The sequence below is a fragment of the Phodopus roborovskii genome, unplaced genomic scaffold, assembly GCF_943737965.1.
Source record: "Phodopus roborovskii unplaced genomic scaffold, PHOROB, whole genome shotgun sequence".
Lineage (NCBI taxonomy): Eukaryota > Metazoa > Chordata > Mammalia > Rodentia > Cricetidae > Phodopus > Phodopus roborovskii.
The window spans coordinates 2,657,697-2,801,875 of NW_026126625.1; the positions used below are offsets into that span (position 1 = coordinate 2,657,697).

Below are 144,179 nucleotides of genomic sequence, written 5' to 3' on the forward strand. Positions count from 1 at the left end.
AAGATGAATTTGCTGATACAGCTGCAGGTTGTACAACCTCTCTATCAGTAGACAGATGAAGCAGGAAAAAATAAGTACCATCAATCAGCATATGCAATTGATTTTTATAGAGGGATTATTCAAAGCCACAAAGTAGACACAGTTTTTAAACCCACATGAAACACACAACAAAACAGATCACTTTGTATGCTATAAAACATATTTTAGTCAAATCAGTAGGAGGAAATGGATTCCAGGCACTATAAACTTAGCTAACTACCCATATCTGGGGAGGACATGGAACCCAGAGGAGAACCTACTACTGCTGCTTTCCAAAATAGTATAAATCTCTAAATGCTCTCTAAATACTTATCTTTATATTCACAGAATATACCTCCCATCTCTCATCAGAGAAGCTTCTTTTTGCATCAGAGTTTATTGTAGAAAACAACAGCTGTTCAAAATGCAGACAAACTCGCTGTTGGATGCCAGTTAATACACTTTACAACAGAAACATCACCACTGTGAAGCTCATGGGACATCAGGGTAGAGGGGATGGAAAGGTTGTAAGAGTCAGGGCACCGAGACATCAGCTCTGAGATAATATTTTTAAAAATACAGAGGGAGAGGGAGAGATGGGGGAGGAAGAAAGGAAGAAAGGAAAGAAGGACAAGAGCAAGCACAACACAGGGAGTGGGCTGGTAGGGAGGAGGAGGCTCTGAGAGGAGTTGGGGGTAGAGGGTGAATGTGACAAAATACATTGTATAAAAGGCTCTAGAGGTGACTTGGTGATTAAGAACACTGGCTGCTCTTGTAGAGGATCTGTGTTGGATCCCCAGCACCCACATTGTGGTTTACAGGTATCTGTAGCTCAGGTCATGAGGGACAGCTCTTTCTGGCCACAAGTGCACTACATGTATGTAGTACATAGAAATACATGGGACAAAACACCCATACATGCACAATTAAAATAAGTTTGAAAACAAGTATTATATGACTCAACAAATTAATATAAACATTATTTGGAAAGAGGACAGAAGTCATGGTATGTTCTTTTAAACACAATAAAATTAGTCTATTCATCAATAGGAAGATAACTTTGAACTTCCAAACAAGAGGAGAATAATAACAGACTTCTAAATAACAGTGCAGCAGAGGAGACATTTTCAGAGATAATAGAAAATAGTTGAACTATATGAAAATGAAACTAAACACATACACACACACTTAAATAATGAAAAGAGGAAAGTCTTAAAATCAACCATCTAACTGTACATCTTAGAAAATTAGTAAAAGGGAAAATTAAATGCAAACACAACATTAAGTAGGTAACTCTTGGAAATTAAGGAAGACAAATCATATTTATACACTTAATAGTTATAATTTTAATTTGTATAAAATATTAGAATATAAATTAGAAAAACTGAGACAGGAAATCAAAAGTTAAAGTCAATGAAACCAAAAGATCAATCTTAGAAAAGTCAACAAAAGTGTTAAGTTGTCGAGGCTAAGTAGAAAAAAGCAAACCTGATGACAAATTGCTAACATCAGAAATGGAAGATGACACATAGTTAGAAGTCCTGTGCATATTAAATGGAGAAGAATGGAAAACTGTGAAAAAGTTTTTAGAACCACTTCCTTGAAAAACAGCCAAAACAGATTTTCTGAATGGGCCAAACATAAAAAATATTTAAGTGATAATAAAAATTTCACAATTTATATAAACAATAAGAATATGACCCAGATTTTAATAGTGATTTTTCAAAACATTTCTGTGAGAAATTGTACAGTTTCTATAGTTGCTCTCTGAAAATCAAAAGTGTGTGGGGTGGGGAGATACTTCCCAATTAATTCTGTGAGGTACTAAAGGGTGTAAGAAGAAAAGAAAAATATAGGTTAATATCTCTCATAAAGAAAAATTCCAAAATCTGGAAGAAAAAGTTAGAAAATCAAATATAACATCACCAAGTAAGATTTTTCATGTGTCCATAGCTAGTTCATAACTAGAAAATTAATTTGTATAAATCATTGTATCAAAAGACTGAGAAGAAAAAAAAACACATGAACATATAATGGATTCAGGTAAAACATTTGAAAAAACCCAATATCCTTTCCTCCATACCAGTTGAGTCCCTGTTTTCAACTTGGCAAGGAATATTTTACAAACTGTGTACAGCTAGTGTGCATTAAAAAAATAATGTTCAGAAACAGAAAGTTTCCTCTGTATTTAATAAAAAGAAGCCCAGAAAAAGAACATTCCTTCTCACTGCTTTCATTTCAAAATCATGCTGAAAATTTTAGCAATACAAAAAGACAAAGCATACAAATAAAAACATGCTCATCAAATAATTGTCATTAGTAATATGGCAATGTAAAAGGGTGATAGGACGATATACAAACTGCTGTTGTTTTCCTGTAGGTTAGCATTCAGCAAATGGGCTTGAGATTTAAAAACCCAATAGTAAGTCAGGCAATGGTGCTATGCACTTTTAATTCCAGGACTCTGAAGGCAGAATCATGTGGAGCTCTGAGTTTGAAACCAGCCTGATATACAGAGTAAGTTCCAAGACAGCCAGGGCTACAGAGAAAAACCCTGTCTAGAAATAATAATAATAATATTACAATACTAGATAGAGAAAGCAGGATTTACCTGTAACTCCTACTCTCATGTGGCTGGTATAGGAGAAATGCCATGTGCTAGAGGCTAGTGTGGTCTACATAGGGAGTTCCAGATCAGCCTGGTGTACAAAGTAAGATTCTATACCCATATACACATGTGTACAAACACACACACACACACACACACACACACACACACACACACACACACACACACATTACCTTGATAAAATAAATGAAAACCTAGAGAGTAGGGAAGTATTCACATTCGTGGGTAGAAAATTCAGTGTTGCCTAGATTTCAGATCTTCTTATCTTAAGCAATAGCATTTCCAATCAAAATATCAGCAAATTATTTTGTAGACATCAAAAAAGGAAAAGCAGATAACCCAGAGTAGCTGAGAAAATACAAATACAAATGAATAAGACACAGTTGGAATTCTGGCACTGCCTCACTTTAAGGCTTATCACAAAGTCAGAGAGAATGGGAGAGAAAGAGAGAGAGACTGAGACTGTCATGGGTTTTTAAAACCTGACAGCCCACCCCCCACATCCTCCAACAGGCCACACGTACTCCATGAAAGCCATATCTCCTGATCCTTCCAAGCCTTTTCCAATAGTTTCATTCATTGGTGACTAATCATGCAAATATATGAGCCTATGGGGCTGTTCTTGTTCTCATTATACTGACCAAAGTGTAAAATGAAAAGGACAAACTTTTCCAGAAGGTAACATCAGGGGAATATGTAGATGATGATGACACGGTCCTGGCAATCAACCCTGGCATTGTGCCCCTCCCTGCCACATTGGCTTTTTGTATATAACATCACTGTCATGATCCTATAGAGAAAGAATCAGTGAGCTAAAATTTATAAAAAGTTTATCTTTGGCTCTGAGAAAAAAAAAGCACTGTTAAGAAGATGAAAATGGATGAATGAGAGTAAATTATTACAAACTACATATGATGAAGCAATATTGTGGACAGTCATTCAAAGCAGAGCTTATTTAAGGTCTCAGAAGTTATTCAAAGGCAAAGTCTTTCTCATTTGAAAGCTAAGAAAACAAAAAGTAAAGTCCGGATTAAAATACGGAGAAATGAAGACACCAAAGATGATGCACAGGTGGCAAAAAAAAGCACAATGTTCTCTGTTATATATCTCAGGGGACAGAAGATTTAAAAGTGTGATATAATTGCCACTTGTCCAAAGAACCAAAACCTGGAATGCTGATACTAAATTTTGAGAAAAACTTAGAGCTCAGAGATGCTACATTGTTGGTGGAAATCCCAACCACTTTGGAAGAGAACTGTTGGTTTCTTAGATATATTCTTGCTATTGAGTTCAGCACTTCCTTCTTGGTATTCATCTAATGAAGCTTAAAACTTGAATGTTCACAGAAAACCCTGCACATGGGTATTTATGGTAGCTTTACTTTAATAGATAAATTTGGGTAATCAGACAATTAATAATGAATAGTTATTGAGTAATAAGGTGAAATAAGCTGCCATGAATGGGAAGACATGAATCAACTTTAAATGAGTAGTACTCAGGGTCTGAAGTCAATCTGGGAAGTAGCATGGTTCCAAGCATTGCTATTCTAGATAGGACAGAACTTTGAAGAAAGTGAAAGATCAGTTGCCAAGTGTTTAGGGAAAAAGTGGTGGGTGGAGCAGAAACATTTTTTATGACAGAGAAATGCTACAATGATACAGTAGTACTGGATAACTGTCAGTGAACTTATTTTCTAAGCCTTTTCAGTGTATGTTTTCAATCAAAACAAACTGACCATGTCATTGGCAGATGTCATGGGCAGGTGTGGAGGTCTGTAGATTGTCTCTGCATCATCTTCTTGGATTTGCCATGAAACTAAGCATGTACTTTAAAAAAAAATGAAGTCATTTTAATGATACAAGTATACATAAATAAATAGCTTTACAATACAATGAGATGTTAAATAAGAGTAAACTTTCTGTAACAAGTAAAATGTAACAAAGTAAAATGATTTCAAAATATACTCCATCACTTTATTTGTAGCAATAGTATATCCATGTATATTTAATCAGTTTTCTCAGTGTCTCTTATAGAAGACTATATTTCAGAAACCATTATTTTGAAGTGTTGTCTGTTAGAAGCATTTCTCATTGAGTAGGGATTTTCTTGTAAGATAGATACCTGCCATCATGGAACTTAAAATATCAAGAGGAAATGTAAACTAAACAACCCATACACATGATAATTTAAAATTTTGTTTATTGTTGTGATGAATACTTTGAAGAAACAAATGGAGTTACACCTTACCTGGAGAGATAGATGTGTGGGTATTAAAGAACCAATTAGGGAACAATTGCAGAATCACAAATATGAATGATATTAGCATTTAATTTTTCTTTTCAAAATGATTTGTAGGCCTGGAGGCTGTATGGTAACTCAGAGGTTATATTAAGTCACATAAATAATTATGGTATTATACTTATGAAACACATGCTTTATATTGATAATTACATAATTAAACTATGTTAAATATGAGGACAAAAATAACAGGAGGGATGAAGATTTGCTAAATGTTCGAGAAATGACCAAAACTATATTTCTATTAGAACAATTTGTATTTTCTCCCTTACAATTTGACAAAAGGCCTGAACTGTCACTATTTGTTATATATTGTATGTTTTATATCATATATTAACTGTGCACAGTCTGTCAATACTGAAGTGAAAGGTACCTTTAATGCTGCTCAAGTTTGGGGCTGCTTATGTTTAGTATTTCTGCTGACCCAAGGACTGTGTGTACTATCAACTCTGAGCCATCATGTCCTTGGGGATAGACCTGATGGCTATGAGTCCCCATTGGTCAATTGGAGTGGAAAGAGAATACACATATCTTCTAAGTGGAGATTAAAAGGTCATGAATAAGAGTTTTAGTCCTAGAAAATGTGGGATATGTCAACTCTGTGAGGTTGAAGTTTTAGGAGTTTCAGCTTCAGATTTATGGCACAGAGGATACGATGACAGAGTTCATCTGGGCAATTACACACTGACAGGAAATGAGTGAACTGCAGATGTGCTTTGGGTGAGGACCATCAGTGGCTCTCAGAGATTAAAGCCGCAGTCCTCTGTGGAACTGGATGGAGTCACTAGAATTTGCAAGTCTCGGTGACATGTGTAGTTCTCAACTGGCACAACTTAGCAATGTATGAAACTGGGCTCACGGTGACACACAAAATGGGAGCCCAAATTTGTGGTGCTGCAGTAGACCAGGTTGGCCTTCAGATTCCATTCTGATCATCTCACAGTTATTTATTTCTTTATTCTCTAAGCCTCACAGTTTGCATGGGCAAAATGGTAAAAATATATTTAGATCCATTTATTAAGATTATTGATTCAGAGCAACATAACCATGTGTTTGATGTATAGTGATGGTTAATAATAATAAATGTTGAGAATCCATTTTAAATAATGAATATTCCTAATCACCCATATTTTATTATGATTTCTTTTTTTATTTATTTTTTAAATTATAGATGCTTCCTAAAATCCTGGACAAGCTAGCACCAGCATTCACCATGAACAGCTGCAGCTTTCTAGTGGAAAAATCGCGAGCCTCTACGGCCCGGGTAGTGGTGTGGAGAGAGATGGGGATTTCCAGAAGCTACACCATGGAGAGCAGCTATTGTGGCTGCAATCAGGGCCCCTATCAGGTATGTGAAGCTATAGAGACCCTGCTATCTGCTCAGCAGAAGAACACAGAAACGGGAAGCAATAGCAGACCTGTCTTTCTCTCTTGCAAGGGGTAGGTGGCTCCCAGCTGTGTCCGGCCTCCATCCTTTGCTGGAAGAAATGTTTCAGTGATTATCTTCACCTGCAGCAGCATCTTTGTTGATCCTGGAAATAATCTGTGCATGCCTTCCAATGCAGTGCTTCCATAAGCCATCTTTGCTAGGAAGCGGCAGGGAACCTCTCTCTGAACTGAACAACCAGTCATGGTTGTTATATGCATGGAAATTTGTTATCTTTTTCAATAACCAAACAGCACATCATAGAGGGTATAGGTCTATAGGTATGACCAAAACATTTCTGTGCTGTGCAGTTTATGTGCCAGTATAAACCAGCAGCTACCTGCTGTCACCAGAGAACAGCAAAGTGTGTGTACACTATGAGTCCACTGGCATGAGTGGCATTTTTTTTGACACATGTGCTAGTGTGGAGGGAAAGCACTCCTGTATAAATCATGTCCTTTCTACAGCTATATTAACTGCATGAGCAGCTGGATAGCTGCTACAGCACACTGCTCTGGCTGCTCTTCCCACTCTCCCATAGAGAAACATAAATAAGAGACACAGTGACAATGCCAGGGTAATAGACTCTTTTAAATTTCTTAGGCAAGTTGACAGACTACTCCTTGGTGACTTCTGTTCAACCCCAAGACTGCCGGGACCTCAGGAGCACTAAAGCTCTTTGGGCGTTGGCTTTAAAATACTCTTAGAACAGCCAGGAAATACTTGGCATCTATCATGAGTTTGTAGAAATCTGTTAGCTATCACAGGGAGTTTAGGGACTGGCAGATTATGAGATCTGCCTGTCTCCCTACCTGGACAAAGAGATTTTTGACATAGGACTATTGAACCATTCATTTTGTCTCACTAATTATGTCTGTTAATTATCCTAAACAGTTACTTCAAAGAATTACTTTGTTACTGGATTAATGTTATTAGACTAAATTAATTCAATTTACTCATGTTAATATATATGCAAAATAGAAAGATTTTGGATCATTGCATGCATAGGCAGGATATACCTCACTCTTCCATTTGTCAAAAGGGCTGGAGGCTCATTACCTCAGATGCATACTTGCTCAGTCACATGAAGATATTCATGAGGATTCTTCGCCTACAACATACAAATTCTACACATGCATGGATGCTTGGAGACGATTTTGTCAGGAATGTTTTCACTCTGCTGGTATTAAAAAAAACCTATGGTATCAGAAAAAAAATAAGCCTGTGATTCTGTGACTTTTGGAATACAGGAGTTATCTTTGTGCTGTATGCTTTTTTTATTGAAAGGGGCAGTCATTCAAAGACATCCCATGCAACCTTTTGCAGATTTATTTGATTGTTGATTTTCATTGACTTAGTTTCTCCAAGAATTAATTCAGCCTAATGTCATTGAGTCACATAGATAACAATGTCATTCACAATGAATTAACTGGACACTCAAAGACGTTTCTGGCATTTTGAAAAGAGAATGGCTCACAGGTCAGGTCCTTTCTAGATCTCTGTTTTCAATGTAACATATATAATGGCTGTTAGAAATGACAATGGATGAAAGATACTCAGCCAATGGGATAGCTTCCAGGCCCTGACCCAACATCTATCCTGTGAAATTTCCCACATCGCCTTTGTACGAGGTCTCTTAAAGGAAGAATGGAGTGAGAACTGGCTACAGAAAGCCCTAACTGGGCCAGACCTGGTTTTGCTTTCACAGTCTCATGCACTATATGAAACACCTCTATGAATGGATTGGTTTTCTCCTTCCCATTGCTTTCCTGTCCTTACAAACACACCGTGGAGTCACTGAGCACAATTACAGCCAGTGAGCAGGTATTGGTGAGTAATTTTACATATTGGAGGGCCTACATCATGGGAAGAAAGCCAGCCCAGAGTTGGGTGTTTCAGTGATTTTTGTTTGAGAAATATCATGTAGTCTATGAGCTATAAAACAGTATAGAAATTTCTATGCAGAATATATTGCAAATGATTTGTTTTTTACATTGGGAAGCTGAGTCCCAGTTGGGTCTTGAGGTTATTATTGTAAGGTCATCTTTCCATTTTTTTTTTGTTTAGCATTACCATTTATTCAAAAGATTGAAGATACTTAAATACACCCATGAGAGGCATTCCTTCCTTCCTTCATAAGAATATAAATATTTTTGCAGTTTCTCTGGTTAACGTGGCTTTAAAGCAGTTCTAATCATTTCTTCCACAGCACAAAGTACCTGATTTGTTAGTAGTGAAATGAAATAGCATTTCTTACAGTGACATTTATGCTGGAGCTACATTAAAGAACATTAGCCACTACATTCAGATAATTATTATTAATATGATATTTTTCTCTTCCATTTTCCAGTCCATAGTTGGATAGTTTTAAAGAAATCTCCTGCTTATATCTCTTTGAGACACAACTTCTGCTTTAGTTATATAATTAGATCATTAATTTGTGTTTAACCTGGAAGTTCCACCCACTGAAAGAATTACTTTACCAATTGGGTACTCACCTAAAGCTTTCAAGTCTTCTGGGGGAGAAAGGCAAAATGTAATGTTACAACCATGGGGAGCTCGTGTTTTTATAGGTTTCTAGTTGATATGGGCATCTGTGTGCTTTTTATTGAATGTCTGTGAACTGGGGGTCCCAAGCACATGATGATTATACATCATGTGTTTGTACATACAAAGTCATGTATCTGGATTTCATGGGTTACTAAAGGCTACGGAGGTTGTCTTGAGTACTCCCACTCAAGCAAACTGTGAACTTGCTTCTTGGCAACATTGTAGGCTTAGAGCAAGAATAGAAGATGGGAGAATCAACTGAGGTAAAAGAGTGAGTAACTGGTGTTTAATCTCCTTCCTGCAAAATAGCTGCTTTATGTTATGGATCCTCTATGTGTGTGTTTCATCCATTCTAGCATCCACTGAGGTACCTCTTACAATCCTGAATTGTTCAAATCATAGTAATGGCCCTTCATCTATGTATTGGATGTCCTTTGCTTGTGGAGTATGAACAAAGCCCAACAAACCCGGGGAAAAAATTTCACTTGTTTATGGTGGTGAAACCAAGAGTGTGTTAATTGCTTATTTGCAGTAGCATGCATGAGGTACTACTTAAAGGAACTTGTGTAGTCCCAAACACTTGTGCCACTGAAAAGTCCTACCCTAGCATGGCTAACACCCTCACAACACCTGCACAGATGGAGTCCCCTATTAGTAGACCTTTCACCCATCATGCACTCAACCACCTGCCAAGACTACAGTCAACTGAGGCAGAAATATCCAAAAGGAAATAGTAGGCTATAATCACAGGGAAGGGGCTGAAGACCTTCCTTCTACTTTTACAGAGGCTGCCAATTGGCCAGATCTTGGAAGGGTCTTGTGTGGTCCATCACAGCTGACTAACTAAGATGGTCATAGGGCAGAGGACAGCAATCCACAACACTATTCAAGTGTCCTTTTTTGTCCTAAGTAAACTTCTACAATCTCTTGATTTCTTTTTAAATACTCAATTCTTATTCTAGTATTCTAGTATTGAATCACTATTAAAATATATGATGGATGAATAAATAAATGAAGAAAATGGGTCAAAATTTCTAAATGGTGGTAAAATGATTATCTTGTATGTTCAAGTAACAAATAAAACTGAATTCACTGTGGTCCAAATTTGATCGTAGCCATAAATGGAGATTTTGAGAACTGTTGCCTGATTTGCAAATGGAAATTGTGTGGGTGGGAGAGGGACAGGCCAAGAAACCAGAGCTGAGATCTCTCGGATCTGTCATGTTGTATATGATTTGAGAGCACCTAATGGATTCTTTCCCAGAATAAGGCAATCTGGTCCATGTGTGGAATCTCTCATGGCCACATTCCCATAACAGATGGTGATTAGACAGATGGACTATTCTGTGTATAAGGTAAATGCCACAGTCCATACTCTAGGACTCCCATTTTAGTCTCAGTCACTCATTTTCCCTTATAGCTGTGTCTATCATTATGCATTACTTGGGTCTGAAGGAAGCTGCCAGCTGCTTTCCTCCAAACCCTGGCTCTTCTATAGTAGGTATATTCAGTGGCAAGTATAGGTTGGGAACAAGGGCCTAGTTTCCTTGCCTCTGTTAGAACAACTATAAAAGACCTATTTAGTTCTCTATTGGATCATCTGGGGCCTCTGTTGCATTTTCATTGCGAGCTGACTCCTCTCCTGACTAACTCTGTGTTTTTGTTGTTCACCAAGTTTGAAGAGTGCACTCCTTAAATACTTCTATGGGAGGCTCTGAGTCTCAGAAGATCTTTTCTGGGGCAAACAACTTGTGACAGTGTTTTAAGAAGACATAGATTAGGAAACATAAATGATAGAACTAAACATTTAAATATTGAAGATGTTTTGACAGGGCTGAATTTCAGAAGGAAATTAGATTATCTACAAATACTATCCAAGGCTGCCAGGATCCCTCATTCATACTCCACTGGCTTTAGTTGTTTAGGACATGAAACCCTCTATTTGGCCAGAGACTCCATCCACCCAGTTATCGCGGTTAAATAAGGATCAGGATAAACAAATAGGCTGAATAGATGTTTATTCAGGGAGAAATAACTTACAACCTAGACAGATGAACACCAGGAAATTCCACCTGATGCTCTCCTGTCCGAGTTCCACCAGCAAGAGAGCTTTTCCCGGCTCTTCCTCTGACCTCCTTCCACAGGTCACTTCCACCCATGGCTCCACCCCCCAATGGGCATGGTCAGTGTCACAGAAGGACTATCACACTACACCCAGTAGTGCATTTTTACATTGATGTGTAAGAAGGCTAGGCAATCAGGCACTATGATGTTTATCTTCCTGGTATCAGGGATATGGAAGAAGGAAGATGACAGTTCAGTGGCCATTCTGGACTACATGGTGAGTACACAGCCTGTGTGGGTTACATAGAGAGGTCTTATCAAAAAACAAACAAACAAACCAAAAGTGGAAGAGTACTTCTTCAAGGCCTTGTGCTCAATCTCCAAGCACTTGAAAAGAAATGAAGTTTGGGCATATTACTGCAGTTGTGTGTGATTGTTGTAGCCAATAACTATAGATAGTGAATAATGCTCTTGTATGGTTTTGGAGGCCAGAAGTTTGAAGTCAAGGTCTCAACAAGACTATTTTTTCTCTGGGAGCTCAATTGGAGATGCTAACCCATGCCTTTCTTTCTGGTGTTGTCAGAAATGTTTCTCTGTTATGTTCTTTGGCTTCTAGACCCATAACTTTAGCCTATTGCTTTCTTACCACATGACCGTCTCCATTTATGCCCCTCTCTCTCTATCTCTTCTTGTCTAATATAGACTCCAAGAGTACACAATTGAGGTTCTTCCTTACTCTACAGAATATTAGTTCTTCCTAGCTAACCCCATCTGCAGCTACCCTGTTTCCAAACAGGATGGAATTATGAAGTTCTAGGAAAGAATACATTATGGAAGGATGCTATTCAGCTTCATTCTCTGGTTTGTGCAACATACCCATCTTGGGTGCATACCCAAGATGAAGAAGTTGGTATTCATGTGATTTATTATTGTTGTGTACTTTTATATGGTATCTAATGCACAGCATAATGCACATGTAGATGTCATAGGACAACTGTGTGAGTCTGTTCTCTACTTGCTCTTTTATAAGTGGGTTCCTGAAATTGAATTCATATGATGATGGGTATATGGAAATGCCTTTAACTCTTGATCCTAAGAAAATGCTTTTATTCCTGTCTTTTATTGCAATGTTGTGAAACCATGCACATGTCACAATAGGTCTCTCTACTCTATGATTAGGGAAATGAAATTTAGAGTTTCTTAGAGCTTCATGGATGATCATCTTGAGTCTCACCCTGAAATAAGTGCTGACTAATACCCCTTGGATATTACAGTATATAACATTTGAGCAGTAGTAACATTAGCATACTTCCTATAGTGTTGAGAGGATACAAGACCCTTAGCATGTACTGAACCACTCCATGGGTACCACAGCAGAAGAAAGCATCTCAGTCATTGTTATTGTACTCAATACCCATGTTTTGTAAATGAGTACACAAGAGAGATTTAGTAATGAGAATGATTCAAAGCTCATACTCCAAAGGTCATACTCCAATGATGCATTGCAGTGACTTAAAGGGATCCTTGGCTTTGCCTGCCATTAAGTAGATTTACAGTAACAAGTCATTTTTTTAAAAATTATGATAATTTTTAAATTTAAATTTAAAACAAGCTTGTTTTAATGTCAGTCTTAGTTCCCACACCCTCCAGTTCTCCTCTGTTCCCTCATCTCCCCATCCTATCCCCTCTCTGCTCCCTAGGGAGTAGACTCCATGGGGAGTCTTCAAAATCTGTCATATCATTTGGAGTAGGGCCTAGGCCATTTCCCAGGTGTCTAGACTGAAGGAATAGCCCTCTATGTGGAATGGGCTCCCAAAGTCCATTCATATACAACCTAGTTCTTACTTATATGAGGATCATAATTAACACTGAGAGAGAGAGAGAGAGAGAGAGAGAGAGAGAGAGAGAGAGAGAGAGAGAGATGGATTTCTAATAAATCATGTTTTGGAAAAGCAACTTCTGTTGAGGATCCAAAGAATCCCTGTACTGGTATAGAAGTAAACCTCCCCAAAATCTGACTTGTTCTGTGTCTGGCCATTTATTTTTTTCCAGAAAGTTTTCTTCTTTTATCAGGAATTTCATAGTGATCACATTACTTTTTTTATGGACTATTCTCCCTCTCCTTCTTTTACCCTATTGAGGCAGCTCCTCCAACCCCCTTCTCTCCCACGTTAATCTTTTCTGTCTGGGAAAGAAGAATGGACAACAAATGAAATAGCAGCTTTCTACCCATATCAAAATGAGTGAGGAATGTCTTAAATAAAGCAGTCAGTCTAACTTCATGTGATGTGGCCTGTTAAATGATTTTCTATGTTCATTTCACTTCTTAATCACTTTTCTACGGTCTCACCAGAGACCTGTTGCACTCAGATACCTCTTTGGGTTTGTGCCAACCTGCTTGAAGGAATACTTTTCAGATCTGAAGCTGTAGGAGAGGCTTTTAGCAGGGCATGCATACAAGCCCAGAAAGAGACTGAAACCATTTGTGCATGCCAATGGATTCCAATTATAACTTTACAAAGTAATCTTACCTAGTTTTTCTCTGTGGGTTCCTTGTCTGAGTTCCAGAGAAGTCAATGGATCTTACAATGAAGACCTTGACACACTTCTGAGCTATAGGATCTTAGTGGTAAATAGTATGCTCCTCAGAGTTCTGACTATAGCGAGATGTACTCTGTATACATTGAATGAGCCACCAAGTACATACAAAGAACAGCTCTGCCTGTAATTCAAGAATGCAGAAACTAAAGCAGGAGATTGTTGAGTTCAAGGCCAACCTATCTCAGAAATGTCTAAACACTGACAAGACTGAGGACACCACTGCTTAGAGAACACTTACCTCACTTTCATTCACAATAGGAGCTCACTCCATGTTTAAACTCCAAGCAAGATCTTGGTTTGCATTGATTAAAAATGTTATTAATTTGCATTTTTATCTTGGCAATGGTGGCAATTTCTAATCGTAATATTACATTTAGACCTTCTTAATTAAACCTTTAAAATTGGTTAGAGATAATGACTCTGAATTTTAAAATCTCTGATATGTAACTATTGGTTAAAAAATGATTTTTGTGTTATGGGTAGACTACTATCCATCTCTCTCTCTCTCTCCATATATATATGCATATACATATATGCATATATATATGTATATATATTCATTCACATGTTCATAGATTTATCTATAGAAAAAAATATTAAAACCTTTAGATATTTATCATCTGATATTTAGACTATCAAGCTTGCTACTTAGCATAATCTATGCATGTTTCAGACATTGCATAAGTAAAGTAGTTCTGGGCAAGGATGAGGAAGTGGAGAATCTGTGAACCTTTATCTAGGGAGGAATAAATGGCAGTGTAGAGGACAACTTAAAATGTCTACAAAGATGGCTAAATTAAAACAAACAGACAACAAGCAAACAAACAAGCCTATTCTAGCCATAACCATAACTGGGAAATACAGTTAGGTTTCCTTCCTCAAGTCACTTCTCCTATATCTGTTTTTATACCAGGAGTATATAGCTTTTAGGCTTTTAATTGGCAGTAGAAGTGGATTATACTTCCACTATAGTAAACAGGAGAAAGTTAAAGACCCCTCAAAACTTTATCATGTTAAAAACAAAAAACACCTGGAGGTTTAAACAATGAAACTTCTGAACTGTGGGAGTATGAGTCCAGAAATTTTTTGAATGAATGTGGCTCAAGAATTTGCTTTCTCTCTCTCTCCTCTCTTCCTCTCCTCCTTCTCCTTCTCCTCTTCTTCCTCCTCCTTCTTCTTGCTATCTTTGCTTAACTTTTGTTTTGTTGGCTTAGAAAAAGACTGCTGTTACAGTCCTCAACATTCTGGGGCTCACATTATTTTATTTGCTTCTCCTAGCTTCTGGGCCAAGCTCAGAGTAGGAGACTTTAAACCATTTTCCTATATGAGCTTACAAGAGCCTAGAAAAAAACAAACAAACAAACAAACAAAAAACTGCAGTTATGTGAGGGAAGGGACTAGGAACTATATGTGCATTTCCTGGGAGAAGACTTAACAGTTTTAAGTTATTCTTGAGAGGGCATGTGATCATCTGCAATAGTTTGTAAGAATACAAGGTCTCTAGAGGGACCTCTAGGTCTTCTGTACTCCGGATAGCTCTCTACATGTTTTGCTTGACTTTCTAAAAAAAAAAACAGAAATATTCCACCACAGTCTGTAAATCACTGGGTATTTGTGCCTCTGTACCCATTAGCAGAGTAATAATGATGCATCTCATTAAGTGTGTTTTGGATTAACTTCAGTCTAAATCTTCCATGATTATACAAGATGCTAATCTCCCAGAACTTTTATTCACAGGTAGTACTTTATCTCATGGGACATCAGCAGTCCCTGGCATTTGTTAGAAAAGCAAGCCTCTAGGTTCCACCTCCTCAAACAGGCTCTGTTTGAAGGAGCCCTCTGGGTGATTCTTTCCATTTGAGGTACACAAAGTGGGATGGCAAGGGTCAGGAGTAATTCACAGGAGCTGGGAGCTCTATCCTTTTTGTTAGGGCAAGGCCATTGTTATATTTATTTTTTGAGCTAGCATGCAGTGTCATGTATGAATATGATTTACAAGCTGAATGTAATCCCTAGTATGAAACATTTGGTTGCCCTAAGCTAACATTTTAATGTTATATGAGCTTTTCTTTTTTTTTTTCACCCATATTCTGAACAGCCTTCCCCTCCCTGGAGCTTAGAAAAGAGTACAATTTTCCAAGTGCTTGTTTTTGCCATTGGCATGTCACTTTAGTCCTTTGCAGATACAATGATGAAGTCCAGATGCTAATCCATCATTTTAAGAAAAGAGTATTTGGACCATTTATGTCAGTACTCCTTCTTTTCCTATTAACTCTGATTCCATGTGTGTGGCTCCCTTGTTTAGCACATCATTTTATTGTTTATTTATAGGCCTGGTGATCTAACCCAGGGCCTTGCACATGCTGTACCACTGAGCTACAGCCCCAGCTCCTTTGACCTCTTGGTATATGATCTCAAAGCACTTTGAGAGCAGTTTATTAGCTCACTGCAGGCTTGATGATACAATGAAATACTGCCCTCCTCCTGGAGCCCTCAGTTTCATAATGTCTGTCAGCACTGAGATAGAATATTAAAAGGAATTAAATAAAAATCAAGAGGCAGCGATGCTAATAAGGTTGCCAGCAGGGGCCTTTCCTGGGATTATTCACACCCTGGCAGCCTTGAATTTTAAATGCCTATTGTAGAAAATGATTCCTTGTATCAAAAATAAGGAGGGAATCTGACACTTGAAATAATCCAATAAGCCTTAAATGACCTCTGGTTCTTTAAAAATAATTTGGCTTCAAACAAGTAAGAAGAAGAAAAGGTGGTTTATCTCTGTAAATCTTATTCTCCCCATGTGATCAATGTAAATGCATAAGTCAGCTCCCCTTAAAGAGCAGACATCTAAAACCAAAGAAAGCAAACTTAAGCCAGGGTTTTAGTCCAATTGTAGCAATGGGACACAGGATTTGTCCCACTTGGGATGATTGACTTTGGTCTCTGGTGCATTACTGAGTCCTTGGAGTAGCATATACATACTATTGTGTCTAGAAAGGCACAGTTCAGGTTAGGCAGTGCTGCCCAGAGACTAAAAGAAAGCAAGGAGAAGACCCTGCCCACAGCAACTACTTTACTATGTGAAGAAGGGGAAGCTTCGAGATATCCAGCCAATTTGTTGTCTTTTTTTTTCTCTTTTTTTTTTTTTTCTTTTTTCCATCTGTGTCTTCATTCCAGAAAAGTGACTTAGAGGAGTTTTGTTTTTCAGGTAAGCAGTAATTCCCTTTATAATAATCATCCTAAGATTGCTAACAACTAGAGAATATTTTAGAATACTTTGAGCTCTGATACTAGAAGGCATGCATTAGATATTTTTATATAAACTCATAATTGTCTCATCAATCAACATACACTTATTATCTACTTTATTTTAAGCTGGATGATGGCTGTAGAAATATATAGAACACTTAGAACACTTCACCAAGGTCAGGTGTGTGGTCATTGCATCTTTATTCTTCATCTGTTCTTTCGTGCATCATTCAGGGACATTTTTTTTAACCCACAATACATTAATAGCCAAGAAAATGACTGAGAGTAGAACTGACAGCTCCTTGCTCCCTGAGAGCTTTTCTACCAGACAGAGCATCAGATAATTAAATAAGCACTAGCATCAGAGAGTAGTAGGAAGGATCTGGGTGCTGTGAGAGAGCAGAAGGAGATGATGATTTAGGTCCTCGGTAAATGTTGGTTTTATTGAATGTGAATTATGCACAAGGTTTTGTTTGGGGGTAGGTGTAAAACTGAAAAAGGCAACATCTGGGAAAACAGAAGATGATCATTTGCAAGTAGGACAGAGTGAGGAAGTTCTTGATTTCTCTTTCATCCTCACTTCCTTTCATCCTTCTGTCTCATTTCCCATGTCTGAATCTCACCATGGGATTCTGTACTGGGCCTTTGCATCCTGCACACTGGAGTCCTTGGGGTCTTCATCCTGTGGCTGGTACCAGGGGACTCTTCTGAGGAGCATTCCACAAATCCTCCAGGGCATTGCTATGTAGTCCATTGTTAACTCTGCCTCCCTGGAGGCAAAGAAATTCAGAAAGATAAAAAAAGATTAGAGAGTCTTACTTAGACTGATAAGGAGGAAGTCATAATTTAAGCAAGAGCCTGCATAATTATTTTGTTCCAAAGGAAATCTTGGCTGCACCATCAATTTTTATTTTCCTGGAATTACCTTCCCTTTTCTAATAGCTCTAACTTACAAACACTTTTGTAAATGTTTCCAGTGAGTCAGAAATGCACTGGAGACCAAACAGGGGATGTGACAATGGGAGATCAGGGGTGAGTCAGGGCAGGGAGACAAAAAGTGATGCAAAACAAGCATTGTTGTACCCATTAAAGCCACCAAGGGGCCTTGCTCATCTACATGGATGTTCCTGGATGACAAGTGTACTGCAGGGTATGAAGAACAGAGCTCTTTCTTGTAAGTCCTACCTGCCCTTACCATCTACCTTCTCATTAGTTCAAGGGAGTCCCCAGAGAATTAAAATGGCATTTTCAGTTGTATCTGAATCTGGCTTCTCCTATGACTCTTTGACCAAATCCAAAGCCAGAATGCTTTGACTGGCCAGAATATCAGGATATGAGGCTGGTTGGCCTGGCTCAATCATGACAGCAAACATGAAGAATTTCCCAGGCATGTAACTGGAGGCCCAGGTGAGGAACTGCCAATTCCCAACCACAGCTGGTGACACTGGAGGCAAAATTCACCACCAAGAACTCATGGATGGATGACCTTGAGAGAATCTGAAGAAGTCTCTAAAATATTCTCTTTTCAGTTCCCAAGAAAATATGGATATTTCATAAATTAATGATAGCACACACTTGCAAGACCCAGAAAAACATATGCATGATTTTTGACCCTGTGCTTACACTTGCCAAAAGTTAATTCTAGCAGTGCACTAAGAAGGGGAAGAGAGGAAAGCAGGTGGGACTAGGAAGATTAAATCAGGCAAGGAATAGAAGAGAGAGAGAGAGAGAGAGAGAGAGAGAGAGAGAGAGAGAGAGAGAGAGACCTTAAAAGAGGGAGCCATTATAGGTTTGAAGAGAAAACTGACTGAAGAGACCTACAAGACTGACCCCAACTAACAATTTGAGCAACAGTGGAAAGGCTACCATAAATGCCCTTCCCTGATAATGAGATTGATGACTAACTTATCTACCTTCATAGAGCCCTCTTCTAGTAGCTAATGGAAACACGGAAACAGAAGCAGACACCCACAGCTAAACACTGAGCTGAACTAGAATCCAGAAGGACATGACCAGGCTACAGAAACACATAGAGGCAACTGACCTGAACAAGGAGGAGCTAGTAGGCCCCCAGACTGATAGCTGGGAATCCAGCATGGGACTGACTCAGACCCCCTGAACATGGGTCTCAGTTAGAAGGCCTGGGAAGCCTAAGGGACCTCTGACAGTGGAACCAGGATGTATCCCTGGTGCACAAAAGGATTTTGGGAGCATGTTCCCCATGGAGGGATACTTCCTTAACCTAGAGGCAGGAGGGAGGGCCTAGTCCCTTACTCCAAATACTTGATAGATTTAGATGACCCCTCCAGGAAGGCATCACTCTACATGTGGAGTCGGGGTGGGGTGGGATGGGAGGGTGGTGGTAGGGGGGCATGGGAGGGTGGAAGAGAGGGAAGGGGGGATGGAGAGGGTACTGGGATTGATATGTAAAATAAGAAAAATAAATGAATAAAAGAAAAAAAAAGGTATGTGTGTACCTAGCCACTGCTTATTAATGGCAGAAACTTGAATGTAAACTTAGTTCCCATTAGTAGAAGACCAATGAGATAAATAGGTATCAGTTTGAATAATAGGTGGCACACAGAAAAGAAGGAAGAAAATAGTTAATATTCACTAGGCTTTTTGTACTTGTGTGCATTAGGTCCACTATTTGTTGACTGTATGTGAGATGGGTTATTCTTCTTCTCTCATCTTCAGTCACCAGAAGAAAGTGCTAATTTTTATATCCCCATCTGTGTAAATGTACTAGAAGCACTCAGTTTATGTCTGATATGAAATATAGCTAATCAGCATCTCCACGTGTCTTCATCACATGCTGTCTGTCATCTCACCTACATCTCCTTACATCCAACTTACTGAGTGATGGCCAAGAAAATCTCAGTGGTCTGTCAATCTCTTGACAACTGGCCTGTGGTCCTCCACTTCAGCTTGGGCTGGTGACATTTTTAGATATTATGAAGCTAGCATAGGCAGTTCTGTCTCATGGCATGATTGTATCTTGAAAATTGCAGTGAAATAGAGTACTGGGCAGGATTTTAAAAGAGGAATTTAATATGTATAAATAACTTTGTATTTGGTTAAAACAAAAAGAAATCACTCTGGTGAAAGAAAATTTATAAACACATTTAAGGGTTTTCTTCTTATTTTCAGTGTAATATGAATTAAATGTGAGCTATAACTGATAACCTAGTATGTGATACTAGGTTACATTAAAATGATCATAATACCTAAATTGAGAAGCATTGTATTTCTCCTTTTTTTCCCACAATCCTACCTAATTGCACTGAAAAGACTGTGTTTCATTTAATAATATAACTCAGGTTTTAGACACATGTGGAAGATTTGTAGGAGAAGTAAGCAGTGCTGACAGGGAAAGAACTTTATAAGTTATCTTAAAGGGGTGGAGTTTAATTCTAAGATAATATGAGATTGTCTGTATGATTTAAGGAGATGGATAATGGGATCATGAGTGAAGGATATGAGTCCTGCCAGAAAATGATCACAACTGCCCAGTTTTGTCAAAGGGTAGATAATATTAGACACACAGCAAAGAGATAGTCAGGAGGTAAGGTTGATAAGACATGAACACAAGATGTTCACGTGGTGAGGGATGATCTCATGGAAATTCTGCAATGGCTTTCACATTCTTAGCCTAGATTGAATATTGTAAATCTGAAAAGGCACACTTTAGGCACATGTGTGTGTGTGTGTGTGTGTGTGTGTGTGTGTGTGTGTGTGTGTGTGTACAATCACAAGCATCATGAAGTGAAGTGTTGGTGGGGAACCTATCATCTGTTATGTCTAGAAAGAAACTAAAGAACAAAAATTTGGCTTATAAACTTATAGACACATTGTTCTATGATATTCTGGAGTCTGCCATCCATCAAGACATTAATGGAAAAGACCAGAAAACTGCTTACTTAATGTAGAGGAGCTTTCTAACATACACTCATTACTGTTTTGAATCAACTGAATTAAAAGTTGTTTCAACCTAATTAAAACCTAAAATGCTTTTTTTCTATGCAATTCAAAATTCTTATATATTTTCTTGTTACCACTAGCTTCCTATGAATGTAAATCTATAACTCTGTTATTATTTTGACTAAGGAAATAGATTGTAGGTCATACCTAATTGTATGTGGATTTCTATGTAAACATATATCTTATATAGGTATATTATAGAAATATTAAGGAAATATAAGACAGCAGTGTGGTTCATAAATATAATATGTGTATTTCTGCTAGTTTTGTCTTTTTGATGTTTCTTTAAATACATGATTTGCATGCATATCTCTAGCAGACAGGTGGTCAGTGTGCACATATATTTTTGAATCATTAATTTTTAGTTGAAAATATCTTATATAATAAATACATCAAGATCAGAGTTTCCTCTCTCTGCATTCCTTCCACTCCTCCCTATCGCCACTATTCACTCCCCTTTCATTTCCTCCAAGAGACAACAATACATGATAAAACAAAATACAGTAAGACAAGACTAAAGCCCTTACATCAGAGCTGGACAAGGCAACATCACAGGAGGAAAAGAGTTCTAGGAGTAGGAACAGTCAGAGACACACATGCTCCCAGTGTTAGGAGTTTCACAAAAACACCAAACAACCATAACTCAAACACAGAGGTGATCCATGCTGGCCAAGTGCTTGCCACTTCAGTCTCTGTGAGACTATATGAGCTCTGCTGAGGTAAGTCAGTGTGCTATGTTCTCCTGGTGTCTTCCATCTCTTCTGACTCCTACAATTGTTCCACCCCCCTCTTCCATGGGATTTCCCCAGCTCTGATGGGAGGGACCCAATGGAGATTTTTCAATGTAGAATCTCTCTCTGTATAATGTCTGGCTGTGGCTATTTTCATCTACTCTCATCTGCTGCCAGAGAAAGTCTCTCTGATGATGACTGGACAAGACACCAATCTATGAATATAGCAGAATGTCTTTAGGAATCATTTTTTTTTTGCTAGTTGTATTTGATTGGACCCTAGATCTCTGGGCTATCCAATCTCTGTCCCCGTCTATCCAGAAAGTGTAGAGCATGGGCTCCCTCTTGTGGCATGGGCCTCAAGTCAAATTGAGACATCAGTTGACCACTCCTACAAGTTCTGACACCATTGCCCCAGCATATCTTTCAGGCAGTACAGATTGTAGGTCAAACTTTTTGTAGCTGTGTTGGTGTCCAGGTACCTTCTTGTACCAAAGAGACTAGTATGTATGTGTGAATGCTCCATGCAGGCACCAGCATGACCTCTCTACATTCAATGAGCTATATTGTTATCCTTGGCAATGGGGGCCCATTGTCAGTTTGTAGTGGACAACCATCTTTTATATCATCTGCTTGGGTTACTTGGGTATCTCCTTGGGATCCACTCAGCCAACATCTCAACCAAATGCAACACAATCCTGCTACTGGAAGCTTGTTCTGGCTCCAAGAGATGGTCAGTTTTGTATCCTCCATTACTAGGATCCCTCACTGGGATCACCTTCTAAGTATGAAAGGGCCTAGATTCAATTTCCAGTATAAAACAACAACAACAGTAACAAAATAAACAACAATAAAAACAACAAACAAAAATCCACGTATCTTTAAAGATTTCATGTTTCTAATTATTATGTTGTGTTGTAATTTTTAATTGATTGTTCTGGAATTTATTTAAATACTTGTCATTTATTTTATACACAAAATTCCACTAGATCATCTATCTTTAGGAAGATCTTTGAGTTCATATTTTCCTCTGCTCACTGCCAATGTTTTCACCAATTGGTTAGAGTTCCAAAATGCTAATTATTAGGTTAAAACAATGGAGAAAATTGTGGTTTGGATAATATCATTCACCTAGTAAGATCTGTCTTGGTCTTCCCTATTGGCTCATGGTCAATGTGAGAAGTTGGCTTTCCACATTGAGCATTGTAGTTTACCCACATATGGCAATAACTTCATCTGTATGATCAGGTAGAGGATTGTAGGTATATAGAAATGGAATGGCTACTTTTACTTTATTTTTTTCCAAGTTCTCTTATCTCTTGGTCTGAATGGCTCCTTTTTCTCCAACCTTACCAAAATCAGCTAAAGGCAAGATATAGTGGTACTTTCTCTTTTAAGTTTTGTTATTCATATATCTTGCTATTCACAGAAAAGAATTCATGAGTGGATTTGTCTATGTTCTAGCTCTTCTGAATAAGTATCCAGGAAGATGCCACTACAACAGACTGACTTCCAAATTGGATCATAATTTTAGCAGTCGTTTGAAATCTCATTTACCACTAGCAGCCACTGCCAGTTACCATAACAAATCAATTTGTGTGTCCTAACAGTCCTTAGGCAATCTTCAGTCACTTATGAACAGGTTGACTACAGCTGTCATGATCAACCACTCCATGAAACAAAGCCACCAAGTTTTACTCTGTAAATATGTTGCTACTTCCACACTTCAGCAAAGACAGAATTAGAACCATGTATACATTTCAGTCTTCAAATACTGCAGGCCTTCTAATGAAGGTAGAAGGTAACATTTTCCCTCTCTTTATCCGGGACACGGGAGATGAGTTTAAGTTTCAGATTATGAAGTTCTTATTGAGTTATAATGAATATATGATGAAATAAGGCATGGAAAGGATTTACTGAGCAAGGTAACTTTTCCATCTTGGGCTTTCTCACTCTAAATGCTGATGATGATTTGTGCTTGGTGTGTCTATATTATGAGTTCCTATCATTGTGCCCCAAGTAGTGAGCTGAGCTGATGGATTAAATCCAGCTCCTCAGTTAAGAACATACTTATCTTCCCAGTAAGATTGAATTAGCAATAAGAAAGGATAGGAAATCTCTTGTTTGTTTATTTTTTGTTGTACCATGTCTTTTCTCACCTAACCTATAATTCTAAGTTATCCAAGCAGAACTTCAAAGAGTAGTGAGCAGGTATTCATGACTGTGAATGTATCAAGTTATTTATTTAAGTGCTTGTCATAAGCTTCCTCAAACTGTCCTTGACTTTATAATAAATCATAATATTTATTAAAGCTTAATATGTACTTTTACATTTGCATGAATTAGCTGTCATTATAAACTTATACACTGGGTGCTATTTTTATCATCTATCTTTTACAACAAGGAAGTTAAGACAAATAATAATTGGGTGGTACACCCTAGATCACACACTAAATAAACTGAAGGATCTTCGATTTGAGTCCAACCAGAATCATGATGCATAAGGCTTTGTTCCTTGTTGCTTCATAATGCACATCACCTGTGCACATTCTGGTTCTAGGCATGCTTGTTTGTGACCTCACATCTTCTCTACTGGTTCAGATCTTAGTTAATTTTCATTCTGTAGATGAGAAAATGATCATCTGAGTCATATGAATATGAAGTACGGAATCAGGGATTTAAATGTAGTTGGTTGCTTTCCATTTTTCTTCTTCGTCTAGTATTTTGTTCTTTTCCAAGTGTACAAAGGTAACACAGTGAGGAGAAAACAAAACCAAAAAAAAAAAAAAAAAAAAAAAAAAAAAAACCCAGGAATGAATGGGAAACCAGGTAACTTTGCTTGGAAGAGGAGCATATATTTCATTGCTTTTGATGAGATCACAGAAGGGATGTTATAAAATGCAGATCTAGTTTTAAGATAGGAAATTGGGGGTGGGATAGAGATTGTTGAGGGGAAAGGGAGGACAGGAGGGAGAGGGAACTGGGATTGATATGCAAATTAAAATTATTTTTCATTTAAATAAAAATTTATTTGTAAAAAAGATAGGGAATTTGGTTTTTCTGGAATATGGGTCAGCAAAAGCCAAGGCTTGCAGCCCAGAGATGTGGTGTAAAATTACTGGCCATGTTATTGCTCAGTTCTTCATTGACCCTAACGCACTGGGATAGAAGAATCTTCTCCTACAACACCTGTGGTAAATATTTCTTGAGGATTTTCTTGAAACTATTGTGATTCAGCAAAACACTGAAACCAGAAAAGTGTGTTAAGTTTAAAAAGAGATGTAGGAACCAAGTTTGTCAGCCTTTTTGTCACTGTATAACCTCGGATAGATAAAGGTGGAAAGAGGAAAGATTTCCTTTAGCTCATGTTATTAGAGGTGCCAGTCTACCATAACAGGGAGAGCAGGGTGGAGCAAAGCTGTTCACATCACTCTGGCCAAGAAGTAGAGAATTTCAGGGCTGGCTGGCTTACTTTTTCCCCTTTAATTGCACCAGGGTCCCAGTCTATGAGATGCAGCTCTCCCCTACTCCCACAATTAGGATTAGCCTTCCTCTTTAATTATTCCTTTCTAGAAATGCCCTCACAGACCCACCTGACACGTGCTTTATTAATCTCCTGGGCAAGACCCAATCCAACCAAGTCAGTAAGATTTACAATTTTATAGACATACTGACTAAAGAAAGTCTGTAGGGCAAAAAAGGGGAAAAGTTTCTATGAGCCCTCCTTGATAATCAAGCAACAGTGGCTGGGCTTGGAAAAGTTGGGAAACCTGAGAAGACAATCATACAATGAGAGCCCATTTTTTTCTATAGGCCTGAAGTCTCTAGACTATCTTACTGGCACAAACCCTTTGCTTTCTCTTGGGTTTTAAGCCTAGCCATTTACATCATCCTTTATTTTGAAATAGTTTTCTCATATATATTGTAAGGTGTTACAATATTGAAATATATATATATATATATATATATATACATATATATACATATATATATATACACACACACACACACACACATGTACCTATATACCCATATGTATGGGCACAAACGTGTATGTATATATGTATGTATGCATAATATATGTGTGTGCATATATATACATATGTGTGTGTGTGTGTAATACACAAATTTATACAACATGCTGGGTACTATTTTCTGTGATTTTAATTATGAATTTATTTCAAAGAAAAAACAGAGCTTCTAATTAGTTGCCCAATTAATTATATTAATAGATAAGAATAACATTAATGAGCAAAGTTTAAAAATTATACATTACAAATTCACCAATGCAGTATTAAGATGTTTGAATGCAGAATTTAGGACTGGTGAGATGATTCAGCCAACAATATCACTTATCAATAACTCAATGACCAGAGTTCAAGTCCTTTTACTCACCTGCTGGGAGATAATTGACTTCTGTGAGTTGTCCTCTGACTTTCAAACCTGCATTGTGACATGTGTATGTGTAAGTGCATATGCATTCATGGATACACACACACACACACACACACACACACACACACACACACACACCACTAAAATGAATAAATAGATAAATAAAAGGTAAGGTGAAATATAAATCAGCCTGAGTTGGCTACATTGCTAAGAAGAAGTATAATCTATTATGTGTTAAAGAATAAAGAAGCTGAGCTTTGGGGCTCCTATTGCTCAGAGGTAATATCAAAGGCTCTTTGATACAGTTGCTCTCCTCTAGTTATCACTAACTGAGAAGATTCTGCCAATAGGTATCCTATAGGCTCAAACAATGGGACTTGCTTCACCCTATCTCTCCATCAGAAGAAAAGTGCTAGCTGAAGCCATTGAGGACATGCCTGCGTGCTGTGCCCACACACTAGAAACTACTGAATGGAGTGCCTCCATCTGTCAGATTTGCTTTTCAACATTAATAAGATTGGAGCACACATGTACATAGAATCTATTTGCCTGAGGTCAGACGACACTGCAAATATAACCGGATCATATCCTACCTCTGTTATATATGCCAGGCCCTCTGATATGGAGCCCAGAAGGCTGGCCCCCAAAGCTGAACTTTACTCTTAGACACGTTTGGGCACACTCTAATGAAGCTCTGCCTTTAGCTCTTTTTCAGGCAAGAACTAAACCAGACTGTGTGAGGTATAAGAAATGAACAAAGACCCATATTTGTTCACAACAACTCTTCCTTAGATGAAACTGAAGCAGCTATCTGTTGTTTTCAGAAAAACCCATGTTAATTCTTTGTAATATATTTATTAGTATTGAGAAGACTGAGAATTTACTGATTAGGAAATGATGTAAGAAAACACTAAATATGGCTCCTGGTCCTTAGGCAAAATATGGACCAGCCCACAGTATAAAAAAATACCATGTTTTCCCACCATGATGAACTCAAATCTCTGCAACTGTAAGCAAAACAAAACATATCTGCCTTAAAAAAGAAAACATCAAACATTTCCATTCATATACTGATGGGAGATAGGATGCCATTATGTTATGAGTTGTTTTTCCTCCAGTCTGGGCCCACTGCTGCGTCAGCCCCAAATAACACACAGAGACACTGTATTTGATATAAAGCTGTAGGCCTGTTTCTAATGTTTCTTATTGGCTAGCTCTGTCTTAAATATTAACCTATTTCTATTAATCTAAGTATTTCCAAGTGGTCTTATCTTACCGGAGGTAGGGGCTGGCATTCTCTCTCAGTCCACCATCTTGGATCTCCTCTATACCACTTCCTCTCTCCTCCTAATCTCCTAGTCCCACCTATCTTGCTTTCCTATTGGCCAACAGTGCTTTATTCATTAACCAATAAAAGAAACATATTTACAGAATGGCATCTCCCATCATCATACTGTAGTGCAAAAGATAAAAGACCCAGAGACTGATACTAGGGTTTAAGCTTCAAGCCAAAGATCAGAGAAGCAATGCAGTGAAACTACTAGTTCTTTCCTCTACCTCAGGCTATAAGGGCTGATCCTGTCTCTACAAGCTCTCACCATACCTCAAACTGCTGCCTCTCCTTGGCATGGCTGGAGAATATATGCCTTTCTATCCTTAATGTGACTGGAGGATAAATGCCAACTCTGAGACCCTCTTTCTATCTTAAATACCTCTGTGAGTCCTGGAATTAAAAGAGTGTGATCCCAAGTGCTGAGGTCACCTTTGTGTGAGCTATTTCTCTTTAGGACTGGATATATTTTATGTAGCTCATTGTGGGCTTGAACTAACAGATATGTCTATCCCTACTTCCCAGGTGGTGGTATTAAAGGTATGCACTACCACTGTCTAGCTTCTATACCTAACTAATGTGGCTACTTTGCTATTTTGATCTCTAGTGGCTTTAATAGGTCATAAACAATATAAGCTTTTTATAGTTTTCATCCACTTTCTTCCAAAATCATTTACGGAAACATACATACTTGCATGTACACACTGTATGCACAGATGTTTAAAGGCAATTGTTTTATTGAAATAGGAGTATTTGATAATTATTATCCTTTTCATTGTATGTTGATCACTTCAGAAGTCATTGAATGGCTTTCTGAGTTCTTGTGTGGATGAGAGTTTTATCACCACGCTGTTAGATCATTGCTTATCTATAAATCTAGTCTCTTAAACCCATTTATACCATTTTCTTGCCTGTAAGAGAATGAACAAATTCATAGCAGTTTAAGATCCTCCCTGTCTAAGAATTGCCATCATAGGTAATCATATGATAAGATCTTGACCTTTCTGTCATTGTGTAAGTATATGATCATGTATGATATTTATAGAAAGGCTATGTAGAATCATGTACACGTAGTTTTGAAAACTTCATGTCCACTATTAAAATAATACTTTTAGATTCTGTGAACCTATGGCTGGGGAAGTTAGTCAGTTAGGTACCTGCTGCATAAGTATGAGGACCTGAGTTCATATCCCCAGCAGCCATATTAAAAGCCAGATCAAAAAACCTGGTTACAAAGACAGGAGTATCCCTGAGGATTGTTGAATTGGTAAGCTCTCTATTAGTGAAAGAAACTGCCTCAAAAAAAAAAAATATAAGGTGGGAAGACCAGTGAGGTGGACCACAGGTCGATACACTTCTTGTGCAGTCCCAGTGATCTGAGTTTGATTCTGGAACTCTTGTGATGGTAGAAAAAGATTAATAGCCTGGTGAATTCTCCTTCTAATATCCACATGTCCATTGTGGAGCATGTACCTATGTATATACATTATTCACACACATAATTATAATAATTTCAAATAATTCAAAAGCTTAAGGTGGAGAGAAATAGAGGGAAACACCTGAGATGGTAAGATAGTCCTCTGGTCACTATATATTCACATACATATACATGTGCACACATACATGAACACACATGAGTCAGCTTCCAAGAGAGCAAATTCCAGAGTCTATGGAGGTCAACTTTAGCTATCTAATTAGTTTTTCCAATACAGCACATACCTTGCATATCTCATCTGTTTGGTTCAGTTCCACACAGTTGTAATAACAACACAGACTAGATAGAAACAACTGCAGTGATAAATTTGTTTATCACTACTGGCACTAACAAGTGAGAGGATGTAGTTTCCTAATACAGGGGAAAAATCTTCTGATGGTTATAAAAATTGATCTAGTTTAAATGATGGTTCAATTTAACACTTAAATTAAGGATATTATGTTGAAGTTTGCAATGACTTATTACAGATAAATTAATTGGTTTTACAATATAGAAATTCAGCTCAGAGTTTAGATCCAGTGTTGCTTTGTCCATCTAAAGATGGACTCTAACATGAAGCAGACTTCTTGGAGAAAGAAGCAGGCTTTTCATTATTGAATGGGTTCCAGTTTTAACAGTCATTTAAATTACTTTAGGATACTGTGGATATTGTATAAAGTTTGAGCTTTGAGTGAGAGGTTGACTTAGATTAAGTGCAATGTTTTGTTTTTGTTTTCAAGCCAAGAATCTGCAACTCAGAATGGTTTTTAAGAGACGTTGATTAATGACTAGCTGCTTAAGAAAGAATATGTTTCATCTTAGGGTAATCCTAGAGAGGGAAGAGAGGTTGGTTTTATAGTGAGATCATTTTCTTTGAACCATGATGTACTTGCTTCGTTTTTGAGCTAGAGTTACAAAGAAACACTTACTAGACATAGACCCTTTCATCTGTCACTGAGAATTTTCTGTAGGAATTTGATGTTCTTTCTATAAAGGCTATCTGAATCCTGTACTGAAGATATTTCTATTTGTGACTCAGCTGCTGTGAAGCCCAAGCGTAAATTTGCAGTGAACATGTTAGCTATGTTAGTTCATGTTGCCTCTATTTTTGTTTTCCATTTTAGTTTTAAACTCATAAATGACACAGTAACTGGCTCCATTTTTATATTTAACTTTACTTATTTTGTACATTTCTCTAAATACCTGAGATACTTAAGTAAATGAGATATGAGACTAATAAAGAGATTAATAAAAACACGTATAATGACAAGTTAATATTTTCTCAGTAAGTGCTTGTAAGTGGTGATATCCTCATGTTCCATGATGAGCACCTAAGCTTCAATATCCACAGTTGACAGAAACTTCAGCTAACATCTAAGTATGTCTTACCTAGCTGGGTTTCCATTTTAATAATTATCAGTCCCATTTCTGAACCATTGTTTTCAAAATAATCAGTAAGACTCAGTACTTACTTGAAAAAGATGAGAATATTTCTTTTACAGTATATAACCATATTCTGTTGGAAATGAAACCTACTAGAATAAAAACACCTGATGTATCACATAGAGGTTACTTAGCTAGAAATATATTAGACACCAAAATTATGGTACACTGGTTTGCTATTTTTTTAAAAATTTTAACTTTAAGTTGCTTCTACATCGGAAAGAAAGTGATTACCAGTCTATTGATTTCTTACTTGAGCATGCATAGAATATGTGTTGAGTTCTGGGCAGCACAGGGGAAGGATCCAAATAAATGGTTTCAAAGGAAAGTATCAAATTCAAAAACAGTTGTTAAGTATATCTCATGGCTCTGCTGGAACTAAAAAAGCAGCCTGGAAAAGTTTAAACCTAAATTGAAGTGCTGAGCTCTTTACATTATTGGACTTTAATTTGCCAACTGTGTACCTTAAATATACATATGGCTTTTAGTAATAGAAATATGCAGAGACAGGGGCCATGGGTTCCTTGTACCAAAATACATTTTATCATACTAAAAAATTCTGAAGACATTCCCAAAGCCTGTATGGGCTGTGGCTTTCACCCAACCTGGATATAACCACCCATCAGTGAAGGTATTTCTGCATGTATCTCATAGACGGTGTTTAGAGCAAAGTCATCCCATAGAAATATCAGGGTGGATTTAGACTATCACTCCAACATTCTTGTTCTACTGCTTAAGCTAGACAGAATGCGACAGAAAACTGCAACCTGAGAAAGCATCCTGGAGGAGGAAGGTGACTCAAAGTGGAACACTGTTTTACTTATTCTTTCCACCCTCGAACCCTGACAACTCCAGGATTACTCTCTGTAGTGAGATAGTCCTTCTGTGGCACTGACCACGCCCATGGCTCCACCCCCCAATGGGCGTGGTCAGTGCCACAGAAGGACTATCTCACTACAATCCTGTCTACTCTAGTATTGTTAATTTCCTTCTCAGGTCTTGATGAGGTTGAAGATTAAACTATCACAACTATTATTCTCTCTTCCTAGTTAGATATATTAGGTACTAGACTTAACGTTTTCCAGCTTAGGACAACTCTATTGTAAACTCCATTATGCCCTCACCCTAGGACTAGATATGTAGGTCATTTTGTTCTCGATTTTCCTTTTCTTGGAGCACACTTGTTATTCACTGTTTTGTATATAGTTTTTTATTAAGCCTAAATCTTTTCTTTAGACTAAAAGGGGAATTGTAGTGAGATAGTCCTTCTGTGGCACTGACCACGCCCATTGGGGGGTGGAGCCATGGGCGGAAGGGACCTGTGGAAGGAGGTCGGAGGGGGGCCAGGAAGGCGCTCTCTTTCTGGCCTGACTCGGACAGGAGAGGATCGGGTTGAATTTCCTGGTGTTCATCTGTCTAGGTTGTAAGTTATTTCTCCCTGAATAAACATCTATTCGGCCTATTTGTTTATCCTGATCCTTATTTACCGCAATAACTCTCAAAGCTAAACAATTTCATAATCAGAGAATACGATGGAGAGAGAAGTTAGTCTGACTTGTGTACTCAGTGGCCCATTCTCAAGGAGCTTTATATCTTAAATGTGTTGGACACCAGGCGCTGCTGTTGTAGATGGAGTGAGGAGAGCTGATTGCTAACTTAATCAAGCTAAAGGAGAAGGTTGTGACCACATTCCCTGCTAGTTCTCATTCTAGCCCCAAGAGCCCAGGACCTGCTTGAAACCATTTGCAGTCTCCTTTTGTGAAGCTTTCCTGGATATGAAAATACCCCAGGATTGGTGCTAACTAAAAGCAAGCCTATCCCATCTGGCTGTTTATATTGACCTCCAGCCAGTCCCTGTGGAACAAGCAACCTGACAGCATGGCTCCTTGTCAAGGAAGATGGTGGAGACACAAAAGATAAGGAGTCTGCTGGCTGCCATTCAGTTTATTACAAGGGGTGTTCGTATAGATTTGGTTGCAGATGTGCAGGTTTTTTAACAGACAACTCAGCTGCTGGCTATTAAATCTTGGAGGCAGCAATTGCGAAAGCAAACTGCTCAATACATTATTCAGTTTTTGTCGTGTTTTTCAGGTATTTCCCTTTCTTGTTATGCACTGCTTATGCTAATAATACAACAATTTGCATTTCTCGGAAAAGCCTTAACTTAGAATTGAAGGCTTGAAAACATTAGCTTGTATGAAAATGTAGTTGTAAAGTTAAGTATCAGTAATGCTTCAGTTGGGCAAAAGTAGGTTAATTAATTCAATGAATAAGCAAACACATGCTGGTTTTTTTCTTTTCTTTCTTTTGTTTTTGTTTTTTAAGACAAGCAAGGTGTTGTTAGTCTGCAGAAAGATAGACAAGCAAGTTTCCCCAACTAATTAAGACCTAAGAGAAAGGTGTCAGCGATGTGTTATGAGAACAAAAGAAAAGAGAAGCATTTTACCTGCTATTTCCAGTAGTCCTCAGTAAAGTTGTATCCAAGCACTGGTAGTTTTAATTTTCCAAGTATCTTCTATATTCAGTGTATCAATGAATTTTGGGGTGATTATGCTACAGACAGTCTCCATCATGGAGATTAAATAGATGAAGGTGGTAGGATAAATATTGCCACATAAGTCATTTTAGATGGCTGATAAACAAATCTAGACCAGAACCTAGGCCTCTTGGCTTAGCCACATACTCCTTCCACAAGGCTATGTTGCCAGTAAAAGTTCTCAAAGGATCACTATTAGGTTAATGCCACCAGATGTTAACTATGCATTCTGTGTGTGTGTGTGTGTGTGTGTGTGTGTGTGTGTGTACATGAGGAAGCCAGAGGCCAGAGGTTAGAATTTAAGTTGTTTTTCTCTGATGCTTTCTCCTGAATATTTTTGAGAGTAGGTCCTTCAATAATCCTGGAGCTCACCAAATGGCTAAGGCTAGTGATTGAGAGAGCAATTTTCCCAGGGCTGAGATTGTAGGTATGCACTACCAAACCAGACATATTTTATGTAGGTGCTGGGGATTTGAACTCAGGTCCTCATTCTTGTAGAATAGGCATTTTAGTGACTTAACCACCTCTCCAGAACACTAAATTTAACTATCTCTTGATTTCGTTCTCTGTCCCTTTTTCCCTTCCTCTTTTTACCCCTCCTCCTTTTCTTTTTCTCTCATTTGATCCTTCCTTTGTTTGCTATCATTCTTCATTACACTGACATTCATAGATTGGTTGATTTCTTTGTTAGGGGAATTCTAATCCTTAGTTATTAAATGTAACCATGAAATCCCAAGCTTCAACTATCACTTTCACACGTGGTATGGTGGGAGTAAATGGTTTAACCAATTTCTTCCATTATGGATTGCTTCTGAGATTATACTTCATCATTATGTGAAGTGCTCAATACAACCCCTAGTACATTGTGACACATAAGTATTCACTAAACAGTAGTGGCCTCTGCTGTGTTGTTGATTTGCCCAACAAGTAATGATGAAATAAGAACTTTAGTAATGACAACAGTCTATCCTCATTTCAAAATGGAAGGAAATAGATTTGAGATAATCTAAGTTTTTCTATCATTAGCTGGTTAAGAAGAGTTCTGTGCAAATACAAGTTGGTTTCAATGAGAAAATGTTTTCAGTGGGTAGAAGAATGCATAGTTAAAGAAAGATGAGTTCTCTAACTGCTTCTATGTTTGTGGAATCATAATCAGCATTTACTAGAGTAGATGGCCTCTATTTTATCAACATTTTGGGAAGTTACTTTAAAACCAGACAGGAGAAATGTCTTCAGAATTGGAAAGGGAGAATTCTGAAGTTATATGCAACAGGAGAAAAAATAAGTCAGGGCCTGAGGTTAGGGAGACTTTAGTCATTGTTTTTGCTCTTACAGTCAACATAAAATGTGTGCAGGCTAAGTGGAATTCTATAATTTCTGTTCCTCCAGCAATGGACCAGGGAGGCTACTTTCCTAGTAGTGACACATCTTAAATCAGACCTCAACCTGACTGTTGACATGATCTTGGGTATAGACCTGCATTGGGAATGAAGCTCTATACCAAATGGTGCAATTGCAGTTTAGTTCTAGAAACAGTGATAGAGTGAAATTAGAATAGGTCAGCATCCATTTGGAATGTGTGGTACTTTCTCATATCACTCAAACAGGGGAGATAGTTTCTGCTAATTTTCAGAACTAGAAGATCTCATATCCCTCAATTTCACCCATCCCTGCCAATCATCTCTGTTTTCTACATTTTTGGCTTAGTTGCCTGTTTCCTCTCAATACAATTTCCCTACATCTCAGCATAGGCAATCCTCTGATGGCTATTCGAAAGCTCTATTTTTTTGTATGATGTTGTTACTTAGGAAGTAGTTGGAGATTGACCTGAGGACATGAATATAAAGTCCATGTATTATCTCTCTTAAGATCTCTGTACCACTCACATCTCCAGTATCTGGGTAGTTGGCTAAAGGTTTGCTCTAATACTGCAGTCATTCCAGATCCCTGCCTCCCTAGCCCCCTGCTTTTCTGTCTATCTACTTCACTTCCAAGGTGGGCATTCTGCCTAAGAATGGGATAAAGCTGGCACATTACCTAACAGAAAAAGAATCGTTTTCAGACAGAAGTAGGGGAGCCCGACCCCTTCCTTCTCTTCCCACTCTCTCCATCTGGAAGAGAAGAGAAACAGAGAAATTTGGAAGTTGCCAAAGTTTAATTACTTCTACTGAAAGTGCCAAAATATGGGAAAGTTTATCCTTCGGTGGAAGGAGCCCAGAGAGCCCTGCGGACATTCACAGCAGTCTGTTTGCCATTTGTATTTTCTCTTTTCTTCTTTAGCCCCTGAGTAGCAAATTTCCACTTTTCCTTTCCAAGAAGAATGAGGACAGATTGTCCTTTGGAGACATCAAAAGGGTGTTTCGGAGCCTTCTACTGGACCTAGGGCTGTGGGACTGCCTAAATACTTTCTTTGTGAAGACACAAAGGCACATAACCTGAAACACAGGGCAAGCATTTGCTGACATGACCAGGTTTTCAGGTCAGCCATTGGCACATATAAATCACATTAAAATTAACCTACCCCTAACCAAGTCATGGCAAGGGACACCACAATATATTTTAAAATAGTTCATGTATTTCCCTTTGAAGATAACAGAGGAAGCAAATACTCAAGAAAGTAGCAGAGAAAAAAAATGAAAAAAAAAATTAATACGAAATTATGGACAATATCCTTTTAAACAAGTTATCAATAATACTATGCATTGGTTGGACTATACATCTTTCTGTGGCTTAATCAAATTATTTCTCATTATAATGCTGAGGACACATGCTAATATCTCCATTAAACAGATTCCAGAGAAAACTTTTTTATCAAAGTTTTGGGACTTCATTGAAATCACCCAGCCAACAAAGTGTAGAGCTCAAATTACATTCCATGTCTCCCTAAGACCGGACAATGCTATTTCTTTCACATTCATTTGCCAATTACTTAGTGGCTGAAGCAGCTTTTGGCTTTATTGGCCCACTTTTTCTGTTTACTTATTGTCAGTATTTGAGCATTTATGTTGACATTTTCATTTCCAAAAGGATGGGAAGGATTATTTACTATTCTACTTGTTAGTTGATTCACAGATGGTTGAGCTCAACAATTAAAACTTTGTATAAATAATTATAAATTCAAAATACTACGATTTTCTCACTTTTTCACAATCAGGACATAAAACTGGTGACATAGAATAATTTCAAGGAGCAGATTGCTTATATAAGGCTTAAACATTTAGAAGGAAATAAGCTGAATATGTTTTCAGCTTTGACCACAAACTTGCTTAAATCCAGAAGGAAATCCCTTGCATTAAAAGGGGACATTGTAGGTTTTCTATCTATTGATAGCTCCTTAGAGAGTATGGGAGTCACATATCCCCCTTAAGTCCTCTGTAAAGTCACATGGATTGCTTTTCTTAGTTCTTGTGTGTCCTGTTTCACAAATCTGTGCAGCAGCTGGACCTTTGATATAGTAAGCTCTAAGGATGGACTTCCCATTGCAGAAAACTGGCACAAGGGATGACAGGAGTAGCTTGTGGATTAGAAGCTGGCTAGACTGTCTATTTTTAAGCCCCCATTACTTCTCTAATCTTTGATATATAAAACTCATTTTTAACATCACATGGAATATAGAAATTTCCCTTACAGATTAAAACATTTATTTTGCTAGTCTAATATTGGTCTCCAGCTGAAGTTAGGCTTTAATTTTGCACGAAGTTTATGTTGTACTCAACCAGGCATACATTTGCATGTGAGATAGAGGTGTGTGTGTGTGTGTGTGTGTGTGAGAGAGAGAGAGAGAGAGAGAGAGAGTGAGAGAGAGAGACAGAGACAGAGAGACAGACAGAGTGTCTGTGACTGTTTATTATGGATATAGTGTTCTGTTTGCAGGCCCAGAAGAGATACCAGATTTCATTATAGATGGTTGTTAGTCACCATGTGGTTGCCGAGAATTGAACTTAGGACCCCTGGAAGAACAGCCAGTGCTCTTAACATCTGAGCCATCTCTTCAGCATCTGTGACTGTTATATGTGTATGTTTGGAGGCTTTAAAAGAACTTGAAGCACAAGTAGAAAAATGCAGGAATGTATATTTGTGATAATAGTTTATTTATTTGCACTTTTTTCTTTATGTTTCCTTTTATTGAAAATCGTTTTTTTCTTTTTCTCACATAGTATATCCTGATTATGATTTCTGCACCCTCTGTTCCTTCCAGGTCCTCTTCCCCTCCGTCCCATCCACATGTACTCTCTCACACTGTTTCTGTTTCTCATTAGAAAACAAACAGGCTACTAAGGGATTATAATACAATAAATATAATAATAATAAACAGTATAAAACAAAACTAACACATTGGGGTTGGACAAGAAAAATAAACAGAAGGAAAAGAACTCAATATGATGAGTGCCTTGCTCATCCATGATCAGAGACACTTTCATCTACAACATATGGGAACAAATACAGACACACATATAGACTTCATGCAATGAGAAACACTCAGTCCTAAATGAGGTATCTCTAAATTCCTTCTCCTTAGGGATAAGGGAACCCCACCAAAGAAGAAGCAGCATATAAGAGCCAGAGGGTATGGAGGACACCAAGAAGACAAGGCTCTTTAAATCAAGATGATCAAAGATTATAGAAACTCTGAGGTTGAAGTAGCATCCACCGGGCTTTTTCAAGTCTGCACCAGGTCCTCTGTGTATACATTATGGCTTCTGTTTTAATGTTTTCATGAGAATTTTGGATGTAAGATAATGTTTTCTAATTCCTAAATTGATCAGTCATATCTTAAAGCCTAAGATATGATGTTTAGAAGGTATGGTCCTGCTCATGTGAAATGGTGTATTTGGAAAAGTAGCAACATTCCTTCCAGCACCACTGCAAAACCACAGCCATGTTGTGTTGATGGAAGTTTCTATACCACCTGGTCCCATACCATTTAGTCCCAAGTAAACACACAGAAGCTTATATTAATCATAACCTGTTTGGCTGATGGCTGAGGTATCTTATAGGCTAGCTGTCTTTTAATTATTAAACCATTTCTATTAATCTGTGTATCTCCAAATGCTTTTTTGGCATACCAATGATTCCCAGATCTCTTGCTTCCTCTGCAGCTTCACGGTGTGTCTGCAGTTCCACTACCTTTCTCTATCCGTGTTAGGATTTCCCACCTGGCTAAAATCTTGCATCACCTGTCCATTGGCCAAAATAGCTTTATTCATCAACCAATAAAAGAAACATATATTCACAGCATACAGAAGGGCCCCCATCAATAATTGTAAATTTGACCACGGATCTTAACCACTATAATTTGTCTGTGCATTAGTTCAGATTAATACAGAGTAATGGGAAAAGATTTTATCTAAAAAGCCTTTGGGCAATGTACATGAAAAAGTTGCTTATTAATGATCTCATACATTCCGAATACCTGAAAACTGTTGAATGACTCATTGTCCAATAGTGATTCTAGGCTGAATATAAAGGCTATCTAGGCAAGAGCCTAAGAACAAGCCAGTAAGCAGCATTGCTCTTTTGTCTTTTGTTTTTGCTTCAAACTCCTGCTTTGAGTTCCTGCTCTGGCTTCCCTCTGTGATGGACTGTAACTCTTAAGATGAAATTCTTCTCTAACTTACTTTTGGTTATTGTGTTTATCACAGCATTAGAAAACAAAGTAAGACAGAAGCTTTATTGAGTTGACTGAAAATCCCTAATGACATATAATACTGATTGTCTTCTTGCAGATTTATTTTTGTCTATATCTTCTTTGGAGGGGTCATTTAATGTCCTTTGCCTTTTTTAAAAAATGGATTTGTTACTGTTGAGTCTTAAAATGTGCTTTGCTTTTAGATTTTTGGTGCTTCAATTGAAATGTTTATCTAAAGAGAAATAATTATTATGTAAATTTTGTGATTCTGAAAGAGAAGGAAGCAAAATTGAGACAGTGCAGGTATATATTGCCCTTGGCTTACAAACAAACAACCCAAAAAACATAAATTAATATTATTCACTTGAAAAAAAAACAGACCTGCATTAAACAAGCATGTGAATCACTCTTAAAACTATGCACTAAGATCTACATCATCTAACTGTGTTTCCAGTAGTGTTCATAATTACTGTAGCATCCATGATGGTACAGCAATCACATGATGCATTTTAAAGCAATTAGTTTAAAATAGTGTATAGGCTTATTATTTAGGATCCAGGAGAGTTTTAGCCCTTTAATCATTGGAGAGAAATACCACAAATGTCACTTCAAGTCCTAGGTCCCTAACTATAATCATCTCTAACATGTAAAGGAAAAGTATCTGGCCAGAGCCAGGTTGGGACCAGATCCAAAGTAGAGTAGAAAGTCTATTCTTTGTCTTTTTCTCCCAATTTACTCCCAGTCTTAGATTTTTAAACTATGGAGTTAGAAAAGAATTGTTTGCTCAAACACAGCTTTGATTTCCACTTTGCTTGATTAGATGCCATATCCCCAATTATGCACAAATTATAGTTTGCAATTCTTCACTGAGAAGTAAGAGTGCTTATATCTCCAGAAGCATAGTGGGCATAGTAGAAGAATAATGTAGGCCTTGAGTTGCCTCATCAGAGGGACCACCATGTGACCCAATGCTGAGCTATATAGTTAAGCAGGAAGAGACCTGGTAGGCACTCATGTTGGATAATGGTGCCAATCTAAAAAGCATTGCCTAGTGGAAAAGGCAGTTACTGTTGACTTCAGTCAGCCATCAAATTCTGGAATATGAGCCAAGTCAAATTCTGCTGTACAAGGAAATCTGATTTTAAAATGAAATCTCCTTGTTTCTACATATTGACATAATAGATTCATATCTTTAAAGAAACCCAGTAAGCTTTATGGCATCTCCCTCTGGATGAGATCTGGATTTACACAGGTGCTATTCACTCTGTGTAGGTTCACTTTGTTAACCTTTTATTAATGAGAAATTGCAGTTTGACAAGCACAAGATGGCCACATAGATGATGACACAGGAAGCACATTTATTTTCCTTTTGTAGGTATAGAATTTTATTTCCAATTATGGCTAAGCCAACACATCCTGACTCATTTGTACAAGGATGAAATACAATATTTTCTTTCTATATTTTGCCTGATCATCACATACACAAATGTGGAATTATGAATTCGTTCTCCTAGATTCAGCCCTGCTTTGCATTCATTCCCAAAAAGGGGATGTCTCCTTTTATTTTTTAATTCATCAAATATGGTTGGTCCTGCTCATACAATCACAGATGTACCTTTAAATAAAATTGACTTTACCTCTACCATACCTGTCAATTCTCAATAGCTTCTTAGTGAGGGGTAGGATTTTGTGCCCATCTATCTTGTCCATGATGCAGTTTCATGAAATGTATTTTGACAAATTTCCACCTTTGCAACCACTCAAGGAGCTACTCTTTCAACCCTTATGCACCCACTTTAAGTCTTCCTCCTCCTCTTCTCTTGTTGAGTTTAATATGTGTTGCTAAAATACTTTTGTGACTAGGGCCTGTCCTGGTAGTTGTATCACATTATTATTTTTTTTTAGTAGAAAACCCAAAACAAGCAAGCAAAATAAACAAAAAGCAAAAATTCCAATTCTCCCTTTCCTAGAAGCTATCAAATACCCACTGTTATGATAAAGCACGAGAAGAACTTTGGCAGATTTCATGAGTGGCAAGGGTGATCGAGTTGGGGGACAAACAAGCTAGGCAGACAGAGCTTAAGTGAGAAGTTTTATTAGAAAGTGTAAACAGGGGAGGGGGTAGGAAAGGAGGCCCAGAGACAGAGAGAGGGCAGAGAGAAGAGGGAGATATTAGTCCTGTCTGCCCCAGGGGAACAGCTGGGGTTTGGGAAGGAGAGGGGAAGTGAGCAGAAAAGAGATCCTAAGTGGATCAGGGTATAGTGGAGGTGGGGTTCCATCTTTTAAAGGGGTCCTTTGCACCTGCATGCAGACTAGTAGTTGTGGAACCCTGGGCTGACCAGAATACTGTCTGAGTACATGGGCAAGCCAGCACAATGCCTGATCCTTACATCTGCAGACCCTCACACAACGATGGGTAGGATTTTGTGTCTACCTAGCCCTTTCATGGATGCTGAAATTTTGTCTAGCCTGTGCTTGTACATGCTGTCACAATTGTTGTGCATTCATGTGTGTAATTGCTCTGTTGTGTCTGGAAAACACTGATTCTTTAAAGTTACCCACCACCTCTGGCTCTTACAGTCTTTTGTCTCTTCCTTTTCTGAAAAGATCCCTGAGCCATTGTGGAACAGGTGTGATATATATCTATCATTTAGAAACGGCACTCCATAGTCTCCTGTTCTCTGAATTTCTACCAGTTGAGAATCTTTGTGTCAATGCTGTCTTCTGTAAGAAGAAACTTCTCTGAAGAGAATTCAGAAATCTACAGTTCTGTGAACATAGCACTAAGTTATTAGGAGTCATTTTAATACTACATAATTAACAGAATGTTGGTATTTAGGTTTTCCCCTATGGCCTATGACCTATCTAGCCAGAGGTTCTTGACCATATTACAGTGACAGTTATGACTTCTTGGAAAATGAATTATTGAAAATGTTGCCATCTCTCCTTCTCCCATCCCTCTTGTGTGAGTGTGTGTGTGTGTGTGTGTGTGTGTGTGTGTGTGTGTGCACAATTACCAGAGAATGAAGTTAGGGCCTCCCCCATTAAAGCCAAGAACTGTACCAAATCTTAAGCCTTTGTGTTGTGAATTCTACATTTTGAGACAGTCATGCTAAGTTACTAGGTTGGACTTGTACTCACTCAGTAGCCCACGACCTTACCTTGGACTTCTAATTCTACTCTTTGAGCCTCCTGAATAGCTGGCTCATAAAAAGGCCAGGATGTTTCTGTCTTTACATGATTAAAGACTGATGACCCTGGCCTTCCTCTAGCAAAGTAATAGATCAGAAGCTGTATCAAGTAAGCAACACTCAGAGCACAGCAGGGGGATGTTCTTAATGTATTTTATTCAGTTGAATAAAAACTTCTTTATGCATTCCTGTACCATTTACAATGAATAAATATCAATGGGGAATTAAAAAATCATTTTAAAAAAGGAAATCACAATAGAGAAGAAACTCAGAGCAGAGATTTTATGTGTTCTAACTCTGTGGAACATTTCTCAGGTCTGCCCACCTGAGAAACACTCCTGTGAACAGTGGTGTCAGCTGCTTGGGCCCATGAATGCTTCATTCCTGCTTTATGTGTAGACAGCTGCAAGAAGGAGAGCAGAAATCTTTAGGGGAGCTTTGTAGAACCCTAGAAGTTGACTTGTGCTCACACTAGTTAGTCCCCATCCTTTTACCAGTGATTTTATTTTCTTCAGTTTCCATAACTTTCAGCCCACTGCTGTATTAAGGTATTAATATTTGCTTTAAATATTTCAAGAGAGATCACATTCATATATGTTGCAATATAGTGTTACAATTATTTTATTTATTTTATTGCTAGTTATTGTCTTTAATTTTAATGTACCTAACATGTGAATTAAACTTTATTAAGGATATTTAAATGTAGGGAAAGCACTATATGGGTGTTTAATTAATTATTCACAGTTTATTGGACTGGCTGGGGATTGGGAAGGAATTAGGCTGGTTACTATCTCAGTGGACTAAAGTAAGAGTATGTTGTACAATATATTGTATTTTCTCACCAAATATCTCATCCCCATAAAAAACAAAACAAAACAACAACAACAAAACCTTCTCCTTTGAATAAAGAAAATCCACTTGTTCTAACAAATGTCTCAGCATATTAAAACGGGATCACAAAGAGGAATTGATACCACTGTAATCATGTGAACATTGGATATTTCTCAGAATACCGATCCACAGAGAATGCTACATTTATTGTCCCCAATGTCTCCCAGTGTTTAAAGTGGAAAAATACCTGAATCTAAACCATTACAACAAAACTAACATGAAAAAAAAAAAAAAACAGAAAAAGAAAAAGAGCAACCAAAATCCACCCACTGAGAGTCTGAATGCAGAGTGCCTCTGCCACCTCATATCCTTGAGACCTAGAAGTCCAAAATGAGCTCTGATTCCGGTCCCCTAAACACATTTCCTTCTCCTCCCCTTCCCTGAATTCTCTTGCATTGTGTGACTGGACTAGAGAGATGGCTCAATGGTCAAGAGCACTGGCTGCTCTTCCAGAGGACCTGGGTTCAATTACCAGCACCCCCATGGCAGCTCACAACTCTCTGTGACTCTAGTTCTAGGGGATCTGACACCCTGACACAGAATAAATACACGCAAAACACCAGTGTATATTACATAAATAAATAAATCTTTATTAAAAAAAATAGGTATGAAATCTTAAAAGAAACTTAAATGTCACAGAGACCATGATATAAAATAGATGTTCTTGTAAGCTTTAGACCAGTAGTTCTCAAAATGTGGTTCTTGAAACAGCAGCAGCACGGCCTGGAAGCTTGTTACAAACACAAATTCTTAGACATGAGTGAGAATCTCAGGGTTGTGTTCATCAAGCTGTGTCTCATAAGTCCTCTCAGTAATCATGATACAAGCCCACATTTGAAAGATTTCAAGTTTGTAAATTGTATTGTATTATTAGTTTATGATGAATTATATTGTATAGGTGTGCATAGTGTACGTGACAGCACATAGGAGGAAAAAATAATACTGCATAACCTCCACAATGCTACAAATTCTTCATCTTCAATTGAACAATGATTCCTTTATATATTTGTTTATTTGAGGGTATGCTCCTCTGAAGTTAGCAAACTCTTCAGATATTTGTCATATAAAACTTAAACCAGGACAGTACCTAATTTGCTTTTGAGAAGTCTTTAATAATGGGGGGGTGGCAGTGGGGGATGTGAGGGTTATGAAATGTTCCTTTGGTACATTTATTCACTGGGAAACCATTCACTTTTTCTAGGAGATGGAAGCTAAGCCAGAGTAAAAAAGGAGTCAGAAATGAATATAAAGACAAAATGTTAACTTCAGATACTGCAGGATACTAGTGTAGTTTCAGCAGGCTGTGGAAATCTTTGCTGATTTCTTGCTGTTCTTTCTACCTTTGTGTTCTAATTTTTCTTGGCAATCTAATCAGAAGCTAGTTTACATTTGCATGGGACTTTTATTATCATTATTATTTTAAAGCTTTATATCCAGTAAGCAACAGTGGTCAAAGACTTGGTTCTTATTAGGAGAGCAAGCCCATTTTTAAGATATTTTAAAAAATAGCAGCTACAGGGAAAGCCTCAGCCAGCAGCCATTTACTGTAAACTTGAGGTGAGTCAGCAGAAGGGCAAGACTTCCAAGAAAATTAATTTGATCTTGTGCAGCACACATAAACCACAGGTGTTTAAACTGAGGGACAGGCTAGGGAAGTGGACTAAGCATAAAGTCAGAACACACCCACAGAACTGCCTTTTAGTCTGTGCCCATTCTATAAAGGACTTCAATAAATATGTTCCAAATGTCTATCTTTCCTTGTGTGGCAGGTGTGTGTGTGTGTGTGTGTGTGAGAGAGAGAGAGAGAGAGAGAGAGAGAGAGAGAGAGAGAGAGAGAGAGAGAGAGAAGAAAAAAGAAGAAGAAGAAGAAGAAGAAGAAGAAGAAGAAGAAGAAGAAGAAGAAGAAGAAGAAGAGAGAAAGAGGACAATCAAAAATAGGCTGGGAATAAAATCTCCATGCTGTTCACTACTTGTTGAAAAATTGTATGACTGAGAGGAAGATGGAGTTCCTGAAAGCTGTACCTTTGATTGACAGCAGAATGAGTCACCCATTGTAGTCTTTTGAATATGCTAATACAAGATACTGAAAGATGGTGTTGCCACTTTGACACAAGGTTATTTTGAATTAAAGACATCTTTTTTAAAAATCTTTTTTAATATATTTCAATTAGAAACAATCTAATTTTGTATATCAATCCCAGTTCCCTCTTCCTCCCATCCTTCCATGCCCCCACCCATCCCCATCACATCCCCCATCCACTCCCCAGGGAGGGTGGGGCCGTCCATGAGGGAATCATCAAAATCTGTCAAGTCATTTGGGGTATGGGCTAGGCCCTCCCTCATGTATCTAGGCTAAGGGAGTATCCCTCTATGGAGAATGGGCTCCTGAAATTGGTTTGTGCACTAGGGATACATCCTGGTTCCACTGCCAGAGGCCTCATGGGCTGTCCAGTCCTCCTAGCTGACACCCACATTCAGGGGGTCTGGTTTGGTCCTATTTTAGTTCCCCAGCTGTCAGACTGTCCATGAGTTCCCACGTGCTCAGTTATGTTGTTTCTGTAGGTTTTCCCAGCATGGTCTTGACCCCTTTGTTTGTCACTCCTCCCTCTCTGAAACTGGATTCCAGGAGTTCGGCTCAGTACTTAGCTGTGGATTTCTGTTTCCATCAGCTACTGGATGAAGGCTCTAGGATGGCATTTAAGGTAGTCATCATTAAAAACATCTTTTAAAAGCCAACAGGTGCTGCAAGAGCACTCTAGCCTTCCCAGTGTTCTTCCCAGAAGGAGGGGATCACAACTACATGGATATGTCCTCCCTATATGAGGAAGAAAATAGGGTTGCCGTCATCAAAGGTAACAAGCTGATCCTGGGAGAATTCTATATAAGCAGACCTTGTTGAAACCATTCTTTCCTGTTCATCTCCTCCCAGTTTAGTTTGGTTACATTTCCACAGTTGCCTTTCTTTTTTCAACCTGATTGTAATGCATTTGGAGTTCATTACCATGTTTGAATTTCTTTTCCTCATGAGGGCTCTTGTGTGACTTAAAATTTGTATTAAACAAATCTATATGCTTTAATCCTACTAATCTATCTTATGTCAAAAGAGTTTGCAGACACTGCCACCCTTAAAATATAGAGGTTAAAATGTATCCCCATCCACCCATCTATAGTGAGAACCTGAGAGAAGGGGTTGAAACAGCCTTTGCCTAAAACAGTCTCTGCCCGAATATGCCTACATTGTGGGTTTACCCCATCTGATTTCAGAGCATTTCTCCCTCTTTCTTTCTATACTTTACTGGCCTTTATTCTTCTTAGTAATATGTAGCTGGCATTGTGCTATTTGTTTTCTGAATGTCTGTTTAAGTGGCCAGGGACTTGCCTGCGGCACTTACTGATGTGTTTACTCCTGTGGTAATATTTGACATAGCATGGTTTTTTTTTCAGTATTGGAAAACAAAAAGAAAGAAAAGGGAAATGGGAAGAAAGTTTGCTCTTCTTGAGATAGGAGGCTGGAAATAGGATGGCTGGTGATATGTAAAGAACACAATAGGCTGTGTCTCTGCCATCTCTGTCTGTCAACCTGTCTCTCTCTGGAAATGAAGGAAGTATTCTGCACTCCATTCTCAGGCTCTTATCAGGATGGGCATCAGGAACCAATCTAATATAAATAGTCACATAAAAGAAGTAAGTAAAGAAAGAATCAGGAGAGGAGACTATGAGATTGAAATCCTAGTATTGTGCCTGGGTGAATGTTGCAGGATTCTATTACCCTGGAGCTGCATCCTTCAAGGCAGGCTGATGTCTAAACATCAAATTCTGGTGCAAAGAAAATGACTATAATATATGGGTGACTCCAAGCCGCTTAGACCAATGAACAGTGAGAGACAATGGAAACATTTAACACAGGCAAAGAAGACTGGATGTTATGTAATTCAGAGCTTCCATGTATGAGAGAAGGTAGATTTGCTCTCTGATCTTATCAGGGATGAAACTGGAACATACATAACAGTAAATTACCAACATACAGCATCTGATCAGGAGTACTTCACAAGAGAACATAGATAGCAGTTACTAAGTAGGGTCTTCACAATAGTAGTGTCTCCCTTACTTGAAAACAGGTGAGCCCACCCAGACCCACTGAATTAAAACACATAGCATAAAGTTTTGCAGTTGACTTCTTATACGTGTACTTAAGTTTGAGAAACCCGGAGCAGAGTGACAATACTCTGAGTCCATTATTAAAAGAAACTAAGGTAATTAATGGGTAGCTGATTTTTTTTTCATCTAAAAGATAGAGGCAGAATGCCACTCTTATGTTCTGTGTGGAAACAGAAAATGCTAGCCCCTTCTGAATGCTTATATTAATCATAAACAAGTTCAGGACAGAAGAATATAAAACTCAGATCTAATGATCTGACTCTAGGTATAAGATTTTTCCAGACACTAGAAATAAAGCAAAGTTGTCATACTCTACCCCTAATGGACAATATCACATTGACACTGGAGCACATCTCTGTCCTTTCTGGACACAGTAGCAGTTCCTCATTGTCACCCCTTCTTAGTCCTAGTGATTTCCTAATCATTGGTGATGCTCATAGTATCCCAAACCACTCTACCTTGTTCTATTTATTATATCCAAACTGCATGGAACTTTTGAACATCAAAAGAAAATTATCATTTGACATATTATATTTGTACTTCACTGGAGTATATATTTCACTAATACAAAGAACTTTGTGCAAGTCTCTTGATACACTGATGATAAACAGTTCTTAGAGCAGGATTCTCAATGTCTAGTGATCAATGATTTCTATGGTGTGAATATTTCTTTTGTGGTCACTCTCTCTCTCTCTCTGCTATTATGATGTCATTAAATTTGGCAATAAACAGCAGTGTGAGTAGGCTTTTGTTGATTGATTTGAATGAGTTTCATCACACAACTTCTCTTCAGTACCCAGAACAATGCCCCAAACAAAGATGTTCAAATAGTCTGCTTATTCATTAATGATATAATAAAGAAATAGTACTCTTTCAGTATACTTTGTGGGCAGGCAGTATAGGCTACTATACTTTCAAAGGGCCACTGGCGATTATTCTCTGGAGGTTGCAGACCAGCTGAGTATGGAGTTGACCAGATGTTGAAGGTGGGTGGCTTCTAGGGAACCTGTGAAGTTGTTTTAGAACAACTAAACAAACTGGAGCTGTGAGAATTTTTACATGACAATTTGGTTAAAATAATATTACCAAGAGTTAAGTATTTCAGGAGAGGTCTTGTTTGAAAAACAAGACTAACTTGTTTTATGTGACACATTAAATATGTTGTAGTAGGTGGGGATACAATGAGTAAATCTAGTAACAAGAATAGCATTGCATTCTGAAAAAATACACTAGCCAGGAATGTGGGTAATTGTTTCTAATATTGGAAATACAATGGAGGTCCAAGAAAATAAAAATCAAAAGGAAAGACTATGAACCAAAAATCAGTACAGGAAAAGATGTGCTAAGTAATTTGATAAGATTAGAATATCAAGGAAGGGGCAATAAAAGAACATTGGAAGGCTATTTAGAAACAGATAGTCTGTATCTAATTCAATGGGAGAACAGAGAGCAAATGAAAGAAAATTATGATCTTTGTACACATTTTGAGGGATTCAGTATTTACTATGGCATTAACTAAAAATATTTGGTATACACTGCAAGATGAAATGTAAAGGAAATGAAAAGTGTGATTGATGGTAAGTCATCCTGAGGAGGCCACTTTGCCATCTAAGTGTGGATAACACAGTTCTAAAGACACTGACATCCCATGGACTTGAAGCAATCTTATCTAGACCTGACTGAAATCTCTGATTGATATTCAAAAAGACAGAATTAGTGCTAAATCCTTGACTGGCACAATAAGAGAAAAAACAAACAAACAAAAACTGTGCTTAGGACTATAATTCCAGCTACTCAGCAAGCTGAGTTTAAGAAGATCACAAATTCACAGCCTGCTAAACCCTTACTAAAACCCTTTCTCAAGGAACAAAGGAGAGTGCTGGGAATATAGTGCATTAGTGGAGTACTTGCCTAGCATCCAACTCAAGACACTGAGATAAAACTTTGAGTTTGAGTGGCCAAAACAAAGGAATACACTTACATGTCAACAACTCAGATAATAGTTATAGAAAGGAGATGTGTGAAAAATCAATAAAGGTGTAATCTGAGGAACTTACATATGAAGAGGAACTAGACAAAGGCAAAGGCATCAGCAAGAAGGAAACAAAAGTATTCTGTGTCAGTGAAAGGAGAAATGGCCAAAGGAAAGTTTGCAGTTGTAGAGGTAGGGGCATTAAGCTGATTATAGTATCAGTTACTTCCATCAAGCAAAATGAAGGTGGAATGCTGGCTATTTCAGGGGTGATAATCACAGTGAGGTAAGTGTTTATGTTGAGTTTGCTACTGCCCACATTGCAAGGGTACAGAGAGAAAGGAAATGAAAAAGGAGGTGAAAGCTAAGAGAATGTTGTAAAAAGTCCCGACCAAAGGGTGGAGAAATGGCTCAGTGGTTAAGAGGACTTGTTGCTCTCACAAAAAACCTGGATTAGATTCCCAGAACCCATATGATGGCTAAAAAACTATCTATAACCTCAGTTCCAGGGTATCCAACAGGCATGTACATATGTAAAACATTCATACACACAAATTAATAATAATAATAATAATAATAATAATAATATGTCTTTAAAATATTTAAATGCCTGAGCATTGCATAATCACAAACTAGTTTTGCTTTGCTTTAGCTTGCAGTTTGCCCTAGAAAAACTATATACTGTGGCTATATAGTGTCAAATCCAAAGCTATAGATCTGTAATATTGTCATATTTATTTTCAAATGGCAAATATTCAGTTGATGAATAACTTTATTCTTTACTCATAAATTTGTCTCATTTTTAGGCAATGTAGTATATCTTTCTATCCAACAAAAATGTCTATTTTTAAAAATTATGCTTTAGCTAAAATATATGTTTAGTTCTAAGATTTTTTTAAAGAAAAATAATGTTATCTACTTTCTCTCCCACCTCATCTGTCATCACGGACAGTTGCTTGCTTGCAGAAAATGACTTGTATTGTAATACTCCCCAGTAGTTAACAGTAGAAGCCTCTATGCAAGAAAAGGGGTCTCTCCTTTAATCTTCACTCTGCTCAAAATCTGTCTCTCATTTGTACTTTTGGCCTTGGTGAATTAGGTTTGTTCAGACCTAACCTTTGATCTATGGTTTCTAATTGCTTTCTATATATAAGGTGTCTTGCTTTCACCTACTTTATTGACCTTTTGATGGGAATTTGGGCTCATGTCACTGGCCAGAATTGATTTTTCCTGGAATCTGACAACTGTGTGAATTTCAAAGGTGATTCCCATGACCTTTAAACTGCTGTTTTATTTTGCTTTAAAAACTAGACACACGAGGTAAAAAAAAAAAAAAATCCTGTCTATACTTGCTCTGATGGTGGGAGAAATGAAATCACTCACTATACTCAGACAGAAAAACTTTTACGTGAAAAATGAAAAACTCTTTAGTGGAATTGGGCATAAAATCATTCCTGTGTAGTAATCAATTGTGTATATGCAAATACCCAATAATGAAAAGAGCTGCTATAAGAATCATTTTTAATATTTAACTGAATTGATTGGACTATGGTATTATCAATATTGTAATCACAGTTTGTTTATTAGAAAAACCTGTGGAAATGCTATTTTGTGGATTGAAAATGGTCAATTATATATACATATGTACATGGAGAGAAACGGAAGAGGGGGTTTCAAAATGCAAGAACTTGGTAGCAGAACTCCCATAGACTTCTATGGGTCAAATGTTTTAACTTTTATTTAATTCCCATATTTCTATGATGTAGGAATTGATTGATCAGGGCTGTATCACTACATTTTGCTTTCACATAAAACTTATCACTTCCCTTTGCACATCTTAGGAACTGTGGTCCTGGTAGAATATTTAATCATAAACAACAAATGAAACTGCTTTTAAATTGCACACCATCCAGGTTGCTAAGTCTGACATCATGGAAGAGAACTTTAGTTCCAAAAGAGAAAGTGAAAACATGTTTTTCCAATTCCACCTTTAAAACACTTATCTGTGCTGTTTTGTTTTTCCAGTGTTTTTTTTTTTTTCTTCACATTTGCAATCTGTGAGGTTTGGTTAATGGAATTTAAGGGCTCCTCCCCTGTCTAGCTACAGCTTACTACATTTATAGTGCAGGCAAGTTTATTAAAATAGTAAATAAAATGGAATTAAAGCATCTTTCTCAATATTTGGCCCTAGGACCACCCTTTTGGGCTCACTTGTTTATTTAAGTAAATATGTGTTTGTGGGCTCCAGCCTTAGACCTACTGAGTAGAAATCTTTAGGATGGAGCTAGGGACTATCAATGATAGATAACCAGCATCACCAGAAATCTGGTATTTTCTAGGTCACCTAAATGAATGTTAATACTGCAATGCAAGTACAGCAGTAAATCTCAGTTCCCTCAAGTTTGAGAGCCACTAACTACCAGAAACTATGGTAAACAGACAACACACAGGATTATTATTTAATATTATCCCCATTCTTCCAATAGAATTAAGGATGTAGAATATCTCTGGGTTCACTGTGTTCTCATGCACAGAACAATGGAGTTCATTCAAAGATACCCATTCTGCTCCATAGTAGATCATCCATGGACGATGCTACTACACCCAGCCTTTTCTTTGCCAGATGCTCTGCTGCTCAGCCCTCTCCTTGGGCTAAAAGCCCTGCTTTTGGAAATGTCAGCAGTGTTACTACCAATCATTTAGCTCCATAAGAATTAAAATTTGTGACTCTTGGTGTTATAAATTGTCATAGATACTTCTGTAACTGGATCCCTCAGGGATCTGAGGCCAGAGAAGCACTGACCTAGTTTGAGCCTCTTTATTCATCCTTTGTATGCCCAAAGCTGCTATGTGCTATAAGCCCACTGTGGCCAAGACACTCCACTAGGCTCCTTACCATCTTTATAATGTCAAGAATGTTATAGGTATGCAATAAATAATTTTAATGTAATACCTGTTTTCTAAAAGCCTAAAACATCTTTAAATTTACCAGTAATACAATTGCCATTTGTGTGTGACCTTATATCAAGAACAATCTACTAACAAAGGGACTCTTGACATTCACCTTCTACCTTCTGGTTTTTCCTTCTATTCTCATTCTTCTCCCTTTTCCTTAATATTCTAAAACTCAATGAAAAGTTCAGTGGAAAATGATAAAGTTCAAATTTCATTAGCTTTTGATATCACTGTTCCTTGCGGAGGGGGAAAAATCACATTTTTGGGTGACCTTTTTAGTTAATTCACGGCCAGCTGAGAGAAAGTCATTTTTAGTGTCTTTTCCATTTATGGATAATTCGGCTTACCAGCCAGCATAGATCTGTGTGGTGGGCTGTGTTGTTGTGTGTGAAGAGAGGTGGAACATGAGAGCCTTCTCACTTTCTTAGCTCAGAGTCCCAGACCCTGAGTGAAGGCAAAAACCTGTTCAATAATTGAATGACAACTTAGGCTATGACAACTACTAACAAAGGCTTACTACCCAGGCTTGGGAGGGCTCTGTGGCATCCTAAGAATCCAGAAAGCCTTCTTGGGAAGATAGATTTCAATAATGTGCTTTCAGGAACAAGCGACCCAGATTTGAGGCATGGAAAAAAGATGGTTATTGCAGACGTGAATATAAACATGTAAAGGAACTGAAAATACCAAATTGATCAACTTGATGTATACAAGGCTTTCCTTCTGGATATTTCTGTGTAGTTCAGTCTTCTCTATCAGAACCCAGTCTTTCTCCTGATCAAGGTTTTTCCAGACAGACTGATATTAGTCACATAATGATTCTTCCAGACAAGCTGGGTCAAGACTGACCTCAGAGAGTTCTTTATTAGAACAGCATGGTCTACAGTAATATCACTTGTTTGTGAGTTTCCCACATGGAGAGGGAAAACCAAATTGGTGGTGTCAGCTACAATTCCCATAAATAGAAGATGAAAAGAAAGATCTATGAGGTCACATCCAGCCTGTCTCTGGAGGATCGGGGCAAGAGGATTCCAGGATGTATCCATTTTCTAACACTCCGTCCAGCTCAGACTCCCATGTTTACATTTATATAGCACCTTTCCTCAGAGGAAATGACTTCACTCACGGAATGGTGAAAGGTCACTTGAAATCTGAGTTACACAGAGATGCAATAAACGTCACCCTGTCAGGAAGCTTGCACTGAGACTTTGTGAACACTCCTTTGTGGACCACACCCCATCACTCCCACTTACCCACCTGACTTTGTGAGATGTTCTAAGCTATTGCAAACCCACTGCTCAGGGCCTCCCTTCACAGACAGCTCCCATGGCTTCCCCAGTGACCTTAATTATCACCTCGTCAAGTCTGTGTATTTAGTGCATTTAATATGTCCCCAGAAATCAATCCATCCTCTCCATGCACACATTTCAGTTAACCCTTTCATCAACCCCATGTCTTGTTGTAGTCTAGTTCCACATCCTGGATTGAAGTGACTCAGAAATAATCTATCCTCTTATTAGAGCCTCGTTACAACCTGCCAGCTATGTGATCTTTCCACCTCTGAAAGTGAGCTTCAAAATGGTATTAGCTTCCTTTTCTTGTTGGACTCACTGCCTGTACTGTCTCTCCTTTTCAATTTTGCTCTGTGCTTTGAATATTTTCCATCAAAGCAAGCAGCTGCTCATTCCCTACAGTTATATCTTTATTATTTTCTGCTTTCCTTGCTATGGCTGCTATGTTCTGTTCCTCTGCTTTGCATTTCTCCTTCCACCCTGCTCCCTGGCATTTGCAACCCTTTCAATTTGGACTCATCTGAGAGTCTCCTTTGTGCCTGTATCTTCCTTGCACCATGTTGGTGAATACAGATGATAATTCAACTAAAGGAAACAACCTTGTTTGCAAATTTCACTTAATTATGGGCTTTTGCTCTTTCAGCGCATACACATACACACACACACACACACACACACACACACACACACACACACACTTCCTCCTACATACATACATGCTGAGTGACATGATAATTTTATAAAATAACATATTCTCTTAAATTTATTTGCCTACACTGAGAGATACAATTATTCATTTTTTGCTCTTTGTATCTTTTGTGGAGGTAATCCTGGGGATGGAACCCAGGGCCTAATATATAATAAATGAATGTTGTTATACTGAGCTATATCCCTGATATATTTTAACATCTCATCATCTGTAACTAAGCTCAGATAAGTTTTGTGGGACATTCACCTAGGAAAGAATACAGTTGATGGGAGCAGGATGTTGAATTCTGCTTTCAGGAACTGCTATGCTAAATAATTTTTCTTTCTCATGGGGAAGTTTAAAGAACTCGTGCCCTTTCCATAAGAAAACAACAGAGATTAGGAAGAGAGATAGAGTGAGGGCAAGATGAATAGAGGCATAGGAAGTCTAAGAACGTATAGCCACAGGTGCATAATGTTGTCTAACTATTCTATAAAAAAATCTTATACAATGTTCTCTTGTCTAAATATCTATAAGCCAAGTAGAAAGGCAAAACTTTTAAATCCCAATGTTGACATGTATTAGTTTTTGTTCAGGGCACTGGGCCTAGGACACATTCAGTATTCAGCAACATTTATTGAGCTCATATAGTATTCATTGCCCATCATGAATTTGGTAGTGATCCATCAAGAGAAGAAAATGGCCTCTACCTTTTGGAATTGTTTAGTATTGACTCTAAATTATTTCTTTCATTTCATCTTTCTTATGCTTGCTCTAAATGAACCAAGACCAGTTTATCTAATTAAGGATGCAAGTAGGATTTGGTGATAGAAGAGCAGTGAGCAAGACTTGAAGGCCAAAAGTTGGAACTCCCCCCTACCCCTGCTACACACACACACACACACACACACACACACACACATACACACACCATGCCTGCACCTATACCAAGTACTCTTTGTTTTATTAAGTAATACTCTGCTGTGAAGAAATCACCTGACCCCAGGGGCCCTAGTACATTTGGAGGTCAAGGTCTCACAGGTTAGACTGCAGCAGCAGTTATGTGAGAGGCACCTTCCTTGCCCACAATAGCTGAGTTAATTAGTTCAGAATCAACCCTGCCACTGCAGAATCAACTGAATACCATTACTATTGGAGATCTTATAGAAGGCCTCCAAAACTGGTCCCCAGGTCAAGCTTGCTCCCTAAAACAGGAAAAAAGCTGAATTCTATCTCCCCTACAATTAAGATGAAGTACTAGGGAACATCTCAACACTTCTCAGGACTGGAGCAGTGTTTCTGTAAATAAATTCATACAGTTTGTATAGAGATGTATAGAAAAACATCGGGAAGAAAAGTCCAGACACAATGACATTTTTTCCCCCTTGAGGTTGATGCCATTCAGCTGCTCTGTCCATAGAGTTGGGCTTCCTTTTCTTCATCTATAAAATAAAAGATTGGTGAAAATAGAGAAATGGTTCAGCAGTAAAAAGCACTTGTTCTTCCAGAGCATTCAGGTGCTGTTTTCAACCATGAGTGGAGTGGCTCACTGCTTGTACCTCACTGCTTTCAGTGGCACATGTGCCTCCTGTTCCTTCTAGACTCCATGGGAACCTGCACTGACTGCCCTGAAATGTGTGCACATGTGTGAACGCCCGAATGCAAACACACACACACACACACACACACACACACACACACACACACACACTGCATTTTTTAAAATCAGGTCCTGTCAACTGATGTGGGATGATGCTCTTGTACAATGTACAAATTTGTCACTTGTATTGGTTTAATAAAATGCTGGTTGGCCAGTAGCCAGGCAGGAAATATAGGTGGGGCTAGGAGAATTCTGGGAAAAGGAAGGCAGTGAGAACATTTGCCAGCCAGATGCAGAGGAAGCAAGTTGAGCATGCCTTACTGAGAAAAGGTACCAAATCATATGGCTAAACGTAGATAAGAATTATGGGTTAACTTAAGTTTTAAGAGTTTGTTAGTAAGAAGCCTGAGCAGTGGGCCAAAAAGTTTATAATTAAAATAATCCTGTGTGTTTACTGGGGACTAAATGGCTATAGAATGGGGCAGGACAGAAACTTCTGTCTATAGTCAACTCTGAAATAAAAAAGAAGATATGTCATGTATTATTTTGTTGAACTTTCCAATCTCTTTGTCATATTTGGTCCTGAAGTCAGCATCCAAAGTGGGAAAGATTCAGTCCCCTTTAAGAGACACTAAGGCCCTATGAGACTAGCAAGAGCTAAAGGAAAAACAGTACAGGGTAACACTTTCAGCTAGAGCTGCTCTGATTTACTCCATAACAGTCAGGACATTAATTTAGGCACCATACACAGACTTCTTGTGACTCCTGAGAACAAGTTTCAAACAAGGTGAGACAGAGGCACAGAGAGAGAGCTCTGAAGGAGACCCAGAAATGTAGGCTCTAAGTCTTTGGAGTAGAAGCCAAAAAGGATATGTATGAATCAATTGCTAATAACAACCAGGGACCAAGAACAGTAGATAAAATTCACAGAAGACAGAAAACAGCTTTCAATTATATCCAACCAATGTTTATTGAGTTTCTCTCCTAAGAAACTTACTCATTAAGGCAGGAAAGACATGTAGCCCTTGAGGCAAGATGTAACCCAGTCAAGCCAATATTCAGACATAAGAGCAACAAAGGGCCAGGCAGAACATGCAAAGATTTGTAGAAATTCACTTAAGGGAGTCTTATCCCTTGGCTGAGTTAGTATAGCACTGTAGAACAGGTGCTTTCAGTTGGCTAGTGACACAATGAGGGACCTGGGAGATACACACATGAGAATCACTATTAAGAAAGAGTAGACTGTAGGGAATGGAGCTGTGCATTATTAACATTCGCGGAGCACAGCAGGAAGTGTTCTGCAATAGTTTACTTTGAATTATATTGTAGAAATCCTTCCAAAAGGAGAAACCTGTCTGGGGGACACTGATGAACTCACACCAATTCTGGAGTAAATAAGTTGATGGTACAAAGATTAAGATTTTTAGGATCAAATCTTTGTCCATTTTTTTCCTTTGGTAAAAGGTGACTGATATATGCAATATTACAGGAAATCAAAGTATGTCTTTCATATGAGAATGGATATAAGAAAAGAGAAAAAAATCAAGCCAGATAGTTAGGGAAATAAGCTTTGAAGCAATTCGATGACAGTGCAAGTAAAAATGAGATGCTGTAGACACCAGTTTATGCTGGGAAAGGCAAAGAAACGCCTGCGGTTTTCAATCTTAGTGAGAAAAGGGGGGCACTAGCATCAATATTAGAAAAAGGGATGAGAAGCAGTGGCAAGCTTTGAGAAAAAGTAATGCCTGGGAGAAGGTGTCTTTAGAGGAAACAGTGAAAACAAATGAGGCAGTGGGAACGATGGGTCTGACAGTGAAAGTGAGGAAGGAAAGAAAAATGCACCTCTCTGAGGCAGAGGCTGGACTGCATTACACCTGTAACATTACAAAGGAGAAAAGCTCTTAAAAGGAATCATCTATAGTTGCAGGCACCCCAGGGCTTAAGGAGCACCAAGACAATGTCTTTGGCAGTGTCTATGAAGACACTGTTGTTTGCAGAACACATCACTTCCTCTGAACATCAGAAGCTCTGTTTGAAGTCTTATAATCACAGTATTTGACAGGGTCTGTGCACCAATCATATGCATTCAATTGGTTTTCAATAGGTATCACTGAGCATAGAAATACACACACACACACACACACACACACACACACACACACACACACACCCTTTAGGAAAAGTTTGAGGTTTTTCTTAAAATGTTACTAAAGAAGTCAAAGAATAAGAGAAACCTAGAGGCAGTTTTGGGGTGGTGAGGTCCTTCTCCATCCATAGCAGTTGGAGAATCATCTGCAGGGTTATTACCAGCCTCTTTCCTGGAGTTTCTTAGTGCTCAGAGGTTGAGATTCTGCCAACTGACTTTCACTGTAAGCCACTACCTAGATGATGTTAGGGACCATACTTGAAGAACTGTCAAGCTAGTGAGGAAGCTTCTGAAGAGTCACTGTTGAAAGCAGGTGTGGAATCCCAACTGGTGTTTTTCTTTTCTGTCTGAACACTGGTATGGGTCTGTGCTGATTTTCCCATATGCATTTGTGTTTTCTTGCCAACAATGCAGGACTCTTAGATGTGTTAACCCAAATCCTTAAACACGCCTGCTGGTTTAAATATTTTCTCACTGAAAATTTTGTTTATTTATATTTATTTTCAATCTTACAGCTTCATGGAAATATAATTGGCAAATATGTACACAAGGTGATAGTGTGATGTTTTGATACATACATACATTTGTGAACTAGTGACCCAAATCTACAAATTCATAACCATACTTCACACAGTAAAGCTTACCTATTATAATTTCACGGTAAATTTCAAGCACAACAGATAATTTTAATTGTCATCATTACAGTGATTTTTTTTATCATCGCCAGATTCATTTTTGTAATAAATGCAAATTTTCTCATTTGACCAACATTTTCCCACATTAACTCTTGATTACTAGCATTCTATTTCATTTCTTCACGTTTTATTTTTCCCCTCCTTCTATCCCTCTCAGCTTCCTCCCAAAAGCCACTCCTCTAAGATCCATCCCTGTTTCCCTTCAGAAAAGAGAAGGCCTCCAAAAGCCAACAACCAAACATGACAAAACAAGATACAATAAGCAAGGCAAAAGTCCTCATATCAAGTCTGGACAAGACAACTCAATATAAGAGGAAATAAATCTTGCCCCCATTTACTTATCACTCCTCCCTCTCTGCATCTGAATTCCAGGAGTTCGGTGTCTGCTTCTGCTTCCATCAGCTACCAGATGAGGGCTCTACAATGGCAGATAAGTTAATCTTATTATCAGGGAAGGGCATTTAATGTAGCCCTAGAAACCCACAAAGACAGCTGACCTGAACAAGGGGAAGCTAATGGACCCCCAGACTGATAGCTGAGAAACCAGCATTGGACCAACTCAGACCCTCTGAACATGGGTCTCAGCTAGAAGACCTGGGCAGTCTAAGGGACCTCTGACAGTGGAACCGGGATGTATCCCTAGTGCATGAAAGGACTTTGAGAGCACATTCCCCATGGAGGGATACTCCCTTAACCTAGAGGCAGGAAGGAGGGCCTAGCCCTCCCTTGACTTGAGAGATTTTGTTTATCTCTCCTGGAAGGCATCACCCTCTCTGTGAAGTGGGGGTGGTGGTGGGGAGTGGGATGGGAGGGTGGTCAGTGAGCATGGGAGGGAGGGAGAGGGAATTGGGATTGATATGTAAAATAAGAAAAAGTAATAAAAAGAGGAAATAAATCCCAAGAGCAGGCAAAAGAGTCAGAGACAGACTCACTCCTACTGCTAGAAGTCTCACAGAAATATCAAGCTAACAGTCATAGTGTATATGCAGAGGACATGGGGCAGACCCTTTTAGGCCCTGTTCTTGCTGCTTTGGTCTCTGCGAACCAATATGAGCCATGCTTATTGATTCAGTGAGCCATATTCTCCTGGAGTCCTCAACCCCTCTGAGTCCTACAATCTTCCCTCCTCTTCTTATTTGGGTTTCCTGGAGATCTAAGGAGAGGGACCTGAAGGTAACCTCTGGATTAGACTCTCTCTGCAAAATGTCTGACTGTGGCTCTCTGCTCCTAGCTGCTGCCAGAGAAAGCCATTTTGAAGCCAACTGAACAAGGCTCTGATTTATAAGTATAGCAGAATATCATTAGGAATTACTTAATTGATTTTTAATTTTTTTTCAAATTCTATTTGGTCTTACCCTAGGTCTCAGGGCTATCTGTTCTCTGGATCCTGGGCAGCAAGGCAGCTCCCTCTTATGGAATAGGCTTCAAGTTAAATCACTGGACATCACTTGAACACTCCCACTAGTCTGTTCTGCCATTGTTGAAGTGCATCTTTCAGGCAGGACAGATTGTAGTTCAAAGATTTTGTGACTGAGTTGGTATTCTGGTGCAGTCTGTTGCCTGCAGAGTACCTTCTTGCACCAAGGAGATTAGATCATAGGGGAGAAAGCTCCTTGCAGGCACCATCTTGATCTCTCTACATTCAGTGGGTTATGTTTATATTGTCCTCAGCAATGGGACCCTGCTGTCAGTTTTCAGAGAGCAACCCTCTGTCCTAGCATCAGATTAGGTTGTTTGGGGAATTTCCGTGGGAACTCCTTGACCAACAACCTGACTAAATGTAATGCAGTTCAGACTTTGGCATCCTTGTCTGGCTATGAAAGATGGCCTGTTCTCAGTTTTTGATAGTCCCAACCATTTTAAAAACAAGACAGAAATAGTTGGAGTTTCAGCAAAAATAAGAAACCATTTTTATTTTGTTTACTTGTGAAATGGAAAAGTTTGTATATATTTAGGAGCAGAAGACTCCTGTAAAGTAAAATGATTATTGTGGACTAATAATCATTTCCCAGGTTTTGACTTTAGTGAATATATGCACCTCTGACAATCAATCTTAGTAGATAGGACATTCCAATCTAAAGGTGAGCTTTAGCCTTTTGCTCATACAAGGTTAACCATAGCCACACAACCTCACACATTTGGAAGGGGAGGAGTGAAATAAAGCATCATTTGAATCATATGCAGATGCATAATTTGATTCCAATAAAAATGGAGATAAGCTACAGCTAGATAACCATCAGCTCAGTCAGAGATACAAAGGTTTACTTTTTTATGTTTGCATTTAGTCATTTTTATAGTACTGACTTCCCAGATCATTTCAGAATAAATCCATGCAGCATTGAAACAAATGCCAAAGAAACAGAAAAAAAAACCTCCCTCAGAATTTCCTGTCCATATTTATAGTGAGTTGACAGATATTGCATCTCCTTCAGATCAAGCACTAATCAATTCATTGCTGAGAGGAAAAGAAAAAAAAAAAGAACAGAGAGAATGAAAAAAAAAACAGATGAAGAAAAACTGTTTATATAGAGCTTCCGGTCATTTCCCTTCTGTTATCATTATGGGATCTAGTTTGCATTACATTAATAAATATAGAAATTGGAGATGCAATAAGCTGAGAAGTTGTCTCATTTGCAAATGTGTTGGTGTCATTTATTTCTTAAACACAGCATCATCTTGAATTCTGCAGTCAATCTGATGCTTTGAAGAGGGCAGTAAGTTTCTCCTCTTCTTAATTATGGTGCTCCTATGTTCTCAGAATACAAACAACAGGGTGAAGGGAGGTAGGTTGAGAACTGCCTTGTTATCATCCCCCAAGTAATGCCAATCCAGCTCCTTTGCATCCCAGTTTTGTTCTCCTCTTGGCCGTTGATGAAACTTATTTTAGCACTGGCAAATTTCCCTGCTGCATGCTAAATTTTGGGAAACCCAGCCAGACTTTGCCATTGACAATGGAATGAGCTGGGATGTTGGGGTAAAAGGCTCCCTGGATTGTGCCTCTGGTCTAGACAAGGGAATTTGGGGTCAAGATGTAGAGTGCTAAAGCAGAGAGGGTTGTGCTATGTTTCTTAAGGGTTAATGTGAACAGGAATCATTTGGGGATTTTGTTACCAAGTAGACTGATCCTACAGGATCCCACAAATATAGATATCTTGTGCTATCTATAGGGAACTTCATCTGATTTACTGTAGAATCCTTTCTCTTACCCTGGCCAGTAATGTGCTTCATCTTCTCCCACCACTGGACACTTGATCTTCTGGAACAAGAACAGTGTTAGACTTATTTACTCTAACAGTCCAGAAGGACGGTGTAACTATTATTTCAAAATTCTAAATGAAAACAAAACTATGATCAGTAATTTTGGAATTGCTGCTCGATTCCCCACTGCCACATATAGAGATCAGTAAGCCAGTGGCATAGTGAATGTCTTATGATGCTAATAGAGTTCTCCCAACTGTTTATCCCAGCCATAGTTGTTACATGTCAGGGATGACGTTCTCATGGCTGATTCTTAGAAGAAAGTAAGGGAGAAGCAGGTTGGGCAGAGGAAGGAGAGTATGCTCACATTCATTGAGCACTCTTCATGATAAATTTACTCAACATTTTAGGTTTTAATCTTTGCAAAGACCACAAGAGGGTCAGTAATATTATTTACTAACTATAAAACAATTCACATGGGTCAGGAAAAAGGGAAAATAAAATAAAAAATACTTAGTAGTTTGCCCAGAGCCAAGTTTACTGGGAAGATAGATAGCTTGCATTCCTATCTGTGGTTTGCCTTGAGGCCTACTGGAATATTTTAGTTATCTTGCATCATTTCCCATGAGAAGAATGTGCCTGATTGAGTGCCAGAGAAGAGAAGATGCCTTTTTTTTTTTTTTTTTTTTTTTTTTTTTGGAGAATATCACTGATAAAGGGTATTGCCATATTGTGAAGGTTGACCTCAAACTCATTCATGGTGTTTCTTCCTTATTATAATTATCTTTATGGAGAAGTTTTCTTTCAAATTAGCCATTCTTGGTTCACTTGCATATTTCACTTATCATGTCAAAAATGCTACCTAAGGAAAGATGAAAGCAACAATTAAAGACAAATTACAGTGGTAAACATTTTGAATAGCAGCATTAGCTTGACATATACATTTTCAATTCTCATCATTAAATAAATATATGGAGTGTATTATAATCAAATAACCAAAACCACCAAGAAAACACTTAAAAAACCATACAGAAAAAGATAGTTTATCCAACTATCATTTAGTACTGCCACAAAAGTACAGCTTTGAAAAAGCAAAGCTAGTTTATGTGCAAATAAATCGATGGAAGTTGGGTGAATCATTAGTCTTTATGGTCTACACACTCATTAATTGTTATCTATATCATTAAGAGAAGTCTTATTTGTTTTTCTGCATTTGATTGCACCATGAATTATTTTCTGATACAATATGGTTAGGTGCTCCTAAGTTAAAAGTACAGAAACATCTGTGTCAAAATGACCTTGTGCATGACATAATGTATAGCGTGATTAGTGTTCTGGAAATCCTGCTCTATTATATACTTCTTCTGTTGAAAAGTAGTAGAAAGTGTTATATATCATGAACTCTGAATAAATAAGCACTGTCCAGAGAATACTGGAATCCTAGGTCTCCAGTAGAATTATTATCTTAAATTTTGTGGAATATTTTTTTTTCAGAGAGGTCATTCATAAATGAGATAAATTCACTTCCAAGGTGTAAAACAGACAATTTCTGACATTTTCAAAAACAACCTTAGAAATTTCATGTATTTGAAACAATTTTTACTGGATATTTTATGTTACATCCCCTTTGTCCTGTATTACTTATGATTTTATAAACAACTAGCCACATATAAAATGGGGCAATGCTCAAATATAAAAAGTTTGTAGATTGCAAATAAGTAACCATTTTAGGAGCTGAGGAGGTAACTCAGTTAGTAAAGTGTTTGGCTTTCAAGCATAAGGACCTGAGTTCAATCCTCAGAATGCACATGAAAGCAAATCAACCAAGCAACGACAACAACTGGATGTAGCAAGGCATGCTTATAATCTCAGAGCTGGAGAGGAATATATTTCTGAAGATCACTGACCAGCTTAGCCTACCTGGAGATTTCCTTTTCATAGAGAGACCCTTTCTCAAAAAAGAAATCTAGATTGCAACTGAGGAAAAACACAGAGGCGTGTCCTCTAACCTCATATGCAGGAGTATTATAGTGCATATGTGAGCATATAATCCCATCTGAGATGCCATTTAGTGTTTGATAAAGTATTTGCATAGGTGATGCCATCAATAAACAACATCTGTTATATCCATAGAGTAGCTGTTGTGAAAACTATTGAAGTATCCATGCTGCAATAAGAATGATCTTCAAAACATGCTAAGTGAAAAAAGCCAGATGCCAAGAGTCATATACTTTATCTACTTTATCTGATATACTTTGTCAGAAAATTGTTCAATTTTCTGAAAATATCTAGAACAGAATAATCTGTATCAGAAAAATATGTTCTAGTGGTTTCCAGAGATGAGGGGAACAAAAATGAGGAGTGATGACTAATATGTGGAATTTCTTTACAAGGTGATGAAAATGTTCTAAAAGTAAAGAGGGTTAGCATTTGTAAAACCCAAGAATACACTAAAATTGCTTGTTTGTCATACAAGGATTGCATGGTAGATAAACTCTTTTCCAATATAACTGTTACTTACCAAAATCGATGGGGCTGGCAAGCTGGCTCAGTGAGTAAGGTGCTTGCTTTTGAGTCTGATGACCTGGGTTCAATCATTGGAATCTACATGGTGGGAGGAGAGAACCAAACTTTGCAGGCTGTCTTCTGGCCTTCACTGGTGTGTCATGGCACACATGCCCCTGCTACACCCACAGCACACAGAGGAGAGCACAGTCTAGTTTAGAATAAACTTTCTAAATGAAAACTGTGTTTGAAAACAATTGTTGTAGGAGAATCTACATATTAGCTAAACCCAATATACCTGACAAGTCCACACCAACAAATGTAATCAGTTGTTCTATTTCTTGTCTCTCTTTTGAGTTACATAGCCCCCCCCCGAATGCTTTTCTTTAACTTTTTTTCCCCAGAACCAGATGTAACAAAAGATGACACTTCCATTTTGCATGTCCTCCTGTTGGTCTCAAAGGCATATGCTGAGTGTAGAGTGAAAAAGTATGACTCTCAGGGCAAACAGCACATTGTTCTATTAGAAGAAAAACCATGCCATTGTGTTTGTAATACATTCTTGTTCAAATAAGAAATTTGTAGAAATAAGGGAAGAATGGGTCACATTTTCTTACTCTTAAGTCTAGTGCACCCAGAGATTTCCCATAATTCCTTTGGTTGCCATAGTCTCTGAGTTTCAGGGAATGTTGATTTGTTTTATCCTTTTATTTCTGCCTTAATCATCAGTGACACATTTCTGCCAGATTGAGCCATTACTCCAGTTGCCACTAAGGTAACCCCAGGAAGACGATAATGCTTCAGCTAAATCTTAGATGCTAAAGGAACAAACTCAGTGTTTGCCTATGTTCGTGCAGGAGGGATGACTTAAGGACCCTGAAGGGTTTAACAGTTGCCATAGACCTTATACTAGAAAAAAAGCTGTGTGTTGGTGTTAGAAATGAGGTTTTCCCTGGTAATATAACAGCTTTTTCTTTTTCTTTTTTTTTTAATGAATGTTTACTTAGAATGCCAAAAGAATGCCAAAATACATTACAAATCATAACAAGTCACAGAGGGAAAAATGTTGCTGAATTACAGTGTGAAATATAAAGGCATGATCATTTCAAACAGTGAGTCCCATCCTTTCTAGATCCCAGGACTAAGGGCTATGGAGTGTGTTTGTAGTATGGTAGACTACACAACCTGAGTTTTGTACCATGATATTGGATGAGTTATTGAGTTCAGAATCATCAACAGACTCCTTAGAAACCCTTCCAACACTGAAGTGCTTGCTAATGACACACCAGAGTTTCTGTAATCTTTATATGGGTAACTCCATACTTCTGTAAGTCACCTCCTGAATTTGGTGTCTGCATGCCCACAGACACTACCTCAACATCTTCCTGAGAGGAGATTCAACAGAGGAGAGTGGAAAGCAGCAATATCAGAGAAGCAAGATGGCAAGGGTAGCTCATTGCTGTTGAATAAGCCCCTTTGAGTGTATAACATATAAATGTGAATAATCTCTGTGCTTCTCAAAACTCATTAAAATAAATTTAGTTTAAGCTAAAGAAAAAAGATCTCACTTTTGCAAATGTTGCAATAATGGAGAGGGTGTGCTCCCAAGGGACCTTAAATCTTCAGCTTCTTGAGCTTCCTGTTAAAAACCCCCGTACTGACCCACCTCTTGACAGATTCCAATACTCACAAATCTATTTCGCCATTGCTCTACATCTATATAGAAATGTTGCTGTTGGCCAAAAGGCAGATATGAAGATTTACTAAGGACACCAGCCCTATCCCTAGGATAAAAGAAATTTTATGTATTATCAAGCACATACATTCCAATTTAAAAGGAGAATATCCAGACAGTGATTCAATATGAGAAAAGAATTGTTTAATTTATCAAGATTTCTTTCTTTTCCTAGAATATTCTCTACTATTTAGACATTCCCATTACTAAGGAGAGAATTGAAAACTTCTTTTCCCCTCATAAAATACATCTTTAAAACAAATTCATAGTAATGTTTTCACCATGAGAGTATAATTAGATTACTGAATCCCTGTGAGTCAGAAGCCTTAAATCTTATCACACTGGCTTAGAGGACACTTGTTTCATCAGGAGTATAAATCTGGAAGGCAGGAAAGGGCCACCTTTCTTAAAACAGTGAACTGGAGCACTGTGGAATCCTCTTGGAACCTTCTCCAGGCATCATTCAATTCTCTCACCCATTCAATACTACTGGTTAGTGATAATGATATCCAAGGTTCTCACTGACCTCAAAATAGGTTTCAGAGGATAAGATCCAGTCTTATCATCCAGGAAATAAGATGTTTTAGACAGTATGAGATACATATGGAAGACACTGGCTGGCAGGCGACATAAAGCAATGTGGGACTCTATAGTGAGGAAGCTTTCACCCGACCCTCAATTTGAAGACAGGAAGGTGGATAAAATATACTGATCTCTGCCTTCAGTGGGTTGATAGTTTTCAAAAGGAGCAACCCATAACTTGAGATACACCATTATGTTTTTGGTTTGTTTATTTGTTTTTGTTTTATGGGAGATGTGAACAAATGTTCATTCTAGTTAGGGAACATATAGATCAAAGAAACAATTTCAAGTTTAGTTTGGTGAACCAATGAGTTTATTGGGGTTACTTATAGGGTTATAAGTAACTCAGAGGCAACTGCATTATCAAAAATCCTACCCTAGCATGGATGACAGACTTTTAAAAACTATAATCTTAAAGGTCTCAATACGACATGCAGGTGGCTCCATGGAAGAGTCATCTTTCTCCAGCAATTGTTTACTGCTTTCCTAATGTTGGGGAGGGAGTGGCTTTATGACTCTGGTGAATTTTTGACCTTCCTGTGCCTGTAATTTCACAAACTTCCCTACCCTCAGGAAGAAATGCTTAAAGTTGGAGTAAATAGCTACACAACACAAATGTGCATATGCAATTGACAATTGTGATATGTTTTGAAAAGCAAAGTAGAGTTTAGAAACAAGGAGAGTCCCGGTTCAGAATGGAGGTCATGGGGATGAAAAGATGATTGAGTGGATACACAAGAGTGATGACCAAGAGTTTTGTATGCCAAAAACCCACATAAAAGCTGCATGGATGCTGCAAACTGTCCATAATTCCAGTGCTTGTGAGGCAGAGGTAGGGGTTTTCAGGGGATAATGTCTAGCCAGACTAGCGAGAATTGATGATCTTTAGGTTCAATGAGAGAATTTGACTCAATAAATAAAGTTGTAAGTACTTGAGGAAGACAGCCAACACTAACCTTTGGCCTTTACATGTATGCATACATACACACATATTTGCACATGTGCACTTGTACTACAAAACTTGTGAACATGCATGCACACATGCACACATATCATGTACACAGAAAAATAAAACCCAAAAACCAAAAGACTGGGGTCAACATAAGTATGATGAGATGTGGAAGGAGAGTGGATTCTCTCTCCTCCAAATGTACTCTGAGTGTTCCCCACTGAGATAAAGAGATAAAGATGTAGGATGTTTCTGCTGTTAGTATTTAATGTTTTATATGATGAAAATGCCTTATGTATGCCTTTAGTGAGCATAGTTTGAAATATTCTTCCTGGATTTCCATCTGTACCACAGGAATAATTTCAGGAACGTGAGGGCCACTCTAAAGCCTGTCTTGTAGAAATTCAGGAATAAGTAAAGAGTCATGAGGGCCACACTCTTGCTCTAATTTATAATGGACTTGGACAGCCACAGGAAAAGCGCATTCTCTTCTGCCTCAGAAATCTATTCCACCCTTGTACTTTGCTATTTGCATGGAGCTTTAGTGTCTAAATAACTTGACTGGAAAAAACTTGCCTTAGGGAATAGGATCATAAGGATTAGGAAAAGAGAAACACTTGAGAAAAAAGAACAAAGTGAAAGAAGAGGTACTGCTATGACATGTTAATCACCATTGCTGAGTGACAAATCACATTGGAATTTAGAGATGAGACTAGTTCACAGGATCACACATTCTATGCCTCAGTTTCCCCAGGGCTTGGCTGGTATTCCTGGTGTCTTATAGTCTACTACAGATATTGGCTAGTCTGTAGTGTAGTAACAGTTCACAGGATCACGCTTTCTATGCCTCAGTTTCCCCAGGGCTTGGCTGGTATTCCTGGTGTCTTATAGTCTACTACACATATTGGCTAGTCTGTAGTGTAGTAAAGTGTAGCAAAGACCAACATCCAAGAATCAGTCTGATTGTGGGCAGGAATCTCCACACCCCCCCCCCAGCAATTGTCTGGAGGGTCACCTTTATTTCCTGTGAGTACATTGTCTCACTGACATTGAACCTTGTTTCTTCTGTCTGGGCAAATGGAAGGGTAATAGAGACAGTACAAGTAAGGGGATTGGTGTCCCATTGCCTCTGAATGCTCCATTGGTGAGGAGCACATCACTCACTAGTTTTGATCTATTCTCAAGAAGTACCTAAAGCACAAAGGCATAGTATATATGACATGGGGATCAGTGAGAAGTCTCTTAGATGTTTATCTTCACTATCTTATGTTAGACCTAGTGGCAAATGCCTTGTAAAAGTTGAGGCTCAGTGAAGGAAGAATAGAAAATCCTTCAGTGGTGTTGTTTAGCAAATACCTTCTGTTGTGAGTACAAACAACTCTAAAGTGTTAGGTTAATGCTCGAACTCAAGTCACATGAGTTGGTTGAAGAAACAGTCTGATAGCCAAATGTGATACCATGGTAACATAAGTTGTTTACCATGATTGCCCAGGTGTTAGAAAGAGAATGGGCTCCAAAAAGCTGTTTCAAGGACAAGGGATAAATCCTGGTCCCACAGACTGCCCAAGCCACACAACTGTCATGTACATGCAGAGGGCCTAGTTTGGTCTCATTCAAGTTCTCCCGTTGTCAGTCTAGAGTCAGAGAGCTCCCATTGTCTCAGGTGAGCTGTTTCTGAGATTATCCCCCAAATGGTCTTGACCTTTTTGGTCATACTATCACTGTTCCCTCTCTTCAACTGGACTGTGGGAGCTTGGCCCAGTGCTTAGCTGTGAATCTTTGTATCTGCTTCCATAAGTTGCTGGATGTAGGTTCTATGATGGTAATTCAGGTACTAATCCATCTAATTATAGGGGAAGGCCAGTTCAGGTACCCTCTCCACTAATGCTTATGGTCTTAGCTGAGATCATCCTTGTGGATTCCTGGGAATTCCTTAGTGCCAGGTTTCTCGCTAACCCCATAAGACTCCCTCATTCAAGGTGTCTCTTTCCTTGCTCTCTCTCTCTCTGCCCTTCCTCTAACTCTACCATCCCATTCCCTCATGTTGTACTCCCCACCTGCCCTAATACCCTCCACCACATTCCCAATTTTCTCAGGGGATCTTATCTACTTCCCTTTCCCAGGGATATTCATGAATGTCTCTCTTAGGCTCAATCTAGGTATGGGGGAGGGGTGGGGCTTTGTCCTGCCTCAAAGAGATGTGCCAGACTTCATTGATTCCCTGTGGGAAGCTTTACCCTCTTTGATGAGTAGATGGTGGTAGGTGGGGGGAAGGTGAGGAGAGTAGTACAAGGGGAAGGAATGGGAACTTGATTAGAATGTAAAATAAGAAAAGATTGTTTTTACAATGTTTAATAACAGAAAAGATGGGCATCATCTACACTAAATTGGCTTCAAGATTCCCTCTTGGTCTTCCATCATCTAGTCAGCATAGCATAGCTGCTTTAACATTTCTCTTTCTTCTCTGCCCCATGCAACTACCTACAACTCTTGTCTTTTCTTCCTATTCTAGAGGACAGAAGTTAAGAGGAAAGGTCTGTCTATAGAACTAAAATGTCCCTTGTTTTGTTTATCTCATTTTAACAGAAATAGGCTTAGGGCTTACTGAGCAAGCAAAGCAAGCTCTCATCAGCTATCAGGGAATAAGAAAATGTGGAAACCCAAACATATTAATGTGAACTCCTCAAAGCGATGTTCTTATCTTCTGCTGTCTTGTATTACCCAACAGCACATGTTGGACTGAGAGTGGAAGAGTGGATGGCATGTGGGCTGGGCTGTGACATTTGTATCCAGTGGACTTGGTGTGATTGAAAGAGATAATGCACTTGGAAGTACTTTGTGATTTGTAGCCTACTCTATATGTGACACAGTTACTATTGCAATGCTCACCCCATCAACATCATCCTCTTGCACATCTCTTATGCACCATCAAGAAAAATACACGTTTTCTTAGACATATGCTCTGGTTAGACCATTATGACTTGAGCTCAGCAACATAAGCAAATCCTTTCCAAAAATGCATTTATGCATCCATCCTCTGCTTTTACAATTCAGAATTCTGAGAGTGGAACTGTCGTCACCTATGATGGTGTACATGTTTCTAGCTGTTATTTGGTACTTATAAACACAGTCAAGTTTATATAAAATTGGGAAATAGAAATGAGTTTACAGTGAAAAGAAACCTCTTCTACCATTCCATCATTTTTTTCCAGCAAACTCTGCATATGTCTGTGGTTCTGTGCACACAGACCATCTTTTCTGCTGCATTTGTACTCTTTTATGAGCAATTTTCTGTTATTCAGAACACTTGAGAATACTAACTTGCATTAAAACTTTATCATAAAGAACTTCCAAATAAAATAAGACAAAACAAGCATCCACATAAAAAAATTAAGCAGATACCAAGTCTACATATCTCTATGGATTCAGAAGAGTGATTCTGAAATGGTGGAGTGCACATTGGATTTTACCTTTTAATATCAAATAGTGCCAGTTTTCTCTTCAAACCTATAATGGCTCCCTCTATTATGGTATCTCTTTTCTTGCTCTCTTCTATTCCTCCCCAGACTCAATCTTCCTGGTCACTCATGTTCCTCTCTCCCCTCCACTTTTTCTCTTTCTGCTAACTCCCTCTCCACTCACTGCCCACCCCCAGCTCCCAATATGTTGAAGAGATCTTGTCCCTTTTTCCTTCTCTGGGGGACCTTGTATGTCTATCTTAGGGTCTCCTTGTATTTCAACATGTATAGTTTAATGTTACTTGTACATTTCTTCTCAGGGCTGATCATGAGGAAGACTAATATGCCTGTTCTCAGGATTTTTTGGTGACCTGTGGTGGTTTACATCGAGTTATGGCCTCATGAGCTTTTCCATGTCCCTGCTAACATTCTATTGGTGTTGCCTTTTCCAGGTAATGTGTAGGAAAGCATGTTGGTGAGATTTCATGGGGTAGCTGCTGTCATTTCTAGGAGACACAAACACACAACAATCTTTCTGTTCCTTTCACTCTCCTATCTTTCTGTCTTCCCTTTGGCTTTGATCCCTTAGGTATAGGAGTTGTGCACTTACAAATTTTGGCAAAGTACTTTTCCAGAAAACATCCGTGACACTACATTCCTTCATGATTTGGTAGAAAATACTTTTTAACTAATAAAATTGATTTTTTCCCATTTGTTTAAAAATTATTTGCATTTTCTTCAGGAATGATAAATTCATGACATTTGCCAACTTAGCTCTTGAAGTTTCTCTCTTAATCTGTGAAGACTTTTCAATTAAACATTTTTAATCTTTTGACTGTATCTTGAAATCACTTCATAGATTTTATTTTTGGATTTAATACTATGTCTATGATGTTATTGGTATCTAAATACATTAGCTTCTGGTGTAACATTTTCCAAAGCAGAACACTCTCTTCAACTCTCTTTAAAAATTATGATCAACTATTTTTAAGCACACATGGATGTTCAGAATATGTAAATCAAATAAGTAGATACCATCTATAAAGCATGTGTGCTATTTAAAGAATGAGGATAAGATGAATACTCTGGTCCCTAGCATCAGTTTAGGAAGAGAGCCAGGTCTAGGACTTGGCAGTCCCCTGGTATCCTCCCTAGGTGTACAGCCAACCCTCAGCCCTGCAGGGAACATTGGCTCTGATTGTAAGATATTAATATCCTGTGCTTGCAAAATGTATGTATTCAATATCTAATCAATATATTACTTCGTTTTTGTCTTTGGATTTTATTTAATGTAACCACAATGGGACATTTTTCTAATACTCATTTTAGCAGCCAAGCCAATAATACACAGTTCTACACCACAGTGGATGAACAAATGGCACTCTATTTCTTTTCCATTATCATAATCTGAATATGCTATAATTTATTGATTGTTTCCTTCTTGTCTTTTATATAAGAATGTATGTGTGTGGTATGTGTCAGTACACATATACCTTGTGGTGATACTTGTGGAAGTCAGAGACTGACATTGAATATTTCATTGGATTTCTATGCATGTTATTTACATTGAAAGGCCTCTTGCAGAATCCATAGTTCAGCCCTTCAGCTGAACTACATAGCAGACTTGCTCAGAATACCTCCAGTCTAGACTTCCTAAGAATTGGCAATAGAGCAGAGTTGCCATGCCCATCCTCCTTTTGTGTGGGTACTGGGATTGACCTCCAGTCATCTTGCTTGCTGATGAACCCAAGTTCTAAACTTTTCTATAGGCAGATGTGTACAACCCTACCTCAATGATCTGCTCATTTTCTATCTTAAATCTTCTCTTATCTCCAAGTACTTAAGACTCTTTCTGTCTTTTCTTTTTTTTAATTTAAATTTTAAACAAGCTTATTTTACATTTAAAATCCTGTTCCCTCATCCTCCCCTCTTCGACTGTCCCCCCAATTTCCATCCCATTCCTTTTCTCCTCCCCAGGGTGGGAATCTTCAAAGTCTGTCATATCATTTGGAGCAGGGTCCAGGCCCTCTGCCATGTATCTAGGCTGAGAGAGTATCCCTTTATAAGGAATGGGCTCACAAAGTCCATTCATATACTAGGGATAAATACTGATGCACTACCAGAGGCTCCATAGACTCCCAGTACTCCTAAATGACACCAATAATCAGGGGGTCTGAGTAAATCGTATGCTGGTTTCCCAGCTATCAGACTAGGGTCCATGAGCTCCTCCCTATTCAGGTCAGCAGTTTCTATGTGTTTCAACAGCCTGGGCTTGACTCTTTTGCTCATTACTCCTCCCTCTTTGCAACTTGATTCCAGGAGTTCGGCCCATTGTTAAACTGTGGGTGTCTGCTGCTTCTTCCATGGGCAACTAGATAAAGGCTGTAGGGTGACATGTAAGATAGACATCAATCTCATTATCAGGAAGGACATTTAAGGTAGCCTTTTCACTATGGCTTAGATTGTTAGGTGGGGTCATCCTTGTAGATGTCTGGTCTCTTCTTCCCTACTCTTCCCCTCTTCTCTTTCTCCTAACTCAGTTTCCTCTCCCCCATTACTCCCAATTTGCTCAGGAGATATTGTCCCTTTCCCCTTCTCCAGGATACCATGTATGTCACTCTTAGTATCCTCCTTGTTGCCTAGCTTCTCTGGCGGTGTGGATTGTAGGCTGCTGATCCTTTGCTGTGTGTCTAAAATCCATATACAAGTGAGTACACACCATATTTGTCTTTTTGTGAGTGATTAATTCACTTAGGATGGTGTCTTCTAGTTCTACCCATTTGCCTACAAATTTCAATATTCTATTATTTTTTTCCACTGAGTAGTACTCCCTTGTGTAAATGTACCACATGTTCTCCATCCATTCTTCATTTGAGGGGCATTTAGGTTGTTTCCAGGTTCTGGCTATTACAAATAATGCTGCTATGAACATAGTTGAAAAGAAGGTCTTGTTGAACAAATGTGCATCTTTTGGATATATGGCTAAGAATGGAACTGTTGGATCTTGTGGTAGACAGATTCCCATTTTCCTGAGGAACTCCCATACTGATTTTCAAAGTAGCTGTACAAGTTTGCAATCCTCCCAGCAGTGGAGGAGTGTTCCCTATTCTCCACATCCTCTCCAGCATAAACTGTCTTTAGTGTCTTTGATTTTAGCCATTCTGACAGGAGTAAGATGGTATCACAGAGTTGTTTTTATTTGCATTTTACTGATGGCCAAGGATGTTGAGCACTCAAGTGTCTTTCAGCCATTTTAGATTCTTTTATTAAGAATTCTCTATTACTCCACTTTTTATTTGGATTATTTGGTATTTTGGTAACTAGCTTCTTGAGTTCTTTGCATATTTTATAAATCAGCCCTCTGTCATATTTAGGGTTGGTAAAGATCTTTTCCCATTCTGTGGGCTACTGTTTTGTCTTTTTCACTATGTCCTTTGCCTTACAGGAGCTTTTCAGTTTCAGGAGGTCCCATTTATTATTTGTTGATCTCAGTGTCTGTGGTACTGGTGTTATTTTCAGGAAGTGGTCTCCTATATCAATTTGTTCAAGGGTACCTCACACTTTCTCTTTTAAGAGTTTCAGTGTGGCTGGGTTAATGTTGATGTGTTTGATACATATGGACTTAGGATTTGTACATGGTGATATATATGGATCTATCAGCAGTCTCCTACATACCAGTATCCAGTTATGCCAGCACCATTTGTTGAAGATGGTTTCTTTTTTCCATTGTATAATTTTAGCTTTTTTTTTGGTAAAAAATGAAGTGTTCATAGGTATGTGGGTTAATATCACGGTTCTTAATTTGATTCCATTGGTTTACCTGTCTATTTTTGTGCCAATATCAACTGTTTTCAGGACTATAGCTCTATAATAAAGCTTGGTCATGCTCTAAAATTTCCTTTATTTATCAGGGTTGTTTTGGCTATCCTGGGCCTTTTGTTTGTCCATATAAAGTTGAGTATTGTCCTTAAAAGTTCTGTGAAGAATTGTGCCAGTATTTTGATGGTGATTGCATTGAATCTGTAGATTGCTTTTTTGGCAACATGGCCATATTCACTGTGTTGATAGTACCTATCCAAGAGCATGGGAGACCTTCCCATTTTCTGTTATCTTCTAATTTCTTTGTTTAAAGATTCAAAATTCTTATTATATAGGTCTTTTGCTTTTTTAGCATTACTCCAAGCTATTTTATGTTGTTTGTAGCTTTCTCAGCCACTTTATTATCTGTTTATAGTAGGGATAGTGATTATTATTATTATTTTATCTTGTATCCTGCTAATTTGGTGAATGTGTTTATCAGCTATAGGAGTTTCCTGGTAGAGTTTTTCAGGTCACTTATGTAAACTATCATATCATCTGCAAATAGTGAAAGTTTGACTTCTTTCTTTCCAGTTTGTATCCCCTCAATCTCCTTTTGTTTTCTTATTGCCCTAGCTAGAATATTAAGTACAATATTAAAACTTGTCTTGTTCCTGATTTTAGAGGAATCACTTTGAATTTCTCACCATTTAGTTGAATGTTGGCTGTTGGTTTTCTGTATATTGCTTTTTTGTTATATTTAGGTATGTTCCTATTATCCCTGATCTCTCCAAGAAGTTTATCATGAAGGGGTGTTGGATTTTGTCAAAGGCTTTTTCAGCATCCAGCGAAATGATCATGTGTTTTTTGTTTTCAGTTGTTTATATGGTAGATTCCATTGATGGATTTTTGTATGTTGAACTATTCCTTCATCCCTGAGATGAAATCTACTTGATCATGGTGGATAATTTCTCTGATGTGTTCTTAGATTCAATTTGCCAGTATTTTATTGAGTATTTTTACATCAATGTTCATGAGGGAGATTAGTTTGTAGTTCTCTATTTTAGTTGTCTCTTTGTGTGGTTTGGGTATAAAAGTAATTTTAGCCTGATAGAAAGACTTTGGCAATGAACCTTCTGCTTCTATTGTGTGGAACACTTGAGGAGTATTGATATTAACTCTCCTCTGAATTACTTGTAGAATTCTGCATTGAAACCATCTGTCTCTGGGCTTTTTTTTTGTTGGGAGACTTTTGATGACCGATTCTACTTCATTAAGGGTTATCGGTATATTTAGGTTGCTTATCTCTTCTTGATTTAATTTTGGTAAATGATATTTATCCAGAAAATTGTTCATTTTCTTTAAAATTTCAAAATTTGTATTGTATAGGTTTTTAAAATATGACCTGAAGATTCTCTGGATTTCCTCATTGTCTGCTGTTACGTCCCCCTTTTCATTTATAATTTTGTTAATTTTAATGTTCTCTCTCTTCCTTTTGCATAAAGGTTTGTGGGTTTGTGTATCTTGTTGATTTTCTTGAAGAACCAACTCTTTGTTACATTGTTTCTTTGTATTGCTTTCCTAGTTTCTATTTTATTGACTTCTGCCCTCAATTTGATTATTTCCTTGTGTCTACTCATCCTGGGTGAGTTTGCTTCTTTTTGTTCTGGAGTTTTCAGATGTGATGCTAATTCTGTAGTGTGACCTTTCCCCAGTTTCTTTACATGGGCACTTAATGCTATGAACTTTCCTCTTAGCACTGCTTTCAAAGTGTCCGATAAATTTGGGTATGTTGTATCTTCATTCTCACTGGATTCTAGGAAGTTTTCAATTTCTTTCTTTATGTTTTCCATAACCCAGGAATGGTACAATTGTACATTGTTCAATATCCATGAGTTTGTAGGGGTTCTGCTATTTGTGTTGAGGTTGAATTCTAACTTTAAAGCATGGTGGTCTGATAAGATACAGGAGGTTATTCCAATTTTTTTGTACCTAATGAGGTTTGCTATATTGCCGAGTATATGGTCGATTTTAGAAAATGTTCCACGTGTCACCGAGAAGAAGGTACGTTCTTTTGTGTTGGGATGGACTGTTTTATAAATGTCTGTTAAACCCAATTTGGTCATAACTTCTGTTAGGTCCTTTGTTTCTTTGTTAAATTTGTCTGGTGGTCCTGTCTAGTGTTGAGAGTTAGGTGTTGAAATCTCCCACTAAGTGTGTGAGGTTTTATGTGTGGTTTGAGTTTTAGTATTGTTTCTTTTATGTATGTGGGTACCTTTGTATTTGGGGCATGGATGTTAAGAATTGAGACTTTGTTCTGATTGACTTTTCCTGTGATGAATATGAAATAACCTTCTTCCTCTGTTTTGATTGATTTTAGTTTAAAGTCTAATGCTTAGATACTAGCATTGCTACACCAGCTTATTTCTTGGGTCCATTTTATTAACAATTCTTTCCCCAACCCTTAACACTGAGATAATGTCTGTCTTTGAAGTTGAATTGTTTTTTGTATGAAGCAGAAGGATGGATTCTGTCTTCATATCCATTCTTTTTATAGGTGAGTTAAAACCATTAATATTGAGGGATATTAATGACCATTGATTGTTACTTCTTGTTTGTCATGGATTTGTTGTGGTGGATATATCGTTTGGGGATCCCCCCTTTTTTTCTTTTGGGTGTTGGTAAAGTGGGATAATCTATTGTCTATGTTTTTTTGTGGGTGTAATTTATTTCCTTGGGTTGGAATTTTCTTTCTAGAACTTTCTGTAGGGCTGGATCAGTTGATATTTATTGTTTAAATCTGTTTTTGTCATGGAATATCTTGTTTTCTCCATCTATAGTGACTGAAAGCTTTGTAGTGAGATATCCACCCTGACTGCACCTGTTGCACTGACCATGCTCATTGGGAATGGGGACAGGTGTGGATGTGACCTGGGGAAACTAGGTCTGAGGTCAGGGACCCCAGCACTCTCTCTTGTTTCCTGGTTGGAGACAGAGAGCATCCAGAGGGATCCTTGGTTTTGGTGTAAGTGATTTTTCCCAGAATAAATATCCATCGGCCTACTAGTTTTCCCAGATTCTTATTTTTCCACGATATCTGGTGCCAGGAGTGGGATATAGATTTCCATGGGATTTTGGGAATTAGGTTCACCCAAGCAGTGGCATCTGAGCTGTGTTGTTCTCTCTCCCCTGGTGCCATTCCTACCTCCATCCCAGCTATTCCGCAATAGCAACTCCACTGCCCCAATGGTCTGTGGTTTCCTTGCTCTAGGAAGTGCTCACAGGTGCTGGCTGCGGCTGCCTTTCATGATTCCCTTGGCCACAGTCTGCACCACAGTTTGTGCCATTTACTCTGTGCCACTGATACCGAAACCGCTGACCCGTACCTGATCTGGGGCAGGGTCCCTTGACTAAATCAGTGGGACACAATGCAACTAGTCGCCATTTGAACATGACAATTAAATGTTTAATATTAGTACTCATTGTACTCATTGACATGAGACACTTGCTTCTGGATTTCAAAGTTTCCATGGAGAAGTTGGGTGCAACTCTGATAGGTTTGCCTTTATGTGTTACTTGGCCTTTTCCTTTGCTGCTCTTACTATTATTTGTTTATTCTGTATATTTGGTATTTTCATTATTATGTGATTATTATGTGGCCAGGGGACTTTTTTTGGCCACTCTATTTGGTGCTATATAAGCGTCTTGTACTTTCATTGGCATGTCTTTCTTTAGGTTGGGGAAGTTTTCTTCTATGATTTTGTTGAATATGTTTTTTGTACCTTTGAAGTAAGTTTCTTTACCTTCTTCTATACCTATTATTCTTAGGTTTGGTCTTTTTACAGTGTTCCATATTTTCTGGATATTTTGTGTTAGGGATTTTTGGACTTAAGATTTTCTTTGGTCAATGAATCAATTTCTCCTAGTGTATCTTCAATGCATGAGATTTTCTCATCCATCTCTTGTATTATGTTGGTTATGGTTGCATCTATAGTTCCTCATGATTTACCAGTCTTTTCTATTTCCAGCATTCCCATAGACTGTGGAATTTTTAAAAATTGTCTTTATTTCAGTTTTCAAGTCTTGCACTGTTTGAATTGTTCCTTGCAGTTTTTGATTTTTCTTTTCCGCAATTGCTTGAACTTTTTTTTTTTTTTTGTCTGTTATTCCATTTCTTTAAGGGATTATCTCATTACCTCTTTGAGGGCCACTATCATTGTCATAAAGTTTTTTTTAGGGTTGTTCTCTTCTGCTTCAGTGTGTTAGGATGTTCAAGTCTTGCTGATGTGGAGTCCCTAGACTCTGGTGGCATATTGACCTTCCTGATGTTGACTGTGTTCTTATACCCATCACTTCTTCCAGTTTGTACCAGTGGGTTCTCCCTCTCCCCTCCTGGTGGGTATGGGAACACTGTTCTCTTCTGGTGGGTGCAAGCATGTTCAGTCCTCCAATGGCTCTCCTCTTCCAGTGGGTGGAGGTGGGGCTAGGATGTTGGCAGACTCTGGATGAGCTGGTTGCAGGTACTCAGTTCCTAGTCCTCAGAAGGTTCCAAGAAGGGCTCCTGAAGGTGGGCTCTTCCCATGGGTGGAAACAGGCCTAGGATGCTGGCAGACCCTGGATAGGCTGGTCTGACAGGATGGGTTTTCCCATGTATGCCCAATCCCCAGGCCTCAAGAGGCTTTGAGGTGAACCCCAGAAGGCAGGCCAAAAAGAGGCCCATGCTTACCTCCTCATGTATGTGGAAGTAGTACTATGATGTTGGCAGACTCTTGATGGGAAGGTTCACTGAGACGGATTCCCCCATGCACAGTTGCCAGTCCTCAGAAGTCTCCAAGCAGGGAATCCCAAGCCCCTTTTCTTAAGTGTTTGTGGTTTGGACTCTGATATTGCCAATATTTTGCCAATAATTTTTCTTTGGGGTATCATAGAATGATCTGGGTCTAATTCCTTTTCTTTGCAGATGAACAGTTATACCCAAATCTACTATTTTCCCTCAGTGACCTGAATGTCTTGATGCTGTCTCATCCTATATCCATTTGTAATATGCGCTTCTCTTCACTTCCCTTTTCTTTTTTGTTCTTTTCATTCCTCACTTTACCCAATATTATAAACAGCTATACAGAAAATATGGGACGCACATATAAAGTAAGTCACATAGAAGCAGTTGGATAGGAAGAGTCACTTTTGATATTCTATTGTACAAGGCAGTAACTATAATTGACAATATTCAATTACAAATTGAAGCATAGAGAGTAGAAAGGATTTTGCCTTTTCCAAATGCCAAAGAAAGATGAGTGTTGGATGTAGCAGCTATAAAAATCATTTCAATCTGACCGTTTTACATGATGTCCTGTATTGAAATATCACAGTGTGCATCATAAATGTACAAAATTTCTATGTGTTAATTAAACAATTCTAAAATGTACAGTTAAACCAAAATAGTAAAAGGTAGTTACTTTTATTAAATTTCATATGTTTCATTATAATTGAAATAATATTTAATATGAAATTAGAATATTTATATTTTACAGCATGATAACAGACTATTTACTACTTTATATTCTATTTATAGAACATCTTAATTTGGAAATCACCACATATAAAATGGTCAGTGACTAGTTGCCTCCAGCCTTTGTGATAACCATCGACTAAGAGGAGATCCGCCCCAATTTGCTTTTCTGCAGGAATATGCCACAAGCATTTCATGTGCATTTAGAACAGCCTAAAAGGTTGATTTATTTTCTTTTTTAATTTAGAAATTTTAATTTTTATTTACTTGCGAACTTTGTACTTGAGCACTACATATATATCACACTGCTGTTCCCAACCACCTTCACTCTTTCTATGTTTCCCTCCTAAATTCATGACGCCCTGTAGCATCCCTGCCATGATTAGAAGATAGTATCTGAAGGCTGTGGTCCAATTGCTCTCATTTCACAGCTTTCCAGCCCCTCTGTCACAGTGCTTTTTGAAAGTCAGGTATTGAAATTAAGTTATGAATACACCAATGGGATAGGCTCCTCATGATCATTAGTTCCTGGGATAATTGAGCATTTCAATCTTAGCAGTTTACTTAGTGTGCCTTATGTTCTGGGTTCAGTTTCCAGTAGTGAAAAAAAATGAGCTTCAAATTGAAATTACATATCTATCTAATTTATTATTTATTTTAGTAGCCCAAGGAGCTTTTTTTTTTCTTTGATTGATTGCTTATCTTATTTTGGCTTTCAGCAGTTTTATACTGCTTCTGCTTGGCATTGTTCCAAACCTTTTACAAATATCAATCATTTATTCATCTTAATAACTTTACATGTTGTTCAGTGCCTCATTATCCTTTAAGTCTGCATGAAGAAATAGTAACTGCCAGGTTCAGCATTCAGGAGTAGAATTTTTGTATCATTGCCCTTAACAGGTAGAATATACATATCTATGGATTTACCTATATAATGTCATCTTTCTCTTTTTGTCAAAAATCCACATCTTATTTCAGTTTTCTCTCTGACTGTGTTATGTAAATTATCCAAGCCATGTTATTAAATTACTATTTCAGTGTTGAAATATTGCATAACACTTAATGAATTGAAACAACAAACATGCATTTCTCAACTCAATGACCTGCTAGTCACATATACTTTAGACTAGGCTTGGTAAGCTCTGCTTAAGACTGTAAGTTTATCTCAAAACTGTTTTCATACATTTTCCCTTCTGGGCCTTCTACCCTGGACATGGTCCATGGCATAGAATACATGGGAATCAACTATCCATACCTTCCAAAAACATCTCAAGGCTTGGCTTACTTCAAACCTAGAAACATTCTATCAGCCTAAGCAAATATCACAGGTCAGCATCACAGAAATGGAGAATTACTCAAACACACACTGGGAAATTACAACCATGGAAAATGTGTGCCTGAAAACCATGTAAATCTGGAAGTAAGATGTTGAAGAACTTGGAGCAATTGTAAGATGCGTTGGTTTCCTAAGCATATTCCTCAGTGTCTACTTTTTATTAATTAAAATTTTCATTTATTTTACATTTCTTCTACCCCTTCTCTTCTTGTTCCCCATCACAGCCTCCCCCCCCCCATTTTCTCCCTACTCCTCATCTACTCTTCCTCCATTAAAAAAAAGGAGAAGGACTCCCATGGGTGTTAACAAAGCATGGCACATCAAGTTATCAAGTTGAGGCAGGACAAAACTCCTCCCTCTGAATCAAGGCTGCCAAGACATCCCAGCATGGGGAATAGGTTCCCAAAATCCAGCACAAGCACCAGGGACAGGATTGTTTGAGACCTCACTCTTGTTTTATACTTTAGGCATCATGGTTGAGAGTTGATAGTTCATGGCTTCACAATTAAATTTTGAATAATTGAAGCACTGTGATAATAGAGGTTGTATTCTATCACTCCACATTTTACCTGTGACATTGATGTTGTCTCTTAAAGTTCAAAACTCGATTCTTCATACTCATGTTATTACTATTCATTTTTCTAGTTTACTGAAGAGGTTTAATTAACACATTTTTATAGTTCAAATTTATTACAGTGATTTTAAATTTTACTTATTACCATTAAATATATTGATATTTAATGTTGCTAAATTAAGCTACCTTCAATCCTTTAATAAATTTTACTTAGTGATAGCCAATTATCTCCATTGGCTGCTCCATCTTTTTCATGCAATATGATGTTTAGGGCGGCACTTCCTTTCTCAGGAGTGGTGTGGAGCTTCTTCCAGGTTCCAGGACAATTATTTTATTTATATTTATTACACACAACAGAAAAATTAAAATTAAACTATAGTCTCTAAAGTATATTTGTTTCTACAAGTATTTGGCCGGATCAGAAGAGGATGAGTAGATTTTGGGTTTAAGGTTAATTTTATTGAGTGGCCATGTAACACCCATGGTCTGGTTTCTTTTTATAACTGTATTCATCTTTGTATGAGTCCTTGGTATCCTTACTTTATATTGCATTGATCAGAATAAAAGAGAGAGCTGCTTGATACTTTTAAAAGTATTTTATCTATTATATATATTAATTACATGCAATAAAGGATTTTATCATGCCTATTTGCATTATATTTTGATCATATTCATGCTGCTACTCTATCCCCTTCCTTTTCATTCCTGCTGATCTGCTTCCCTTTTCCAACTAGTTCCATTCTACTTTCATGTCTTCTTATTACTTATTTTCTTGGGTGAACCAGTGGCTTTATTAGGGTTGTATACTGGAGCATGGTCAACTACTAGTGACTATTTATACCACTAAAGAAAATTACTTGCCAATTTCTTCAATAACCATTAACTACCTACTCATGTCCAGTGAGGAAAAATTTTATACAAAATCTCATGTGACAGAGTTAGATATATTATTTTTAGAAATCTATTGAAAGTATCTCCTTGTGATTCATTGGTTTAAACTAAGCTATAAGCACTTCCTGTATAGATAATTAATTGCTAATCTTAAGGACGGGCCACCCGCTCTAATCACATTAATGAAAATCTAATATTGATTAGATAGTACAACCAGAGCCCTGTCCTAGAAATACTGGCAGGACCACTTCCTAGAGCTATTAATAGTGTGGTGGGATAGACAAGAGGTTGAGAAATCTTTTGGAGAATAACTCACAAACTCTAAATAGTTACAGTTATCGACCTTTAAAACCAAATACAAGTTCAGTGTTTTTTGTATACATATTTCACTGTTTGTTTCTAATTTTGCTGCTTTATTTAGGTTTTATAGAGTTTACTGAGATCATTTTGGAATTTATATCTATCCAAATGGTGGTATTAATTTTATCCTGGCTTTAACTAGTGTCATGTAATTTATAATCACCAAAATGTTTCTGTATCTACAACTCTATACTAGATGTTCTTTCATAATAGTCATGATACTGGAACTTAATTTGGGCATTTATGTTAGATACTGTGAAATAAATTTTACATAATTTATGTTCTCTCTTTTATAATTTTAATATTTTAATTTCTAAATTAAATTGTAATTACATAATTTCCTCCTTACTTATAGTATATTTAATATCCCTATAATGTTAGTTTTGTACCTAATATTTGTGTCTTATATTTTTTCTTAAGAATTGTACTTAAACTCACTTATATGATAGTTCTCAGTGTTTTTTAACAGTTTTACACTTCAAAATTAAATAAACTTTATTGTACTTTATCATTTTGCCATTTTTCTTGAGGTAAAATTTTCTCTCTAAATATTTGAAATTAAAAAGTATTTTATATTTTTGGTTGCTTGATGGAGAATTTAGTAATTTACATCTACATATGTTTATCTTAATTACATGGATATATAATATTCTCACTACAGAGCTCCTGCAGGGTAGACTATTTTATTATCTATTTACTTCTAATTCTGTGGACTTTTACATTAGTACCATATCTATTGGTAAAGCATCTGAAGGTGTATCTGAGACTTCCATTCATATTGAAACTTATACAAATAATGTTGCCTGTTCTGTATCTAATTTGGAGAAATACTATGGTTTTATGATCCAGTAATAAAAAATAATTTACAATTTAAATTACTTAATTTATTTTATTTTGACACTTATAGAATTGATTACATGTAATCAATATATAGGCTAAAACATTTGTATCTCACATTCATATTCTCCTACAGCATTCACTACTAACTGCCATCTTTGTATGTATATGTGTGCGTGAATGTACATATATTAGTGTATGTGCATGTGAGCACATATATACAAGCTCATGTGTACACAGGGGTATCAGGATAAAACCAGGTGTCTTCCTCAATCATTTTTTACTTTATTAATTGAGATAGGCCGCTTTTCTGAATCTTAAGCTCATAATTTAACTAGATTGAACAGGCCAGAAAGCACGAATGATTGTCTTTTCTGTCTCCCAAGAACCCAAGTTACAGCATGTGTTGTAGTGTCAAGTTATTTTACAAGACTCCAAAGAAAACAAACGCATGGCCTCATGCTTTTTTCAGCAAGAACTTTACCTGTTGAGCCATCTTTACAGCCCTTCTAGCTGTCATTCAAACAGAATAGGTCATTTTTGTAATATGTTATATCTGGTATCTTTCATCCAACATTTTTTTTTTATCTTTTTTTAAAATTTTACATATCGATCCCAGTTCCTTCTCCCTCCCTCCTTCTTCCCCTCTCTCCTACCCTCCCATGCCCCCCAACCACCATCCCCTCCCCTGTCCCCCTCTCCAAATGTAGGGTGATTGATGCCTTCCAGGTGGGGTCATCTACATCTGTCAAGTCTTTTGGAGTGGGGACTAGGCCTTCTCTCCTGCCTCTAGGTTAAGGGAATATCCCTCCATGGGAAATGTGCTCCCAAAGTCCTTTTGTGCACCAGGAATACATCCAACATTTTATTTGTGAGATTTGTTTATGTGGTTTGTATAGGACATTGTGTAAAAAGAAATTGTCCTAAGTTATTGAAATGTTAACACCATAACGGACTATAAAACCATTTAGTCATGAAATCGTAGAACAGCAGTTTCAGATGGACTCATTTATATGAATATTTATTTGCTTGTGTTTTTTTTGGGGGGGGGGTTACATTTTGAAGTATGATTACTATGGTGTTGCTCTGAAGAATATTGTCCTTGTTCTTGGGAGATGACAAGATGGCATATTTAAGAATCAAATGTTATGGCATCTGCAGGATAGTTGAAAACAATTCAGTGAGGTCCTATGAGAAAGCTCAGCTGGTGAAGGTGATTGCAGCTACACTGGGAGATCTGATACCTATCCCTAGTGCCCACATGGTGGAAGGAAAGGATGAATGTTATAAAGTTACCCTCTGACTTTCATACATGCCATAGCATATGAAAGCAAACACACACACACACACACACACACACACACACACACACACACACACGCACACACACACACATTCACACAACAGTAAACAAAAAGTGTGTATAACTTTTAATACTTTTAAGTTTAAATTGTATTCATTTTGTATGAATGTGTGTAGAAAGAAAACAGAAAAATGCTACACATTGTCACAAATCAGTGAAGAATGTACTGGTTTCTGTCAAGCCATTTCTCAGCTTTTATGTAGGGTTAAATTTTTTAATAAAAACTTGTAAGCACTGAGAAACAGGTTTTCTGCTGTGATTTAACCATCATGTGTGGGCACTGTGGCCGGGGACTTTAGTAAATTGCCTACAGTGGTGACCTTGAGGCTCTGTGATTTAGGTCTCATGACCACCTCTTGTTCTGCTTCTAGGAAAGCCACAAGGACACAGTTGACTGACAGTTGAGAAAGGTAAAAGCTCCAAGACCTCTCAGAATTTTATAGTAGAAGGGTATTGAATAATCGGCTAATCAGATACTGTCATCTTAAAAATGTCAAGAGGGTTCAAGCACACAGTCAAGTTCCCACAGTGAGTTAAGAATGTCAGAGCCTGTATGGCAATCTTGATATTTCTGAGTTTCAAATCAATATTGCTTTCACTGCATCATCAAAGATCTAAATGTAGGAGCAGGAAAAATTGTGGATCTCGAACATTAGGGTAACACAGTTATTTTTAAAATCTAGAAAAAAGAAAAAAAGAAACATGACAAATTCTCAGCTTGCTTTTTGGGTTTACATTTGACTATCAACCACATGTCAATCAGATGTTGTTTTCTGCTTGAGATGGGAACATTCTCGAAAACCCTTCTGGATGTGTGATGCTATGCTCTCTTTTCTGGCCAGGCGGGGAGTGGTATCTTGGCATGAAGCAGGATTTCTGAATGTTTATTTCTCTGTCTTGCATCAACAGTTTGCTGATTCATTTTTTCCCCCTTACACAGTTCTAGTTCTGTCACTAGAGGATGCATCAAAGCAGAAGGGAATTATCATGATGTCAGGCATTATGGGTAATTCTACATAAATAGTTCTGTGGAGAGTCAGACATGACAGTAGTTAAAAAAGAGAGAGAAACTTCAAACAGAAGGCTTTATGGTATCTGGCATTGCTAATTTCAGTTTAGTGACTATTAGCAGGCTTTCAGAAAATATATATGTTGAGGCCTTATGTTATTTTCTCAAATTGTTTATCTTCTCAGAGAAAGGGTATTGTTTAAAGGCTTTGTCTCTGCAATGGTATCTTTCTGTTTACATTGTTTGGCTCCCTTCCTGTCATAAGAGGCAAAGTATGATTCTGGCCTGTATGCCCACATTTAAGCCTGTGACACCCTTGGGGTTAAGTTCTTCTTCTTTTTTTTTTTTTTAATGATATTGTAAGGGTAGTGTACTCTGTCTCATCTAGAGGAAGTTTGACTCAAAAATTCATGTAAGATTTTGTAGGAAGAGGTTGGGACCATGACCTTACTGGGCCATTAGGCCTACAAACTTGATGCTATTTTTTATTTATTGTTTTTTGAATTAATTTTTATTTAAATTAAAAACAATCTTATTTCACATACCAATCTCTTGTTCCCTCTCCCTCCTGTCCTCCCATTCCCCTATCCCACCCTTATCCACTCGTCAGGTAAGGTGAGGCTTCCCATGGGTGACCATCAAAGTCTGTCACATCAATTATTTACTTTTTAATCAATTAATAAGGAATGTTAATGACTGAGAAGATGGCTAAATAGATGAAATGCTCGCCTTGAAAGCATGAAGACTTTAGTTCCTTTCTCAAAACTCACGTTCAGAAGCCTGGGGTGGTAGTACATACTTGTGATCCTAGCACTTGTGGTTTAGAGACTGGTGGATTTGGGGAGAAAGCTGGCAACTCAGAATACCCTCTATACACCTACACATCAATTGCCTCCAGCTCTCACAAATAAAACTCATTAGACAAGGAAAGGGAGGACAAAGGAAAAGGACTGAAAGTAAGGGAGGGAAGGGGACAATGCAGGACTTTGTGACCATAGCTAAATATTAGGCATCTGGAATATAATTCAATTTATCAATATTTTATACCCATTATAATTTAATGATTACTCATTTGGGGATGATATAGGAAACTAGAAGTACTGAGCTAAGTACTATCAGGATTTACTTCTGAGGAACAAAGCCAGTTTGAGGATATGAACTGCAAAAGGCAAGGAGGTTCATAGAGTACATAGTTTTAGGAATCTACTGTCAATGAACTGTGAAGTCAATGAAATCCTCACCACTGACCTATCTGGGAATGATCTCAAGCAGATAATAGCACTGATGAGACCAGGCATAGGCTGTACAAATTATAACTGAGCTTAGAATCCACACATTCAATAAATGAGTAAGCTAGGGAAAAAGGATTCTAGACAATGTGCTGGTATACAATGGCCAAGCTATGATTTAATGAGAGCCGTTGTGGAACCCTAAATCTACATTTTATAGACATGATGTATTTTATATATGGTGGTTTTAATATCAAATATGTCCCATAGATTCATGTGTTTGAAAACTTGGTCCATGACTGGCAGTGCTGTCTTATAAAGTTGTGAAACCTTTAGGAGGTGGAGCTAGGTGGAAGAAGAGGTTCGACAGGTGTAGCATCTGAGCTTATATAGTCTGGCTAGACTTCCCATTTCTCTTAGCTTCCTGACCATGGGTACTATGTAACCAGCCTCCTTGCTCACCTGCCATCATTTCTCTGCACCACGATGGAGTTTATCCTCTCCAGCTATAAGCCCAAATAGCCTCTCCTTTAAATTTCTTTTTATAAGATATTAGGTCACAGCAACAGGAAAAGTAATTAAAACAGCTAATAGATTTGACACTATTTCCTTTAACCTTTCAGAAAAATAGGATATCATAAAATTGGCCTGGTAAAAACAGTGTTAAACTTTTGTAAAGAGAGTTCCTAAAAGGCTGTCGCAACACAGGCTTTGGAAGAAGACATTCTCCTTTATGACTTTAGCCATAGGTATTATTTTTTGGTGATAGATAGACATGTTTCTCCAGACACAAACACACGCATACACATATGCACACACATATACACACATGCATGCATATGTGTGTATGCATATGTATAGATACATTCTTTTGTGAAGGATGAAATCTCAGATGATGAATGCAACACTTTAACCCCAAATTGATTGGCCAAGGTTGATCATATGGCTCTACAAAAAAGCTAGAAAATAGGATATTTCTTTCAGATGGCCATATATCAATAAATTTAGAAGAAGGTACTTTACTGCTGTTAAAGGAAAGGAAAGAAATACCTGCCTCAAACAAACCAAAACAAAAAATCCAAAACTAGCAGTCTTTATCACAAAACTAAATGCTCTAAGAGATGTTGATGCATATCTTTTGGCCAGTTCAGAAACTAGAGTATTATTAAAGCCTAGCAAAAATGTTGAGTGAAAGGACATAATCCACAGTAATTGTTAATATCCCCCCAAATCTCATTTATTCTATTCATAAAGGAGAAAAGGGTATGCAATAAGGTGCTAATTATGAGGACATCTACTTTTTCTTGCTTGGTTCTAAACTCTAAATCCAGTTAATAGAACCATGTATCTACCTCTGTCCTCAATTTCCATATCCCTACTGCCGAGACCAATGTGCTTCTAGACCACAGAATACCAGGAGAACAAAGCTCATCCTCTTACTTTACATTCCCAAACAGAGTGTATCATTACTCTGCCAAGATAGAGCAGTGCTTCTCTTGCTCATTACTCTGTAGTCTCTTATCAGAGCTATTTCCTTTGCCCTTTCCTTTGTCTTGAAAATTTTAACAGTTATTTTCTATCCTCATTGACATAATAAAACACATATGCATATGTACATGTAACATCGGTGAAAGCAAAAAAAAAAGGCCATGAGTTTGAAGGAGACCAAGGAGGCCTAGAGAAGCACTTCGAGGAAGGAAAGGAGGGGACTATGTAATTATAACCTCAAAATATAAAAGAAATAATTATAAAATTGTGTCACTGATGAAATTAAAACAATCAAATGGCATCTTTGCAAAGCTCTTATTTGCAATCTATCATCTTATAGGACCTGTTCCTTCTATTCTTGCATCTCTCCTTTAAAATAACTGCAGATGAGTCTCACCTCATAGTCATTTGAGCCAATTTTGGCCTATATGTATACATAAATTAGTTCTCTTTCTCTTTAATCAAAGATATTTAACCATGACAGAGGATGTAACTTAGTTATAGAGATTTTGACTGGCATGACCAAGGTCTTGGGCTCAAATCTCAAGCATATTAGAGAAAATATAAAAAGAAACTAGGGCCACTAAGAAGGCTCAACAGGGAAAGGTACTTGTTATGAAAGTTTGATGACTGGCATTTGATCCTTTAAACCCATGTAGTATTGGAAGTTGATAATAAACTTCACAGATTGTCCTCTGACTTCCTTATGAACACAATGGCATATGCATCCACACAAATACACACCAAACATACACATATGATGATGATGATGATGATGACGATAATAATAACTTTATCTAAGAAAGAATATTAATTAAAACATCCTTGTTTCCTTTACATTAGTGTTTGTTCTCTGCAGGACTGTTCTCAGAATACCAGTGCGAATCATTCAAGATGGGTAGATAGGAAGAAAAATAATCTTACTTTCCTTCAATGATGGCCATATTTACATTTCCTTTTACACCCAAATACCAATTCTTCTTTTACTTTCTCACACTGTAATTTCTCATGCCAGATGTTACCAATAATTTCCACTTTATAAAATACAACACTTTACTGTTGTCTAAGAGAACCACTTGCTTAAATGTTTTCTTCATTGGGCTCCTGAACATTTGCTATCTGTGTTGCCCCCTGGCTTTCCTTATACCTCATTTTTGGGACTTTGATTGATTTCTTGACTTCAAATCTAAGCCTTTCTATTAAACCATATCCTTGGTATGGTGGTATCGTTTTCCTAAATAATTCCTAAAATAATAAACCATCACTAAGTGAATCTACTAACTCTAACTATGGCCTGTTTTTCTAAAGGCCCTTGACTGAGCCATCTATGTGTCTCTAAGAACTTTCCTTGAACTTTTGGTCATTACCTAACTATTAATTTATATCTTCTCTAACAGAAACTGCAGACTGCAGAACTGAACCTCTGAGTTCATGTTATCCCAACTTTCCGGAAATCTGTTTAAAGCCACTGTTTTCCCGTCTCAGTGGATGGTAATTCCATCCTTGCAATGAGTTGAATAAAAAACCTATGAATGTCTTATAATTTTTATTTTCCTTTCTTTCCTTTACCATATCCAGGCACAAAACATGCTCTATCATCAAATCAAATCTGGAATCTGCTTCTTGCCATTCATTTTTGAGTTTGTTACCCTGTACAAGACTCTCTTAATTCAATAGCCTCCTACCTTCTTTCCCTCCTCTTATCTATCTCTTATGTCCCCTTCCCTAACACCCAAATAATATTATCAAAAGACCAGTGAGCATGCAAACTGTAGCATCAACTCATGTCACTAGCATTTGATTTTACTACCCACCCAAAAAAAAAAAAAATCCAAAGTCTTTACCTTGGCCTAAAAGAGTAGAGTACTCTGTCCCTGGCTACTCTCTGACCATATGCTTTAATTGTTACATATTATGATAATGATATCACTGCTTAATGTTCCTGAGAAATACCAAGCATTACCTTTCTTACTGACTCATCCTCTCCCTGTAATGTTCTTTCATAAAGTAACCTTTCTCATATTCTCATATATTTCAATTGTCATGTATCATCTTTTTAGTGCCAGTGGTGGTACAGTCATTCTTTTAGCAATTCCAAAATTTTTAATTTTCTTTTGATTGTTTTTATGATATCTACCACCCTTCAGTAATAAGTATGTGTCATGTATTTATTATAAGTTACATATTGCAAGATGTACATATTATATACATATTATAGTCTGTTAAATAAGAGCAAAGATAATTGTTTATTCTTTTATTTTTTTTCACCAACACAGTCTATTCCCTTAGAATAATAGCTAGCATATAGTAGGTGCTAAGCATATACTTAGTCATTAACAAGTACAAAACATATTCAATATTTCCCAAGAATCATTTTTATGTCTCAGACATGTCTTATTTTACAAGTTGTCTATAGTACATCATTGTACTACCTCTATAGTAAAAATTACATCTAAATCTTCATTTTATTTCTTACTCAACTATTAAACTCTAATATTACATAAATCAATTTCAGCTGTAATATTAATTTTTAAAAGCTAGTGTTCATTATCTGAGAAGATGCTATCACCAAACATGGAAGCATAAAGGAATTGCAATAGAATGCCCAGATAATTTTTTTAATGAAACAACAAAACAATGCAGTGACACATGGCTATTCAAACATTGATTTTTAAAAAACATTTCTTTGAGAAAATATTTTGTATTTAAGTAATATATAACCACATACCACCAGCAGTCATTCATAAAGGCAGAATCCATATCTCAACATGATTTCATTTCTGTACTTTTGTACGTATGTTATTTTCTTTATTTGTGAATATATGAATAATCCTGGTACAATTCACAGAACAATCTCTACAGAAAGACTCTTCTGATTCTGATGTCAGCAGCCCCAGCATATATTTAGCATATAAGCTAAATAAGAATTTATATATGAAATGCATATTCATGTTTATCTCATGGACAAACTAATTCACCCATCAGTTGGCACAATGCCAAGTAGCCTTTTCTTTTGTCCTTCCATCACCTTCTCAACTCCAAATTAAATGACTTAAATAAGTATAAATGTCCTGGGGGATGCTGGTTCACAAATGGAAGTGTGAGTTCTGGCTTGATGGACTCCCTCCCCATCTAATAGATAACTTCCTCTTAAGTGACTGTGTGCATTCTGTGCTCATTTTCTTGTTTCCTGCCACCTGCTAACCAGAGTGCAGGACACAGATGGATCACAAACCTGGTAATATCACAAAACCTCATCCCTCTGTATTAATCTTAGGGCAAGGCCACCCAGAACTTTTTGTGTCCAGGCAAATAAACACATTGGCAATAATCCAATAAAACCTTACAGACATAGGATATAAACTATCAAGAAATGTAGCACACAATCTATAACTTCTCATTTTTTTTTTTTTTTGGCTTTTAGAATCCCTGTACTTGAACCCTGAAAGCAAAACTAATCAAAGCTAATAAAAAGTGCCAAGGTTTTATCCCTCTGGTTCCTAATGGCTTGATGTACCCTACCTGTACAGTTTCTGGAGTGACCACAGGCTGTCTCTGCTCCCAGATGGAAGAGACCCAGCTCAGCATACCAAAGAACGAATTTCAAATATGTCTTTAATGGTAATGGCTTTTCACTTTGATGAAGAATAACTGAAGGCCAATGAGGCCCAACAAATTGAGCAGGATCTAGCCAGTATCTTATGCTCTCAGGAAAAGAACACTACACAAATCTAAAACATGGAACTAGATTTTCTTCCAGCTGTGTTTTCAGACTCTCAACTTTATGTGGGTGCTGCAATTAGTCTGTGCTATAAAGGAAAACAGATTAGGACAGAAAAGTATGAATGACTTGTTTGATAAAATAAAAGCAAAAGCCTTTTCTAAAATGGAGGGAAGAGTAAATCACGTAACATTTTGGTATCTTCAGATGAAAATCTTTGACTTTGCAAGAAATTGGAAGGTTCTGACTGGTAGTAAAACCACCAAGAGTGTATTCTGAGCCATGAATATGAATGTCTGTATGGCCCAAGCTCATTATATAAAAGAACAAAAAGATGGGACTAAGGGAAAGAGGAGTGGAGGAATCATCACACAATTAGATATTCAGGACTGTTTAGTATCTCCAGAAAATGCATTCCAACAGATACGCAAACCAAGTCTCTTATAAGATATACTATGCATATCTCTTCATAAACTATGCATATCTCTTCATAAACACTTGAGATCTTTCTATTGTGTATATGTGTGCTTTGCCTACATGTTTGTATGTACACCACATGCACACTTGTCTTGTCAGAAGCCTTAAGAGGACAACAGGAACTGGAATTAAGTATGGTTTTGTGTAGCCATTTGATTTCTGGGAACTGAAACTGGATCCTCTGTAAGAGCAGCAACAAGGATTCTAAATCACTGAGCCATCTCTCCAATATCCCTTTATATATTGATTGAGAATAATGACAAGAGAAAGTATTTACATTGATGTGAGTTCCTTCTCTAATATTGGCAATGACAGTCTGTGGTTTGTTGAATCTAATGAGGTGGAAGCTGTGGAGTCTATGTGTTGATAGGCAGTGTCTGGTGTCTGGTATCTGGTATCTGGTACAATGCAGGTCCTACTCTTTGCCCTGGGGTACATATGCAATGTTTGTGCTTTGAGGCTAGTGATGCCCATTCATCTTAGGATTTTGAAATATAACCTAAACCAGGTGGAGGTGGCACACTCCTTTCATCCAAGCACTGGGGAGGCAGAGGCAGTTGGATCTCTGTGAGTCTGATGCCAGCCTGGTCTACAAAGCCACACAGAAACCCTGTGAGCAACGGAACAGATAGCTGGTACTAAAGCAATGTAATTATGTTACCTTTGTTTTCATTGATTTTCCCAGAAGAACTATGGTCATTGACCTTTTGGTACCTTTCTAGAGAAGGCTCTCCAAATGACTGAGCCCTGTCTAGCCAGGCAGCCAAGGAGAAAACAAAGATTAGACACAGTGTTTCTTTGACTAAATGTTTTGGTGGCCATCCAAATCAATAGATGGCTTCACAGAGCTACAGACAGTGAGAGTGTCACCCTGGAGTTTCACTCAGTAGGTCTTTCTCAGTTTTAATGTAATGTCTAAACAGTATCCAGATTTCAAATTAGTATTGCAGAAAAAACAATTTGTATTACCCTAAGCCTTATACTCACAGCATGTCCAAAGGAGGGTTTGTTATAACCGTTGGCTCAGTCACTCCAGAAACATCCAGTGGGACAGTTCTGGGGCTAATCCCAGTCTCAGGAAATTCATTTATTCCTGGGAAAGTGATTATGGAGAGGGTACAGGTGCATGGACAGCATGAGCCAATCTTCCCACCATTTCTGTTTGAATTGTGGATTTCTAGTAACAATCTACCTTCCAGTGGTTTACTAACATATACAATACAACTAAATACTTGGTCAAAAGATAGAAACCAGGCCAGCAAATTGTGTCTGCACATTGAACTACCATTATACTCAGGAATTTCCCACTGGCATTTGAGAAAAGATACATAAGCATACATTATGCTTAAGTATCTACAAAGCACCATTCTGAAGTAGGCGATCAATAGTTTCCTGTTACTCACCTTTCTTGTGTTTTCTTCCCCATCTTCTTTCCCAAATTTGTTAACCACCTCACATTTTGCACAACTCTGGGATGTCAACATCTAGGAGGAGTCTCCTTCATTATCAAGTGGCTATGTGTGAATAAAAAGATGTACCATTCAGTAAAATTATAAGAACCTTGCATTCCAACAGATGTAGAGTAAATGTTGACAATTATTGAAAGGAAGTTATTGAGTATTTGTAGATGTTATAAAAGCATATAAGTTGTTTGAAGCTGTAGTTAAAGGTGAAGTTTAGATAGAGATTATGAAGAAAGTCTGATTTTGTTTTAGGAAAGTTTTGGCTGGAAAAAAAGAATTCCCACAAAGAGTACAGATGACTGGCAGACACATTGATAGACAGTTTACATATTGAGCAAGATAGTTTCCTTTCCTGTCCACCAAATTTGTCATCCATAAAATAGAGACAATTATGCTTACTCATTCGGAGTTGCTATAAGCAAGTAGAATGCATAATAGAACTTTGTAAGACTTTGAATGATGGTAGTAGGCTCTTTCCCTAATCTTCCAAATAATAGATCAAATCATGAAGTACTTTGTTGTATTAATTTGAATATTTTCCCTACTGGCCTTTGGATAAAAGTAACTGTGATTTATAGGGAGCCTTTGTATTCTATATTAAACACACATAAAATATTTCTACCATTTTACAACTGGCAAGAAACCATGCACAGTATTGAATTTTACTCTAGTTACTTGAAATTTATGTGAATGCCTGCAAGACTGGCATTTCAAGAAGGAGTGTACTAGCCATTTGCTATTATTTATGTATGATATAGGTATCATCTTGGTCTTTGGGGTATGTTTTACATTGTCTTGAGCAATGGCACCCTCATATGTTGTTGTGCAGGGACAAAGTAACTTGTGGTTCTAATTGCACACCACGCCTGATTCTTCATTGAAGGGAACATAGATGGGTTTTCCTTAACCAATCTTCAAAATTGAGTTTCTGAATACCTTAGGCATAAAAACCAACAATGTAAAACATTGTTCTGACTTTCAGGCAGTTGGTTGCTATATGCTTGCTATTCCTTCCTGGGAAAATGTCCCCCTTTTCCTTGCTATAGCTATTATACCATAGCTCTTATGAACAAGAATTTTGATTTGTATTATTTTGACTTCAATGAGAAGGTGAGAAAATAGGAACTGGGGCAGCAGGAAGTTAAGTAGAACTTTGTAGAATAAAACTTGTCTATATGCATTTTTTTCCAAAACATGTTTTCATATTGTCTCTTTTCCTCCTCAGCCAGTGTCAGGAGGATCTTTTCTTCTTTCCCAGGAGTCTAACCTGGAAGACACAATGAGGGAGGAAGATGTGAACCTTTCCCACAATGATAGGGATATCACAAAACTGTATGCAAAATTTGAATCTCATAAAAAAAAAAAAACTGAGATCCAGTTTTATGTGACAGATTTTGAGTTTTTCATCTCCCATCTCCCATTTTCTTTGCTCTTGAATTTGCCTGATTTCAGGTATATTAATAATTTCATTCTTAACACTATTCTTTTGAAAATCACCAGATTCCTTTACTGCCTCCAAGACTCCCACTTTCTTTATTTATGATTTTGACTTCTTTCACTGATGTCCTAACTACTTACCATACCTCAACATAAGCCTCAAATAACCTTAGAATTTGAGTATTTTAGGAAAGAAAAGCCAACCTGGTATACAGTCAACTTTTGTAAACATAAAAGGTCACATGGGCCAGATGGTTTTTCTACACTAGGGAGCAACAAATTCTTCTTGCTTCTTATTACAATCTTTCCTTACTTTATGAAGGTTTCTGATAAATATTCTAAAGAACCTTCTTTATGGCATTAATGAAAAATCAGACTGTCAATTTATTTATTTATATCAAGCCTCAGGGCAAAAATCACTGTATATGTGAAAAGCTACTGAGATGCAAAATATATTCTCTCTCTTTATCTCTATCTGCCTCTGATGTTTGTCTTTCTCTCTCCCTCTCTCTCTCTCTCTCTCTCTCTCTCTCTCACACACACACACAAACAGACACACAGACACACACACACACACACACACACACACACACACACACACACACACACACACACAGTATCCAAAGAACATGACGGGAGTTTGAAGTAAATATTAGCTTACAATTCCTTAAAAAATAAAAAAGTCAGCTCTTGTACTAGTGACAGATACTGGTCCCACTGCTAGGGCTCCCACAAACAGATCAGGTTAAAAATCTGTCACCTACATGCAGAGGGCCTGCTTTGGTCCCATGAAGACTCCCCTGTTGTTGGTCTAGAGTCTATGAGCCTCTGCAAGTTCAGTTCAACTGTCTCTGTGGGTTCCCCTGTCATGATATTGACCCTCTTGCTCATATATTTCTTCCTTCCTCTCTTTGGCTGGACTCCAAGAGCTCAGCCTGGTGCTTACATGTGGATCTTTGTATCTGCTCCCATCAATTATTGGATGAAGTTTCTGTGCCGACAGGCTATTCACAGTTAGGGGAAGGCCAATTCAGGCATCTTCTCTACTATTGCTAGGGGTCTTAGCTGGGGTCATCCATGTGGATCCCTGGGAATTCCCCTAGCATCTGGTATCTCCCTAGCCCTGTAAGCCCATTCCATATGGTGGGATGCCTTGGCCATGCCTCAACTGAATGTGCCAGGTGTTGTTGACTCCTCAGGGAGGCTTTGCCCTTTCTGAGGAGTAGATGGTAGTGGGTTGGGGGAAGGTAGGGAGGCAGAGAAGGAGGAGATGAGGTAACTGTGGCTGGTATGTAAAGTTAATAAGAAAAGTTCTTTTTGAAATTCCACTTGGTTTCCAAGAACAAACATGAGATAACTAGCCTTTGAATAAAATTTAAAGTATATATAAGATCAACAGGATGTGGCTCTTGTTACTTTTCTGTCACATCAAAGCTAGAAGTCACAAGATCTGCCTATGAGTTCATACAGGGATATTAGCAAGATATTTCCAGAGAGGAAATATGCAGGAAACTGGTTTAGGAATAGAACCTCGAGTTTGGGGATCTAGTATTATGAAGGTTCAAGGAATATTATGATAACATTCTCTTTGTGGTAAGCAGGTTACTTTTTGGGAAGGAAATACTTATAATGACAAATGCAAGTCAGCATTGCTTCACTAATAAAATGACCTGCCTAATTTAATCCCCATCCACCTCCTCATCCATATCCTCAAGTGGTTCCTAAAAGGTGTAAAGCTTTTCCAAATCTTGCCTCCCCCCCACAGAATACAGAATACACATGATGGACAACTCTTTATCTCCACATCTAATATATGGTTATGTAGTAATAGCAGTGCATTATTGCCCGTGAAATAGTTAATTTTATTCTATTTGTGAATGGCTACCATGTAGGATCACTAATAAGAGTTCCTAAATAGTTAAAAGATTGCTTAAAGTGTTGATTGAAAGCAAGGATTCTTTGGTATCCTTAAATGATAACTGTGCCATGTATTTATTTACTTTTCTGTTTATGGGATGAATTGTGATGATCAGGGCAACTTAAAAGAGAAATTATTTAATTGGACTTAAAGTTAAGGTATATGGTTGAGATTCCATGATGATGAAGCAATGGTTAAATAGGAAGGAAGGATAGCTGAGAGCTCTCACCTTGCTTCACAGGGAGACAGGGATGCACAGTGCAAATGGCACTAGACTTTTGGAGCCTCAAATCCCATCCCCAGTGATAAAGTTCTACAGCAAAGACACACCACCTAATCCCTTCCAAATATTTCTCTCAACTGGGCACCAAATATTCAAATACAATAGCCTATGTTGGCTTTTCTCGTTCAAATAGTCACAAGCTGTTGAGGCAAATGTTTAGGTCCCAAGGCCTATCCTTACCGGAGGTCCTTGTATAGGTTCATCTGCTTTCCTTGCCCTAAGTCATTTTTCCCCCTCTTGAGTGCAGTATCAATTGCTTTCTTCCCAGGCTCCCAACACCTGTCTGTGGCTCTATGTTCAAATTCCTTCAGCTGCCTCTGATTGGCAGTGCCTTCCAGTTCTTCTGCCAACAACAGAACTAACATGAACACTCTGCCTTATATAAAACATGATATCTGAGTGAGGTTGGAGGCAGGCAGGAAGAAGACAGGGCTGATTGGAAAGGGTTTCATTAAAAAATAAAACATTCCTCCCTGTTTGAAGTGAAAAAAGTCTGCTAACAAGGATTCTGCTTGCTGGGGTCTCCAGCTGTTCCTTCCTGTGTGCCTGGGTATCAAAGCTTGGTAGGCCAACAGTAGGACTGTTTGCTTGGCTGCCAGAGCAATTACAGCCTGGCAGTGCTAAGGTCTGCTACTGCTTTCATGACTATCATTACCTGTCTGTTCATGGATTCTGAAGCCTGTCTACATAGACATAAACCCCAGGGAATCACCAAGCCACAGGCACAGTGTTTGCTGTCTCTGCTCCGAGACTCTTGGATTGATATGAATTTAACGTGCTCCCTTTATCTGGCGGAGCCAAACCAAAGAAATTTAGACTTACATTCACAGGAAGGAAAGTTTCCTGCAGAAAATGTCAGTTCTCTAGTCAGACATTGGGCAGAGGAAAAACAGAATCTTCATTTTCATTTGAAAATATCTATTACCTCTTCTTTTGGGATCAGGGCTCCCTTCCTGCATCTGGATCCAGAGACATATCTAATGCAAAACTTTCCATAGTATATATTCCATTAGTGCTCTGCTTACAGCAAAAAGTAAATTAAATAAATTTATGAAAACACATATATTTCTCCTTCATAATAATCAAAATTATTTGCGTTCTTTGAGCCTGCCTTTTACAAGTATTTTCGAAATTGTATATGTAATTGGGTTCATCTCATTGTCTGAAAACAGTACCAATTTAGAGTTTGAGAAATAACCATCTTTAATGTTAACTGTACTAATATTCTAATGTGGTCAATAAACTTTTCTTATTGATATTTCAGCTCAAGTACTGAAATTTATCATTACTTCTTAATTTGCTTATTGACTCAAATATATAAAAAAAAATTACACAGCACACATAATTGCTTTTAAGCTGTCAATGATGAATTTTCTCTTCATTTGGTCAAGCCTCATTGACTGATCTGAATACTAAATGGCCCTATTGCTTTTGGTCAGGTAATATTGTTTGGACCTTAACAGGGAATCCTGCCTCACAACAATCTACAGTCATTAATGCATGTGAGCCCTTCTTCTTATTTATGTTCTTTCTTCCCAATTCTGTCTCTCTTTTATTTTTATTTTTTTCTTATTTTACATATCAATCCCATTTCCCTCTCCATCTCTCCCTCCCTCTCTTCCACCCTCCCATGCCCCCCATCACCACCCTCCCATCCCACCCCACCCACGACTCCACATGTAGAGTGATGCCTTCCTGGAGGGGGTCATCTAAATCTATCAAATATTTGGAGTAGGGGATTAGGCCCTCCATCCTGCCTCTAGGTTAAGGGAGTAACCCTCCATGGGGAACATGCTCCCAAAATCCTTTTGTGCACCAGGGATACATCCTGGTTCCTCTGTCCAAGGTCCCTTATACTGCTCAGGCCTTCTAGCTGAGACCCATGTTCAGGGTGTCTGAGACAGTTCCATGTCTCTCTTTAATGTATTAATTTCAGCAAAACCTGAAGGAAAATAATACATGTATTAATGAGAGAATGCATAGGTGACAAGCAATGCTTACAACTTGAGTACTTATGGGCACTAGACAGGCAACATAATTACAAGGAATTAGGGTAAAAGAAGAGAAGGGGAGGAGAGGAAAGCACATGCTACTAGGAAGATTGAGTCCGGGTAGGAATAGAAGACAGGAGAGAGAGAGAGAGAGAGAGAGAGAGAGAGAGAGAGAGAGAGAGAGAGAGAATGAACATAAAAGAGGAAGCCATTATTGGTTTGAAGAGAAAACTGAACCTAAAGAAAGGTCTAGAGACCTACAAGACTGTCGCCAACTAATAATGTGAGCAACCTTGGAAAGGCTACCATAAATGCCCTTCCCAGATAGTGAGATCAACAACTAACTTATCCACCATCATGGAGCCCTCATCTAGTACCTGTTGGAAACAGAAGCAAACACCCATAACTAAACATTGAGTCAAACTAGAATCCAGATGCAGAGGGAGAGGACAAGACCAGGTTGCAGAAACACATAGAGATAGCTGACCTGAACAAGGGGGAGCTAACAGGCCCCCAGAAGGATAGTTGGGAAGCCAGCATGGGACTGACTTGTGCCCCCCTGAATATGGGTCTCAGCTAGAAGGACTGAGAAGTCTAAGGGACCTCAGACAATGGAACTAGGATATATTCCTGGTGCACAAAATGACCTTGGGAACACATCCCCCATGGAGGGATAACTGCCTTAACCTAGAGACAGGAGAGAAGTTCTAGTCCCTACTTCAAATGACTTGACAGATCTACATGACTCCACCTGGATGGCATTGCCCTACATGTGGAATTGGGGTGGGGGTATGGGAGGCAGGCTGGTCAGGGTGCATGTGATGTGAGGGGCAGAGAAGGTAAGAGAAAGGGAGGAAGGGAGAAAGAGGGAACTGGGATGGACATGTATAAAAAAAAAAAAAGACATCGCTCTTTTGTCATTATGGAAAAATAGACCTGGGCAGGTTGTAGAAAATGAGTGCAGGGTTGTGAGTGGCAATATTGAAGAAAGAAAGCCACCTTCCACTACCCACTACTGGCCTATGCATGTTCCCATGCCATACTGAGAGAGCTGTTTGTGGAGGTTCCAAGGAGGAAATAGAGCTTTACACATAGCCTGTAATGAAGGATGACCTCCAAATATTCTAAAGCTTTTGGGAGACAAGTATATAAAGCTTGACTTTTTGTGTGTTGCATTGTCAAGGAACAAGGGTTTGTTTCATCATTGTGTTGGTCCCTATCTGTATAACTTTGTACACAGCATTGCCAGTTTATATATCTGTGGAGCAGAGAAATAAGCTTGCTTAAATTCTAGGCTATTTAAAGATACAGCATCTGCCTCACAATTACCATTGGCTATGTGGTTCATAAAGACATGAAAGACACTCACAGACAGCTTTGCTGTCTGCTCTGTGGTCATTCATGGTATATGGACAATTACACCAGTGAACGACTCAGTAAGTCCAACATAGAAATGAAGGACGTATTTGATATCCAGCTCATACTTTGTGTCCTGCTGGTCCAGTGAATATATGGTATTTTTTCAGTTACTAAGAAAACAGTTGTCAGTAATGGAAGAGGAAGCTTGGGCTGAAAGGATGGACACTGGGCTGCGGGGGGGGGGGAGGCATGCTGTGTGTAGAAGAACCCATCAGAGGGAGTCTGGCAGAAACACCAATGTGCTCCATGATTGATTCAGTTCCCAGCATGAAAGCATTAGAGTCCATTTGATGGAGTCGATATGCGAGGGTGCCATTGAGCCTATCTACCAGCTTCTCTCTTCTCAGCTAGGTATTAGAGTTCTCAGTTCTGCATAGTTGGATTGGCTCAGTTCTAACTTCTCTTCTGGGTTTATGAAAAAGTAGGAATAAATACACTAAATTCTAGTTCACAGCCTTCTCTGGAGAAGTAGCTGAGAAGTTTAGAGCACTAATGCACTTGCAGATGATCCAAGTTCAGTTCCAGTATCTGTGATGGGCTTGGCAGGACCACATGTAACTCTACTTTCAGGGAGATCCAACACATTTAGCCTCTGTGGGCGTCTGAGCTCACATGGACATACTCAAATACAGAAACATGCATTTACATAATTAAAATAATGAAAGTCTTATGAAAGTCTCCAAAATCACTGTCTCTCATTCCACTTGCATTTTAGAAAGGTTTTAAGAATGTTTCTAGGAGAAATACCAAAGAAATAGTTTGTTTCATAGCTATGACTAGACCTAAGTTGAAAGTTTCTTACACCATAACAAAAATAGTGAAAGCCTAGAATGGAATTCTAAAGGCTACCAGGAAGTATACACACGGAAAATGGAGGCTTAAGAAACTGTATTTCAAAGAAGTATGAAATAGATTAACACTGAGATTCCGTCTCACACCAGTCATCATGACATTCATCCAGAAAATAACAGATGCTAATGGATATAGGCAAAAGGGGACTTTTGTACACTGCTGGTGAGAATGTAGCTTACTCCACCTATTATGGAAGAAATACAGAGATTTCATCAAAAACTAGCTATAGCTCTGTCTCTGTCACATGACTGGGTCTGCACTTCTAGTTATTTACTCAAAGGAAACCAAGTCAACATGTCAGAGACACCTGGGTGTCAGTTTCTATTGTAGCACTATTCACAGAAGCTAAGTTATGGAACCAACTTTGTGACATGAGTGCGTGTGTGTGCACACATACAAGTTGTATTTGTAATTGTAATTTCATTTATGCATAGAACAAAATTGTGCAGTTTTAAGGAAAAAGAATCCACCATTAGATTATCACTTAACCTAATTAAGTCAGTCTCAGCAAGGCAAAATTATGTTTTCTTTCAATTTTTTATCTTGGTTTTATATAAAGTTATATATATATATATATATATATATATATATGTGTGTGTGTGTGTGTGTGTGTGTGTGTGTGTGTGTGTGTACATGTCATATATATGTACACATGACACAAAAGTGAAACTATCAAGAGGAGTGAAAGGGACTAATGAGAGACATGAAGAAGAGTTGAAGGGATATGTAGCAGAGATTATGGTTAAAATACTTTATACACCTATATGGAAAGGTCTTTATGAAGCTCTATACTACATAAAATGAATATACTCCAATAAAACCCTACAGATTCCATCACACATTTGTTCCCTTTCTCTTTGTTCCCATTAAATGTTTAATTAAAACAATTGAATCTCAACAACTTTCAAGAATATTTTAGATTTAATTTCATCCATAAACTTGAAATTTTTCATTATAAGAAATATCAATTCAAATACAGTGTTTTTGAACTAGATGCATCATTTGAGGATGTCTGAATGGCAATGAGCTAATTTTCACTATAAGAAAGTGCTCTAAGAAAATATATTTGAGTTATGCCAACTCTCTATGTGAAGATATCCAGTGTCTAAGAACACAAGTCACTTAAAAATTCTGTGAAATGCTGTCTTCTGGATGTATGCTGGACACATGAACTTATAACACCTGAGTATAAATAATTTGTTTGCACAAGACCCACATGATATCAAGCCAGTGAAAATTCCAGCATGGATGTAGAAGCACTTGATGTTCTATCCCAGGCAAGGGGTTGATGGCAGTTAGTGGTTACTGGGGGAGGAAGTCATTTTTCTTTGGAGATGTGCTCATGCCCCAGGAATTTATTTACACAATTTCACATATAGCGTTTACTAGTTGGACTCAATAGATTTTTTAAAAGAACAAAACAAAATCAAATCAAATGAAAGAAAGGTCATGAAGGTGGGAGAGGGATATGTTGGGAGTATCCATAGGGAAAGGGAGGAGGGGATTTAGCATTAGTCTGACCAAGATACATTGTATATATGTATGAGAAATATTATTTTAAATAATATTGAGAAGTAATCATAATGTGAACAACATTGAAAACCTTAAATGCACACTTGTACATTATTGTCTAAGTAACCATTCATATCACAGAATGTATTCTAAACAGATGACATTACAGACACAGTCATGGAGCAGTATTGAAACAGAGTAAGCTGATTTTTGTTTCTTTAATATTACTTTCTGGACCTAGAATTCTGAAGACTTTTTGGATTATATACCCAGCTGATCCTTTGTGGATGCAAGGATGGTATTTCCACTGGTGATGGGATCAAATGGTTCCTGGTTTTCACCTCTGTACCAGCTGGGTGTGATGATAAAACACTAGTCTTTAGTTTTTAAAGTTTTCAGATTTCAAGCCTTCATCTTCATAATCAAAGCAGGAGGATTTTTGTCTTTGGGCCAAGATTTTTCCCATAAGTGTATGACTAATTTCTTCTGCTTTTGCATCATCATAGGCCTTTCCTTGACTATATAGTTTCTTTGTACTGTGCAAGCTCTTTCCTGATTTGTGTGTTCATCCCCTTACTCTGCCTCCCATGTTTTGCACCAATCCCATCATGTTTAATGATGAGCATATGTCTGAAACATCATGGGGTTGGCTTAAGACCATTGCAATAAGGCCATCATTGCAATGAGTGATAGGTGAATCACACAAAATGTTTGGTGTCCATGGATGTATATACCTTAATTAAAATGTTTTATTGCTAAGGGGTCCAATCATCTGACCTGTTGGATAAATGATACAAGTAGGCATATTAAGATATAACAGAATTTTCCTATCTGTGAATGAAAACTCATTATTTTTTAGACTGTTTACCAAAGTTGTTCTGGGAGGAGGATTTTTGACAAGTACTCTTTTGAAGTAGAATTAGTTTGTCACCACTAAAAAACCCTCTATTGGCATTGTGATTTCCTATGTTTCTGTAGACCAATAATGAGGAGAATTAATGTTGTATGGTTCTGCTTTGCTTTCCCAGAATACACTATAGTAATCCATTTGGTTAAATATTACTTGTTAGCTCTAGGTAAAGTGCAAGAATGCATCATATAAGTCTTGAATGGTGGTTACTAAGTCCATCCTCATGTATTGCATAGCTGCAATGCTATTGTGAATAGACTTTCTATTATATTTAGTGATTTATTTTGCTGTTTCAGAGAAAATATTGATTTTCATGTATTTAATTTGTAACTTTGTCTACTTATTCAGTTCTTTACGTATGTCTAATACATTCTGTGCTCTATTTTCTTATTTTGACTTACATTAGTATATGATCAGTCTTCAAGCAATGATGATAAGATTCCTTCCTTCCTAGTATGAACAGCTCATTTTTCTTATTGGCTTTTCTGGAACTTTTCAAATAATAATAAATAGCAGTGTTGATAACAGAATATAATTTAGGTCATGGCTTTAATGAGGCAGTGTTACAGCTCTTGCATTTATATAGCATTAGCTCTGTCATTGATAACAACGAAGACTTTTCCTCTTGTTTTTTTTTTTTTCCTTTATTTATTGTTGTTACTGAGGCTATTCTCCAGGGAAAACTTGGACAATTGCTTTTTCATTAGAACTATGGTTAATATGCTGTAACTCACTTAGAGCATGCCATTCTAAAGAACGTTTTTTCAGAAGGGAAAAAATTGCTTCTAGTTCTTGGCAATGCTTTCCTTCTATTCTTGAGTTCTTTGTATATTTTGGAGATCAGCCCTTTATCAGATGTAGGATTGGTGAAAATATTTTCCCAGTCTGTGGGCTGCCGTTTGGTCTTGTCCACTGTGACCTTTGCCTTACTGAAGCTTCTTAGTTTGAGGAGGTCCCACTTATTAATTGTTGATCTCAGTGTCTGTGCTCCTGGAATTATGTTCAGGAAGCAGTCTCCCATAACAATTTGTTTAAGGGTACCTCCTACTTTATCTTCTAAGAGGTTCAGTGTGGCTGGAAAATGGAAAGATCTCCCATGTTCTTGGATAGGTAGGATAAATATAGTAAAAATAGCAGTCTTGACAAAAGCAATCTACATTGACAAAATGCAATCCCCATTAAAATCCCACCACAATTCTTCACTGACCTTGAACGGATAATAATCAACTTTATATGGAAAAAGACACCTATGAAAACCTGTTTTTTGACAAAACATCTAAAAGAATACAATGGGGGGAGGAAAGCATCTTCAACAAATGGTGCTGACACAATTGGATGATGGTGTGTAGAAGACTACAGATAGACCCATGTCTGTCGCCATGCACAAAACTCAAGTCCAAATGGATCAAAGACCTCAATGAAGACTTTTCTAATGTGCATGGGTTAAGTTATGCATACACCCCATATAACCTATACCCCACAGAGAGAAACACAGAGACAGAGAAGAAGAATTACCTCAGAAGCTTAATATGGTATAAATCACCTTATTTACATTCTATATAAGAGCAAACTAAGGCAATAGAATGTCAAATGGCTTCCTTCAAACCACACATATAGACATTGTAGTACTGGGAGAGAAGCTCTCTGGGTCCCATGTCTTACTTCACATGTGGGCACAGTGCTTTCCTGCTGCAACTTTCATCTAGAATGCATTTACCTGTTCTGAGTTTCTACTTTCTTCTTTGTTAATTTCCTCTTGTGTCAAAATATAATTTAGCGGCATTCCCAATGATACTACTATCCTATTGAAAGGATACTCTCTGGTCACATTACATAATTTTTGTGTATTATAACTCTAAACATAGGATTATTTTAATTTGTGACCTAAATGTTTATATATGCCCGCTTCTATGTTCTATCATGTATCTATTTATGTATCTCACATCTACATCTCATCTCTCATCTATTTAACACATATCTACAATATATCATCTCTTATTAGTTGCTACTTTATTTATGCATTATGGTACTTAGTTATTTTCAGCATTAGTCATATAGCAATTTCCTCTAAGCTGAAACCATCCCTTCTGAAGGAAAGAGGGAGGCTCATAGCATTCAAGAAGCTCAGAGTTAGAAGGTCCACAAGGCCTGTAAGAGTGGTTAGTTAAACATTGGTGATTGCTGAGGAGAAGTGACAAGATGCCACAGAAGAATTGCTTACAAGTTAGTTGGAGAGCTTAAGTGATGCAGCTTTATTGGCTGTCACCAGTGCTCAGATGGGCTTCTCGGTGCTGCAGGTATCTGAGCATCATCAATGTTCATTTCAGTAACTCCAAGCATTCCCTGTTTCACCAAGTTACACATGGGTGGATCTGTGTCATTGGTTTCTTGTGAAATGGAAAGATATTGGGTAATTTCTCTCTCACTCGGCATCCTGTATGAACTTTTTGAAAGAAATGGTCATTTTTGACCTCTATGAACATCTGTACATCTTGCTTTAGGCTTTGGTGTTTAGTTAGTGTAAGCAGTCTTGAATTATTCAGTTTGATTACTCTTACCCATCCCAATAATTTTCATGACATGGCATATTCTTATTTTATCTCATAAATTTAGGAAGAATGCTTGATTTTAGGCTTAGTTAATGTTTGGAAAAGAGGAAAATATTCTCCATTGTCTCTCTTCCTTTCCTCTTACTTACTTCTAATAGAGTCAAAAACCTGTCTGAATCAGAAATAAACATAGCCAAGAAGCTGAGGTTGGACAGAATGTGTACAATAGAGGAGAACCTACTGCTGGCTTTCTTGTTAATTTATGTAATATCCAATGCCTTCTGCACATTTATCCGTACACCTACAATGTAGGACAGCTCTCATCATCACCAAGGAATCATCTTTATGTAGTATATAGAGGTTATTTTAAAGAACAACTAGTCAAAGTGCAGAAAATAAGCAACTATGTTTAAGTACCCAATCTCTCATGAGGCATGTATAACACAAACCTTAAGTCAAGGCTTATGAAACATTATGGAAGAGAGGGCTCACAAACTCTAGTTGTTGACTACAGACAGTAAATGGCTGCTAATGAAGTGAGAATCAGATTTTCTCAGGGATTTTATATATATATATAATCATTAAGTTTTTCTCTATAATGGATTTTTATATCTGATACCACTCTGTTAAAACTTTTCACAACAAATCTGCTTTTAACTTAGAATTTCATCTTTTGTCTCTATACTGTATTCTTTCCTAATGTCTAATTATACCCTTTTACTCTTTTTATTTATTCTCAGTGCAATGTACTGGTTTTTTTTCTGAGAACATAAACAGGAAATTTTCCAGCTACTTACTTTGATAGAAAATTTATTTCAATAGAAAATATGTGTTTTGCATATTGAGTGTATTTTTATTTAGTTATAATATTACTTACTAAAATACTATCTTGCCTAGGTATGTATATTCAGAAGGGTGTTTAATGATGCCCAGTTCTTATAAAATAAGACTTTTTTAGAGGATTTCAGAGGCCAGTGCCAATTCCTGTCTTGAGCTTTGTGGCAAAAGGTGAACACCAGTCATGTTTTTAGGACTGACTTGAAACTAGAGAATACCACACTAAGCCAGGACCATGAGCTAACAACACTAATCAATAAAAAGTAAAACTATAACATCTATAATTAGATAGAAGGCCTGGGAAGCCTACGGGACCTCTGACAGTAGAACCAGGATGTATTCCTGGTACATGAAAAGACATTCCCCATGCACATTCCCCATGGAGGGATACTCCCTTAACCTAGAGACAGGAGGGAGGGCCTAGACCCCACTGCAAGTGGCTTGACAGGTTTTGATGATCCCTCCTGGAAGGACTCACCCACCCTGAGAAGTGGGTGAGGAATAGGATGGGAGTAGGGGTTGAGAGGCATGGGAGGATGGGAGGGAGAGGGATCTGGGATTGATATGTAAAATAAGAAAAAAATAATAATAAATGGAAAAAATAAAACTATAATCTATGAAGCAATAAAATGGGGATATTCAATGGGCTTGGGGATAGAGAAGCCAAGCCTTCATTTGTCCTTACTAGGTAGAACCCTTCTTCAGCTAGGTTTGAATTCACAATTCACAGTAGAGTGCAGAAAGGATATTACTTTAAAATGTGACCTATAAGACAGGTGGTGGTGGTGCACACCTTTAGTCCCAGCACTCAGGAGGCAGGAGTAGGTGGATCTCTCTGAGTCCAAGGCCAGCCTGCTCTACAAAGCAAGTTCCAGGGCAGGTACCAAAGGTATACAGAGAAACCGTGTCTCAAACAACAGCAGCAACAACAACAATAACCAAAAAAAAACAAAATGTGATCTATAGTAACATTCTATGTCTCATGTTCTTAAGTATGTAAGGCAGAAAAAATAGTTTTTAACTGGAAAATAACACATTGAAGCAAACCTACAAAAGAGTTCTTCAAAGTTCAAAAGATAAGAACTTAGTATTTCTGGCACATCAGTTTGAGGCTGCACCAAGGCCTTCACCCCTGTATCTAGACTGAGCAAGGTATTCCTCCTAGGACAATGGGCTTCAAAAAGGCAGTACAAGAATTAGGGATAAATCCTGGTCCCCCTGCCAGTAGCCTCACTGACTGCCCAAGCCACACAACTATCACCTACATGCAGAGGGCCTGGAGTGGAGTAGTAGGAAGATGGGGAGGGAATGGGAAATAGGATTGATAATTAAAATGAGAAAGGATTATTTTAAAATTAAAACAAAAAACATGACTGAGAGAGAGAGACAGAGACAGAAAATTATATAGCAAGATGTTCATTCATTTGGATGGGAAAAAAGAACTTAGAATTTCAAAGATAATAAAACAAAAGGGCAACATTTTTAATTTATTACTCTATAGGAGAAAAATGGAACTAGTAAACATTCCCCAGTTGACTGTATATAAGTAAAAGTAATATAGTCTTTTTTAAATATTTTTTCTTATTTTTCATATTGATCCCAGTTCCCTCCCCCTCCCTCTCTCCCATTCCCCCCTAACCACCTCCCATCCCATCCCCCCACCCAACTCCACGGGGAGGGTGATGCCTTCTAGGAAGGATCATCAAAATCTGTCAAGTCATTTGGAGTAGGAACTTGGCCCTCATTCCTGTCTCTAGGCTAAGGGAGTATCCCTCCATGGGGAATGTGCTCCCAAAGTCCTTTCATGCACCAGAAATACATCCTGGTTCCACTGTCAGAGATCCCTTAGACTGCTCAGGGCTTCTAACTGAGACCCATGTTCAGGTTGTCTGAGTCGGTCAAATGCTTTTTTCCCAGTTGTCAGTCTGGGGGGGGGGTCCATTAGCTCCCCCTTGTTCAGGTCAGCTGTTTCTGACCCTGAATCATGGTCTTGACCCCTTTGCTAATCTCTCCTCCCTCTCTGCAACTGGATTCCGGGAGTTCTACTCAGTTGTTAGCTGTGGGTGTCTGCTTTTGTTTCCATCAGCTACTAGAAGAGGGCTCTATGTTGGCATATAAGTTAATTATCAATCTCATTATCAGGGAAGGGCATTTAAGGTAGCCTTGCCACTGTTGCTCAGATTGCAACTTAAAAGAGTTTTAGAAACTTTTTTTAAAATGTGGATGCATTGACAAGAAGATTCAATACAGTCAGAGCATCAACAACAACAACAAAAATCAATATGGTTGAAAAAAGAATCATAGAAATAGAACTTTTTAATCAAAATACATTCAGAATTCATCATAAAGAAAAGGAAAAACAGAAAATCTGTTATTAAACTTGTCATATAAAGGGTAGGGCAAACAAAACAAAACAAAACAAAAAAAAAAAACAAATGTACTAGTCACTTAAAAAAATGTGTCAAAGAACAATGAAGAGGTAATGCTCAAAAGGCTAGGGCATAATTTTTCTAGAATTGTTAAAAGAATAGTGTCAATAAATTCCGAATGAAAGACATTAAAATCTAAGTTTTCTTAAGAATGCCTAGGATTAACAGATCTTCCAAAAGTCTGAAGAAACTTAACCTTTCATCTATTGATGAAAGGCAGCATTTTTTTATAATCTTTTTATTAAGCAGAATTCTCTTGACATCTTTATATGCAAACATATTCAAGTTATAACTGTTAACCCCACCTCTGTTCTAAATATCTGTGTTTTGCTGGAAAATGGTAACAATAAAGACTGACAGTGTTTGCAACCCAGAAAGCCAAGTAACCACTTCTCTTCTCTGTTAACTCTTTATAAATTGCATAATTTGTGTTTGGCTTTACTTTATCATTAAACCATGAGCATTTTCCATATTACTTAATGGTTGTTATAATTATCATTTTAATGGCTCCATTATATCCAATCAGATTTATTCCATTACACTTTCCTTATTCATTCCTTCTTTATTAGACATTTAAGTTTTATTTCCCTCGAATTTTGATTATTACATATAACACTGTCATAATTTACATTTTTATGCATATAGCTTCACTTTTATTTTCAATCAGTTCATTAGGAATAGTTCCCTGAAGTGACATTATCATGTCAAATGTTATTGAGTAATTTCCCTACAGGTATGAACCAATTTGCATTCCAACAGACATTTTGATATCTACTAGCCTTTGGCACAAAAGGAGGTCAGAAATATTATAAACTTAAATATATATGCACTAATTTGCTGGGTGTAAATGACAGTTCTATTTAAAAGAACGAAACTGAACATTTTCCCATTTGTTTATTTTAGTAATAATTTTTCTCTGTTTTATTCTAGCCTTTCTGCTATTTAAACCTATGTTTTTTATACTTCATTTTGGTCTTACTATTTAACAAATATCATTGGGGGACAGGGACTATCATACAAGTCATTTGATCATTGATGCAGTGATGTGCATTTAATGCTGGTATGAGTAGGCATGTATAGATTTTAGCAGCATTATTACCAAAATGTCAAGGTAGCACTCACAGTTGTCTCACCCACCTTTACCCTCCTGACTCTTGTTCTCCTCTTTTACAGAGGTTGAGCAACCTAAAAGTTTGACTGTAGACTGTTAAAAAGAGAGAGGAAGGGAGGGAGGGAGGGAGGGAGGAACAAAGCGAGGGAGGAAGGGAGGGATAGGGAACTGGGATCGATATAAAATAAGAAAATGAAATTTAAAAAATAAAATAAAAATAAAGCTGCAAGTGGTTCTATGACACAGTCCTGGTGGTGAAAATGTAAGCCTAAACATTGGGTGGTTTCTCCCCATGATTTACTTTCCTTATGCTTTGAATGAAGTAGTGGATGGACATCCAGTAGCCATTTATTTATTTTTCTTCCTTCCTTCCTTTCTTCCTCCCTGCTTCCCTCCCTCTCTCCTTCCTTGCCTCCCTTCCTCCCTCCCTCGCTCCCTCCCTTCCTTCCTCCCTTCCTTGTTTGTTTGTTTTTCAAGACATGGTTTCTCTGTATTGCTTTGGAGCCTGTCCTGGAACTAGCTCTGTAGATCAGGATGGCCTGAAACTCACAGAGATCTGTCTGCCTTTACTTCCCAGGTGCTGGGATTAAAGGCATATATCACCACCAATGTCCAGCTCTCAGTAGCCATTTTTCAACCAGAAGAAAGACAGATGATATACCATGATTTTAAGGTGTTGAAACAATGCCACAAGTCTTCTACTGCACCCTGAATTTTTTTAGTATGAAAAGCAAAATCTTATTTACTTAAGGTAATATAGCCAGACTTTGTTATTATCTTTGGAGTGGTTAATGAATTGTTAGGGAGAAAAGTTGGTTTTCTATTTTATTGGCTCTCACTTTTAAAATAATGTAACCACAGCTTTGTTTATGTACTCACTACTGTGAGACCACCATCAAACTAATGTAGAGGTTAAACATAATGTCTCACATATCACACCCAGAGAGAAGTGTTCTTCTTGAGAAATATATGAATATTTTCAAGAGTTGTGAAAATAGACGATCATAATTTGAAGCCACTCATGAATACCCCACCCAGAAAAGTCAAGGCCCATGTTTCAAGTGCAGCGTGTATCTAAGAGACAACCCACAAAGGTCTCTCAATCTTTGCTCAGGAAGGGGCCTTGTTTGTCCATTTATTAGGCAGTGACAGTGTACCATGAATGGATGTGTGTTCAAGTCAGAGACAGAGGCTACACAATGTTTCCTTTCAAGGTTTATTTCCACACCAGGACTTGAATGTGAGAAAGAGATCATTTACATAAGCAATTATTATTAACACTGTGGGAGAGTGAAAATAAAAATAAAATAGGAAAGAATAAAATCAATAGAAGAGGGCAAAATGAAAGTACAAACTCACCCAAGTCTCCTCAGCCAATAAAGTGATTTGAGTTGCTTTAGGATTTTTCTGAATGAGTGTTTTTATGATGCCAAGCTCTGCCTGGAATAAGTGGGGGCTGAACTGGGGATATAAGCTACTTTCACGTTGTAAATGCTATCACTTCAGCTACAACCATATAAAAGTGTACTGGTGCGAAGTAGTAGTCCCTAGCCTATCAGTACTATACATACTAGTAGATGTGTTTCTACAGTACTCATTGGGTTATATATGTAGCTTGAGGCTGGAATATGTACAGGGTTCTCCCAGGTCCAGATGGCTGGCATTTTCCTTCTTCTTCTAGTAGACCTTCATACTGGACACAGGGCAGGTCACTGGATGGATGTGACCTTCATATCCTTTCCTTTGGCCAGTCAAGTCATTCTCCAAGGAAGATGACAGTCTATATAAGACTGGGTAAAGAGGCAGACCATAGATCTTCAGTACATGGAAAGGGACTCTGGGGTTTTCTGTCACTTTTTAGTCTTTTTTTTTTTTTTTTTTGACTTCAGGAGGAAATAAAAGCAATTTGTTCAACATCTGTCTTTGCCTTGTATTGTGGCTGTTTACAGAGGAACTTGTTTCCTTTGACTCTGATGTAATGTCTCCTTTCTTTAGGAAACAGTTGTCAAAACAAGCAGAAAATCCAATTTTCAAGCATCTCAAATCAACTTGAGACTCTACCCACAGGGATACTTTTACCTTGGAAAGTTCCTATGAGGCTTGAGGCTCCCCAATTTCCAATTTTGTTTTTATTTTGCTTCCGTACCCCTCCTTGGAATGTTTATAAGCACAAGTCCTTGCCCTATTTCTGTCCTATAGAACATTGCACCACTGAGATTTGGATATAAAATCCTACACTTTCATTTTAATTGACATAATAATTGTACCTATTTTGGAGAACTGTGCTGTGTACATATAATGCCTAATGATTAAGCAGTGTGTACATGTAACGATTAACAAAACAATTATCATATCTATCACATCAAACATGCATCATGTTTCTTGTCCTGGTGAGATTCAAAATTGTTTCCTTTAGTTGTTTGAAATATATATTAAACTGTTTACTATTTAATAATTATATGTTGCACTGTATTATATTATGTTACATTGAATGAGACCAGGTATTTTGTACAATTAGTGTATCCTAGTAAAATGCATGATATGATCATGTACACCTTATTAAAATAATGAATTGAGTATTTTTGTTTAGATGAGATATGTAGATCCCAGAGCTATTCTGAGCTCCATCCCATAAAATCTCATTTTCAGGAAATTTAATCTGAGCTAAACTATATTTCAGGCACTCTAGAACATTATAGAGGATTTATAATTCTGTAGGAGTCTACAGGGGAGGATCATGATCCCATTTTACAGATAAGGAAACTTAAGACTAATAAAATTCTAGAACCCCACATGACACCATCAGAAAATAGTGAAACTATGATTTAAATCCAATTCTGATCTGAATTTTGTAAAACAACACTTTCTACCTTACTGTCTGTGTTTATATATAGAATTTCACATGTGGTGGAGGCAGAATTCCTTTGCTGGTCTTTGTTATGTAATGGCTAAAAAAAACCCTTGGATACATTCCTTGGATTTTTGTGTTTGAATCTCCTTCTGTGTGGATTAGAGAAAATAATTATCTGGTAGGACTTGGTAAGAAAATACCAACACAGGTAGATGCTCAAAAGTTTTTTTTTTTTTTTTTAATTGCTATATACTTCCCAATTCTCTACCATCCTCTCCTCTTCTCTCTCAGAGAGGATTTGTGAGGGGTTTCACTCTATAGTGCAGTCTAGTCTAGAACTCTTAATCATCCTGCCTCAGACTCCCAAGGAAAGGATAGCAAGCATGTGTCATCACACCTGATCACTGTGCTTATCTTTACTTCCTGTACTAACCTTAAAGTGCTAAGCTTGACTTTAATTTTGTGCATTACCTTGGCAGAAGTAAAAAGATAATTTCAGGAAAGTATTGTATATTGTGCAGTTTCAGTATTAATATGTGAAGGGCTTTTCCCCCTATTTTACCATAATATAATGTATCTCTTAACAAAATTTTAGTAATAAATCTTTGTTTTCATGGTAAACTCCTCCTCAAAATACAGATGGGAACTGTGGATTTTAGTGCAATGGGGTGGGGAGGTAAAATGATCCTGTGCCACCATGCCCTCTTTCATCCCCTGGAGCTATCATGTCAGGAAATGAAGAATGTTCATGCAACACAGATTGAGAAAAGCCAACTTTGAATAGTGACTGGTAGACACTATATATCCTCAATTTCTGTGATAGACATGTGTCTAGAGTTCCTCTTCCTAATCTGAAAATGTCACTCTTCAACTCCTACTGAATAGTCACTGTTGATTACTTTGTTTAACTGACAGGGTCTACAGTTTGGTACCAGTGAACTGGAAGAAATGGGAGCCATGTTCTGCTTGGGTCTCCTCATCTTGGAACTCAAATCTGCAAACTGTAATCATAAGCTTTTGGCTCGAGCTACAACTCTGCTGAATGCAGATGTTCTGGACCACTGCCTCCAGCGGTAAGATGCTTAAAGGGGAATCAGGGATGTCTCAGGTATATCTCATACATGTGTCCTGGTAAAGCAGATCAGTGGGTCCTTGGCAGACAGAAAATAAGGGTAAACTACCAAGTGAAGGTTGGTACACCTGTACTGAGAGGATAGCCCGACTTGGAGCTTCACAGATACTGAAAATGTGGAGAGATTGCCACATATACACATATGTGTAGATATAAAACGTAACATATTTATAAATATAATTATTATGTATTGCTTTTGATAATGTAACTGAATCTTGGTGCCACAGATGTATACATACAGAGACTCTCATTTCTTTCCAAATTACACACATGTGTGTATCATTACTGAACTATTGCTCAATATAAAAATGGAGAAGTTTCTCATTGCCAACATCTGAATGTGTCTCTTAAACCATCTCATACTGGGATAGGATATGACTTATCATTGGACAGGAGAAACTAACTCACATGGTGGTGAATGGCTCGATATCTGAATATTAGGCAGCATAAGGAGTCAAGGAATTGAGAACTATTATCCAAATTAGCTCTTTGATGCACTTTCCTGTAGAAAAAGTACTTTAGTTCTGACCAGAACAAATTCAGAGACGAAAAGGGAAAAAATAATGATGCACAAAAAAGAGAGGGCCAGAAGGCACCAGACGTTCCAAAGAGGCTAAGTCATAGCCTTCACTTTGAGCAATGGGACTGATGGGGAAATCACTGTATGCTGGTAAATGAGGGACTAGATAGCCATGCATTTTTCCTCCGATAGCAAAGGCAGAACTACTAATATGGGGGAAGCCTCTTATTTCCAGCTAAATTTCATTAGCTTTCTGCATGTCACTATTAAATTGCTCTTTCGCTGTAGCTTCTTACAAAATGGCCAGTCAAGCCTAAAAAGATCTAGTAGTGTACATTAATACAACTTTGGAAGACCTTCATTTCTCTATGACTTAATTACCTGAACACAGTAACTAACTTGCTCATCACAGAGCAATATAGATCTCAGATGACAGAGACTTAAGTAAATCCAGCCCCCACCCTCGCTGGAGATACTGCCACCCTTTGCTTTGGTTTGGGCATCATGGCCACTTCCATCTGCCCACAATTCTTTCAGTATACCTAAGCACTGAAATGCTTGACCTGTTTGACATTGTATCAGAGTTTTCAAATTCCCCCTCTGACAGCAAGTGTATCTACCTGCCTAGACTTGCATTTCCATTTGTCTTCTCACCCTTTCCTTGGCTGAGCATTCTAGGGGGAGGTGTGTGGATGAATTTTCTTCCTTACCTTTCTCTCCCCTTCATCCTCAGCTGCTTGTTGAGGGAAGATTGAGCAGAGCTGGCATTGCTTGCTTTCCCTGAATTGATCGTGCCCGTCTGTTTGATCCAATGCAGTAAGGATTAGTTGCCTGTAAAGGAGAACAGGAAGAAATCCATCAAAGACATGTCTTTTCTAATTCAAGTCTAAAGAATTCAGTGTCAGGCTTAAAATACAATGGCTGCTATGTGGGTTGTCATAAGAAGGTAGCTGTCATACATACCACATACCACTGGCTATCAATTTTCAGCTGCCACCAGTCCAAGGATGGTCAAGATAGACATTACCCTTTGACCCCTATCTCTTCTTAGACCAACTCAGCAAATGAAAGGTAGGATGCCTGAATGAAGGATGTGATTTACATGCTTGTTTGGAATATATTTAAATTAAATATGATAGCTGTGTTTGGTAGGTAACAACAGAAACTGTTTCATCCAGTTTTGTTTTTGTTTTGTTTGTTTTTGTTTATTGAGACAGGGTTTCTCTGTGTAACACTCACTCTGTAGGCCAGGCTGGCCTTGAACTCACAGAGATCAGCCTGCCTCTGTCTCCTGAATGTTGGAATTAAAAGAGTGTGCCACCAATGCCTGGGTTGTTTCATCCAGTTTTATTTTTAGTCAAAATATCTCTTAAATTTTGAAGCCATTGACCAAAACAGACTTTGGTCCATGCTCAAAGGGAATGATGACTACATGACTTGAGGAAAATCAACCTGAAAGTTTCTTAACTCAAAAATATCCCAGGGAACAAATCTGTACTCATTAAGGGGAAAGGGAAAGTGATAAAATAAAATCTGTTGCTGTGAACTCCATAGGCTGTTTGAGTTAAACTTGATTAGCTTCTATCTGGTGAATAGAGTTAAATCAAAACAAATGATAATTATATTTGATAAAAATTACTAAAACAACATACACATACACAAACATAGAGTTCAATTTATGTGGGCCAACTACTACTGGGCATGGTCTTGCCCTGCACTATGTTTGAAATATCAAATGGCACTCCATTTGATTTTCCATTTCCCAGCAAGTATCAATTGTCAATAGCTTCTTGGACAGGGGTGAGGTTTTGTGTGCACTTCAATTTCTCAGTACTGCGATTTGTGTCCAGTTTGGAAAAGTACAAAAGAAAACAGAAACAGAAAGAAAGAAAGGAAGGAAGGAAGGAAGGAAGGAAGGAAGGAAGGAAGGAAGGAAGGGAGAAAGAAATACATGTATCAACAGATCAAATCCTAGGAATTCACCCAGCACTAGGATTTTATGCAGATATCAAGCATACAATTAATGCTTGTCAACAGCTCTCCCTATGTTTTCTTTTCATTTGCATGTAGGCATGCACAGCCTGTATATTCAAGCAGACACCAGAGGAGTACACTTGATAACCCTTATTCCCTTGAGACAGGGTCTCTGAATGGACTTGTCTGGCAACAAGACCGCTGCAGGGATCCTTCTGTCTCTGTCTCCCACTGTTTGAGCATTTTAGGCCACACCTGTCTTTTTACATGGGCACTGGGGATTTGAACTCAAGTGCAAATGCAAGCACAGAAAATGCTCTTATCTCTAACTCCTATTGTTATGTTTTAAAGAGAGCTCTGCCAAATTCCCCATACCCTTTCTCTTCTATGGTTATAATAGTTTTGCTTCTACCCTTTACAGAAGACTGTGTTGTCATATTCTAAGAATGAAAAAAAAATAATAGGAAAGCATGTTCTTACCAAATGTTTGCCTTAAAGAAATGCAAGCAGATGGCATTTGAGCCTCCAGCTTCCTTAAATACATTAACCCCTGGGGACTGACCTGCCGGGGAGAAAATGCTTGGCTGTACACACGGACACCATGTTTTCTGACAATAGGTCTCATGCCTCATTTACTATAAAAACAATTAGAGGGCCATCAGACCCACAGAGCAACTTGCTATCTTTCAGGAGTAGAGAAGAAGAGGAAACAGTGGAATAAAATGCATGTGGTTTTGCTCTCTATTTTATTTTATGTCCTCTTCCTCCCTGTTGCTCATTTTAAGAAATGTCTGCTGACTTCTCAAAGCATCTTTTGCTCTTCTTCCCTTTCTCCTCCCTCTCAGTCTTCTTACTGGAAATAACCATGTGCAGTGCAGGGACAGTGTCATTCATCCCGTGACAGGTCTTTTGCAAAGTCATTTAACAGTTTTGCCAAGTCAGCTGCAGGTCATCTGGATTTGTGTCTCTCCACTGCCTCTAGATCTTCTCAGCTGAGAGACCCTATCTCCATGTGTCCCGCCATTAATAAATAACAGAGGAGTGCTTTGTGCCTCTGCAAACATTTGCTAACTTGTAGGTTCTCCAAACCACAGATGGCCTCTTTGGTTTGACTTAGCACCTACACAGAGCAAATTTGCTTAGTTGTTTCTTTAGTTTGACGGGACAAACACTAAAAACCAAGATCTCATGCAGACTGTAGATAAATATACTGCTTTCCTTTATGTGTTTGTGTCTTTGTGTGAGGGTGGATAGGGGGGTACACTTATGTGTTGGCAGGGACAGACCAGATGACAATCACAGATGCCTCACAGGCTAGGCTGGTCAGCCAGCAGGCCCTAGGAATCTTCCAGTCTCCATCAGTTCCCCTACCACCAACTCATACAATGTGAGGATTATAAGCAAATACCTCAAATGCCTACCTTTTTAATGTAGATTCTGGGGATTCAGTTCAGGTTGTCTTGCTTGCATTTTTTCCACCTGAGCCATCTTCCTAGCCCTAGGGGAAAAATAATAATTAAAAAAGCAATCGTTTTCTCAAAAGCAATCGTTTTCTCAAACTATAGTTTTCTGTATAGAGAAATGACTCAGCACTTAAAAGCACTACTCTTGCAGAGGTCTCAAGATCATTTCCCACAACCCACAATGAAGGCTCACAAGTCTGTAAATCCAGTCCCAAGGGATTTGTAGCCTCTTTAGCTTTTGTGGGCTCCTGCATGGACATGGTATACATAAACACACACACACACACACACACACACACACACACACAGCGGGGGAGGGGGAAGAAAGAAGGAGGGGGAAGGGAGGGAGGGAAAGAGGGAGAGGGAGAGACAGTTTTTATTCTATGAATCAAAATATATAAATATATAATTTGGAAAAACACATCCCAGCCCTGCCTTTAGTCATCAAGATAACCCATGTCAACATTCAATATATTAGAAGGACATATAGTTTCTTTCATATTTTCTACCATTGCATATTTTAAATTGTTCAGGCTTGGTGGTAATAATCCCAACTACTAAGGAGGCTGAGAGAGGATAATCAAATGTTCAAACCTACCTGGATTGTAAAAAAAAGTTTACGTCCAACCTGAGCAACTTAAATGAGTCACTGTCTCAAACTAATATATGAAAAAGAGGACTATGGATATACTTAAGTAGTCAAGTACTAGCCTGGAATGCACAAAACTATAGGTTCAAAGCTCTATAAATAAGTATACACATAACCTACCTTTTCATTACTAATGAATATCATTTTGTTATATAAAGTGCTCGCATGTGTGCACCTAGTATATTTTTGGGTTTAAAGCCTGTTCTATCAGACTTCAGGCTTGTAGTATTACAATGGATACATCTAATGTTGAAAGTACTACTCCATAGTATTTGTTTAAGAAAGTGTTCCATGTGTTCCTATACTTAGCTTCACTGGTGAAGTCTCTCCTGTATTTTTAACTGCAATGTTTGACTCATTGGGATTTTAGCTTGAATCGTATTATAAATAGAAGGCATACTTGGTCTATTGACTATTGATATCATCATATCTGATACCTGTTTCTATTCACCTGAGTCTTTGATGGTCTCCACCAAATATAACGTGGGTCTTTCTGATTCCTCTTCATGCCATTCGTTAATAAAGCATTATAAGCTCTTAATTTTCATCATTGAAAATTTATTATTACCCAGATAGCTATCATTTTCTAAGTTATTATTTTAGTTATACAGGAAGATTCTTCATTAGTTTGGATTTACTTGCAATTTCATTGGATTCAATAATTAACACAGTTGTTATATGAAATAAGTTTTCTGATAGACAATAGAACCATTTACAAATTTTGATAGCTTTTCTTACTCCCTTTTCATTGTTCTTATTTTTGTCTTTCAAAGAAATCTGAGAGATTTTCTTTTTATTTATAAAAGTTATTTTTAGTGTATGTGTGATGTGTGTGTATTTGTTGAAGTGTATACAGGAGTGCATGCATGGATGTCAGAGCACAACTTTGGGGAGTTAGGTCAATTTTCCTTCTAGTTGTTGAGGCAAGGTCTCTCTTGATTTTTCTGTGCTATGTACTACGGGCTATCTCACCCATGAAATCTCGGTGTTTTCTTTGTCTCTGACTCCCATCTTCTATCCCACTGTAGTAGCTCAGGAGATTACAGATCCAAACTACTGTATCTGGCATTTTGCAGATTCCAAGAATCAAACTTGAGACCCTCAAGTTTGTTAGCCAATGCTTTTGCCCACTCTGACACATCTTACTGGCTCATGATTTTGCCTCTCAGGTTTGAGATGGAGCCTTGTGTAGTTCAGGCAGACTTTGAATGCACTGTGTGACTTGAATGCCTGATCTTTCTCAAGTACTAGACTTTTAGATACCTATCAACATATCCAATCTTTCTTTTTCTTATTGTGTGATCTTTATATCTGTTCCTAGCCATTTTTAAGTTCAAGAAGAATTTTACTGGAGTCTAAAAGAAAAATGCCAAAGTGAGCAAGAAGAAAGCAAAGAAAGCAAGCCATGTTTGAATAAGGTTAAAACAGAAGTGAGCCATATGTCAAGCAAACAGCTGCATGGTAGGGAAGAGAGACTTAAAGAAAGAGAGAAGCCCAATGTGTCTGGGAACGCATGCCTAAGATAAAGATAGGAAGAAGGGTGGCCATTAGGGAAGTTACACTTTCCTGCATTTTTTCAGAACAGTGTTAAAGACTGTCAATTATGTAAACTCATCAATATAATGACTTAGAGATGAGGATGATGCTAAGCATTGAAGGATTAGTTGAAACGGAATGTGGAGATGTGAGTATTTATAAAGCAGTTGTCTAGGCCATTTAGGCCCTGGCTAATGGCTATTGGGTTAATACTCATGTCCAGTGTCTTCTATATTCCTTTTACTATTTTGTAGCTCATTTCCTTAAAAAAAATAGTTGTATGATTACTCAAAAAATTTATTTATAAAAATGATGGTTTTTTCCTAACTAGGAGAGTAATTATGTTAGTAGATTTTCTGAATATTTTTTAAACCATTGTTAAAATTCTAAGGAAGAGATTATTGGTCATGATTTAAAATATTATTTTTAAAGAAAAGTGGAAAGTATTTGTTCTTAATTTAGGAGTTTCTGTCTCTATTTGTAGTGATGTTAAGTCAGTGTTTCATTTGTTTTTTCCTATGACATATAGGATTTAAGTTTCTTCAGATACATTAATCCTTTTTATATGTATACATTGTAAAAGAGAGTCCTGTTTATTTGGCATAAAAATATTTTCTACCCCCTTTCTCCTATTTTCCCTAGCTACCTCCCCTCTTTTTTTTTTCCTTTTACTTTTATTTTATGATCTAAGGCCTTTTGTATGTATTTTCATTTTGAAACCTCAATATTTGGGACATATCTTGATTATATGATAACAATTATTCCATTCCAAGTTTTCAATTTTATTCACCCAAATTATTTGGTATTTATTTTCTAACCTCTGTTAGAAACCTCTAGAACATTTCATTATTTTCTACTTTTCTCAAATTCACCTAATTCTGGAATTCTGTCTACGGCCATTCCTCTGATTCTCAGTTGTCTACATCTTGGGCTACCTTTTGCTTATAGTGTATTTTCATTTCAGTGACTTCATACGTTTGTTGTATTACAGCAATTTCCTTGTCTCTTATCAGTTTCTATCTTATCCATGTTTACATTATAACCAGCTCTCCATCCATTTAAAACTATTTCTTTTCATTTACTACTCCACAGATTGAAATTCTCTTGAGTGCTCTTGATGCTCAACATCAGCCTCCTGAGGTTTGCTGCTTCCATTATGGTTTGTCATTGCCCAGATGCCCAGTTACTCTACTGTTAAGTAAGACATTTGCCTCTCACTATCTCTGGGTGGTTACCCTTCTTCTTCACTATCTTTCCATTTCTTTTTCAATAGTGTCTATTAGTTGTTCAGTCACCAGAGTCCTATCAATCTTTAAAAGTGTCCAGTATCTGAAAACTTAGAAGTTCATCAAACTTCTTTTATAGTGTAGTGAACACAAGGTAGCTGAATGCCAGTTTTTGTTTGTTTGTGATATGAAAAAATAAATTTGGGGTGATTACACTGAATCTCCAGTAGAGAGGAAAGGGAGATGCCTGTGAGGATTCCCAGGTACAAAGATGTCCTATGTTGGACAAAACAACAAACCAGGGATCCGGGAAAATGATTCTCTGAAAAGTACCATTAAATCATACAATGAAGAATCTATTGAATCTATGAGTTTCAAATGATCGCTGTTCCCATGAATTCCAAGTTATCCAAATCATGTAGCAATTCTCTTTCTAACTGAATTCTGACACACTGATTCCTATGGTGTGTAATGTCTCAGAATATTCTTAGCTTTGTTCTATAGTAGCAGACCCAGAAATGTTACCTTCCAAGGAAGCATTTGTGTATAATTTTGCCTAGGGTTCTTTGGTGATTATGATGATGACAAAATGCCCTGAAATGGTGAATGGCTGTTTTTTTCTTTTCTTTTTTAATAGAACAATAAACGTCTTTATTACATGAGCTATGAATGATGGTTTATTTGCCTTTCCTGGCTTTGATCTTCCTCAGATAGAACTCTAGCTCCTTGCCTTCTAGCACATAGCCATCTGCTCTGCCACACTGGCCTGGTCTTGAGGCAATACAGACAAGAAGCTTGCCCTGCTGGAACTGCTCCTCCAGAAGACTGCTGATTTTGGCGTTCTTTTTCCTTTCATCATATTTCTTTAGAATTTTCTTGGATCGTTTTTTGTTTAGTGTTTCTTACTCCTCAGGAGTCAGCTTGGCCCCCTTCTTGCGGCCCAGGGGCAGTGCATAGTGGAACTCGTACGGTGTGCTGTCCTGTCGATGAGCACAATGTAGTTCTTCACTAGGGTCTTGGTGCGGACCAGCTCATTATTGGATGCATTGTAGACAACGTCAATGATTCTTGTTTTTCGAGTACAGCACTCAGAGCCCCAGGAAAAGTTTCCCACATCCAATCTTAGGGCACAGTACTTCTTATTGCCTCCTCGAACTCGGACTGTGTGTATACTATACGACAAGGGCCAATCTTCGTGTTGGCAGCAGGCTGTCCCAGTTCATACTTCCGCTTCTTGTGGTAGGGTTTTCTCTTACCTCCGGTCTTGCGGTGCTTGTGCCAGTTGTCCTGAGAGATGCCCATCGCTAGGCGCAGGCTGGAAAGAGGAAACGCAAAGCCTCACGGTCGGGTTTCTCGGTGAATGGCTTTCTAATTTGTCAGGAAAATTAACTGGTTAGGAACAAGTGCCAGTCTTAGACTGGGAAAACAAGGACACCAACAAAACCCTTGTTACATCAACAGTTAAAGAAAAATGTTTTTATATAATTTTATGATGTTTCTTCTATAATAAATAAATTAAAATAATGAAAACTGAATGTTAGTGTGTCTATGAGGAAAGAGGTTTAATATCACACAGCTATCTGCAAATTGGTTTACTTTCCTCTGGAGAGTAATTTAGCAATTTCCAAGAAGGTCTATAAAAACCTCTCACTTGATACGACATTTCTAGCTTGCAGAATATCTCCCAAGAAAATAAACACAACTGGAAGCAATATTTTATGAGGTAGATATTTATAGAAAGGATGCTCTATCCCCCACATAATTTTAAATATCCCAAATTCCTAGTGATAGAAAAAAGGGGAGGGACATTATTGATAATCTTTCTAGGATACAATAAAGCCACAAAATCTATGGGAATTTCAATGTATAGATCAAGTATTACTATCACCTTGATGCTTAAGCATTTTGTAAGTATCAACCGAAATTCTACAAATGATCCTTCATGGCAGATGCTATTTTAGCATTGGTTTGTGCTTTTTGTTTACTTACTTGTTTAGTGTACGTGTGCTATGTGTATGGAAGGGCTGGCTCACCTGTACTTGTGTAGTGGGGAGTCAGTGGGTGGGCACACATGTGGTTCAGGGAGTCCTAGGTTGATATCAGGAATTGTCCTCATTCTCTCTCTACCATATTCACTGAAGTGACATCTCTTAGTCAAGCTCAGAGCTTGTTGATAAAGCCAGTCTAGTTAGCTAGCTTGCTCCAGCACAGCTCTAGCCCTCTGAATACTGGACTTATACACCCATGCATCATTTACACAGGTATGTGTCTTCATGATTATATTAGTGATTTAACTGCTGAGCCATCTCCTCAGCCATTACCATTTCTTTTTATAAATAAAGAAATTAACTTTTAGGGGAATTTAGCAATGTGTCACATTTGAGAATCTTGGGTATATTATGCTGGATTTTCAATCTATTTCCAACTCCCGGGTTCAAGTTCTTATTCTCTTTTATGTTCAGTCATCCAAAGGATACGTGAAAAAAGTTACAATTAATGTTTTATATGTAATTGTCACTTTAGCACTTCGCAGAAGCACTGATAGAGGTGAGGGGAATGTAAAATGTGTAATTCAAATGAATTCAGTATTATTAATGCCCTTTTGCAATGCAATTCCTAAAAATATATACTGGGTGTGTATCCATTAGCTTGTGCTTGTAAGTTTGAAAAGCACTTTGCTTTTTTGCCCAGAAATACCTCTTGATCATTTTAATATAAGATAAAACAGGTAAGCACATGCTGCCACAGATTGCCACAATCTATGGGGTTAAACATTCTAAAGGGAAAATGATTATGTATGGGAGTAAAGTATTTTTATTTATTATAACTTAAGTATAATATTTATTACATTGAATTTTCAAAATGTTTCTTCCTAATTTTAGCCATGAAAGCAAACCTAAAGTAGTCTGTTTTCTGTGGTTGACTGGACAGAACTCAGGGGATCTACTCAAGCCTCTAGGTCTCCAGGTATAACTAAGTGACTTTCTCATGGCCATTCGTACTGATATCTCATTCTCCTGAGCCTCAGGCTCAGTCAAATGAATGCCTTATCTTTTGCCTATGAAATGATAAACACTTGAAAATATAATAGCCTCTCAGCCCCTGGAGGAGGAATTCAATCAAGAATCCCATTCTTCCTACTCTCTATCTGGCATCCTTTGTATTTTGTTCTTGTTAATTTCTAAAAAGGGAAGGACTAGTCAAATTCCCGAAGTTCTTTTGTTTTGTTTTATTTTTTTCCAAACAGTGAAGATTAGTTTAGTTTCAAATAACCTAGGATGTGTGGCATAAATTCAGAGCCTTTACATGCATATTTTAGGGTATTATTCATCCCCCATGTTCTCATCTAATTAACTTGTCTTTCACTTTGGGGTGTTCCCCTAGACTCCTGTGATACTGGCTGAAGTGCTAGTTCTTTAGTATTAGCGTTCAAACCCATTTTACCTATGAAAGTTAATTTACCAGAACATGCATGGAACAACCAAGGGGGCAAAGACAGAGGAGAAAGGAAGGAAAGCGGGAGAGAAGTGGGATGGGAAGAAGGAGAGGGAGAGACAAGAGGAAGGGAAAAGCTAATATAGAGAAGAAACACTAAGTCAAGATACTAAAACTAAGGATGGGACTAAAAGTAATAGTTAACAGTTAGCATTTTGTATTTATACGACCTTACATTTGGACAACAGTGATGTGGGAAGAAGAGGGTGGTTTCTCAGTTCCTGTCTTCATGAGTATCTTTTTGTCTCCTTTATCCTAGCCAGTTTCCAAGTTTCCCTCTTAAGAGGGAAGAAAACTGGAGATGTAAAGAAGCCCAGATGTTAAATATTCATCCAAATCTTTGCATTAACTAGTTTGAGGTCTATTTAACACAATCTAGAGTCATTTGGGAAGAGAGAGCCTCAATTCAGGAAATGCCCTACCAGATTGTCCTATTGATAATTGACATTGGAGGGCCAGCTCACAGTGGGCTGGTGGGCCTGGGCACTTTAAGAAAGCATCTTTGCAAGATAGGAGAAGCAGCCCAGTAAGGAGCACTCTTCCATGGCCTCACCTTCAGGTTCTGACTCCAGGTTAATGCCCTGCTTCAGTTCCTGCCTTGACATGCCTGAATGAAGTAAACTTCTCCATCTTTAAGTTACTTTTGGTCATGGTGTTTCATCACAGCAGGGTGTGTGTTTTTGTGTGTGTGTGTTTCTATTCTCTCCATATATTACTTTTCAAGTGTGTGTGTGTGTGTGTGTGTGTGTGTGTGTGTTGCTGTGTGTGGTGGTGGTGGTGGTAGTAGTAGTAGTAGTAATAGTAATTTTTTTTTGACAGTGGGCAAGGGGTTCAGATCTGAGCCACCCCCAAGCCTGGCTCAAAGTACTTCTGGTGACACAATTTACACATTCCCAGCCTCTGAAACAATAGAGATGTGGAACCCCATATGCATTTTTAGATTTCAGAGATTGAAGATTAAATACATTAGGGTAAAAAAAAAATGGCTCATGGGTCAAATTGCTAGCCACCAAGCCAGTGACTTGAGTTCAATACCTGTAACACATATGTTAAAAGGAGAGGACTTCTTCTACAAATTACCTCTAACTCCCACATATGCACTATGGTGCATGTACCTCTGCCACACACACAATAGAAGCACAAGTTAAGTTAAATATCCCTAAATTCCTTTCAGTCCTGAAGTTGCTATGCTTATGCCCAAATCTATGGGCATTCACATCTCTCTTATCTTGCATGGTTAGGAATACAAGGCAGAATTACAAGAGTGATGCAAAGATCATGTGTGGTGGGATAAAAAGTATTTTTTTGTCTTGATCTTAACAGGAAGGCAACAAAGGGGACAATAACAGTGCATAGACAACAATGTAAAGATGTTACAAAACCATGACATACAAAAGAGAGGCAAGGTCACTAGATGTCCAAGACTTGCAGAAAACAACTTGGTATGGGAAAATGTGAAACCAAGCCAATTATCAGAGGTAGAAACAGAATGAGATAGACATTTAGAAGGAAGCTTCCCTATCCTTACTAGGATGTCAGTATGCGACATGTTTTGTTTCTGGGAATGGATATTTTGGAAGAAACAAATTGTGATTTGATTCTTCAACTGGTTTGTGACACTGAGACCACAACTGTGTCCCAGCAACAGGAAAGAAATTTCCAGCTATGAGATATCTCATTATGGACCTACTGACTGTATTTGTGGAAAAAATATAACCCATTAGATAATGGGGGTTTTGGCAATATTTTTTTAAATGACTTGGTATTCAGTATTTTGTTATATGGCTTTCATTCTGTGAATCTGACTACTGTCCTGTGGTTTGCCAGTGGTTAACAAAATGACTGTAAAGAAGCTGGGCATAGGTGTCCCACACCTGTAATCCCAGCACTCAGGCAGCAGAGGCAGGCAGATCTCTGTGAGTTCGAGGCCAGCCTGGTCTATAAGAGCTAGTTCCAGGACAGGCTCCAAAGCTACACAGAGAAAACCTGTATCAAAAAGCAAGCAAACAAACAAAAAACAAAATGACTGTAATGAAGAGGTGCAATAAGGGTATCGGCACACCTGGGTGTATGATACACATACAGTGTGTATTGCCTTAAACCGGTCCTTAGGAAGTCATTATTCCTACTATCATTAATTGTTCATGTGTGGGGAGTAAAAGCATGCTTAGTATATCAAATGTTTAGTTAAAAAATCTATACAGTTTTTCTTTATTTCAAACACAGGTCAGTGACTTCAATTTTTTTCTTTCTTCCCTGAAACACGTTACAAATTATTTTGTAATACAAACATAAAGCAAACAAAGCCTTAGGAAATTATCTCCATAAATCAGTGTTCTTCCCACACAAAACTAGCTCATCTACTTTTATCACGTAGGTCAAGTTAAGTACAGCATCTTCCCTGGCAGGGAATTGCACATGAAAACTTCTCCAGATATATGGAATGCTTTACTCACTAGCTACTTGAGCCACAAAGTGGCTTTGTTGTTGCTCTTTTTTATGCTCTCTTTTTATGTATTAATAACTTGAGAATAATCTAGAAAAAAGGCCTATTTCATCATTATACTTTTAGAAAAGAATACACAGTTATCTTTCAGGTTGGCCTAGTATGAACTATTGAGGGTTTGTCTTAGAAAAGATTTACATGGTATGTTAACCAAGCAAGTTGACATAACATTCTTAGTGATGTTCTGAAGATCTACTGGTGACATTCCCCCTGACACTTACTCATTGCTTTCCCAGGATATAGACACTTGAAAATCAAATTTCCTCATCAGATAAGTAGGATTTTATAAATTGCACTGATAATAATAGTTACATATAATAATTTCTGTTGGTAGCTTAGCATGTGCTAGACACTATGTTCAATTAATATTCTTATTAATTCTTAAAAATCCCCTCAAATATTCTAAGATATTAATATTATTACCTGCATTCTGCAGAGGTGAAATCAAGGTAGAGATGGTTTAAATAACCTGTCAAAAGCCTCACAGTTACTAGGGATTATATCGGCAGCTAGACTGTGGTAGGTGAATTGTGGAACCAGTGTGTTTTAATACAGTGTGCATGTTTAAACAATAAAGTTCTCTTGTAAAAACCATTCAGTGTTTTGATTCCAATCAAATGTATCTGCACCAGCTATGTTAGAAAAATAGATTGCTCTTCACAAATTCTAAATACTAATGTAGTAATAATGAAAAGAGAGGCTTATTAAGTCATAGAAAAATTTGTGAGATTAAATTTAAGGACTTGGTGACCAATAACCCATCTGTGTCAAAGTAGCCATCATTAAGATATGATCCTGAAGTTACTTTGGCTAATGCTTTTCTAAAATATTCCTGCTATCCATTTCATCCACAAATTCTACTGGGGGGGGTTGGAAGGAACTGTCTTTACCTACCTTTGTCTCCAATGGTCTTAAGGAAGAATATTCCAAACTGAGAGGGAAGCAGCTGGTAAAACCCTCATATCTACTGCATGTCTACTCATCTGTCACAAATGCCCCTATTTCTTCATGCCAAACTGACAAATAGGATCTGTTGCATGAACTTGGAGGGCCATAAAGATAGGACAAAATTCTTATATGGTATATTCTATGTAGTATTTTAGTATAGTCATGAGTCATTTGGAAAATGAAGGTTTGCAAGTAGACTAATGTAGAACTTCAAAATAGAGGTGTGAGTACATTCTGCAGATGTGACTGGTTACTGAACAATGCACCAGTGGGAATCATCAGGTCAGCATGCTCTTGGGATCGTGATGTATATCTAGAGACTTCATTGATTATTTGTATTTCTATTCTTCAGAGCTCTGTGAAGCCCCTTCAGTGGAAGCTGGTTCATATACATGCACAGCCTGAACTGTCTACTCTTTGATAGGGATTTATCATGGGTGTTCATCACTTCATAGCAGTACAGATTTGGCATCTCTAAGACTCTGACTTTTCCATGTGGTATAAATGAAGGTCATAAACATTCTAACAGAAGTTGGCATATATAAAACAAAACTAGCAGGAAAAAACACTTATCTGGTTATATTTCTTGCACAAACACAGCTAAAGGAAAAATACTCTTAATGTTGGGAATAACATGCTCTAAAGGCAGGATTTCCTGACCTCAGGAAATTGTTTCTTCATTGCATAAGGAATAATAGTAAGCCAGCATGTGCAAGACTTTAGGTTCACATCAGCTCACTTCTGTGCATGTGTGTGAACACACACACACACACACACACACACGGTATTCAGTGGGAGGAGGAAAGAGAGGAAGGAAGGAAGGATGGAAGAGAATGGAAGAATTAGGAAATAAGAGAGAGGGCAAATGATAGAAGCAGCTTGTTTCTAAGGAACAGGGTAAAATGAGAAACTGTATTTAGCTGATTGAATTCAGGTTTTCCAGAATTACTAATTAAAAGGGAATGCTGAAACCATAGGCAAATTAAGTTCTTTAGTTCTTACACAAAGTTCTCGAGGAGACATGTTTGTGAATAGATTGGATAAACATTCTTACTTTTCCCACATTGAAAAAAGAGTCTTCCAAATGTAGGGGAGTGAGTACCATGGAAAGATCAGCAAAGCCCACTATGCGCTATGGAGAGAAGTTCATTAAGCACTTTTGAAAACTTAACAGAGGTACTACCAACAATCCTGCATGTAAGAAAATGAGCTAATCTAACTTTATTTTTACTCTAGTCATGTGTATTTAATGTAAATTGAAATACATGGGCCTACTGTTTGTAACGACTGTTATACAGCATATGCAATTATGAATGATCACATACCAGCAATCAAAACCCTGATCATTCTCCAGATATCTCTCAGTTCCTTTGTTACCTAGTCTTGACTCAACTCTGTATCACCAAACCAACCCACTTTGCTTTCTTTCCTTCTAAATTATTCTAAATTTTAAGAATCTTATATGAATGCAACCATCAGACATGTTTTCTTTTCTCCTTTAACCTTAATTTGTAGAGCATAAGGATGTAGAAATGTATCAACATTCTAATGCTTTCATTTGTTTTTTTTACAAGTTACTATCCACAAAAATGAAGAACTGTAGAAGAGAGTGCTCATCTGGACTTCCACTGCTGTTGTGTTATGGTAACAGTCTAAGTGGAACCAATTGTACTTCATTTTCATTAGTTGTTCACCTTGCATGGCATACACTTCCTGCAGAGGATCACACCACTGGCTCTTCCAGTCTCATCTTACAGGTCATCATCTCAGCTTCATTTCAACCACCTCAGCAAAAATTCTCATGACTACACTGCCTAAAGTAGCACTCCGACTTGCTACTCCCGTGACAGCTGTAATTCCCCACCTATCTATCTTCTCCAGATATCAGAGAGAACTTTAGCTGCCTTATTCAGCGGTGGAGCCTAGCACTTTCAGAACAATGCCTGAGGCATGCCAGGTAGTTAATCAATAAACGGACAAATAAATTCTCACCAAGCCTGCCATGACATGTTTATTGGAAATCATACTATGTTTATGGGCTGAAAAGTAGTATAGTTCAGTGTAATTGTTATTGGCTGAAAGAATTCCTTCAAAGTATCCTGATTAAGGAAAGTTTATAGTCTTGGATATGGAATTACATTCACAGATTTAGTCTAAGTCCTGTCTCATTCAATTATCTATATTATTTTTTAAATACTATCTACAAAAGCAATGACCATTCCTTTCTTTGTAATATGACACTACCACACATAATAATGATAAGATAATTGATATTATGAACTGAAATTACAGATCAAAAGGATAGATGAAATTGAACAAGGATAATGAACTCTGTTCTGAGTTTCTCTTGCCAAGGGACAAGAGCATAATTCCTTCAGAAGAACACACAATTGCTTGTTAAACACAAAGACCTGAGTATAATTTCCAGAAATAACATATTAGAAGCCAGGAATGGTAGCCCTTATAATCTTAGCACTGGGGAGATGGAAACAGGAAGATCCCTGGGCTTTCCTGGCTCCCCAGCCTAGTCTAATTGGTGACAGACTTGTCTTGGTGAAAAACTGTCTCCAAAGACAAAAACAAAATCAGCAACAAGAAAACAAGGTAGCAACTAATGGAAAAATGTTAGCAACAGCTGTGGAGTCATATATAATGACATTACTTCTATACAGGGGGTTGAGGAGGGAAAAGGCCAAGAGAAGAGAGGAGAAGAAAAGAGAAAAGAAGTGAAGAGAAAGAGAAGAAAAGAGAAGAGTAACATTAAAGAGAGACTGAGTTTAGAACATGATAGTTCATATGTGAGCTACAAAACAGGACACAGCCTCAGTATACAGCTTAAGCTATTTTTTGAAAAGGCTCAACAGTGCTACATTCAAAGAACAATGGAAGAAACTGGTACTAATTCTACTAGCTATCTTAAAAGGGTTCCCTCCTAGAAATAAAAAAAGCCCTGCTTATTAACAGGGAACAATTTTTTCTTAATCACTGACACCTGCATTCTTGCTTAGAAGAGCCTATGTAATGAACAGAAATTCCTAGTACAGAAGGAATGTTCCAGACTGCAGGCATACAAAGCTTGTGGAAAATACTTTGCAGAACAGAACTGCAAGTATCTAATGTAACCTGCATGCTAGCATATGTAAGGCCTGAACCAACTTGACATATGAACAAAACACATAATAATGCAATATAGTGTTTACATTAAGTTCATTTAGGGTGAGATTTAGACAATTTTCCTTTTTAAACAGGTGAAATACTCAATTACTTACTCAATTCTTTATTAATATAAACAACCTACCACAAGGTTATTTTGAAGAGTGACAAGGACTTGGAATTTGTTTATAAATTGCTCTAAATTTTTTTTTGTATCACTGGGGTAACCTAAGAGAATAGGGTGCTGTTCAGTGTGTAGGGTGCTGAATTCTAGGGCTCTTGGGGGGGGGTAGTTTTCTCATGTTTGCATTAGTACAACAAAATTGCAGGTGATAAGTGCACACACTTGTCTTAGGAGTTTTGTTTTTAAAACCTGTGTTATTACTGGAGGAAAAGCATTACTTATTGAAACAACTTTTATATATACATTCATTTCGAATTATGAGGGGCACAAAACACAGTAATCCATAATAAGTAGTAGGTTGCATAATTTTCTGCAATGATTTTTCTCTACTAATGGGAAGGGAGACAAAGGAAGAGCAAGGACATAATTGCCACGTGATAGAGAAGCAAACCTGTTTTCAAATAATAGTGTTGTGTGCTGTCTTCCTGGGGGAACTGACAGCTCCTTATAAGGAAAATGGGTGTCTCAGCTCAGATTTGCAGGCAAAACACCAAGCTAATTGCAAAATATTCTTTGGTCCCTTAGCAAACTGCAGGGGGCAAGAGTGAGCTTGTGTAAATACTGAACACTTAGATATCCCTGGGTACTCTCCTCTCAGGTGTGTTTTTAAGCCTCCCAACTTGTGGTTATTATTTTTCAGCACTGAATTAGTGAATCATTTTACATAGCCCCATTATGTAAAATAAAATGATACTTTGTTTCTCTGCATTGGCCAATTACTGAGAGAAGAAAATTGGACTTCTGAAAGACACATGTGTGCATAGTTTGGCAGATTACAGGAAAGCCGTGTAAAATATTCCCAGATGCTTCATGCAAAGGAGGGAAAACACATGAACGAGTAGCAAATGGAGGTGAGTTTGAGATAGAGTAAAAATCTATTGATTCCAGACAAAATCCAAATATGCTTATAGATATGAAGTGCCCTGGAAGGTCAACAATGATAGAGATTTACTACATTTAGCCAATTCGATTCTTTCCTTTCTACTTTGTGCCACAGCTGTGCTAGAATTTACTAAGACATATTGTTTCTAATGATAACAATAGACACTATGAACCAACCCAGAGACATAGAATCATATGTGGACAAGTCCGGGATTTGGGTTATCTTCATTGAAAGGGCCTGATTCCATAGCCCATCATCAATGTTGAAAGTGGTTCTCACAGCAGTGCTGCTATGTGTCTATTTATATGCTATAAGCATAGTCTCCTTCTGACATTGGGGAACATCTTCAGAGCTTGCTTTTTCCCTTGGCAGAAAATATCTTAAACATGACTGCAGATAAGTCAGATAATGTTTGTCCAATTGGGATTGATTTTTGATGACCTAGCATCAAAACCAAAAGCCTTTAAATGAGGAAACTTCAATGAACAGACAATATAGGAAAGCAGACTTAAAGGAAAAAGTATAAGGTGGTTGGTAACCTGAGGATAATAAGGATAGTAAGAATAGTAAGGATATTGCCCTCAGTGTGATAGGGGTAAAGAGAAGAAGAGCCTCTCCCATCCATCTGAGGAAGAGGCACTGTCCACTAGAAACTGTACCCGTCAGCAGAGTAATGTCACACCAAGCAATGGATTCATGGGGAACCTGGAAAGTCAATGCATCCTTCTTTCTTCTATTGAGTTCTCAACTCCAGATGACGCTACCATTGGTCTGAACTGGAACCCATGACTTAAGGAAAGACAGAATGTATGAAACAGTCTTGGGGTTAGTTGCCTAGGATACAGAATGTATTAGTTAGGGTTATCTAGAAGAACAGAACCAATAGGACAAATTTATATGAAAATAATTTATTAAATTAGTTTACATAGTAAAAATAATAACAGCTGTCTTGCATCTCAAAGTCTGAGAATCCATTAATTGCTCATTCCTTCGGGCTAGGTATACCAACAATGAGAATAGTGGCTGTCTCAGGGCAGAAAGGACAAGACCTCAGTAGTTTCTCAGTCCATAAAGCTAGGTGCTGGAGCACTCCTAATATGGTACTAAAAGTGTGGAGGCTTGCTGGAGAACTTATGGTCCTAAGTTAATGATGGAAGCCTGAAAATAGTGGCTCTGGTATTAGTGAAGGATTCGGCAGCAGTGGCAACTGGTTAAATAAACTTGGTGACAAAAGGGAGTCCTAACAACCAAAAGAGGAATAATTTTCCTCATGCCATGGCTTTTCTGATATTGAAATAATTTTTTTCAGACAATATATTTTAATCATGTTTCCCTTTTCCCAGTACTTTTCCACCTCCCTACACACCCAACTTTATGCTCTTTTCCTCTATTTAGAACAAACAACAACAAAACCAAAATAAGCAAACCTAAAAATGACAAACACAGAAAAATCAAAAATCCACACAGGTTTCATGCATATTTTTACAACCTTTATGAGTTTGCAACACAGCTGATCAGTGTCCAAAAGAGATTTTCCTTGCTTTCATCCAACACCTCTGACTTTTATATTCTTTCAGCCTTCTTTTCCGTGGTGATCCCTGTGCCCTGGGAGGAAGGGTGTGATATTGATATATATCTATATTCTCTTAAGGGCTGATCATTTTGCTCACCATGATCTATTAACCTCCACATTGTGTCCACTTGTGGCTTTCTGTGATGCTCTCTATTTGCTGTAAAAGGAAGCTTCTTTGATTAGGGGCTAGAGCTACCCTTCCCTGTTTTAATTTCTTAAATAACAAAGTATATCGAACACAGCACAGCGTAATAAACCAATAGTAACCTGACACAGTAAAAATAATGGATCAGCTTTAAATAAGTCTCATTTAGTTGTCAGATCTCAAGTTTCCTTAATCTGTAACAGATTGGATTTTTTTAAATCTTACTTGATCTTTTTCTAAAAGACTTTAAGCAAAAATATCTCTTTTCAGTGTTTTTATGTTTTCACTACTGTTTGCAGTATGCAATTTAGGCAAGAGTGTTATAGGAATGGGATCTTTTCTTTCTAGGTGCATCCTACCAACATCCTCATGATACATTTACATTTCTTTATGGGTGATTTAACTTTGATCCCATGTTTAATATAGTGTGTAAAATATTTGCACCGTGAAATTTCTGTTGCCTCTTTATAATTGGTACAGATTGTGTAATAAAACCTTGATATTTCTGTCATTCATTTACCAGTTTCAGCATCCACTGTATTTTTCCAGTTACTATTATTATTATTATTATTATTATTATTATTATTATTATTATACTAAGTGAAAAGTGGTCATTTTTTAATTCCATCATTTCCTTCACATTTGTTAGTTGGCATTTTATTGTGAGAAAGAGAGATTACTGACAGACATGGTGGTACATATCCATAGTTCCAATACTCATAGACAAAGGCAAGGTGATGGTCACAAAATCTAAGCTGGTCTGGTCTACATACCTGAACCATGTAACAAGATATTATTGCAAAGATTTACCCCTGGTGCATGAGCTGGCTTTTTGGAGCCCATTCCATATGGTGGGATTTCTTGCTCAGTGTTGATGCACTGTGGAGGGGCTGGTCCTGCTTCAATTTGATGTGCCAGGTTGTTGACACCACATGGGAAACCTTTCACTTTCTGAGGAGTGGTGGATGGGGGATGGGTGGGCTGGAGTGAGAGAAGGTGAGGGATGAGAGGGGGAGGGAGGGGGAACAGTGGTTGGCATGTATAATGAATGCATCGAAAAAGAACCAAAATAAACTAATAAATAAAAAAAGAACTACTATGCCCCCCTTCAATTATGCAAACATTTCATTTTATATCTATGGATATCTGGATTACTATTTTCTTCAAAAATTTACAAACTATTATTGTCATTAGTTTTGTGATCAAATTGTCCTAAAATTTCATCAGGTGATGTTGAGAGAGCCTGGTAAATATCATGACAGGTCCCTAAAAACTCAGTTACGGACTGGACTAGATCTCAGTTCACAGAGTAATTGGTGATTGCACCAATGCCTCTGACGCTGGACAAGGCAGGTTTGCCCAGGCCAAAACCCCTTCCCCCAACACAGATAATGAGCAAATACAGACAAAGCCTCGGACTTGTCCAGACTTTCCAAAGAAGGGGAAAGCTATAGCTTTAGCCCAGCCCTGTTAGCCTTAAATAATTAGAAATATACTAATAAGATTGCCATTCTAAAGAGAAGGAGAGGCAGCTGACTCAGGAACCATAGTGCTGTGAAAGGAGTGTACCCACCACTACCACACACAACAAGAGAAGGTGATGGAAGGAAGGGCTGTCCCAACATGGGGATCCCAGAAACATCCCCCAAATGAGGATGCATACTAACACTATAACTTGTTCAGTGTCAGCTTTGCCTCATTTGCATTCCATTTCCCACAATGCTATTTAATTTTATACATGCTTTGAAAAGTAAATGATGGCATTCTGCTGGGAAGATTTCAGTCTATGTGATCTTTAGAAAGTAAAGAAGCGCAGTAATTATCACCAAGAGGGAAAAGAGAGGTGTTTTTTCACACCATACTTGTAAGGAGTTTGGTGTTGGTATGTGTATGTGTGTAGGTTGTTCTGGAGAGGGTATTTAGAAGGTGAAAACATGATGGATCTAACTTTGTATGTAATTCTGAAAATGTCATAACCCACAGAACCTGTAGAAGGATTCACATTGGTGTACATATATCATCAGATGTTTGTGTAAGCCATAGTTAGATAAAAAATGTTATCTAAAATGGGTGTAGTCAAAGAAATACCTGGAAGACCATGTAAATGATGTCAATCACCCCCAAAGAAATTTGTAATTTAAAGAAGTTCAGCCCTGTAACAGTTGGGTAGCTAGGGCAGATTGTGGAACACCTAGCAGGAGAACCAGTATTTATCCCTAGTTTATGAACTGGCTTTTTGGAGCCCATTCCCTATGGAGAGGTACCTTGCTCAGCCTTGATATGGGGAAAGACCTCTTGCCCTGCCTCACGTGTTATGACAGACTTTATTGATTTCCCATGGGAGATTTAATTGTCTCTGAGGAGTAGATGGGAAAGCAGGGGTGGGGGGGTGGGGGTAGTGGAAGGATGGGAGGGAGAGGGAACTGGGATTGGTATATAAAGTAAGATTGCTTTTCAAAAAAAAAAAAAAAAAAAAACATAACAAGAAAAAAGAAAAAAGTCCAGCCCCAAAGAGTGGAACTTAGCAAGGATTATCATTTGTTCTTCTCTTCAGCATGGGTACCTACTCCATTTAAATAGTTCTGCACATAAAGTAGATATTCAGTAAATGAACAAATCAAATAGCATATTTACATTTCTTATTACGACCTTTTCATTTTACTTTTTCTCTCCTCTCTCTTCAAAGTTGTAGTTGTTCTTAATTCTGCTTTTGGTATCCACTGTTCACTGATAATGGAGCATCAGTCATATGGGAGCAGCTTTCAGCAAGGATACCTCATGGCTGCCATGCTTTCCCTGTACTTTGAGCCTTTGTTTTTCTCTCTGTTTTTTTTCCCTTACAACAGGTAGTTAATTGCTTTATCTACCTTTAGACATTTTCTCATTTTGGTTTTTCTGCAATACCTTATATTTCTGATGTCCCTTCTGGTCTCCTTACAGTATTGGAACCCCAGGCATTATTTTTCACTTGGTTTTCTTCCTCTGTTGCTGTTTCCAATAGTGACTCAGCTGTCTTTTCCAATCTTTTTTTTTTTTTTTTCTCCATGAAAATTTTTCTGTGTTATTTAATCATTCTCCAAGATTTGGACTATTATCTCTGTGCTAAAAACAAATCTCTCTAAAGTGATGGATGTAGGTAGAGAAGAAATATTATGAAATTATCATATAAGTAGGTTGTTGACAGACAATGAATAAGAGGTTACAGTCATAGATATGGTAGTCTGATAAGGTCATATTCTCATTTGTTATTTTATAATAAAAACTCAGTAAATTCAGTGAACTGAATTTGCACATTGCCCCTACCTCAGATGATCCCAGATACTCTGTAGTAGTTTGAGCCCTTGATCCAGGCGACACAATTTCAACTCTACTTCCTCATAAGTAAATGGATGGTCTTAGATGTAGTTCTTATTTGCTTGAGTTCCCTAACACAGGAAATGAAAATAATAGTATCTTCATCTTGCTTCTCTAGAGATTACATGAGAACATACAGTAAATTCCCTGAACCCATCACTCACTGTTGTGGTATTATCCTACAACTTGATGCTCTCAGTATATTAACTATTTATAGAGCCTCACCCTATCTATATAAAGTTTTCCATGAACAGCTCTCTCCCCTTTCTCCCCCTGTCTCTCTGTCTTTCTCTCTCTCTCCTCTCCTCTCTCTGTTGAATTACTATGAAGAATGTTAAGATTTGATACTGTAATTGACTGAAACTTCCACTTGGTTTATTCCTCAATGATAGTGTTACAGTGTTATAGGACTATAAGAACTGTGCAGCCTCAAATTATTTCATTCCCAGTCATATGTTGGGTAATTTGCACTCAGAATGTACTATCACCTGATGACAGGAAACATAGAAGTACTGATGCACACATTTCCACCAGTTACTTAACATGCATTCATCTGATTGAAATTCTTACAGAGTACATCAATGTATCTGCAGTGTTTTGAAATGCACTGTTAAAGAGAGGAAATTCAGTGACGATTACATTCAATTGGATTTTCATTTTGAGGAAATAAGCATTTTCCTCAAAAGCAACTTGATGTTACTTGTAAAGAAGTGTTTGGAATTGGAATGCTGAACCTATTTCTCCTGTCTCTGTGTGTGCATAACCCAAGTATATGGCACATCTGAAGGAAATTATCTCTATGAAAGCCATCCCAATGTAGAATGAGTCTCTACAATAGGAATGCTTTGAATAATAAAAAAGAAAAAATGTAAGTATGAAATATAATTTCACAACATAGTCACATAAGGCAATATATTATTTCAAAATGTAACTTCAATATGACAGAAGATATTAAATATTAAATGAAAAACAATAATTTTTTCAGTATGGATTATGAAGATTATTGAAGGTTATGATCAATTAATTTTCTGATATATCTGTGTGCTACTTATCAAAGATGAGACATCTTTATCTCATTTCACCCTTCACTGTCATAATGAAAATTGTAAAATATGTTGAAATAGTAATTTTTCTTAAAAATTTATGTGTGCCTATGTATTTATAGGAAAAGTGATAGAAAAATCTCAATTTTATCAGAAGCCCCAAGAGGCAGAACTCAGATCTTAGATGTGAGCTAGGCAAGATGGCACAAGCCATTCTAGCACCTAGGAGGCAGAAGCAGAAACATTGTTACAAGTAGAGGACAGCCCAATCCAGATGGTTAGTGAGAGGATCTCAGACAAAACAAAGACACAAAGGAGAGATTTGCTCAGACCTTAAACTATGGGAAACACTTGGAATACAAGCATTTTGAGCTTGAGTGTTGTACTCAATTCTAGACATTGCAACTAATCCTGTCTTCTAGCCCTATGTCACCTCCTAGAGATGTCTTCCTTCAGTGACCTCCTAGAGAAGCCGACTTTAGAGGGTATTTATTTCTTAGACTTATTATGAAATTTGTTCTTCTGTAAAGGATCCATAAAATTTTACTTGTGGTCTACATAGACAGTGAAAATGCTTGTCAAGATGCTCCTAGCTTCCTAACACCATAGACTTTTCCTTATGAGACAGAGCCCACTGTTTGAAACTTCTGTAGTTTATTATATTGTAATCAGCCTCTGGGGATTTCCTAAGATAAGCATTTCCATCACCTACTTCAGTCCAAGTCCAGATACTTGCATTCCTTTGTTGTAGGGCATGAGAGAAGTCTACATAACTCACTTGAGTATTTTCAACCCTTGTTACCTGGTCTGTAACTTATCTTTCTTTGCATAGGAAAAGTAATGAGTAGAAAATGTAACCAAGAAGGATAACTGGGTAGTTTATAAGACTAACACGACTTTGTATGCCTTTATGAGGGCAAATGCCATGGATTAAAGAATGGAATCCAAGCCTCTGTCTCTGGGGAGCGAGCCGGTCCTCTCTCTTTGCTACTTCTGTGTCAATCATCAGTCAGCTTCACATAGAAAGTACCCAGGTTATTGGAATTCATTTCCATTTCTCAGTAACAACTTCCAGGTCATACCAATGTGCTATCTTAGATTGATGTACCACATCATAGCTGGAGACAAGGATCCAGATATGTGGCCCACTGTTATATTTTACTCAGTTACGTCTTAGGGATAAGGTTCACTGTAAGCCAGTTGAAAGGATCACTGAACACTGAACACATTACTTTCTCACACAAGAGGAGACAATTTGCCTCCATAACAGACATTCATTTATTAAATCAGCACTAAAAAGAATCATTAAAAAAAACATTTTCCCTCGTAGCCCTGGTAAGTCTTAAATATATCCCATAGTAGAAATGTATATAGATATTATATAAATATTACTTACCTTATGTAATATTGTCTACATAATTTATCAAATAGGCAGATATACATGGATAGAATTTATAGAAAAACCCACTGAAGAAAAGAAAAACCTCAGAATTCCAAGGCAAATCTCTACTAAACTTCCTATATAAAATATTGAGCCAGGCAGTGGTGGAGTACACCTTTAATCCCAGCACTCAGAAGACAGAGGCAGGCAGACCTCTGTGAGTTTGAGATCAGCCTGGTGTACAGAGGTAGTTCCAGGCCAGCTAGGGATGTTACATAGAGAAACCCTGTCTCAAAAATCACCCCCCTCAAAAAAATTGAAACAACATTGAACAAAGAGTGTGTAAAGTTGGACAGTAGTGAGTCACACCTTTAAGCCCAGCACTTGGGAGGCATAGGCAGGTGGATCAGTGAGTTTGAGGCCAGCCTGGTCTACAAAGTGAGTTACAGGAGAGCCAAGGTTGTTACACAGAGAAAACCTGAGTCAAAATAAATAAATAAATAAATAAATAAAAAATAAATAAAAGCAAAACAACAACAAAAAAAATTAAGAAAAAAAAGTTAAATTTCTTCCATAAAAGACCTGTTATTTAAAAGACTACTGCTATTGTGTCATGCTCAGATTTTCCTTAAAACAAAATCTGAAGCTGATCTTTGTTTTTTGATGGAGATAAAAAAGTAGCTATTTGTTTGGCACAGCCATATCTGATGAGAACAGCAGAAGTCATAAGGGCAGCACAGCTGTTTGACAATGATCTAGCAAAGCTGGGCTATATGGTGGCTGCCATGCCACCCTTGGTTTTCATCTCCACATGTGGCACACTTGGGTGACTTTTAAACATTTTCTTGTGAATCATTTATGCCTTCTCCCAGGAACACTGCTCTTAAGCTTCCCCAGGAAGGTCCTGAACATACCACCCCTGCCACTTTTAGGGAGACATGCTCATCTACTTGCAGATTTTCCTTATGCCTTGGAGGTTGTAACACACATAAAGAAGCCAGAGGTCTCTTCATGAGGCTAGGAGACTCTTGTAACATCTGTCCCTACACATAGACAGGAACAAGATATTCAAAACAAAGCAGAATCAAAAAGGTCAACAAGATTCGGTGGACTTGAAGAGCTGGCCAAAATTCAGATTTCAAGCCTCTTCCCTCTTTACATTCAGGCAGTTATGTGCCATATATAGCAACAAAGTTAGATTAGCTGAAGTTACCATTTCCCTACACAGAGACTCACATTGGTGGGCAAAGAATGATGTAGAAAGATGATAAAAGAATGAGATGTCAGGACCTCCCATTCTTAGAAATATTAGCTCATACAGAGCCCTGTGGTATCATATGACTAAGGAACAACAGAATGCCAGGATTAGATATATAGACAAATTCTATAAATACATAAAAATAAACAGAATTTGAATAATAACTGCAGCAGCTTTGGCCTGATATTTCTTGGGCACTCTAACCATTAAGAGTTAATAATATAGTGCTTGGGACATGGTTATCTGCCCATACTAGGTTGGAGATTTTGTTTTGGTGTCCTTGTAACCACAAAAGCTACTAGCCTAAGAACAGTCTGTCACATGCCTCTAGATTCTTAAAAATTGTATTATGGAATTAATGAGTAAAAATGGTTATAATGATGTCAAAACTTAAGGGGAAATGATTGGATATAACTCTGTATGTCATAGTTTATTAATGATGACTAAAAGATGAATATGGCAAAGTGTTAAATACATGTCCACAAACAAAATGATATGATCTATGTTTTGGAACAACATGATTGTATCTCTACTTACTAAATTCTATATAAATAAAACACTATTGCTGCTAGTAACTTAGGGTGCAATATTCTCCAGATCACCTTGGCCTTGCTCACTTCCTTCCCTTGCCTACTTTTTACATCCCCCACAGGGACCTGCATCTCCACAGGGGATATGCTGCCTCTCTGTCCATTTCTCCTAAAACAAAACTAAGACTATCCTGTGTTTGATTTGTCCCATTGCCCCTCTTGCATCCACCAATCTTTAGACCCTGTCCTCATCCAGAGTTGGATTCTGGTGTTTGTTGACCCATTTTATAGCACTAGACTTAATTTTATCATTCCTTGGGAGAATTTAGGAAAGTGACAGACTGATAGGAAGTCTAATAGAGAACACAATACATCTACTTAGTTAAGTTTAAAACATATTTATTCTCAATTTGTTCTCTTTCTTGGTTTTCCTCCTCAAATCAGGTTAGATATCACAACTTATCAGTTCCCATTCTTAGGATTTTCTCTTCTTCAGAACATAAGCACTACTGCATTCAGATTGCCCTTGAACTTAATTGTGCATTCTCCCATTTGTGTATTCCCCCATGTAGTCATATTCAGACACAGGGTCATTATAGAAGTAATTAATGTAAAATGGGGTTATAAAGGCAGGACCCTAATTTAACAGGATCAGTGATCTGTAATAAGAGACACTAGAGACCTCCCCTCTTCTCCATGCACAAAC

The 144,179-nt window shown here is 37.7% G+C and overlaps 1 protein-coding gene and 1 pseudogene across 1 annotated transcript; one reads left to right on the forward strand and one right to left on the reverse strand.

Annotated features, from left to right (window-relative positions):
• The first annotated feature begins 6,121 nt into the window (after positions 1–6,121).
• LOC127238116 (cytosolic carboxypeptidase 4-like) lies at positions 6,122–115,597 on the forward strand. The gene is made up of 2 exons (XM_051206581.1): positions 6,122–6,293; positions 115,436–115,597. Exons 1-2 carry the CDS (start codon positions 6,159–6,161, stop codon positions 115,595–115,597), a joined length of 297 nt encoding a protein of 98 aa, XP_051062538.1. The 5' UTR covers positions 6,122–6,158.
• An 8,073-nt stretch (positions 115,598–123,670) lies between these two features.
• LOC127238106 (40S ribosomal protein S8-like) lies at positions 123,671–124,322 on the reverse strand (annotated as a pseudogene).
• Positions 124,323–144,179: the final 19,857 nt, after the last annotated feature.

What these genes read in the sequence shown, in the direction of transcription:
- LOC127238116 (XM_051206581.1), top strand. Translation starts at nt 6,159, where the DNA reads ATGAACAGCTGCAGCTTTCTAGTGGAAAAATCGCGAGCCTCTACGGCC. An exon ending in GCAATCAGGGCCCCTATCAG is followed by an intron (nt 6,294 to 115,435) that starts GTATGTGAAGCT and finishes TTTAACTGACAG; the next exon opens with GGTCTACAGTTTGGTACCAG.